This window comes from Hyperoodon ampullatus (genome assembly GCF_949752795.1).
Source record: "Hyperoodon ampullatus genome assembly, chromosome: 6".
NCBI lineage: Eukaryota > Metazoa > Chordata > Mammalia > Artiodactyla > Ziphiidae > Hyperoodon > Hyperoodon ampullatus.
In genome coordinates, this window is record NC_136919.1 from 109685645 (window position 1) to 109829823 (window position 144179).

At 41.6% G+C, this 144179-nt stretch overlaps 1 protein-coding gene across 1 annotated transcript; it reads right to left on the bottom strand.

Annotated features, from left to right (window-relative positions):
* Positions 1-50341: 50341 nt before the first annotated feature.
* On the bottom strand, positions 50342-88467 carry SPIN1 (spindlin 1). The gene is made up of 5 exons (XM_079706579.1): positions 88374-88467; positions 72734-72782; positions 59461-59714; positions 54518-54751; positions 50342-50564 (listed from the first exon to the last, which is right to left on the bottom strand). The coding sequence occupies exons 1-5, from the start codon at positions 88423-88425 to the stop codon at positions 50365-50367; spliced, it is 789 nt and encodes a 262-aa protein (XP_079562705.1). The 5' UTR covers positions 88426-88467; the 3' UTR covers positions 50342-50364.
* Positions 88468-144179: the final 55712 nt, after the last annotated feature.

Genomic DNA, 144179 nt, shown 5'->3' on the forward strand with positions numbered 1-144179 from the left:
GTTCTTAAAGAATGTTTTATTCCGAGAACCAGAGTATCACTGTGCCCGGCCCTGGGATCCAACAGCGAGCAAAAATAGTTTCAACTCCCTGCCCGGAATGGGTGAGGCACTCGCGCGGGGCGCAGAATTCAAGGGAGTTTGCGCCAAAAAACCCAGTGATCAAGATAAATAGTATTCTGATGCAATATTTTAAGTGTTCAAAATCAATGCAAAAAAAAAAAGTTAGTGGTGAACAATACATCAAATATGTGAGTAAGGACAGGATCCCACCCTGCCCTTGGACGCCGACCGCGCTCCTCTCGCCCTGAGTCCCGGCCCGCGCCCTGCCTCGCGGAGTTTATCTTCCCGTGGGGGCAAGAGAAAAACAAAGGTGAATGAGGAAAACAGAGTGCGTGCGACGGAGAGAGAAGGCAAGGGAAGCGGCGCGAAATGAATGAGCGACGGTGAAGGAGGGGTCGCGGGCAGACGAGACGCGAGCTCCCTCCCAGCCGCTCGCTGTTCCCGGTTCTCTGAGCCACCCGCCCCCAACCCCGCTTCCCAGTGAAATGGGACGAAAATGCGCAGACACTGTTCGCTACTAGCCGGGGTTAAGGGAAATTCTGTCGGAGGACTGATGCTGTTCCATGAAGCGCGCTGCCAAAGCCTTGATTCACTGTCCTCTCGGAAGACTCAGGGGAATTTACAGGCGAATCGGAGGAAAAAAAAAATTTTTTTTTGAGAGGAACTAGGAGAACTATATATCTTGCATATAGAGGTGCCTGACTTTTCTTAAAACTCAGAACTAAGATGAAGGTAGCTAAACTCTAAATATCATGAAAACTATTTTGTGATGTTTGGTGTTTCTTCTTTTATCACCACAGTGAGCAAAGTAGAGAACATTCATTTTAGTAACGGTGCCACCCGCCTACCAAGAAATTCCCAATTATTCGTATAAAATACTGTGTGCCCTCAGAGTGCTGGGGGAGGGGTGGATGTCCCTTTCTGAGAGAACAGCCCACTCAGGTACCATGGTGAAGTGGGGACAGCCCTCCAGGAAAGAGAGATCCTGGGGAGAACAGTGCACCAACACCCCTCCTCACCTAGGGACCCTCCTCCTGTGGCTGTTCTGAGTGTGTGTGTGTGTGTGTGTGTAAGCAGGGGACCCTGCTGTCAAGAGCCTTCCTCATGAGGGACACAGGCACAGCTCAGCTCATCCTCCAGTTCTGCGTCTAATGGGTGTTCTCAACCAGTCTAGGAAGGGACTTCCCAGGACCCTTCCTGAAGCATGATCTTGTGTCATTCGCTACTGACCCCATCCCACTGGCTGGTCCTTAAGGTGGGAGGGGGCTGCAGGTGCCATGAAAGGAAGCCCAGAACCCTCTCCTTGCCTCTTCTGGAACCAAGTCTCCTACACATGTTCCTCCACTGAGCACAGAAACAGCTACAAATGGAGTCCTCGAAACTAGATTAGGTGACTCCTAACCCCAGCTGGGCTGTGCAACATCAGTTCATACCCAACTTCCTTCCAGGGCATCAGAGAGTGCCTGGATTGCTAGCATCTGCTAATCAGCCTTCTGTGTCCTGGATAATCTCCACGGAGCCAGGCAGCATGCTTACTGCTGTTGCTTGAGAGCAGCCCCATGAGGGCTTCCTCACACCTGCCCTCCCTCCCCAGCCCCATCTCCCTGACCCCTGCCACTATAAAAATAGTTGGCTACTTACATACTCTACCCTACCATCCATTTCCCACCTGAATTTAAGGGCAATCTTTTCTGCATTTTCTCCTGTCTGATGGCTTCGGTTCTGTTAAAGACTCTCCTTGACCGAACTTTAGACAGGCTCCTCTGAACCCTCTTCTCTATTAGGCCTCATCCTTCTGATAGGGATAGAGCAGGATAATCAAATAGCTAGTTTAAAAATCCCACTGAGGGGGCTTCCCTGGTGGTGCAGTGGTTGAGAGTCTGCCTGCCGATGCAGGGGACACAGGTTCGTGCCCCGGTCCGGGAAGATCCCACATGCCGCGGAGCGGCTGGGCCCGTGAGCCATGGCTGCTGAGCCTGCGCGTCCGGAGCCTGTGCTCCGCGACGGGAGAGGCCACAACAGTGAGAGGCCTGCGTACAGCAAAAAAAAAAAAAAAAAAAATCCCACTGAGGGATTATAGATAGAGAGGGAAATTTAGGGGGCTTTGGGAGAACATTGTAAGTTAATGATCACTCAAGAAAGCAATCAGGAAAATCGTGAAAAAGGCAGGCTTGCTTAATAATGAAACTAACAACAAAACTATACATCAAGTCAATGACACCTGCATCCTGCTGGTTGAGGTTAGTAAATTAAGACCCCTAGGACATGCTCCTCTGTGTGAACTAAAATGTAGGGGAACGGTGACATACCAAAGTAGAAGACCCTCATTATACTGAAAACTGAGATGATTTACCATATGTTACCACCCATCTGCTGATTCGAATAGCACCGTGACAGTCCTGGTTTGACTATGTAGAGACCAAAAAACTCCCCCGCCCAATGTAGAGGAGGAGCTGATTATGGAAGCTTGAGGTCTACTCAAGAATGAGGAATAACGTGGTCTTCTCCCCCTCCTCACTTTTCCTTTGATTATAAAAATGTAGCCCGCTAAGTTCTCGGGGCAGAGCCCTCTTGCCTGCCCGCTTGTATCCTTCACAAGCGTCCTATACAAATAAATCACTTCTTATCTATCACTTTGCCTCTCACTGAATTCTTTCCATGCTAACACATAAACTGAGCTCCACCAAGCCCTGAGACGTGTTCTGTGTTTTCAGCCGGGGCCCATCCTCAGCCTGCCTCAGCAGTCTTAGCAAAGGATCCTGCTAAGTCACCCCTCACCCATGAACTGACCACTCTAGCCTGCCTTCAGCAAGACTCCTAAGTAGGTTTAGCAAGACTACCTCACCCTTGATGTCTCCTCTCAGTAATTTTCCATTCGAGGATGCCTCAACCCCCCTTTCTTGGCCATAAAGCCCCACTTGTCCTTGCCTTTGGAATTGAGTTTAACTCTTTCCCCTGTTGCAGTAGTGCTGAATAAAATCTTAGCTGCCTTTAACTAGTGTCTGGCTCTATTTCTTTTGGAACAGTTATCAACAGCTGTGACACCTCGGTTTGCTTATAACCATGACATCGACTGAAAGGCAGAACATTTCCAGAGCTAACTACTGACTGGCTGTGTACACGGGGTCTTCAAAGTCTCTCTGGGGAGAAACTCTACAGTAAAATCATGACTCTACATTTCTGTGTTCAGCACGCACGCTCCCCCCACTTCTGAATGAGACTATTTCTCATTACAGAAATTCCTTTTCTAAGCAGGAATATTGGAGAAGTTCCCGTCAGTGCACCTCTGCCCTGTCCTGCCTTTTGTTGACACACTGAATTGCTTCTCCACGCCAAAAGAGGAGCATGTGAAAAACATGGGACCCTAGGCTACTTGACATAAAGTTGACTTTTTCTCTTCACTGCCAAAATGTATAAACAATGATTCATTTCTGTCTACTACCACTTATGAATATATAAATAGAACTATGGAAACATTTTCTGCTCTGATCAGCATAGCAAACAAATTAGACATCTCAGTGTGCAAATATTACATTGTAAATTCCCTGGCTTTAAATATTCATGCTTATGTTATTTATTTTCCTGTATTTAAATATGTGTTATTAGGGATTGGTATCATGAGGTTTTCATGACTCATTTTCAAAAGAGTGGTTGGCCCATTGCAGGGAAGGGACATTGAAGTGACAAACAGAAGCCTGGGTTTGTCAGTGATGAGCCGTGGGGCCATGGGCAAGTCAGCCTCAGTGGGCGCTGGCTTCTCAGAGAGGACTTAACATTTAGCAGTCAAAATAGGCCTAGTGTTGGACTGAGGAAGTGCTCCTTGGTCCCACCAGCTTCTTACCAGTGATGCTTTTAGATAATTCTAGAAGCAGCTGGATCGCTCCACCAGATGGCTTGGAACAGAAAAGTGCAGGTGTGAGAGAAGATGGCAGCATGTCTCACTCAGCTTGGGCTGCCGTAACAAAGAATCACAAGCTGGGTGGCTCAAGCAACAGAAAGTTACTTTCTTACAGTTCTGGAGGCTGGAAGTCCAAGTTCAAGGTTCTGGTGCTAGCTCCCTTCCTGGCTTTTAGACCACCTTTTCACTGTGTCCACACACGGCAGAGAGAGAGAGAGAGAGAGAGAGAGAGAGATCTTCCTTGTCTTATAAGGCCATGGTCCTATTGGCTTAAGGCCCCACCCTTATGACCTTGTGTGATGCTGTGATTTATAATAAAAAATATTTATTTGGTCTTTGTCTCCCATTCCTGGCACAGAGCTCCTAAAACCCTTGGGATTTCCTATGTGATGAGAGCAATAAAGGTATCTTTTTTATGTTAATGAGGTGACTTTTGGAATACACCTAATGGTGGGGGCTGGTTACCAGAGGAACTAACCAGGTGCTTAGAGGGTTAGAACTTTCAATCCCACCCCCTGATCTCCAGGAAAGAGAGAGGGACTGGAAGTTGGATCAATCACCAACCAACTGCCAAAGGTTTAATCATTGTCTCAGCAGGCTGAGAGTGTGACCAACTAGTATAGTATTACTCTGGGTTCCCACTGTTGACGTAGCCAGGCTGAAGAATCACATATTCAATGTTTCTGCTAGTTGAGTTGTCAGGACAGAGTGTCATGTAGTCACTGTTACCAACAGTTGCATTGTCATCATAGACATGGGATGTCAGATCATGGAGTTCTTCAAGTTGTCTAATCCTGACAGATATCATTTGATGTGTGAGTGGCTGCCAAAAGGTATTTAAAACCCTTAAGGGAATACAACACACTAGAGAGGTTAATATGATGCCTATAAGGAGAATGATAACCAAGGATTGAAAAATTCCCCTGAGCAGATATTCCCAGAAGCCAAGATTTAACCAACTGCATAACTTAGATAGGTTATAATCAAATTCAGGTTTTACTTTTCTAAGTCAGTCTACATTATTTTTTTTAGTAATTTACATAGACACAACATGATGTATTAGCAAACACATATCCTCAGGATTACTTAGGACAGGATGAACATGAGGATGTTTTATTTCAGGAGGCAGAGTTAGGTGAGCTTCCATCTAAATTAGGCCTCTGTATGGTGTGGGCAAACAGGTAATTTAATGAGGCATTTCTATGGAAACAAAGGAAAAATAAACGTTAATAGTTCAAGCAGATTATAAATTGTTTCCAATTTTGGAGAGAAGCCCGCTGAGAAATTTTCTAGATTTGAGTCTGAAGCATCTTTAGATGATGGAATGAGGCTGGCAGTTTCAATCTGATGGATGTTCTTGGTTTGCAGTTTGACAGTCTTTGATCATGTCCTCAGCGGTTCTATACAGCAACAGGAATGAATGCTGTCCATATATAATCTGTTGTGGTGAGTTCTCTGAGTTCTATAAGTAGTGATGAAATAAAATTCATATTCTATAGCAAGATGAGAAAAAATTTGAACATAAAATTTTTCTTTGCCCATTTGGGGTCCTCCCTCCCGTTTGTTGTGTACTGTGTGTCTGCATTAACGAGACCTCCTTAGGAAATAATCTTCCTTCTTAATCCTGAAAGGGGCCCTGATGACCCATTACACATAGATCTGGATTGCATAAACTGTCAATAATATGTCATTTAACATACATTCCTCTGTATCAAAAATTAAATAACGGGCTTCCCCGGTGGCGTGGTGGTTGAGAGTCCGCCTGCCGATGCAGGGGACACGGGTTCGTGCCCCGGTCCGGGAAGATCCCGCATGCCGCGGAGCGGCTGGGCCCGTGGGCCATGGCTGCTGAGCCTGCGCGTCCGGAGCCTGTGCTCCGCAACGGGAGAGGCCACAAGAGTGAGAGACCCGCGTACCGCAAAAAACAAACAAACAAACAAACAAACAAAACTTAAATAACTATGCTTTGACCTCTAACAGGTGGAAAGTTCTTGGAGCTTTCTGGGAGGCTGTTCCCAGGTTATAATGCTCAGTTTGGCTCAAATAAAACTTTGTGGTAGGACATGTGGACTGGCGTCTCCTCTCTCCTTTTGACCTTTCCCTTCTTCTGGTTGGTGGTAGCTTGTTAGTTCCGAGTTCCTTACCAGGACCTCCTGTTGGAAGGTAACTCATGTTGGTGGTTACTAGCTTGCCTGGCCAGGGTGGGCTGTTTCAGTCAGTGTTCCCCCTAACAGCACTGGCTTCTCAGTACTCCCCGGGTGTTCTGATGAGTTCTCCTGTTATTGGATCTCATTGTTTGAGTGACGGTCCTGAAAATTTTATTCCAGCTGTTTTACTTAAGACTTGAAGTCATAAGGGGCAGCAGGGCATTTCCTAGGCAGGAACCTAAAGGCATCTGGGCAGGACATCCAGGGAAACATAGATGGCTGGGGTTTTGTTAAATTTGTTTTAAACAAGTTGATATATGGTCTGAATGAAACTTTTGCTAGTTAAATGAGAGACTGAGTTATTCAACTCCAAAGAACAAGGAGACACTACTACAACCATTGTGGGGGGCTGGGGGGAGTGGAAGGAGAGCATGAGGGCTGAGACAGAGGCCGATAGCTTAGTGTTGCAGGAAGGGGTGTTCCAGGGCTCGAGACTGGGCTCTTGTCTGACACTTGGAAATGAATTGTCCAAGGAGACACACGTGCTGACAAAGCAAGAGACTTTATTGGGAAGAGGCACCTGGGTGGAGAGCATAAGCGTAAGGGAACCCAGGAGGACTGCTCTGCCATGTGGCTCACAGTCTCCGGGTTTATGGTAATTGGGTTAGTTTCCGGGTTGTCTCTGGTCAATCATTCTGACTCAGGGTCCTTTCTGGCGGCACGTGCAACCGCTTAGCCAAGGTGGATTCCAGCGAGGAGGATTCTGGGAGGTTGGTAGGACATGTGGACTGGTGTCTCCTCTCTCCTTTCGACCTTTCCCGTATTCTTCCGATTGGTGGTGGCTTGTTAGTTCTGTGTTCCTTACCAGGATCACCTGTCATAAAGTAACTCATGCAAATTGTTACTGTCTTTGCCTGGCCAGGATGGGTGGTTTCAGTCAGTGTTTCCCCTAACATTAGCACTTGGGCAGTTTTAGACTGTGGCAGGGGGAAACCGAGACCTATAAGAGAGTTGACTTGACCCAAGGGTAACTCCTTGGGGAGCTAGACTCAGAAGCAGCACACATTTGATTCACCACACTGTCCTCAGAAAGTTGTTCAGATCATATCTCATATCTGAATTAGCCTGCCAAATTAATAATGGGAAATTTTACCTCAAAGGCCAAACAGCTCCCAGGTAGACAGCCACCTGTGGGAATACCAGCTGGGTTTATGTATGCTTGCAAGTACTTGATTAGGAATTAAAGGAAATCAGGCCCTGAAATGGCTAAAATTGGGTTCTTTTGGCACTCGAAAACATTTTTTGCACAGTTAAACCTGGCAGTCTTCTGGATCTCTGTCTGCAGGGTCTACTGGAAGCAATAGCGGTAAGTTTTTTTCTTTTCTAAAATTAGGTTAGCAGGGGAAAATATTTGTAGAGCTAGTTCCTTGGATCCTTTGGATTGGAAAGTCTTATAAATTGTTAAAATTTTATAGAGATCTTATTTCAAACTATGGTACCTATTTTATTCAACAATTAGTATGCAGAAGCCCCAAAAGTCTTCAAAATCCCAAAATAGTCTCATTGAAAGATTTGTTGTAGAAGGCTAACTAAAGGTTAATGATATAAAAGGTACCTAAAACTTCAACTAATGCTCCCCTTTGCCCTCATTTATTTGAGTACTTATTCTAGTAATCCAGTCTGAATTGCCTTTCCACTCTAAAGACACTATTAAGTGGTTACCTTTAGAAATGGGACCACCTGAGGCAAGCCTCTTCAGCTCAAAGGCCCAACTGAGGGCCATAGTTAAAGAATCTCTTAAACCCAGGAAGGATCCTCAAAAGTGCTTCTGAATGGGTTACCAAGAATCTCTTAAACCCAGGAAGGATCCTCAAAAGTGCTTCTGAATGGGTTACCAAGATGGGAGGAGGCCACCAGTCTGACTAAACTGACCAAAGCTGATATTCAGAGCGTAACAGGAAATTTTTTTCTTTTTTTTGAGGGGGGCGCTGCTCCCCTAAGCTAAATGAAGGAAAGTAAAACATTCCAACATAGGTGAATGGGTGTCCAGTCTTTTGATATCATTGAGATGGCCACCCAATTCTTTGAGGAATTAAAAACAACCATCCTTGTTTTACAATTTAGTTTTTAAAGGACCAGCGATGTGGCTCCAGAAACAATCCGAAGCCCACCAACCCTTTTGCCAATCCCCAAACCTCACCTATTTATCTTAAAAGGCTTGTAAATCTTGAGAAAATTTTTCTGGCCTTAAGGGAACAAATTCCTCCTAGGAGGAACTTGCCTTTCTTCTCCTGTGCCTTTGAGATGCAAATGTTGTACCTGGTCTTCTCCAGGTATTCTTATCTCTAACATCTTTTTATTTTATTTTATTATTTTTTAACATCTTTATTGGAGTATAATTGCTCTACAATGGTGTGTTAGTTTCTGTTTTATAACAAAGTGAATCAGCTATATGTATACATATAACCCCATATCTCCTCCCTCTTGCATCTCCCTCCCACCCTCCCTATCCCACCCCTCTAGGTGGTCGGTCACAAAGCCCCGAGCTGATCTCCCTGTGCTATGCAGCTGCTTCCCACTAGCTATCTATTTTACATTTGTTATTATATATAAGTCCATGCCACTCTCTCACTTCATCCCAGCTTACCCTTCCCCCTCCTTCTACCATCTTTTTAAAAGTGCAATTTCAGGAAGGTAAAACCAAAGTGGGGGGTAGATAATTTAGAACTTGACTTGTCAAGGACAAATAGAAATCTTAAGTGTCTTTATAAATATTAGTAAAAAGGGTGGACTTCCCTGGTGGTGCAGTAGTTAGGAGTCTGCCCACCAATGCAGGGGACACGGGTTCTAGCCTTGGTCCAGGAGGATCCCACATGCTGCGGAGCAACTAAGCCCGTGTGTCACAACTACTGAGCCTGCTCTCTAGAGCCCGCAACCCACAACTACTGAGCCCACGTGCCACAACTACTGAAGCCCACATGCCTAGAGCCAGTGCTCTGCCATGGGAGAGGCCACCAAAATGAGAAGCCCGTGCACCGCAAGGAGGTGTAGCCCCCGCTCGCTGAAACTGGAGGGAGCCCGCATGCAGCAGCGGGGACCCAACGCAGCCAAAAATAAATTAAAAAAAAAAAAAAAGGATTTAGCCACCTAATCAGATAACCTTGATTTGTTCCATTCACCAGAAACACAGTTTGAATCCAACCTCTTTTGTAACTGATGGGTATTATGTTAAAATTATTTTAACTGATTCATAGCTGAAATTTTGGAATGGGAACTATGGGGTCTCTGTGTTTGTGTGTGTGTATGTGTCTATATATGTGTGTTGTAAATGTGTGGTATTGCCAAAATTAATTTGTAAAAGAGCTCTGTTTAATTGGCTTAAGGTGCACTTATGAAACCATGCACCTCAGATTGGGACTTAAACCCACGTGCCAGGACTCGAACCCAGCCAAAACCCAGTCTTCCAACTGAGATCACACACCTGGTCTCAGGACTTAATGAAGCTCAGGTTCTTGATGTCTCATCACAGAAAGAATTCAGTGAGAGACAAAGTGATAGGTAAGAAGTGGATTTATCTAGAGAGAAACACACTCCACAGAGAGTGGGCCGTCTCAGAAGGTGAGAAAGGCACCAGGGTATGGGATTGTCAGTTTTTATACGACTGGGTAACTTCATAGGCTACTGAGTGGCAGGAGTATGCCAGCTACTTTAGGAAGGAGCGGGGATTTCCAGGAATTGGGCCACCACCCACTTTTTGATCCTTATGGTAGGTCTTGGAACTGTCATGGCGCCTGTGGGTGTGTCATTTAGCTTGCTGATGTGAGGGTATACTGAGGCTCAAGGTCTAGTGGAAGTCAACTTGTCTGCCATCTTGGACCCATTTGGTTCTAATCAGTTTATGTCATATCCTCCGGCTATGTCATTCTTTCAAATGTTGTGCCCTGCCTCCTTCCCTCCTGTTTCATTTATATAAATACTCAGAAATATAAAGGAAACTGTCCAAAATGAATTTCAGGTTCATATAATCTGGGAAATATTCAGCATTGAATTAATATCTGGTATTAAAGTTAGCTTAAGCTTGTTGTTTTAATTAATGCAGACATGTCTTTAGAGCCATCTACATTAAGCATAATACTTTTATTATACTTAGGTTTATTAGAAATCAAATAAGATCTTATTATTCCTGTTATAAAGTTTGGCAGCAAGGAAAATAACTTGATATGATGAAACTTTTAAGTAAATAAAATAGAGGTAAATGAGAAGAGCTTTCTGGCAAACTCTTTAGGAATAATTATGTTTGGGGAATGTCCATCTAAAATAGTATCTGCAGATTATGGTAACCTGAAACTTTGGAGTTTTGCTAAATTAAGTTAAGCTTTCTGAGAGGCTGTTCCTGGGTTATAATCCTCAATTTGGCTCAAATAATATTTTCCATTTTTTTCTTTCTTAGATTGACTAATTTTTTCATTGACAGTAGATAACAAAACCTCAAAGACAATTAACTGGACTAGAATAATGGGTACACTATAGTTTTCTACTGAAAAATTTTTATAGGCATCTCATTTTAATCGAAGATAATTACAGTGAAACTAATTTGTAAAATAAATAAGTCTAGTCTTATTAAAGTTGGATTATTAACCTAAATGTAGTAAGAATAGTAATTATAGGCATAGTTTTAAATATGACATTTCGGGGCTACAGCTTTCATAATATCCAAAGGGCTTTATTGGCTCCATCGAGTCAACCTTAAAAAGTTCTTTAAAACTGTCTGGTAATAAGGTGAGAAATCGAATATTTCCTGCCATATCAGTAAACAAAGGATGTCACGGTCATCAACAATTGCAGCCCTCCAACGGGGAGCCCTGAGGAAACTCAGGATATGAAAACACAGGATACTGGCCCCAGATAGCTGAGGTGAATATCAAAGGAATGATTTCAGTGAGCCCAGATTCTTGCATCTTCCCACACATAGAAAAGCGCTAAATTCCTTAACTTGGGATATGTGGTTTTCTTTAATTTACAATAATCTTTTGATGTTCCCCAGGACCTGCCCTTTGTTGCAAAACTTCTAAATAACCTGGCTCCCCCACTTCCTCCTTGGAGCAGTTCTCTCAGGGTTACTTGAGAGGCTGCCCCTCGGGCTTAAGTCCTAAAAATTTCTGCCAAATAAAACATAACTCAACTTTTAGGTTGTGAATAATATTTTGGTTGTGAATAATTTTTTAAGTCCACAAAGCAATCTCATATTAGACCTTTAAAGTCTCTTTAGGCTAAGAAGCTAAGTCAAGGACTTGTCTAATTGTGTCCTATTACAAGGAGAACAGATTTTTATTGTTTATATAAATACTTGTGTTGCCATGAAAAATAAGAATATTTAACAAGAGCTTCTGAATTCTGGAGGTATCAGATAGGGAGAAAGAGATAAATGTTTCAACTTTGTTTACAAAAGTATACTTTATTAAATCGCTGTAAGTTATAGGTAGCTTAAGAGACAGGAGGAGAGGTCCTTTAAATCTGGAAAACAAAACATGAAAGAACTAGCAATGTTTAAATTAAATCATAAAAGTGATAATCATCTTCATCAGTTAATTCAGTCTCCTGTTAATTCTTGTTTTGCTTCATCTTGGGTTAGCAGCTTTATGAATCAACCAGTTTTCATTAGAGTTTTATAAAGTCTTACCCAGTTCAGTGTTATGATCTTAAAGTTATCAGAAACGTATACTTTAGAGTACTTGTTTAGGACTTGGCGCTTTCACTGCCCGGGCCCAGGTTCAATCCCTGGTCGAGGAATTAAGATCCTGAAAGCCACCCAGCATTGCCAAAAACAAGACAGTCCAGTCGTTAGAGTACTTGTCAGGGTCCTTTCCATGAATCTCTTTGAAGATGAAGCATTTTTGCCTGTAGTTGACTGTAAGTACATTCAGAGGAGAATAGAGAATAAAAAATAACTGTCTGTGAGTGACGAAAGACTTAAAAACAGCCATGGTTAAAATTCACCAAAAAATTGATGCAACTGAGAAGCAAATTGTTATTTTTGTGATATATAATACTATAAAATAATAACGGAAATAATAACGGAAATTATGACTGATAACATTACAGCAGGACATATCAGATTTTTAGGAATTTCATATAATTTCTGAATTACTTATATTAATAATATACAACCATGTAAATAAAATCTAAGAAAGTTAAACATTAGTTTTTATTTATGTTTCCCATTTAACTTAACATATCAAATAAGCCTAATAAATTAACATTTCTCTTTTATAAGGAGAGAGAGCAACTCTTTTGAAATCTTCCAGGCACCCTCTGGAAAATCCCAAAGTTAGTTTGAGTCAAAAAGACTTCAGTCAGAATTTGATTTGGGGAAGTGTGTCAAAAATGTCAAAATGGGGCTTCCCTGGTGGCACAGTGGTTAAGAATCCACCTGCCAAGGCAGGGAACACAGGTTTGAGCCCTGGTCTGTGAGGATCCCACATACAGTGGAGCAACTAAGCCTGTGTGCCACAACTACTGAGCCTGCATGCCACAACTACTGAGCCTGCACTCTAGAGCCTGTGAGCCACAACTACTGAAGCCCGAGTGCTTAGAGCCTGTGCTCTGCAACAAGAGAGGCAGCCACAATGAGAAGCCCAAGCACTGCAACGAAGAGCAGCCCCCTCTCGCCACAACTAGAGAAAGCCTGCGCACAGCAACAAAGACCCAATGCAGCCAAAACTAAAAATAAATAAATAAGTAAATAAAATTTTAAAATAAAATAAAATAACTTTAAAAAAAGGTTAAAATGTTTAAGACACTTGATCAAATAGGATCACAGGTCACTGTGAAACAACACTTATTCATTCAACCAAGGTGACAATTAAAAGATTTCAAAGGCAAATACAGAAAGTTATATACAACTGACCCTTGAACAACATAGAAGCACAACCCTACATGCAGTGAAAAATCCACATGTAACTTTACAGTTGGCCCTCCAAATCTGAGGTTCTGTATCCTTGGATGCAACCAACCTGGAATCGTGTAGTACCTATCTATTGAAAAAAATGTGAGTATAAGTGGACCCACGCAGTTCAAATCATGTCATTCAAAGGTCAACTGTAGTTGTAAAAAACCCTAGCTTTTTTAACAGAGAAGACTCAGTTTTCTTAAGTAATCAGACTTGATAAAGACAACATGAAGCACAGGAAATTATTTTCATAAACAACAGAGTCTTTGTTTTCTAAGCAGACTACTTGAAAAGTAGAGAAAAACCTTTCAGAGTCTTACCAAGAGCCAACTAAGAGTCTAATAAAACTTTGTCCTTTTAGCAGATGAAAGAACATTGTTTTAGTTTTACATAAGTACATTATTTATTAAAGGTTATTTTTTAAAAACCTTATAATGTATCTATTCAATTTTAGCCAGATTTGACCTCACACATAAAATTTATTTTCCATAAACCTCTTGAAATTTTCTATATCCATTTAGGTTTTGTCTTATTTTTTTTTCTTTTCTTATTCTGGAACAGTCTTTTTTTTTTTTTTTTTGACAACATTGCTCTCTTTTCCCTTAACAAAAACACATCCTATATTCCTTGCATACTCTTCATATAAAAATATATCCCATTTTCTTCCCATATGTTGTATGCAGAGTTGTTTCCCTTTGCTAAGTTTAACTATTACTATTCTTTACTTCCCAGTGAAAACTAGGAAGCAGGCAGTTGTGAACTGTTTATCACATATTAACATCCTGTAGTAAATTAGCAAATATATAAATACAATCATTTCCCTGTGTCCTGGGGGGGGGGGGATTGTTTCCAGGACCACCGTGGATACCCAAATCAGCAGATGCTCAAGTCCCTTATATAAAATGATGTATATTTGCATGTAACCTACACACATTCTCCTGTATACTTTAAATCATCTCTAGACTACCTATGATACCTAATACAATGTAGATGCCATGTAAATCGTTGCCAACATGTGGCAAAATCAAGTTTTGCTTTTTGGAAATTTCTGGAATTTTTTTCTGAATATTTTCAATCCACAGTTAGTTGAAACCATGGATGCAGAACCCAAGGATACACGGTGCCAACTGTACATAATTATAAAAATTTATACTTTTTAGAAACATGTTTTTCATAGCATACTTTTTTAATGCGGCAAATGACATATTTATTAACAGACCCAGATATCCATTGTCTCTCTATAAAAATTAAAAAGCCAAAAGTAGATAAACTTATCTTTATGTTTAGTGATGAATATCTCAGTATACTATCTTATTTGGATATGACCTAGATATTCAAAGTATATCCATTATTTAGTTAAACTTAGTATAAACTTTTATCTTATTTAAATTTATTTAAATTATTTTTTCTTAACAGTTCTGCTTAGATTAGACATCAAACAGCTAACCACCATCTTAAGTTATTTTTCTGGCTGACAATTTTGTAATATAGGGATAGCATGAGCTAATTTGACTAGTAAACCCAGGTAGAAAAAGTTGTATGTTTGTGCTATACTTAATGCTGACAATTCTGAAAACATGTCTGTTTTATTAAACTAACAAATTTAAACTAGTTTTTATTTATCCAAGATTATCCCAGATCACGTGAACTTAAAAAATATTTGAGTTAGATTCTATATTTCTGTTTTTTACGAATACTTTATACGAGCACTTAGTCTTCTTTTAGCCAATTAAATAGAACGCTTTTAAAATTATCACATATACATAATATAGATACTTACGTAGGTAAACATATTGACAGACACAAACAGAGACCTTATAGCTTTCATTTAAAAATTTTAGGGACTTCCCTCGTTGTCCAGTGGGTAATACTCCCCGCTCCCAATGCAGGGGGCCCAGGTCGATCCCTGGTCAGGGAACTAGATCCCACAAGCATGCCGCAACGAAGATCCTGCGTGCCGCAGCTGAGACCCAGCACAGCCAAAATAAATAAATAAATATTAATAAAAAATAAAAATTTTAGCCATGTCACAGGTACAATAATACAAAACCCAAAAGAATAGCTGGATCCAAATTGTGTTCCTGGCTGCTGGACTAAGCTAAGTTTACCTGCTCAGATGACCAAAGTTTTTTTGCTAAAGATTGTTGTTTGCATGCTGTAAGGATTATTTTAGAAAAGCTAGTTTGGGAATCATTTTGTCTTTTAGAAGCTTCTGCATACCAATCAAAGAATGCATTCTATGGTCTCTGAGAAGTTTGAGATCCTCTTTTCAGGTAGACTTGTCTAAGTTGAAGTTTCCCTAAAGTGGCCATTACAATTCCAAATTATCTAAAAAGTTCACTCATTTTCCAAAAAGGCACACGTTCCTTGTCCATAGTGGGTATACATATAGGAAACAGGTATTTTTGAGGACAGTGGAGCAAGAGTTTTAGACCAGGTAGAACCCATCTTTGCCTTTGGATTCCCTAAAACAAATAATCTACAGGGAGCCTTGTAATCCTACTGCTCCCTAAAACCCAGGGAATCACAGGTTTCTCCCCTTACAGACAAAAGGGTGACTTACCAAGAAGCTTCAAGAAACAAAATACAGGTATGCACAATAAAGTCAGAGAGTTCAAACCACAAACAGCGTGGAGCTGGGATCCAAGAGAAACCCTTACCCTCTGAAACTGTAGTGGAATACTTGCTTGCCTCTTCCTAGCTTTCAGTAGTTTACAGCAATCTTTGGTGTCCCTTGGCTTGTAGACACATCTCTCCAGCCCTCCACCTTCACATGGCTTTTTTGTGACACCTGTCACATTGGATCATGAGCCCATCCTACTGCAGTACGTCTTCATTTAACTTAACTACTCATATCTGCAATGACCCTACTTCCAAACAAGGTCACGTTCTGAGGTTCTGAGAATCAGGACATCAACATATCTTTGTTGGGAGGACATAATTCAGCCCATAATGCAAGTCTAGAGGAAGAACAGTTACTTCAAGGAGGAGGGTTGGAAGACTCTGTAGGAGGATGGGCCCAAGAAAGAGGTGGTAGATGGTGGGCCCTAGCAGGTTGGGGAGAGGGAATAGCAAGCATCTCAATTTGGCTTCAGTGGACATTTGTCAGGAGGGTGGATGGAGAGGATGATGGAAGGTGGATTGTGCCAGCTCACAGGGCACTGGATGCCCGGGATGCTTAATGATGATGGCGTTTTATTCAATGCTGTATGCCAGGCACTGTGTTACCTATTTAATGTTGACAGGCATTACCTATTTTATGTTAACTTATTAAATCCTCCAAAAAGTCCCATAAAGTATTGTAGAAACAAAATAATATATGTAGTTCCTCTCTTTGAAACAAGAAAGTGTGAAATCAGAAATGTGGACTTTTGTTTTATGAAAACGAGAAACAGTGAAGCCCAAAAGGACTTTACTTGTTCAGGCACTGAGGTTTCCCATCGCTAACCCCATTCTCTCTGCTGCCACCCCCCACAGAAGCATGACAACCCGAACGCTTCCTTTCTGAGCCTCCTGCAGGCCTGGTCAGTGGCACTTAAGGCTCTTCCTGGAATCTTACTCTCTGTGATACAAAAGGAATAAGAAGAACCCCCTGTCTGGTGCTTACCTATCTCCAGAAGGCTTGCAGACAGCTTATAAGAAAAATAAACCCCTATCTCAGCAGTTTTCAACGTACGTTCCCCAGAACCCTGTGTGACCCAAGACCCTTTCAGGTGGCTTGCAGGGTGGAAACTGTTTTCACAATAACACTAAAATGGTATTTGCCTTCACTATATTGACATTTGCCCAAATGGTACAAAAGCAACAGTGGGTAAAACCGCTGGTACAACCTAAATCAAGCCAGTGGCACCAAACTGTACTTAGTAGTAACCATATTCCTCACTTACATGCATTCACACAGTTTAAAAAAAAGTGTTTCACTTAAGAATATTCATGATGATGCTGTAAGAGTTATTAATTTATTAAATCTCAAACTCTGAGTACAAGTCTTTTGCATTCTGTACGACAAAATGGGCATAAAGCACTTCTGCTGCATACCAAAATACTATGGTTTTCTTGAGGAAAAACACTGTGCAATTGTTTGGCTAGCAAGCCAAACTAGCCTTTTTTTCATGGAACATCATTTCTTCCAGAAAGAACAATTGGCAGATGAACTGAATATTTAGACTTGGGCATTTGGCAGACATTTTCTCAGAAATGAATAAATGGAGCCTATCGATTCAAGAAAAACAACTGACATTACTTGTTGCCTGTGATAACATTCAATCTTTCAAGCAAAAATTAAAATTTTGAAAAGCTTATACCCAGAGCCATGAGCTCAGCAGGTTTTCAGTCATTAAAACACTTGAGAGCTTGGTGGTGATATCAACAAATGTGATTTGTTTCATGTTGTATAATAACTAGGTCAAAATTTGGAAGTTCTGCTTAACTCAGTGAACCAATATTTTCCAAGTGGTCAATGCATAGTCATATAAATCCATGCACAGATTTTCCATGCACAGATCTGTTCAAAGTACAAGATGCTCTAATTGACTGTAGTGTAACAGAAGATAAAAAGTCCATTGATAAGATTTCAGATTGCACGTTGCAGCTAACCTTTAAGAAGCTACCACTTACCAAGTGTTGGTGTAGTATCAAAGAAGAATATCTGCAACTATCTGAAGGCTCTAAAAATTCTCTTCCCTTTTCAAACTACAGATCTACATGAGGTTGGATTTTCTTCATATACTTCAACCAAAACAACCTATCACAGCAGATTGAATGCCAAAGTAGATATCAGAATCCAGCTATTTTTTTATTAAGCCAGACGTTAAAGAGATTTACAAAAAGACACAGAGTGACGCTCTTCTCCAAACAAAATAATTACTGGTAAAATATCATTTTTGTAAAAATATGTGCATTAACATGTAATGGGTTTATTAGTGTTATTTTAATTGAATTAATACGTAAAAAAATTAAGTTATTATTTTTAATTTCTAATTCAGTAAATAGTAATATTCCAACCCACATGAATGAAAGATCTTTGTCATCCTCAATTGTTTATAAGAGTATAAAGGATCCTAAGAACAGAAGTCTGAGAACACTGTTCTTGTTCAAGGTCACTGCTGGCAGGAGGTATCTGTTATGTGCCACAGAAGCATTCATGTTTGTAAGTGGTGTTGGAAATACCTTCTCTTCTGCTAATCAGAAAAGCTAAAGAATACAGATTTTTGATGATCCAGGGCTAATCATGATGAAGTAAGCAATTCTAATTAAATTGAAGAAATAGAAACAAGACTTAGTTTAACTATACTCTCTTGTTCCAAGGACACATTTTTCTGCTGTGATGACTTTCCCCTTCATCTGTAAAGAGATCCACGTGTTTCTGCTATTTCCACCTATACACAAACCTTTAATGTCTGTGTGGTTGTCTAGGAATTGTGAACTGTATTTCACAGAATTATGTTGTTACAAAATACACCTGGTATAGATGATATTGATTGCTTTAAAACTACTTCTTAATTGCTTCAGATATCATTACACTGAGGCTGGACTTTCTGGGCTCCTGACACGATTTCCCGGGCCCCATGGGCCTGACCTCAGCACCCACCTGCTAGCAGCACCTGTGCCTCCCCTCTGCCCCCAGGCGGGCCTTCATGTCCACTCCAGGCCATGCTGCCCATTGACAGCACTTTCCTCACTTTCAACATGCTCGGTGATTCTTGTTCTGTCTATTTCAAGATAACTGTAATCTAAATAGGATTTGGAGATGGTTCAATGCAGAGAAAAAACAGAAAGAAAAGCTGTGACTCCCCAGGAGCATGGGTGCCTCATGCTCAGTGGCCAAGCAGAACTGAGGGTCCTCACACTGATTCACAGCACAGAGGGGAAGCCTATGAACCAGAAGTCTCCCCACAGCCTCGGGGAACCCCCGACAGTGAGGGCCCCTTCCCCTGGGGACTCAGGCTTGGATAAGCCAATGCACCCAGTTGGGTTTCTCCACTCACATTTTCTCTTTCCGATTTCATGTTATCTTTTTGTAACTTGTCTATTTCTATTAGTTGGTTTAAATCCCTTCTGGAGCGAGGAGGGAGGGAGATGACTGGTCTGTGAGCTTGCTGGTGACTTAATAAAGAGCTGGCAGATACACACTACTGTATATAAAATAGGTAAACAACAAGGACCTACTGTATAGCACAGGGAACTATATTCAATATCTTGTAATAACCTACAAAGGAGAAGAATCTGAAAAAGAATATATATATATATATATATATATATATATAACTGAATCATTTTTGCTGTACACTTGAAACATTGTAAATCAACTATACTCAGTTTGGGCAGGGATGGAGAGATGTATATCCAGCTCTCAGTTTGAGCATTCACTAAGAATCCCCATTTCACCAACCTCTCAGGTCTCTGCTGAGGGCTCTTTCAGACAGACATTGGGAGAGCAGTTGGCCTGACTAGGGTGAGGAAGAACAGGAAGCTTGAACACAACAACTACAATGTTTGTATTCACTCAGTCCTCACATTCACCTGTTGACGAGGCTCTGTGTCCGTCCAAACTCGGAGGCCTCAAAGAGCTAGCATTTGAATGAGAAAACCATAAAACTCTAAGTCCTGCTCATCTTTTTATCAACATCCAACACTAAGCAATCATACCCAGAAGCCAATGACATCCACCATTAAGGAAAATTGTCTTCAAGTCTTAACTAACAAAGTCAAAGACAAAGGCAAATGTTTTTTGTAAAATCTTCTCAGCCCAACCTCTGACATGTAGGGACAACAGCATCTGACAGCTACCGATAGCTTCTGGTATTCTTTCTGGCCCCTCCATGGATTTTTTCTTATCTCATCCACGTGTTTCTTTTTTGTTTGTTTGTTTGTTTGTTTTTGCGGTATGTGGGCCTCTCACTGCTGTGGCCTCTCCCGTTGCGGAGCACAGGCTCCGGACGTGCAGGCTCAGTGGCTATGGCTCACGGGCCCAGCCGCTCCGTGGCATGTGGGATCCTCCCGGACTGGGGCACGAACCCATGTTCCCTGCATCGGCAGGCGGACTTCCAACCACTGCGCCACCAGGGAAGCCCTCATCCACGTGTTTCTTTAAGCTTTTACTGTAAAGAAGAAAAGGGATTTGGAAAACCACACAAGACAAATGTGCAGCTTAAGATAAACACCCCCACAGAGGCCACGACACAGCTTCGTGACAGCCCAGGGATGCCCACCAGGCCTCTCTCCCTTCCCAGGAAGGAGACAGAAGTGTCCTGGTGCCCCGCTGGCTCTGGGACTGCTTGCAAGGGGAGGGGGTGCTCCTCCTATGCCCCCTGGGCCCTCAAGGGGCCCAGTGTGCTTGTCCTTCTTCCCACTGGCCACACCAAGAAGGGAGGATGCCATCCACTGTTAGAACAAACATGATTTGGGGGCTCAGTGCAGCCATGCAGCCAGCGCCATCCTGACACACTTGCAGAGGGTGGATCTCGGGGTCTGGTGAGAAAAAGGAGTCCAATGGCTCTTGGAGGCAGCGGGATGGCCTCAGACCAGCTTTAGAATAATGGATGTTGGTAGGGCAATGGCTACACAACTAAAAATATGAGTTTCCCAACTTGCTGCCTTTAACTTGTGCAGGAATGAGAGTTACTAACCTAGTGCAGTAACCAGACTCTGACAATAGTTGCCTGTAGGCTGTCTCCAGGTCCGACCTGGGTCCCTGCCAGGGCTCCCACCAGCTGGGTCCAGGACCCAAAGTTAGGAGACGCCTCATTTTCTTCATCTTCTAAGCCTCAAGGTAAGTTTTTCTGGAAGACACTTGACCAGCTGTTCTTAATTGATAAGGGGCTTAAGCTGCCCATATGTTGTTGATGTGGGGATACTATCTGACACATTTTTATCCCAAATTACAGCTCTTGTAAACTATGCTACTTTTTTTAAAAAAAAGAGAAATCACATGCATCTGCCTTTCGGTTTGATGGCATGATGAGCCTTGCACTTGCTACAAGTGCTGGCTTAAGACAGTGTCATGGTTAGACAGTGAACGCTGCAAAGGCGGCTGCCCCCTGCTGGGGGCCATGGCCTCTGTGGGGCCATTTCTCCAGCTGAGCCACCTTTACAAACTTGCCTATTTCAAAGTCATATCCAAACACAGTCAACAAGTTTGCCGGAGAGCAGCTCAGAGATGATATCACCCCTAATTAGCAGCTGAGAGAGGAGGGCATGAAAAACAGGACGATGCACGATGCAGGTACAGGGAAAAAAAGATGCTTGAAATAATTTCTATCCTATTAAATTGTTGAGGCTGAAGTCCAATTGGTCTATTTTGTCATTTAGGATCTCTGTTGCCTTATTGATTTTCTGTTTGGAAAATCTGTTCATTGATGTCAGTGGGGTGTTAAAGTCTCCTACTATTATTGTATTCCTGTCAGTTTCTCCCTTTATATCTGTTAGTATTCATTTCATTTATTTAGGTGCTCCAGTATTGGGTGCATATATGTTAATGAGTATAATATCCTCTTCTTATATTGATCCCTTTGTCATTATATAATGTCCTTCTTTGTCTTTATGGACTTTGTTTTAAAGTCTATTTTGTCTGATATGAGTATTGCTACCCCAGCTTTCTTGTCATTTCTATTTGCATGAAATATCTTTTTCCATCTCCTTTCAATCTGTGCATGTCTTTCACCCTGAAGTGAGTCTCTTGTAGGCAACATATTGTAGGTTTTTGTTTTCTTTAATCCAGTCTGCCATTCTGTCTTTTGATCAGGGCATTTAGTCCATTGACATTTAAAGTAATTATTGATTGGTATGTACTTATTGTCGTGGTAAACCTTGTTTTCCAGTTGATTTTGTAGTTCTTCTACAAAACTTATTTTTTGTTTTTCCTTTTGTGGTTTGATATGGTTTTCTTTTTTATTATGCTTGAGTTCCTTTTTGGTTTTTGTGAACCTATTGTATGTTTTTGATTTGTGGTTACCCTGGTTTTCAAGTATGTTGACCCTTAACTATATCTACTTGCTTTAGACTGATAATACAAGTTCAAACACATTCTAAAAGATCTACATTTTTTATTCCCCTCCCTCACATTTTTGTGATTTTGATGCCCTATTTTACATCTTCATGTTCATCCTTTTGCTCTTAATCGTAGTTAGAATTGCTTTTACAAAAAAAAATTTATTGTTTTTGAATCTATTTACTGGCCTATTTAAGTGATCGCCAATCCTTTTATCTATTTGTCTTTCCTATTGTGATTTTCCCTTTCCTATAGATTCTTGCTTCTTTTCTATTTAGAGAAGACATTTCAATATTTCTTTTAGGGTAGGTTTAGTATTGTTGTATTATTTTAGTTTTTGCTTGTCTGAGAAATTCTTTCTCTCTCTTTCTATTCTGAATGATAATCTTCCTGGGTAGAGCATCCTTGGTTGCAGGTTTTTCTCTTTCAGGGCTTTGAATAAATCATGTCACTCACTTCTAGCCTGCAAAATTTCTGCAGAGAATTCAGCTGAGAGCCTTATTGGGGTTCCCTTGTAACTGACTCTTTGTTTTTCTCTTGCTGCCTTTAGAATCCTCTCTTTATTTTTAACTTTTGCCATTTTACTTATAATATTTATGTCTTGGTGTGGGTCTGTTTGGGTTCATCTTGTTTGGGACCCTCTGTGCTTCCTGTACCTGGATATTTGTTTCCTTTTTCAAGTTTGGGAAGTTTTCAGCCATAATTTCTTCAAATACATTTTTGATCCCCTTCTCTCTCTTTTCTCCTTCTGGAACTCCTGTTATGTGTAGGTTTGCATGCTTTACATTATCCCATAGATCTCGCCTGTTGCTTTCATTTGTTTTTCATTTGTCTTTCTGTCTGCTGTTCTGATTAGGTGATTTCCATTATTCTATCTTCCAGATCACTTATTTGTTCATCTGTGTTATTTAGTTTGCTATTCACTGCTTCTAGATCGGCTTTTTTTGTTGTTGTTGTTGTTGTTTTTGCGGTATGCGGGCTTCCCACGGTTGTGGCCTCTCCTGTTGTGGAGCACAGGCTCCGGACGTGCAGGCTCAGCGGCCATGGCTCACGGGCCCAGCCGCTCCGCGGCATGTGGGATCTGCCCCGACCGGGGCACGAACCCGTCTTCCCTGCATCAGCAGGCGGACTCTCAACCACTGCGCCACCAGGGAAGCCCTAGATCGGTTTTTATCTCAGCAATTGAGCTGTATAATTTTGATTGGTTCTGTTTTATAGTTTCTAGTTCCTTGTTACAGTGATCTGCATTTCTATCGATAATCTTTCTTATTTCCTTTAGCATTTGTATTACCTCATTTTTGAACTCAGTGTCTAGTAGACTGGTGAGGTCTGTTTCATTATTTGTTCTTTCATGGGATTTCTCTTGTTCCTTTAATTGGGAGTGGTTCTTCTGCTTTTTCATTTTACTTAACTTTCTCTGCCTCTATGACTTTAGGAGAAACAGTTATCTACTGTGGTCTTGAAGGGGTGTTTTTATGTGGGAGCAGCCCTGTGTAGACTGTGTGAGTCCAATATTTTTGGTACGGATGCCAGCCACATCTTTTCTCAGTGTGTGCTGGCCATTATCCCCTTGATAGTGGGTGTAATTGGTGTTGTGGTGTCCAGAGCCAGCGTTGGATGTTTGGCAGGGCCTCATCTTTGCTCCATGGCTTTCACAGCCCTGTTGGGGGCGGGCTCTGCTTCCCAGTTACTGGAGTAGAAGCCCTGAGGATTGGGTTCAATTCGGCTCCATTGCCCTTGACTGCATGCTTTGTCCCAAAGGAGGTGAGTGCTGAAGCAAATGAGGTCCCCGTAGTCACAGCGAACCTATTCACCACCTGTGCAGAAGTCCATGGTTCTGCCCAGAAGCAGCCAAAGGTCACATCCCTTTCTCCATTGTGTTTATCCTAGACCTAGTGCTAGGCTGGTGCTGGGGTCCAGAGCGCTGTAGCTGCAGGAATTGAGGTGGTTGTGCTGCCACCTGGGACCTGGGCTGCCTCTGTGGCTGCTCTCTCCCAGGACCTGTTCATCCCAGCTCCGGCTCCAAGCCATAGTGTGGGGTGGGCGGGACCGGAGCACTCCTGCCAGGAAAGGAACTGCTGCATATTCCTCCTCAGAGCCTGTCCGCCCAAGACGTGTGTTTCTGTGGTACCACCCTGTGTGCACACCAGCAAACTCTGCCACTGCTGGACCTGTGCCCCACTGTGCACATGCTGGCAATGGGCTCCAGTGGAGGACCACACCCACCATTCGTACACTGGCAATGGGCTCCGAGGTTTGGATCATTACCACACCCCAGGCCCACCAGGCTGTCTCTGCACAGCTAAACCAAGTTTTCTCCCAGGGCCCGTCCACCTGAGATCCAGTGCCTAGCTGCTGCTGGTACTAGCAGTCCTACTAGGCATGCATTTCAGGCTGGGAAGTGCAGCAAGGTGGCGGCCTGTCGCCCTCCACCCTGATTGCTAGCAAGTTGGCACGCATGCACTCTTTGAGAGCAAAGTTCAGACCCCTCCAGCCCCTCTATCTGTCCCATCGGACCTCCCAGCAGGCAAGGCGGGTCCCTAGGGAGAGTGCCTGTCTGTGTGGACTTTCCCTCCTATGTCCTCATCCTTTTACCCAGGGTCCTACTGTCTCTCAGAAAGACTTGAGTTCTTGGGACAGGACCAGGAGTGGACATGATGCCTGGGATTGCAGCACCCATTGTGCTATCAGACTATAGCTAGAGTCAATCATGGAGGAAGGCAGAGGCGGCCCTGGAGTACTACACATCACCACCCTCCCCTTGTAAGAACCTTCAGTTATGGGAGGTAATCCATTCCCGTTTGAGCCAATGTTTTCTATCACTGTTGCAGAAAACAACCTATGTGGTGTTTTGTCTAAAATTTCTATCTTGTATAAGGTATTTTGGCAGATACTTTTCCTACTGTATGTGATGAAATCACAGGGAGAAGAGGCAGTTCAGAATCATGATTCAACAGGTGGTCTAGTCAGACCTGCAGAGCCTTCGCCCCTTCCTGGTTCACTCTGGTGGGGGTCACACCCACTCCATGTGACAGCCCTTTAAAGAGGCCCCTACTGGGGTAATCAGCCCATTTTAAAGGTGGAGATCTGAAGCCTGACTACCACGCCCTGAGCAACAGGGCATGAAGGCAGAGATGAGTCCTCCGTTAGGACATGAAAAGCTGACTGTCCAAACGATTACTTGCTAAGAGATTATTAGTTTCCAATGAGAGATCTAGAGTTCCTCATGTACATTACGGTAACTGCTGGCTCAAGGCACGTGTGTCTGCTCTCTCCACAGACTTCCCAGCTACAGGGTCCTTCAAGCCTCTAAGAGCACGTGGTGAATGGCTGGCAGTCTCTGGTTGTCATTTCCCTGTAACCCCCGCCACTGTTACAGACACACACACACCACACCACACATACACACAGGGCCCCGAGCTACCTTCCCTGCACCCCCACACTGTTCACCACTTGTTTTGCCAGAACAGAACAAATATTCTTATGTGGTCATTTTGCCTACAGAGGGTCCACTAAAACACAGGTCTCGTGCACCGCCCCCGCCTGCCCCCCTGCAGAGATTTGGTACACAGGCAATGGCTCTGTGAGCCGAGCCGGGACCACTGTTTTCAGAAGAAGCCAATGGGCAGCCCCATAGACCTCGTATGTAACTACAAATGGAAATCCTTGTGACACCCTTAAATGAAGTAACAAAATGCATGGAGGGCTCTCTGACAGATCATGAATACGTGGCATGAGGAAGTGGGAAAGTTTTTATCAGGAAGTGCTGACCTCACAAAGAAGTCTGTAAGAGAATTAAAACAGAGAAATACAAAGCGTGTGCGTGTGTATGTTAGAGAGAGGATACAGGACAAAAGCAGGTGTAGCTCTCGCTGGCCCCTCTCTGGCGTGGCCTGAGTACATTGAGAGTGACCATTAATTATACTGCCTGAGATGGTAGTTGAGACCAAACTTCACCCTGCCTGTCTATCCCATCTCGCATTCTTTGCCAGCCTCACTGCCCACCCTACAGTTTCTCTAACATAATAAGCCATGTGCTTTCTCACCCCAGGGCCTTTGCACATGCTGTTTCACTAATCCTCCTTCCCCTTCAGGGCTCTGCTTAAAAGCCCTGTCCCAGCAAGTCCACCTTCAACCCCTGGACCCCGTCAGGCCAGGGTAACTCACGCTGAGCACGTTTCACACTGTGTAACCAATTAGCATAGTTGTATGTGTGGTATGTCTTTTATAGTATATATAACCACACAGTGTGGCAGGACAGTTGTGTTACTAGTAGTTTGAGTCTATCCTCCCCTGTGGGCTGCGCGCTTTGTGAGGAAGGGGCTGTGGCTCTCCTGTTCAGATTTGGGCCCTGGGTAACTGGCATGAACCTTCCATGTAAAAGTAAAAACCCACCCTGCCACTCACTGGGCTGAGAGGGCAGCCCCAGAAGACCAGCTGCAGAATTCATAAGAAAAGCACTTCTCACAGGACAGCTGTGCCCTGTCACGACAACGCCCTCTGTGAAGGACTGCTGCTGTTCCCACTGAGAAGCTTGAGTCTCTAAAATCCTAGTCTGTCAGACACTTGCCATTTGGAATGAAAGCTGTGAGAAAGAAGCAGCCCATGATCCCCAAGGGACTTGGGTCTCTGACTCAGGGATGAAGCCCAGATGAACAGCCCAGGTGCACAGCTTCAGACAAGGGGTCTCTGGACACACGTTCTTGCAGTTCCCAAGGAGGTCTACACAGCTCTGCAGGGCAAGCCTATCAACCCATAGCTTCATTCCAATTTCACCTAAACTCCATCATTTACAAATCCTAAAAACCTCTTTCCCTTTATTGGTAAGATGCCCAAAGACTCCTTTGGTAAGCCATCAGCTCACTGTAACAGGTCAATGAACCAGAGGCCAGGTTGGTCCCCGGAGGTCCCAGGCGAGAAGACACATTGATCTGAAACAGAGCGTGGTGCCTCCCGACAGCCTATGTGTTGTCCACGTCCCCAGCACTTGGGCCAGTAGGCTCCACGTGGCGACCAGGGCTGCAGCCTCTGTCTTCTCCAGGTTCAATCATAGACATTTTAAAAATTGAGATCTATGTCACATACTGTAAATTCACCCTTTAAAAGTGAACTTTTATTTCAGTGGGGTTTTTAAAATATATTTATAAGGTTGTGCAAATCATCATCACAATCTAGTTCCACAACATTTTCGTAGTCCAAAAACAGATTCCCCAAGACCCACTGAAGAGTCACTCCCCATTCCCACGCAGGCCCTGGCAACCTTGGATCTGCTTCCTGTCTCTATAGATTTGCCTATTCTGGACACTTCATAGAAATGAAAACTTACGACGTGGCCTTTGTGTCCGGCTTCTTTCATTCAGCATAACGTTTTCAAGGTTCATCCAAGTTGTAGCACGTACCAGTATTTCATTCCTTTTGTGGCTGAATCATATTCCTCTGTATGGGTAGACTATATTTTGCTTATCTTGTCATCAGTGGATAGACACTTGAGTTTTTTTTTTTTTTTTTTTTTGGCTATTGTGAATAATGCAGCTATGAACATTTGTGTACAAACTATTGTGTGGACACATGTTTTCATTTCTCTTGGGTTTAAACCTAGGAATGGAAATGCTGGTTCATGTGGTAACTCTGTTTACCATTTTGAGGAACTGCCAGACTGTTTCCCAAAGCAGCTGCACCATTTGCATTCCCACCAGCAGTAAAGGATGGTTCCAGTTGTTCCACATCCTCACCAACACTTGTCTTTTGGACTAGAGCCCCCTTAGTGGGTGTGGAATGAGTGTGACTATCTTATTCTTGAGTAAATAGGTTTCCCCTCTTACTCTCACACCAAAATTCAAACGTCCCTTGAAGCACACACAATCCTGACGCATAATCAAAAACAGGTCCAAGTGCCCTTCATGCTGTGGCCTGAGAGCTGTGTACATAGCTGATACGTGAAGCAGATCCAACCGCTTCCTACCTGTATGACCTTGGGCAAGTTATTTATCATCTCTCAGCCTGAGTTTCCACATCTATAAAATGGAGATGGTAGGGCTTCCCTGGTGGCGCAGTGGTTGAGAATCTGCCTACCAATGCAGGGGACACGGGTTCGAGCACTGGTCTAGGAAGATCCCACGTGCCGCGGAGCAACTGGGCCCATGAGCCACAATTACTGAGCCTGCGTGTCTGGAGCCTGTGCTCCGCAACAAGAGAGGCCACAATAGTGAGAGGCCCGCGCACCGCGATGAAGAGTGGCCCCCGCTTGCCACAACTGGAGAAAGCCCTCACACAGCAACGAAGACCCAACGCAACCATAAATAAATTAAAATTGCAACCTCCCTTTAAAAACACAGAGTTATAGGGCTATTACCCTGGGTGTTTTCTAAAAAATAAATGAATAAATAAATAAATAAAATGGAGATGGCAATGTCTATTGGGAGGATTTAATGAGATAATATATGTAAAGTCTCTAGAAAAGTGCCTGGAAAATAAGGAGCTACTGTGTTTCTCATTATCATTTTAATATAAATTGATACTACTGAGCTCCTATTAGCAATAGAGTAACTTAATTTGTTAGAGCAAATGAGAGAGACATAGTGATCCACTTACCATCATTTGATCTAACCAAGTGACCCACAATCCAGAGACAATCTCTAAAGACAGCTGGCCAGGGAGGGGCTGAGGCTCAGGTATCTGTAATCGACCTCCAAGTGTGGTGTTACAGGCTCCAACCAGCTGGGCAAGATGGGGCACTGAGCACTTAGGATGAAGCCCAAAGGATAGAAACTCACACCACTGCATTCCCAGGGGTTTGCCATAGCTCTCGGTAACCTCTTTCCTGGGGCTTCCCTTGGGAACCCCAAGATTGGCCTGGGGGGCTGTCCAGATAACACATTCAGGGCAAACCAGGCTTTCCAAAGCCCTTTCCGTTTTCAGTCTCCGATTCTTCCCTCCTCAAGGCGGACTCATTCCCTCATCTGTGGAGGTTTCTTACCCCCTCCAGGCCTGGTGACCTGTTTCTCCAAAGTTGTAACTGCTCAGACCCTCTTGTGGATGGTAAAGCGCCCATCTTGCTGACTACTGCAGTTTATTCAACCAGCACGAGGGGTGCCACCATGTCACAAGCTCACTAGCCTTTGACTCTAAGAGCGGAGCCGAGGCTCCACACACATTGCCATCCGGTCTCACAAATCACGGGGGGCCTGTATGAGTCTTATTCACCTTGCCTAGGCTACCTCTCCCACGGCCTGGGACCGCTCGGGCAGCCCAGGGTCTCCAGATTTCTCCGTGGAGCCCTGTCCTCTACACCTCAGGCTACTCCGAGGGCAGCAGCTGCCCCTGGAGCCGGTTAGAAATGCAGACTCCCAGGCCTCCCCCCACACCCGCTGCATCAGAATCTGCATTCACACTCCAGGAGAATCGTGCTCTCAACCTAATAGTTTCCAACCAACTGACAAATCTTAGAGCAACGCCCTGGGCAGCTGCTCTGCTTAAACAGAGGCCTTTAGTCAGGAACATTCTGTTTTCTGGGTGCCCAGTCCTCGTCAGCATATCAGCCTGCGGCCGTCACCTCTCCTCACTGGCCTCCACAGCCGGTCTACTCTTCCTCCCATCTGTGTGCTCACCCTCAGTGCCCAGAGACAGGCCTCCACTGCCTGCACGCGTGCACACTCACCCGCACATGCATATGCTAACACTACCCATGTGTTCACGTGCTGCACATGCATACACTTTACACGTGGATGTGTACACACACACATGCACATTTAAACACATGCTCGCGTACCCACCTGAACAGGCAGAGACACACATGCACACTTGTGTGCATACTTACACCCTTGTGAGCACACACAGGACCCTCTTCTCAATCTCTGGGACCAGCTGAGAGAGGGGAAAATAAGATTGATTCCAACATGCATCAAGACTCTCTGTAAAACCTGCGGGTAAAATACACAGTCCTCTCTCCTGAGAAAGATCAGGATTTTTCAGCCTGACTTTTGACAGCCTGTTTTGTAAATCTGTATATATTGAGAAACAGTCAGGGGTCTGAATGAATGAAGATCAGCTGCATGGATGCTGACTGACACGGTCAGGTCATGATCACGCTGGCAGGTGTGAGTTCGTGGAAGGTCAGGAACCACCCCCTCTGCACTGCCCTCCAACAGGCCGGTGTCTACAACTGGAAAGACCCTTGACCTCGAGGTCTGCCTGTCATCCGTAAGATGCGACCACCCACCTATTTCAGTTTCTGCACAGGGTCCCTGCTGGCCCAACGGCGGAAACTGAGGCTCTCACAGCTCACTGGTCGAGGGCCCTTCACTTCTGAACTGAAGCCCCCCCAGAAGTCACACTGAACTTATGGGGAGAAACACAAAGGAGGCAGATGCCCACCTTTTTAAGGCATGGCATTTATTTTATGTACCAATGAACACATAGTACTTACCTGTACAGTTTACAGGACAGCAATGAGATGGACAACCATCCATGTTAGGTTATGCTAGCGCCTCATCTGCACTGTCCACGACAGCAGATACAGGCCACACGCAGCTATCTATATTACAATGAAATAGAATTAAAAATTTAGTTCCTCAGCCCCACGAACCACATTTTGGGTGCTCAGAAGCCATGTGTGGCTACCGCATTGGGCAGCACAGACAGAACATCCCCCAAGGTTCTACTGGACAGCCTTGTCTTGGATGCTCAGTGCAAGCTCAGCTTTCCATAGCACAGGTCTGATTGTTACTACAAGACACTCAAGTGGACCCATCTGTAAAATGGGAGTGATAATAATGCCTAACCGTCAGAAGAAGTTATTGTAAGGATTTTATATCTTATATATGAAACACACACACAGAACAACCGAGTTCCCAGCACGTACACACATGGTGTTCTGTTGCCTGACAAATCTGAGTTACTGCTATGTCTTAGTCCACTCAGGCTGCTGGGTGGCTTACAAACAAGAAATCTGCTCACAGTTCTGGAGGCTTTAAGTCCAAGATCAAGGCACCAGAAGGTGGGTGAGGACCTGCTTCCTGGTGCATAGATGGATGACTTACTGCTGTCCACTATCACATGAAGGAAGGGGCAAGGGAGGTCTCTAGGGTCTCTTTGGTAAGGGCACTAATCCCAAAAGGGGGCTCCACCCTCATGATCTAGTCACCTCCCAAAGGTCCCACTTCCTAATACCATCACACTGGGCCTCAGGATTTAACATAGGGATTTTGCAGAGACACAGCCTGTAGCACTACGGGCTCGAGTTTCTGCCAAGTGCCTTAATGCAGGCACACATGGTTCTCCCTGGAGTCCTTACTTTGTCAGATGTTAATAAGATATCTCTACTCTGTTAAAGGACTGAGGAAATCTAACTCTGAAATGCTTGCAACATTCCTGTCCTGCACAGGATTTCTCTGGCTTGGCTTCTTCAAAGATATTCTCCCGAAATCCAAAGCCAGAGCTGCTTTACCCTGGTAAGGTCTGCGTTGGCTTGTTACTCACTTGGAAAGGGTTTATCACCAACCATTGCGTTGGTAGCCATCAGCAGACGAGGGGGTAAGTGATAACTGAGGGTCCATGACATCTCTCCACCAGAGTCTTCTCCAAGCCACAGGTTGCAAACTTCTCTTTCTAGGTCCCCCATCCACAATCCAAACAACCTTTTATTCTTGAGAGACTTTCATTCAAAGATAAACTGGTAAAACTCATTTCTTAGTAGCAACCACCAAGCAACTGTATTTCTAAAGACTTCTTTAGGATCAACTATCACATGTGAATTTTAAAAGACCATCTCAACTTATCACAAAGTCACTGGGAGCAGGGGATGCACTTCTGGAGGAGGCTTTGCAATCCATCATGGCTGTGGGCCCTAGAGGACAAGAGGGATGGAGGCAGTGATTTATTCATTTAACCATTAATTCATTGCTGTTGTGATCAATTTTTCCAAAATAAAGACATTATTACCTAGGACAGATATTTGGCTTTATTCTTTTGTACATAATTTAGACAAGAATATCGCTGATATTAAGAGAGACCAAGACATCTATACGGATGTGAAATAAATCAAAGCAGTTTTGAAATGGCTACCAACCCAAGGCTTCTGAGACATGGGGCATAAAGAAAAGCACAGGCCAAGGTCAAAGCCACGGCTGCCACAAGCACAGAGGTGGATGTCGCCTAGTTGCCTCAAAATCTTATGTTCTTATGCTGTGCAAAGAAAGTAACCCGTCCTAAGCATGAACATTCATCTTCATTATAGTGCAGGCATTCGTTTTAGGGCTTCAGCTTAACACTATAGATTCTCGAATACATGGCACACACCGGGGGAAACAAAGCTCTCATGGCCAAGTGTAGTCGACATAACCTTGAGTTGCCCTCCCGTGTAAATGTGGCCATGTAAGAACGGAGAGCGAGTCCTCTTGGAGACTGGAAGGTACCTCTCTTCCTTTTGCATCTGGACCCAACTGTCCTTGCCTGGATCTTGAAGGAGCAAGCACATCCAAGCCTGCGAGGAGATGGGGTACTGGTAGTCACTGCCCTCAGGGTCAAGGCTGGGGCTGGCACTGGCTGACCACTAACTTGTGAGTACAACATCCAGGCCAAGGAAACACCAGGAGAGCCGGGGCAGCTTGCAAAGGACATGCAAAATGCCCAAGGGGAACAGCGAGGTGTTCCCAGTTACGACTGCAAGTGGGAATCCCCTTGCAATGACAGCAACTGGAATTGGAATCTGACGTGGAGAAACTCATAACGTAGCACATGCGGAAGTGGTTAGGCAACAAAAATGCAAAAAAAGCAAAGCAATCTCTCTAGCAAAGAACTCAGATAGGAGAGACTTGTGAAATCCTCACAGATTCTTATCCCAAATAGCTTCCAGCAGGAACTCCCAGCTTGATACTCTGTTTCTTGAATAATCTCCCCCCTCTGAAGTGTTTTATTTGTTCTTCCTCAAAGTCCAGGTACCTTAGGCAGGAAAGGGTTAGACATCCTGTTTGCTCCCTTCTCTCGTCAGTGTGTCCACCCGTGCAAGGGTAGGAGGCAGCAATGAAGAAACGCACTGAGCCACACACATGTTCTGGCGGGGGAAGACATGCCGCCTACCCACCAGCCTCCTGCCGGACTTTGATGAAACATTTTCCCACATGAATGTGCCCTGGTGTTGGGCTGACTTGTAGGATTGCCTCCATAGCTAATTTTTCCTCAAAAACTGCTTTCAGAGCTTCCCAGGTGGTGCAGTGGTTGAGAATCCACCTGCCAATGCAGGGGACACGGGTTCGAGCCCTGGTCCGGGAAGATCCCACATGCCACGGAGCAACTAAGCCCCTGCGCCACAACTACTGAGCCTGTGCTCTAGAGCCCACGAGCCACAACTACTGGAGCCCACGTGCCACAAGTCCTGAAGCCCGCGTGCCTAGAGCCCGTGCTCCGCAACAAGAGAAGCCACCGCAATGAGAAGCCCGCGGACCGCAATGAAGAGTAGCCCCCGCTTGCTGCATGTAGCAACGAAGACCCAACACAGCCAAAAATAAAAATAAAAAAATAAAAAATAAAAAACTACTTTCACAAAACCCCCTAGGACCACAAATGTACATGAGACTAACATTCTCTTGTCCCTCGCACTACCACCTGTGTGCTCTCACACCTGCTCCAGCCAACAAATGCAGCATCCCAAAGCACATGCACACAGGCGTGCACAAACACAAGTCTGCATTCCACCCCAAGGTAGACTCTGGAAGGTTCCTCACTGCAGCGGGCTGAGCTCTGATGGAGGGATGTAGTGGCGAGACTCGAAGGGTGACAAGGCGTTCTCGACCCAGCCTGAGTGACCTGGGTCCACCTCTCCACTTGCCTTCACTTTCTGAGGGCAGGCTCAGCCCCACAGCACGTAAGATGTATTTAATTCCCAAACTAGCCTAAAGCAGAATATTTCCAGTAACGAGTCACTGGGAGTGAAAATAAAGTGTATAAGTCTCATTCTCAGCTGCTTTTGCTTTTGGTATTCTTATCTTTTTGGTTTTGGTTTCTGGCTTTTCACACTCCCTTCTGGCCGCCTCTTCTGGTTCTGCCTCTCTCATGGGTCTGCTCCCTCTTCCAGATTGAACCTGCTCTCGGTCTCCAGAAGAATCACAGACTGTCAGCATCAGAAGGGGCCCCCTGGCGTCAAGGTGCTTCCTGTAGCTTTTGGTCAACCTGCAGGCCTCGCAGCACCGACTCACCACCAACCACTGCTGCCCTGTGGTGCCCACGGGCCACATGACAGCATTCGCCCAAAGGGCATCTCAGCCTGGGCCATGAGCTGCCCAGCTCCACAAGTATTAATACTTGTAGTTTTTCTCTAATTTTCTTGCCCTCCTCTCAGCCTTTTAGCAAGAGGATCCACTTGTGATGATGATGTTATGGTTCCCACCAGTTATTTTCCTAAATAGAGAAAACTTTAGTTCTTCATGACTTCATCCCTGATGCTGTTTCCCAGCACTTGACCCAGAGGACAAAGGCGCACGACACTCACGGAGCTCACAACCCCCAACCCCCTCGGCAATCTACCTCGTCCAAATGCAAGTCACAAACTAGAACACCACGCGTTTGGTCTAGCCCTGTGTCCTCAGACTGGATACCAAAGCATCGCCCATGAGGTCGTCAGAGAAACAAATTCCCAGGCAGGCAAACTCAGCCCAAACTCAGAATCACAAACTGTCCCTCCCACCTTTCCTTCTTTTTAGAATTCAGATATCATCCCAGGAGTCTTCTGAAAGCTTTATTTGAGATATAATTCACATATGTATCATAAAATCAACTATTTTAAGTGAATAATTTTTTAGTAAATTTAGTAAATGGTTATACAATCATCAGTAACAGTTCCCTCAACGCAAAACGACTCCTAGTATCCACTGGCAGGTGGTCTCCATTCCCAACCCCAGCCTCCAGCAAACAACCAATCATCTACTTTCTGTAGTTTTTACTCTTTAGGAAATTTCACATAAATGGAATCAGAGAATATGTGGTATTTTCCATCTGTCTTCCTCCATTTTATGTTTCTGATATTGTAGCTTGTACCAGCTCATTCCTTTTCCTATCTTAGTGTTCCATTGTATTGATCTACCAGTGTGTTTACCCACTCACTGGTTGATGATAATTTGGTGTATTTCCATTTGGGGGCTATTATGAACAATGTTTCTATAAACATTAGTTTACAAGTTTTCTGTAGACATATTTTCTCGATTTTCATGTGTATTTTCCTAGGTACCTAGGGTCTTATGGTAAATTTGTATTTAACTTTTTAAGAAACTGCTAAACTGTTATCCAAAGGGGTTGCACCGATTTCTCCACATCTTTACCAACATTTGTCATTGCCTATTCTTTGGGTTACAGCTATTTTGGTATTGTTATTTGGTACAGTTATTCTGCATGGGAAGTGGCATCTCAGTTTTAATTTGCACTTCCCTAATGACTAAGGATGTTGAACATCTTTTTGTATTTATTGGCCACTTGTGGATCTTCCTTGGAGAGATGTCTATTCAAATCCTGTGCACTATTACTTGGATTGTCTTTTTGTTAAGGATTGTCTTTTTGTTTAGATCTTCTTGTGTACAATCTTACTTTTATTAAATTTACTCCTAAGTATTTTCACCTTTTTGATGGAATTAATTTCAAGTTGATGTAGTTGTATGTAGAATGGCAATTGATTTTTGTATATGTCTTCTATCTTACAACCTTGCTGAATTCCTTCGCTTTAATGTTTTATGTGTGTATCACTTAAGATTTTCAACATAGAATCATCTCATCTGCAAATAAAGGTATTCCTTTCCCACCGGATGCTTTTTATTTTTTTCTTGCTTGACTGCAGGGCTAGATCTACAGTATAAAGTTGAATAGAAGAAATGAAAGGGGACAACTTTGACATTCCTGACTTTAGGGGAGAAAGTTATTCTTTCACCATGAAGTATGATGTTAGCTGTTGTTTTTTTATAGATATCCTTTGTCCGGTTGAGAATATTCCCTTCTAGTCCATATTTTTGAGAGTTTTTATCATGAATGGTGTCACACTTTGTCCAATGCTTTCCCTCTGCCTTTTGAAATGACTCGTGTCTTTTGTCCTTCCATCTATTAATATGGTGGAATACATTCATTGGCTTTCTGGTATTAAATCTCACCTGGCCATGAATCTAAGCCTTTCTAAATGTCATTGGATTTGTTGAAGATTTTTGTATCTATATTCATAAGGGATACTGGTCTGTAGTAGTATTGTGATGCTTTTGTCTGGCTTTTGTATCAGGATAATAGGGGGCTCATAACATAGAACAAGTAAGTATTCCCTCCTATTTTCTGAGTCTCTGAAAGATTGGCATTATTTCTTCTTTATATGTTTGACTGCATTCACCAGTGAAGCTATCTGGCCCTGGGGTTTATTTCATGAGAGAAGTCTAGTTTCCAGCCTAATCTCTCCACTTGTTATAGATCTAATGAAATTTTCTATTTCTTCTTGACAAAGTGTTGGTGATTTGTGTCTTAAGATTTGTCTATTTCACTTGAGTTGTCCATGTGTTGACATAAAGTTGTTCACAGTATTTCCTTACCATTCTTTTAATTTCTATAAAATTGGTAGTTATGTGACCTCTTTGATTCTTGATGTTGGTAATTTGTGTCTTCTCTTTCTTCCTTGGTCAGTGTAGCTAAAGGTATGCCAAACTTGATCTCTTCAAAGACCCAAGAATTGCTTTCATTGATTTTTCTCTACTATTTTTGTTTTCTATTTCACTGATTTCCATACTAATCTTTACTATTTCTTTCCTTCTGTTTGCTTTGGATTTATTCTTGCTCTTCTTTTTCTAGTTTTTTTAAGGTGGAAGCTTAGATTTTGATTTGAGATCTTTTTAATATAAGTATTCACAGCTATAAATTTCCCTCTGAGCACTGTTTAGCTGCATCCCATATATTATGATATTATGTTGTGATTAACACTTATTAGGAAGTGATATCCAATTTTTTTTTTACAAACACCTCTTTAATCATCCACTTACTATTTTTGCAAAAGTCCAACTTCCAGGAAAATAACAACAAATTTAATATAACAGGTTGTTAGTTAACCAATTCAAGCTCTGTACTTCAGATTCTAAGAAGTAACACTGAGCATATTAAGATCTATCTATGCACATAGTCCAGTAATCAGGCCAACGTGAGCTATCTGGAAAATAAACATGGATGCATTTGGTATTAAGCCACTGCATACACACACCCATGTCATCATTCAGACGGTTTGAAGACTGAGTTCCATCCTCTTAAAGACAAATAAGAATTCTGGGAAACACACAGCTAAGTGGTTATTTAGAGAAATTCCAAGGGTACATGGCAAATGAATTGTGATAAAATACTATTCTTTTGTTCCTATAATAGTTTCTTTTAATTAATAAGCATCTTTCAAAGTTATAAAATGACATCAATTCATTTTCCAAAGTTAAATCAATGTGTGAGAGCATGAGACAGCATCCTGCAGGTGAAAATCATTTTGGCACAAGGTACTTCCGTGTCCTGCAAGTTTTCTGTTTTGTTTTAAAACTATTACTGAGTATCCTTTCAGGAATAGAACAGAAGTAGTCTAAAATGACTTGAGTTTTGTTTCTGATGAAGCTCTCAACATCATTTGAATACTGAAGCCTGAAGGTTGTTTTCCATCAGAAAGTCATACCTAAATGGGCAACAGCAGACAAGGGTCACCTGGCTGAGGTCCGAGGTAGAACTAACACAGCCTGGCTCATGAATGGGCAAAATACAGGAATGCCATGTGCTGATATCTGAGCAATCTCATAAGCACATTCACAGAACTCCAAACACAACAACTTTAATCATTTCCCCAGTTCCAAAGTCTTTTAAGATTTGTATATTGACATAAAAGTTAATCTGAAGGTTTAAAACAGGAAGATTTAAGTCAAAATCATTAGAAACATAAAAGCATTTTCTCACCATCCCCGAATACAGCCTTGGAAATATTAAAATAACAAAAACTCCATGATTTTTAAATACTCCCTAAGATCCAAGATGGTAGGTCTCAAACTTGAGTACACACAAAATTATTTAGGGGTAGGGAAGTTCTTCTAAGATCGCAGTTTCCTGAGCGTCAACTTTAGTTTGTGTGAAGCCTAGGAATCTGTATTTTTTTTTTTTTTTTTTTTTTTGCGGTACGCGGGCCTCTCCCTGCTGTGGCCTCTCCCGTTGCGGAGCACAGGCTCCGGACACGCAGGCTCAGCGGCCATGGCTCACGGGCCTAGCCACTCCGCGGCATGCGGGATCCTCCCAGACCGGGGCACGAACCCGTGTCCCCTGCACTGGCAGGCGGACTCCCAACTACTGCGCCACCAGGGATGCCCAGGAATCTGTATTTTTAATAACCCTCACACAGATGATCATGTAGCTGACTCTCACGCTGAACTCAAAGACACTAGCCTAAGATGGGTTAGCCGAAACAATTTCTCAGTCTTACTGACCACCCATTTCTGATGATTAACAAAATTAACATGTAATCAATTCCTATTTCTTAGCTCTTTAACCCCTTTCTACTCCAGAATAACTTAATGGTGAGTTACAAGCACAATGTCAGTGAGGAAAAAAGCTACAAAACCTCACCTTTTAAATATATAATCTTAATATAAGTAAATGAATCTTCTATAAAGGCTTATTTAGGCTCATGACAGACCATTAAAAGTGTGTTAACTGTTGATATGGCAAGGAAAATAAAAGCACGAAAGGACTGGGGACTAATGTGTAAGAGAAAATGGTCACGTCAGCCAACATTTCATTACAGTACATGGTGCCTGCTTAGCCACCAGCTCCAACAGGCAACCTGGAGCTGGGCAGCTGCCCTTTTCTCTGCAATCCTGTTCACCAATGTGTGGTGCTAAAGTGAAAGGGAGAAATTAGACCCTCAGTGGCCTTCCCAGGAACCACTCAGAGAAAGAATTCCCATGTTGAAAAATGAAAAGTGCTCCTAGCTGCCACAGCAAACCCCACCATCAAACACACTCTTCATTGACAGTCACGTAAGACCAACTCCCGAGGCTGTAAATCCAGCATGGTCACTTGGGATATAGATTTGACACTTCTGTCTGTGAACATTTTCCTGGGGCCTCCTGACCATCCACAATAGGAGTGTAACAGACAGTAGTTACACAACAGATCTTTGTGCAAAGAGACCAGTTCTCTCACTGGTCCTCCTTCCAGGAAGCAGCCAGGGGGTAGGGGTTGGGGGATAGGGGTTGGGCAGCAGGGTCCTTGGGGGCAGGTGGACATCCTGACCTCTGAGGTTTGAGTGTCACCTCAGTGTTCAGCAGACAGGATACAATCACTTTACCAGGGACTACACTCGCCACTGGCCCTCAGGCCCAAGCTGCTCCCTGGACTTTACGGATGCCATGAGGGGTGACGGGTGACAACCCCAAAACTCAACTGGCCTGTGACACCAATCACGATGTTATGAACATGCTGTGCAGCAGGCAGTCAAAGAGGCCCTGGTGGAGGCCAGAAGAGTGCAGATGCCTCCTGACTCTAGGGTGGGCCTCCGCCCAAGCACTCAGCTTCACAGGCGTTCTGCAGGCACCCAGGAGCTGGCAGACAGCCTGAATGGAGAGCCATTGAAAGACAGACTCTCAGGTCAACCTGAGATGAATCTGCTCAGTGTCTCTTCTAATGCTTAAAGGTATCCCAGGCACTGTATGAATTAGCTTACTCCTTTTTTCAATAATGTACTTTCATATACTTCCCTTTTGGGGGGATTTTCTGCTCAAAGTCACTCAAACCAGAACTTTTTCAAAAGGATACTCTGGACAGTACCCAGGGAACTAGGTATGACTTTACCATCTGAAAAAATTCATAAGATTCTTAAAATCTTGTCTTTAAAGATCATAAAAAGTAAATAAATCAACACAAAATTATATTAACATGATCCTGAAATAAGATGCTTAATAAAGGTATGACAATTAAGTACAAAGGAATTTTGGTAATATGGTTAGCTATAAAAGGAACTTAATTTTCCTGGAAAAATTAACAATCAGCCTTAGAGCAACGGCCTCAAATAAATTTTGAAAAACTTCTAATTTACCTTCAGTTCAGTGCTGAATGAGCATATAAACTATTAAGTTAAACCTAGGATGCTCAGTACAAGCAAAACATTAAAATACCTTGGTATTCGAAAGTCCCATCTTAATAGTGTCTTTCCTCAAAATACTTAAAATGTCTTGAAATCCAGTAAATCCTACAATATCACATCAGAAAAGTGAAGCTGGTAAAGTTGGTCTTTTCTCCAAAGAAGGTAAAGAATACAGAGTAACCGTTAAGATGGGTGTCTAGCCAAAAATCATGCCTTCACCCCTGTTTCAGCTTGAAATTGTAAGTAGAACTGTTTTTTTTCTTTTGCGGTACGCGGGCCTCTCACTGTTGTGGCCTCCCCGGTTGCAGAGCACAGGCTCCCGATGCGCAGGCCCAGGGGCCATGGCTCACGGGCCCAGCCACTCCGTGGCATGTGGGATCCTCCCGGACCGGGGCACGAACCCGCGTCCCCTGCATCGGCAGGCGGACTCGCAACCACTGCGCCACCAGGGAAGCCCAGTAGAACTGTTTTTAAACAGGAAACAAATCACAAACAATTTTAGAATATTTTAAATTATGAAGACACAGAAACTGGGGAAAAGGTTTTGGATTTTTCTGATATTAATGGTACACAATTTGAAACTTAACCTTGCACTTCATGATAAAACTGTAAGATAAGGTGTGTGTAAAACCTGAGAAGCAGCAGGTATGACAACCCAACCAGGCAAGTCCTGACCACAGTCAAATGGATCCTGCTGGAACGTGGAACGCACGTCTGTCCTGCTGTCTCACAGAAAGCCCCTCACTGGAGGAGGCTGGGCAGAAACAGCCCTGCCTGGTGGATTCCAGTGTATTAACAGTCTGTTGGCCAATGGTCGGCTGGGAGGATTTTGACTGTAAACTGAGAATATGCTGCAATTTACATTTTACTTTGTTTTCTCTTCCTAAAAGCTACATGACACCACTCTTTGGTGTCACAGACAACTAAAATGCTTAAATGGCAGTTGTAAGCTCCTCCATGGAGCACAGTGTAGCAGGGAGAACACCGGTTAGGAATAAACACCTTCATCAGCTTCAGGTTCATCAGCCAAAGTAATTGTTGATATAAGGCACCTCACTGAACCAGGTGAGCAGTGGGAAGACTTCGATGCAGTAACACGTAGAACAGACACGAGCTTATTGCTATCTGAATTACCTTGTTAGTTTAAATGCAGTATAGATTGTCACTTATTCTGAGGCAGTTTTCCAAAAACAAGTTACTCTTTCCTAAGTGCTTTTAAAAAACAGGAAATCATAATATTACTCTGGATAAACAAGTTAGAAGTTCAGAGATGTTAAAAAAAAAATAATCATGCAAAGAAAGAAACTGAGCACAGAGATGTTTTAAAATAGAGAACAGAGACCAGACTCCAAATACCTGCCCAGGGCTAATTCTACCAGGCCTTGTGAATTTATCCTGCAAAGTCCAGCTGCTGCACCGCACAGTACCCCCCAAAATCCCAAGTTGTAACCACCATATAACTCACATACTGGTGAAATTTAACCACACAACAGTGACCACAAGTTTTCAGAGCCGTTTCAGTGAGGTGCCTCTCTGAGGTGGCAGTATACCGTATCGATTTACATTATCTGGAAAGAAAGAGCAATCTTCCACAGGACTCTTAAAACTTCACTATTAAAGGATGGAGAATTTTCAAGGGCAAAATAACTATGTATACCTATTTTGTTCCATAAAAGATTTTAGGCAGCTTATGAAATTATTTGTATATTATCCACATTTACAAAATATCCTAGAGGCAAATGTACATTTTTGCTACTACCTGAAGAGTATTAAAGCTGAATTAGGTTAGAATTGACTTGTTTACAGGTTATAATAAAGACTTGCAACATAGCAACATTTGAAATTCCACTCTTAGGCAGTTTAATGAAACCCTCACCTCCTTTAGAGGAAGGCAGCCTGCTATCTTCACTTTCTCAGCAGGACAAAATCCTGCTCTTGGTGTCCACACCCTCGACACTTTCCCAGGCACCCCACTGAAGAACACAGGCCATGGCACCGTTTCGCACCAGCTGCCAGCTACCATTTCTCGGACAGTTTGATGGTTATTTCTTCTGAGCACACATGAAAATAAAATGAAATTCTGTTGCAGTTTAAATAAAGCAGCTGGCTTTACCTGAGTGTGGGACCAATGTTAAACAGCCATACCAGAAATTAATTAAAAGATGGGACATCAAATACTAAGGTGAAATTAATACCTGCAAACCCCGTCCCCGCCAAACCTTAATCAACTTTTAAAACTTCTCCAAAGAGGGACTGATTTCAGATTATATTAGAGAAAAAGCAACATCGGTGATTAAAGACAGAGTGCATCAAGGCCTCACTTGGGGTGGGAGTGAGGACAGTGGTCATTACTCTCCTATTACACACAATGGCTACGTTTCATTGGGCGTAACTGTCCTGTTTTAAAGATACGACTTTCCTCTTAGGCAGCAAAACATTCTGAAAGTGGACTATTTAAATTACTCCAAATCGGGCCACTGGCTGACACTGCCAACTCTAGCACCACATTTCACGAAAGCACTAAGGAGGCAGTTCAGTGTTCATGACCCCTACGACAATGTGAGAACATTAGCAAAACACAGATGCAGACCTTTATTCATGAAGGTTATCTTTATAGTCGACTTCTTAGTCACAATAAAATGGAAAATGTGGAACATCCCACTGACCTTTCAACGGTGCTTTTTACAACAATTTTTACATATGCTGGGAGACGCTACTGTTCCGAAAAAATATAAAAATGGAAATCTTCCTGATTGACATTATATAAGTGAAACTATATGAAACTAAAAGATCTCAAAGATCATAAAATCAAAGCAAAACATGGCAAGGCCTGAAATGACAGAGCTGCTGTCTAAGGCCCTGACACCCAATGAAATCCCAGCACAAAGGTGACTCGCCGCCCTCTGCATCAGGCTCAGGTTTGCATCACGCGCACATCCAGCATCACTGGATCCACTCATCTTTTGAGTGAGCAGGGCAGGATTCTCCCCAATTACAGATGAGGAAAAGAAGTTAGAAAGGCTGAACAATTTGCCTGAGATCATACTGATAGGAAGTGGGCAACCAGAACTCAGAGATTTGGCTCTTCTTTCAATGCTCTTTTTAGTACCCTAAAGTTATCCATCCCTTTTAAATAAAAAGAGAAAATTAGTATTGTCTTTAAAATAATTAGTCTGTCAAAAATAATGCTCTGCCAATGAGATTTCTTTTCCATCGTAAGCTTAACAGTAAGGAAGCCCAACTAAATTTTAACACGGTGCTGTGGATTAAATTGCATTACCCCCAAATTCACCTGTTGGTATCCTAACCCCTGGCAACTCAGAATGTGACTGTATTTGGAGATATGGCCTTTAACGAAGCGGCTAAGGTTACATGAGGTGGTTACAGCGGGCCCTAATCCAACGTAACTGATGTTCTTACAGAAGAGATCACGACAGACACACACAGAGGGAACACCACGTGAAGCTGGAGGGAGGACAGCTGTCTGCAAGCCAAGGAGAAAGGCCTCCGGAGAAACCATCCTGCTGACACCTTAACCATGGAGTTTCACCTTCTAGACCTGAGCAAGAATAAATGTCTATTGTTTAAGCCCCCCAGACTGTGGTGTTTGTTACGGCAGCCTGAGCTGACGGATACATAGCATATGCAGAGCAGTATCAGAAACAATCCTTCAGTGGTCTACCACACCTAATTTCATCAGAGCATGACCCTTTTTAAAAAATATAATTACCAAATTTTAAAAAAGGACCAGTGACAACGGCTGAGACATTTCTGTTTTCGTTTACTTGTTTGTTTGTCTTACAAATGCATGTGAATTAAGGAGACGGCTGGTAACAGGTGTTAGTTTCCTGTGCTCTGTGTGATCTCTCCCCCACAAATTGCTCAGAGGCAGTAATTCTAGTTGTAGGACAACGCAGACCGTGGACTCCATCCCTTCAGACGTGTTTTTCAGTCCTTAACATACTGCTCTCTTCTGCTGGCTGGACTGCTCTGAAAATGACCACAATCTTGTCCTTATTCTGTGACAAATCAGATTTGGGACAAATTAAGACAAATGCAGTGGTTAAAACTACTTGGTCACGGTATTACAGGGCAACTCGAAGCAACACTCTGCTCAGATCAGGCCCCCCGTAAATAACAGACATGCACACACACACACACAGAGTAAACACAGTCCACAACAAAGTACAACTCTTGGGAAAAAAGCCACAGTCACCAGGGACCACTCTCCTCTCGTTTTTCTAGTGGGAATGCACAGTGCACAAGTAGTCGTGTTCAGATTTCTTACAAATCCTTTAGGAGACAAATCTAAGGCAAAAGCTTTAAAGCAACTTTCACAATCTAGATCAGAAGACAATTCAGAATGCTGAATTTCAATCTCCAGTTGTTAACTGTTCACATTAATGTCAAGGTTTTTCAAAGGTCTTCCTTCTGTCTCTTTCACATCATAATCTGCTTTGGTTCCAACATGAAGACACAGAATTTAAAGTTACGTGTAATATGCCAATCCTATAAAAAGGATTTTTAGGTAGTTCACATGGTACTTCAAGCTCTAATGTTCCCCCAGAGCATGAAGTTTCAAAGCATAAGTTGAAAGTAATGAAAGAGGATGGAGATAAAGCGGAAGCAGGAACACGCCCACAGTACACATGGCAGCCTACTCACCTACTGTTAATAGCCAACGTAAAAAAGAAATGTATGGAAAGGGCCCACGCTTCTGTGTCACCATTGAGAGAGCTGACAGGGGTCAGTGCGCTACCTGGTCCAGTGCCCTCACATAAAAATTAAGCAGAAAGAATGCAATGTCAATTTTAGGCAAAATGATGTGCCAAGGCAGTACCCGAAGACCATCTGCCACTGAGTTACCAAAACCTAAGAGTTTTAGGGCCCAAACAGGGGCAGAGACTATCCTAGAATGTCTGGAGAAACAGTTTACAGACTCACCTAATTTTCTGAAATTCAGCAGCCTAAAAACTTAAACACACACATATGTATATTAATGACACAGGACAATTACTGTGAAAACTAGGAAGGAGCATAAGAAGTCTAGGTTTTATAAGAATATTAACTTAATGACATGTTTAAAGTGTCTGAAATATAAAATAGTATCTACATTCTTGTGATGGAAATTATTTAAATATTTCCAGTATAATTTCTCTCCAAATAAAAGATATTTTTATACCTTTTATTTATCAGCTATATTTATTATAATTTTGGGTTACAATTCTCACTATAAAGAGACAGATTTCTACATTCTAGTGACTTAATATAAAACCTTTTATTATGCAACTTGGAAATAAAGTACTTTTTGCTAGCAATGTATGAAATAAGGTTACAAAAAATTATCCATAGAAATTACTGGACCATAGACTATTCAAATCTAATCACCCCACTGAAGTAATTTAATTCTGAGGCGTGAACACAGCAGCTTGGAGCCTGGGCACAGCATTGAGGGTCTGAGTCCTGATGGCCTCTGTAATTCTGGACAAGGTACTCAACCCTCACTTCTTTTACAACAGCACAACATGGAAAAACGTCATGCCTTCCTCACAGTATTAAGAATTAAATGAAGGGACTTCCCTGGCAGTTCAGTAGTTAAGACTCTGCGCTTCCACTGCAGGGGGCATGGGTTCCATCCCTGGTTGGGGAACTAAGATCCCACATGCCACATGGCATGGTCAAAAAACAAAAACAAAAACCAGAAAGTGTTTGGCAAGGTACTTATTAAGCACTTTTGCTAGTGCTTTATTAATGTCAAATGCTTTATTACCACAGAGCTGGGACGGTACCAAGTGAAGAAACAATGGAAAGCAAGCCCATCCCTGCAATTCTCCAATAGTGGCGACTGCTCTACACCTAGTTCTTCAGTTTACAAACAGCAGTCAGCCACCGCCAACCTTTAGACTAAGCTTGCCTTGTTATTCTGGGGGAAAATAGTTCCTGAGCTGTACCTTCGATACTGCAATGAGTGATTTACCTTCAGGAAGAAGACTGTAAGATCTCGCCCAGGGTGAACATGTGTGCTTCCAGGTTCATCTCCTCCCTACACCTGTCTGCGACTCCTCCCACCAGAGTCTGAGAGGTGGTCCTGCAGCCCCTTGGCCAGGGCCTCAGCAGTGGTCATTGCAGCTGTCATGCCAAGCCTCCCCAGCCACTCTGGCAACAAGAAAAGTGACCTGTCCCGTCCTAGCTTTAACCACGGATCCTTGGGCCAAACAGGGAAACATAAAAAATGAATCTAATTAACGGCAGGCATACCATAAACTCTACTTTTCCCCCCTCACTGATAAAATTATCCAGGAAGATAAAATATAGAGTACATATAGTTCCAGTATTACCTACATGTCTTTGTCCTTACTATTGAAAAAAAAAAATGGAGATTTTTCACTGCAGAATTTCACTAGTTGTTATTTAAGTATTAATAAAAGCAATATATAATTATAGCAAGAAAAGATATGAAAGTATAAAACACACATTATTTAATTCTATTTAAAACAATTCTTTTAAGTTTAAAATTTTATGATAAATTGAAATTTCTCATTAACTGCTAAGCACAAACTTTCATATTTTGGACTATATAATATATTGGGGCTATTGATTATTGCTCCCTTTCTTTACAGGTACTATTAATTATCATTCAAATACAAAGTCTATTTCTTTCTGTTCCTATATATATCTGACATTTACATTTGGTGAAAAGAGGGAAAAAAGGTCTCTTAAAATCTTCAAGTAAAACTTCAAAAACTTTTTCAGAAGCACGTTTAACACGTCACAGTTTGCTCATAAGCACAAAATTTACAGTCAAAAGTTGCACATAAAGGGTTTATTTTAAATGTTTTAAGGATAGGATAGAGTTACATCATAATTATAAAAATTACTTACAGAATGAACAGATTTATATTGTTTATACTTCTAAATGCAGAGAACAGGGAACTGTCTACACACTGTATAAAATAAAATTAAAATTAAAAATGAATTCAAGCTTGAAAGATGAGGTCATTTACCTAATATTAAAATGCGAACACGAAGACCTCTGAACTATACACATTCGTTCGAACTGCACTAATGGTGGAAAATACAAAGAGCGCAGCATTTCCAAGGAACCACAGACATTTTGACCATAATTATTTTCTGTTACAATAATTCCTGTTTTGTCTTTGGAGAACTGTCTTTTTTTTGTTTTTGTTTTTAAGACAATCAGCTTCAAGAATGTCTTCAGGCACTACAATTTGTGACAATCAAAACAGTCTTCTAATGGGTCCACAGCGTTCAGAGATTCAAGCCCAATGCACTTCAGGGTTTGGCACGTAAAACAATAATAGAAATGAAATCTGGTTTAGAAGCAACTGTGATTGTTTTAAGAATGCACAGTCCCTTCAAATGCTGCATGACATACACAACTGGAAAATCACCTTCTGTTGGCACTACATTTGCTTCACCAGTGCATCTTTATCCTACAACCACTGAAACAGCACAGTTAAGCAAATATACAGAAACTGAAAACAAATAAAAACAAAGATAGAAAACAAAAAACCTAAATATATTTAACATGCAATTTTAGTTAGTTACATTGAACATTCTACTTAGAATAGAGCATGCAAAAAAGGATGGTCTGCTTTTAAGGTTTTCCTTTGAAGCTTTACATGGCAGCCAGACATCACGCACGCACACACACACGACACAATAATACTATAGCAGGTCAATGAGAAAGACCAATACATTTTATACAGAGATTCATGTCTTGTGTTGTCACAAGTCCCATGATAATTTTGGAAATTAAATGTTGTATTCCTAGAACAAGGAACCAACATTCCGATACCAGGAAAATGCAAGCAATGCATGCAGATCTGAAACATGAGCCTAGACGAAGCCTGAAATACTCGGCTGGGGAGCAGTTAGTCATGGCATCAGGAAGCGTGGTTTAAGCCACCAAAAGAAAAAAGAATGGGGGAAAAAAAAAAAGGAAAAAACAACAACAAAAAGACCCCTTCCCCTTCCTTCAACCCTAAAGGCAATAAATGGAACAATGATTCAAATAATGATGATAATAAATCACGTCACATTCATCTAGAGAGATCATGTGGTATTAAAAGTTGCTAAAGGTACTTGCATAAAAACCACAATGCAAGTCACTAAGTAATGCCAGAAATGTTTCAACTCAACTGACCCAACCCTCAGGGTACCTCCAAAGGACTTTGTTTTTCAGTCTGAAGTCACTGTGTCCTGTTCATGCAGTGCACGCTGGACAACTCACTCTCTGGGCCACACGTGTCCACTTGGGCACAGGGAGCTGGGCTCAACCTTGAGATTCACATGCAGGAACTCTTACAAGAGCCTCCAGGAGAACAGATGGCAGATCTGTAGCATGACACTTGTTTCAAGCACAGGAGGAACATCTAAGACCTGGGTACCCACTGCATGGAGAAGCTCACCCCTGGCTGCCCTCGGTGAGGTACTGGGCACGCTGGAGAGAACTGGGGTGCTGTATTTACCTGGTGCGCAAGGTTACCACCCACCAGTATAACGAGGCACAGCCCTCCTGAAGGCGAAAATGGGCATCACACAAACCACGCAGAGCGCAGCCTTGAAACTACAGAATCTCTTAACATCACGAACAGCCATGACAGACGTCACACAGACCTGGTGTTTGACTGAGATTCATATGCATTTAAGCTTTCTGCCCAAATCAGAGGTAAGATTTTCGATCTCCACAAGACTGGTTTCACAAATCATCTTTCTCCTAGCTTTCAAACTGCCAGGGATCATCCAAAACAAAGTGATAGGCTGATGTTTTGCTGCTAAATGAACCACTTTTGCAGTTCTGTTTTAGTTAAAACAACCTTGCAGGAAAGGATTCAATGGCTAAGGGCTGCTATCAGTCACACCCACAAGCCAGTGCAGGTGACTGACCCTGATGTGGTAGGATCCACCAAATGGAATGAATCCACATCAACAACATACCATGAGTAAGAACATTCAGCACCACAAGAGGTGTCAGGAATTTAAGCTGTTATTTGTTTAGACATTCTTTGAGGGGAAAAGCCGAGGGGGAAAAGCCTTCTGACCATAATCATATATCAGTAATAACAGTAATAAAAATAAAGGTATCCCAGAGAACTTGTTAAAAGGCAACAACGTCATTCTTAAACTTACATTTCTAATACAAAAGCACTATGTTCTTCCAGGAACTTACCAAATACACATAAACCGCTGATATACTGTTGCCTTTTAAATCCGTGTACTAAAATTCCAGATTACTAATTTGTACAAATAATGGACCAAATGTGCCATCCAAAATACACCTGCATTACACTATGTGGACCAAGTACCTGGGCTTTGCTTAAAAAGAAGTATTTATGATAAAAAATGTAAACAAATAATGTACAAAGCTTAGAATTAAAGGCAGCCTTTTACCCAGATTTCTAACTGTTTTGTAAAATTGTAATGTGGGTCATTAAATGTTCACAGGTGATTCATATTTGAATTTACAGTTTAAAGCCTCCAGACTGAAATGGTGCTCTGAACTTGACTTTCAAAACAAGGTGAATGTCCCGATGTGCTTCCTGTGCCCAAATTTAATTTTAAATAAACAGCAGTAATACACTGAATACACTAAATACAAATGGCTTGGGTCAGCACTCCTGTTAAACTGGAGAAAATTATGTAACCCCCACTCCAACCCACAAAGAAAGGACTGCCCACGAAGTGTGTGTGTGTGTGCGTGTGTGTGCGCGCACGCGTGTGCACACAGATCTATGTGTATGTATATATACATTATATATGTATACACACAGATATAGATAGGTAGGTAGATATAGATACATATATATCTCAAAAAAAGGCAATAACAAAAATACCAAACTATGCTTGCATTGTGGCAGCAGAATAACAGTGTTAAGCGTGAAGGGGAAAGTGGATAAGATCTACTACAGTTTTAAATGACTATGATACTAGCTTAACTTTTACCAGACTTGCCTGTAACTCCCTTCCAAACAGACAGACTTCTTTTAAGAGGAAGGAGTTCCTTACACAAAATGCTTTGTGTTCACATAAATCTGTACTATTCAGAACAAAACCAGTTCTGCTGGCAGAGATTGTGGGTTCGCAGGGACATTTAAGCTTTCATTAAACTGGAAAGCAATCAAGTCTTTATGTCTACAAATTATACATTTAAGAGTTCCACAAATTTGGCAAAGTTCGTGATGACATCTAGGATGTTTTCACCAAATCGTAGACATAAATATGGAAATCATCATCAAACTTGATGAAATAGACAGACGGTTTGGCTTCTACTTGATGAATGACCATGCCAGTCCTTTTAGAGCCATCTTCTTTGGCATATTCCACTTGTTTGCCTACCAGGCTGTCCACAACTTCTCCTGGTTCCCTTTCTGCTGGAGGTGAATCATCTGTATTTAAAAGGCAGAAAAAAGAATTTAGAGTCAATTTTTAGATACACACCAACTCACATTATCTATTTTAATAATTAAAAAAAATTTTTTAATATCCTGAATTCATCTTGATTTTCTAGACCAAGAGTCAGCAAACTTTTCCTTCAAAGGCCAGACAATACATGTTAGGCCTGAAGCCATACGGTCTGTGTACCAATTACTCAGCTGTATTGTTGTCACATGAGAGCAGCCACAGATGATATATAAATGAATGGTGTGGTTGTGTGCCAATAAAACTTTATTTACAAAAACAGTGTGCTGACTCCCAAGAGCTAGACATGTAAATGATTTTGAAAATCATAACCAGAAATTCCTTTGGCTTATATTTAGTTATAGCTATAATTACCTAAAGAGGGATGGACTAAAAGAAGGAAAGGGTCAAGAAAAAAACTAAATACAGTTGACCCTTGAACAACAGGGGTTTGAACTGCATGGGTCCACTTATACGGGGATTTTTTCCAACAGTAAATACACGATCTGCAGTTAGTTGAGTCCACAGATGCAGAGGAACCGCAGATGCGAAGGGCTGCCCATAAGTCATATGCAGATTTTCAACTGCGCGGAGGATCAGTCTCCCCATCCCCCAAGCTGTTCAAGAATCAACTGTAATTATACAACTTGTTTCTTTTTAAAAAAAATTTTATTGAAGTATAGTTGATTTACAATGTTGTGTTCTATAGCTTCTTAAAAATAAGGCTGCTTTACTTTGAAGTAATTTCAAAGCAGATAATACCTACTGGGATTACTGAGAATGTGCTACGCACTTAAAATGCCTAAGTATTCCTGTCTTATCCTGTGAATCCTTAAAGCTTTTTTTCCCCTCAACTTCATGTCATCACACATGGTCCTCTTAACCCAGTTTCAAAATAAAAGAGATTTCCTGTGCTATAAAAATAGGTGCTAAGTGAACTCCATCCTCAGACCAATTACAACTGAATCTCAGAGGATGGCTGAGGCACCTGTACTTTTTTAGAAGCCCCCAAGAAAATCTGAGTGTTGGAAAACACTGCCCGCCCTATGACCTAAGCAAGAACTCTGTAAATTCTAGGAATACACATAAAATGAGAACAAACCGTAACTGCCAACAATAAAGAAACAAAGTACAAAAAAGGGGAGCCAGGGGATGGAGCTAGGCAGTTACAATTCTATTTTAAGAAACCCCTAACAGGTCCTGAATAACTCAAGCTCTTATCCATGTAGTAATAGAGAGCCTTCAAGCAGGACAACCAGGTATCCTGGTTTGCCCAAGACAGTCAGTGCTTACGCCAGTAGTCCTGACACAACGGTTAGCAGTGCACCTTTTTATTTTCCCATGTATCCTGGTTTGGATCATATCAAGTATCTGTATTAACAGTAGTTTTGCCTCTTTGATTATAATAAATTCTCTCACTGAACAGCATAATCTGAAACCTGCTATTCTGATCTCACACAACACAAACAAACCACCTGAGCATAGTGTTATCAGTTCTTTAAAAAAAGGAAGTGAAGAGGAAATCTAAGCTGAACTCTTCTTCAACAGTGCTCTTCCGTCAAGCAGCAACATCATACCACACCACACTTTTGCGGCACCTCATGTGTACAAAGAAATTACAAACACATGATCGCCATACGTTTTACAGTAACCATGAGAGAAGAAGCCAGGGACTCAGAGGCCACTGCAGAGCTCTTTGTATCAGAACATCACAACAGCAAGTAACAGCAAATAAACTTCCAGACCACTCGAAAGAAAGGAGCGAGAGGATAAAGACGTGGTCGGTACAGGTAATGATTTCATGTGCAAATGACCTCATACTTTCTATTATCAAGTCAACAGTACTTGCTTTGGACATTTCTCTACAAAAAAGTTTAAAACTTCATAGAGGTCGGAGGAAATGCTTTTATGGTATGCTCTCATATTTAAATTCCCGCCTATATAACACTTTGCATTACACATTTATAACAAATATACACACACTTAAAAAAAAAGAATCTAAGAAGGCAGAAGTCAGGGCCAGATGAGCACATGAGTAGATTCATTGAGTGGCTTGTTCACAGGAAGAACTTTAAAGAAAAAAAAAAAAAAAGGAACAGAAATGGTGTTACATTGCTAATATATCCAGTGTCTGTCAGTCGGCCGTATCTGTCTAGGGCCAAGAATTCATGTGATTGAGGAAAAGCTATTGAGTAGTTTAAAGGAAAAAAAAAAAAAAGGCTTACGCAAAAGTGAAATTAAGAAAATAATTTTATTCACAATAGCATCAAAAAGAATAAAATACTTAGGACTACAAGAAGTGCAAAAACTTATACTCAGAAAACTACAAAACGTTGATAGAAATGGAAAAAACACAATAAATGAAAAAACATCCCATGCGCATGGGTCAATGGCTTAACTTAAGATGGCAATACGCCCCTACCAAACTGATCTAGAGATTCAACACAATACCTAACAGAATCCCAGCTGACTTTTTTGCAGAAATTGACAAGCTGATTCTAAAATTCATACGAAATTGCAAAGAACAGCCAAAACAATTCTGAAAAAGAAGGCGGATTCACGCTTCTTGATTTTAAAATTTATTATGAAGCAGTGTAATCAAGTTTGACACTGGCATAACTATAGACATACAGACAAATGGAATAGAACTCAAAGTCCAGAAATATCTCCATACCTCCATAGTCAAGTAATTTTTACCAAGGGTGCCAAAACCGTTCAGTAGGAAAAAGAACAGTTTTTTCAAAAAGTGGTTTTCAGACAACTGGATTGCCACATGCAAAACAAAGAAGTTGGACATGACACATCATAAACAAATATTAACTCAAAATGTATCAAAGATCCAAGTAAGACCTACATGTAAGAGCTAAAACTGTAAGACTCTTCGAAGAAAACATAGGGGCAAATCTTCATAACCTTTGATTTGGCAAGGGATTATTAGATATGACACCAAAAGCATGAACAATAAAAGGAAAACTAGAAAAATAGGACTTCATCAAAATTAAAAACTTTTGTACTTCAAAGAATACTATCAAGAAACTGAAAAGACAACTCAGAGAATAAGAGAAAGTATCTGCAAGTCACATCTGACAAGAGACTTGTACCTATACTATTGACTGTTACAACTCAATAACAGAATGCAATTGAAAAACAGGCAAAGGATGTGAACAGATATTTCTCCAACGAGACACACAAATGGCCAATAACACACGAAAAGATACTTGACATCTTTAGTCATCACAAAAATGAAAACCAAAACCACAATGAGATATCATTTCACTACCACTAGGATGGCTAGAATCAAAAAGTCAAGTAACAAGTGTTGGTAAGGATGTGGAGAAATCAGAACCCTCACACACTGTTGGTGAGAATGTAAAATGATGCAGCCACTTTGAAAATCAGTCTGACAGTTGCCTAAATGATTCAACCCAGAGTGATCACTATGCCTCATCAATTCCATTCCAAGGCATATACCCAAGAAAACTGAAAACAAATGTCCACTCAGAAGCTTGCACACAATTCTTCATAATAACCAAAAAGAAGCAAAATAATCCAAATATCCATCAATAGATGAATAAACAAAATATAGTATATCCATACAATCGAGTTGTATTTGGTTATTAAAAGAAGTGAAATACACACGCTACAACATGGATGAGCCTTGAAAACATAAGCTGAATGAAAGAAGCTAGTCACAAAGGATCCCACATTATATACACCATTCATATGAAAGTCCAAAGTCCAGAACAGGGAAAGTAAATTATTCTTGGCAAAAGGGTAAAAATTTCACAACCTATGCTTGGTGCATGACTAAAAGAATAATCACTTAACCCTAATAATTAAACCTTTTAAATGTATCTGCATAAGAGTTAATCGAATATCTTACTCTAAAATTCAAATTCCTTTTGAATTATCAAAAATAAAGTTGTCAATCTATACTTACTAGAATCGGGCATAATGCGAAGGTCGCCTTCTTTATAATCATCTAAGAGCTGGTACATGTACAAGACAGGATCTTTTTCATAGGTGATGTAAAACCATGTGTTCATTATAGGGGCGCGTGCTAAGACCATTCCCCTCCACTCGTCTTTAGAGCCATCCTCGGTCTCAAACATGTGCTCCACTGCTTTGCCAATCATTGTGTCAGCTAGGTGTGCATCACTGATTCGAGATGTTGCTGGGGACAAAAAAGCAAACAATGGTTTACGTGAAAGAATCTGTTTTCTTTTTTTTTTCTGAGTTCATCTGTTCTTGGTACTGTACCTAATTAAAACTTTTAGTTGTTTATTCAAGGTATAGTGTTTTTTGTTATTGTTTAATAGATAATTATTTTAAATTATGAGATAAAATTATAGACTTACAGAAGAGTTCCAAAAATATTGTTCCCATATACCCTTTACCCACCTTGCCTTTTAAATATCTTATATAACCATTGACCATTTATGAAAACCAAGGTATTAACCTATTCAAGGCATAGGTTTTTACTCTTGCCCCTACAATCTATTTTTTACAGTAATCAGAGTATTTGTGGCCGTTATACCAGATTGTGTTGGTCATTTGCTTAAAATACTCCAGCACTTTCCTTTCATAATTTGAATAACGAACTGCTTCTCCAGATCCACAGCCCCTTGGCCATCAAACCCTGCCAGCCCTCTGCCCTCCTGCTCGTCACATACTGCTTGACTGCCTTACACCTCAGCAGCATGGGCATCTTTTCTTGTGATACCCTTGGGCTGACTATGGCCCCCACATCCTTGGTGGCTGGCTCTTCCTAAGCAGATGTCCTCCCAGAGGTTTTCCAGGACCACCCGGTGAAAATAGCCCCAACAATCAGTCACCTAACCGAGCTTGATTTCTTAAAGACATTTACCACTCTCTGCAGTTATCTTGTTTTACGTGTTTGTTTACTTGCTTTTAGACTGCACAGTGATGAAAGCAAAGGCCTTTCCCATCTTGTTTCCAATACTGTGGTCACAGGGGTTCAACATTTGTCGTATAAATTAATTATTTCAGAGGAAAGCAGGTTGTTCTAGATGGCCTGTGTGATTAGGAACACAGGCCTCCCTACTGGTGTATCAATAGCCCTCTGCAGCGCTGCTCTACATTCCTTAAAGACACAGGTGAAAAATTACAAGTTTCATCTTTTTTAATATTGGGAAAATTATGGAGGAACCTACTGATTTTAAGGTTTTTCCATTCCTCACATTTTAGACAATTATCTTTAAAAAAATTAGCACTTCTATCTTATTCATGAGTACTTCTATTTTTGTCGAAGTTCAAAGGAACAAAGATTAGAATTTCTTGGTAAAGATACTGCTATCCAATTTTATCAGGACACTGTAAACACATACGGTAGTTTACTTAAGTATGCAATAATTACCAAAAATAACAGAATTCCCCACTGTGCATGACACTAAAGCAAAATCCCACTAGTTTTCTTCATACCAGAAGTTATCAAACTTTCTCATCTTAGGACTCCTTTACATTCTTAAAAGTTTTTGCGCATTTGTTTATATGGACGATAAATATCAGTACCAACTATTTTAGAAATTATAAATGACATATCTAAAAATATTTTAAAATACCTACAGAAACACATTTAATGAAAAATATTTTCTAACAGAAAATTAGTAAGAAATGTCTAGCTTTAAAAATGGAGAGCTAGGGGCTTCCCTGGTGGCACAGTGGTTGAGAGTCCACCTGCTGATGCAGGGGACACGGGTTCGTGCCCCGGTCCGGGAAGATCCCACATGCCGCGGAGCGGCTGGGCCTGTGAGCCATGGCTGCTGGGCCTGCACGTCCGGAGCCTGTGCTCCACAACGGGAGAGGCCACAACAGTGAGAGGCCCGCGTACCGCAAAAGAAAAAAAAGGACAGCTAGAAATCTCATATCTGTTTCAGCATTCAATCTGTTGTACGTACTTTTAGTTGGTGTATAAAATCACAAAGATATGCTGTTGAAAAAATATTTTATTAGTGTTTTTAGATAATTCTAGGTATTCTTCTATGATACCACATCAAAACTCAACAAGTGGTAGCTTTCCTTAAAGGTTAATTGCAATGTAGAATCTGAAATCATTATCAATAAACTTCTGTCACACTATTAAATTAAAATTTATTTGTCTCCAGAATACATAAAGAATGCCTACAACTCTACAACAAACAAAACAAAAAAATCAAGTAACCTGATCAAAAAAGTGGGCAAAGGACTTGAATCTCCTCAGATAATTAAACACAAAATTACCATATGATTCAGAATTCCACTTCTGGTTAAATACCCAAAAGAACTGAAAGAAGGGCTCAAAGAGATATTTGTATACCCATGTTCACAGCAGCAGTATTCACAATAGCCAAAAGGTAGAAGGAACCCAAGTGTGCAATCATGGATGAATGGGGAAAAAATGTGGTATACACATGCAATGGAATATTATTCAGCCTTAGAAAGAAAGGAAATCCTATCACATGCTACAACATGGATGAATCTTGAGGACATTCTGCTAAGGGAAAGAATCTAGTCACAAAAAGACAAATACTACATGATTCTACTTATGATGTATCTAAAGTAATCAAATTCATAGAAACAGGATGGTGGGTGCCAGGGGCCAGTGGGAGGCAGAAAAGAGTAGCTGTTGTTTTAATGGGGAAAGAATTACAGATTTGCAAAATGAAAAAGCTCTGGAAACCTATTCCATAACAATGTGAATATACTTAATGCCTCTGAACTGTACACTTAAAAATAATTATGGTAGTAAATTTAATGTTTTGTGTTTTTACCACAACATAAAAAATCTGTCGGTCTTTGAATGGATCTTTCACCAATATATGATTTGGTAACATCATGCATTGCTCACATAGAAAATATTGTATTCACTGAGTTATGCAGATCTTCCAAATAGTGGGAAACCCCAGTGTATAACTGTGAAAGGATGAGAGTGAAAAAGGCAAATTATATTTTAAGATTTTTATGAAAATTAATTTTGACCTCATAAGCCTCCTGAATGGGCCTCTGGGAATCTCAAGGGTCCTCAGACTACACTTTGGGAACTGGTACTCTGTGACATCACATGCTTTTGGGTTGACTGACTTACTTTTCTCTCCACCTTTAGCTTAAGGAAAACAAAACTGTAACTTTAGTCTAATGTACTGCCTTAAGCAAATTAGGAAAGACCATTTGCTTCCTACATGGAACATAAATGAAGTCCAAATAACTTTTCAGACTAAAGTATCATAGGGAATACCATAGTTAACTCTTAATTAAATTAGGCACGTAACATATTGCTGGTTTGCACACAGGCCTTTGGATTTCCTTTTTTAAATTGCTCTTCTGTTTACAAAAGCAATCCATGTCTACTGTTGGAAACAGAGATGGCCCAGAACTAGAAAGAAAAACATTAAGAAACCCTTAAATCCCATCACCAGAGATACTCATATATCTTCGGATATTTTGGTTTAGTCAAATCACTTTTTTCTCAGGATAAAAGGTTTCTTCTGTCCTATGATGACAACAGAGCTAACACAGGTCATGTGGCAGAATGTAGTAAATTTCAAGTCAGCTAGCAGGCTTGCCCTTGAAGGGGTCAGAAACTAAAATTCTGGGTCAGAGAAAGAATGTATGATAATTACTGAGCACAAATAATTGATATAAAGGTGTGGATCATACTTTTTAAGCCCTGAAGGGAAGATTCTTCAATGTTAACTTCTAATGTGGAAAATGGACTGAGGTCAAGATCAGGAGAAAAGAGGATGTGCCTCACGAGGAAGAATGTGTTCAGCTGAACTCAGACTAAAATGCCAAAGATTTACTATTACATAATTAGTTACCTTTGGCTAAAAATACAGATTTAAAGAAAGATTTCTGTGAAAACTGAACTATATTTATACAGGATGAATAAAGACAGCGTTTGCTATCTAAAGCAAGGATTAAAAAATAACTTGCTGCTCTGGCAAAGTTAACTTGATGAGGAAGCATGTGTTCCAGGAACACAATGGCAAAAACAAAGGGGGAAGGGGACTAGGTAAGCGTCTTCCCTAGACAATTTGATCCCAAATTTCTATCCTCCAAGTGCAGATCTGCTGAGGCTCTACTTGTAAATATATAGGCTTTTAAGGACAATTCCAAAAGCATAAACCAGATTCAAGCAATAGCAGCATCCCTGTAATAATAAGAAAACATTTCAAAGTAAACACTCTGAAGAAAGTAACAATTTGGGTGTATTCTGTTGACCTTAAAAATAAAATCATATTTTATTTTATTCTTAAAAATAAAACCAGTCATTATTATTTAACTGACACCTTATGCCTTAGGGAACCTAAGGTATGCAAGGAAAAACTGATTTGTATGACATTAAAAAAGCCATTCATTTCCCACAAACCTTGTACAAACGAACCCCAAAAATGTTATAACAGAGTTCACATGTTTTGGTTGCTTAAATTTTGGCTGAAGGTACAATTATCACTTATGTAATAATACACAATGATAAAAATTCACTTCACATAAAGATCCTAAAATAAATACATGAAATTTTTCTGAGCTATTATAATCTGATAAAATGAGCACACTGAATATTTGAGCTAATGAGAAATACTCTTACTCACCAGAGTCCAGATAAACTGAGCAAAATGTGGGAAATAATCATATTAGAAATTATTAGACTGTCGACTTCTTGGGGAACAATTTTATACTTCTTTATATCCTTCACAGTTCCTTGAACTTTGGTTTTAGAACATTGGCTGAGCAGTTTTTGTGGTTTTAGGTGACTGATTTAAATGTGTATCAGAAGTACTTGTGCTCCAATAAAAAAATACCAGTTATGCTAATAATCAAAAAGCATCCATTTCAATAATCATTTTTAAAGCATATAATGCACAAACAGTAAAGAGAACTTACCAACTCTATCAGGGAGGACTTCAAGCGCAGAAACTCTTTCATCTTTATTAAGTTCTAGTCCATAAACACAGTCAAATCCATCGTATTTTATAAGATACAAAGAAGGATTTACAGGCACCTGGTCCAGAACGGTTCCTTTCCACTGGGTGATGGGGCCATTCCCCTCTTTCCACCCATGCTGAATCCTGCAGCCTACGATGTTCCGCCGGGGCTGGGAAACGGGTTTGCTCGGCCCCACACTGCTCCGATGTTTTCTGTATTCACACATATACACACGTAAGGTATCATCTCAAAAGTATGCACTCCTACCAACACAACTACTGCTAGCTAGCATGCTCCCATCACAGATGATCCGGGTTCTGTGCTAGCTAATGTTGCCACACTCGGGGTTCAGGTGGCTACAGGCAGCCATCTCCCAGTCCCACAGCCGTGCAGTGGTGGCTCACAGGTGGGGCCCGTCTCTAGCAATAGAAGCTTCTTGTGCACCCTAACTGCGGACACGCAGAAAAACACAACTAGTCAATAGCAACTTAGCCTTAAAATTAAGTATCAGTTTTTCAGCTTTCTGAGTTTCCTTTAATTCAATCAACTCACAATTATCCAAATTAATCAAAGAAACACAAGGGCTGACTACATGAAATAACCGCACATGCATATATGGCTTTATAAAATAGAAATACATTTCTCATTAAAAAGAAATTCAATTTCACCCATTCTAATGCCCACATAATTTTGTCCCCACTGGCTTAAACAATAAGAATAAACTAGACATTTAACTTTTTCTTAAACTGGAGTCCAGGCTGGCTTCTATCTATGCATTTATACTATCATTACTTCTCTAGAAAACATAACCTTCAACACTTAAATTTGTAACAAATACTTAATGTAGTATTAAAAATTATTGAAGCAACACCAAACTACATTCTTTCTCAATTACAAACAATTGAAAAATCTACATACAATGTTTACAAATAATACACCTGGCTCTCAATATCAGGGAAAAAAATCTTCATTTCATGTAGAAATCCAGAGACAAGGGGCAAGACTTGGCTTGAATGCAAGCTGAAGGCCAAAGCCATGCTGGCACATGGATGCTGCTATATGCCAAGAATGAAAAAAATTAGGGAGCAGAAAAGAACGCACTCCCACACTCTTATGGGCATAAAACTCTCATCTGGTAAACCAGAAATAAAAGTGGTGAACAATACACTACCAAACGTAAGGTAGATAGCTAGTGGGAAGCAGCCGCATAGCACAGGGAGATCAGCTCGGTGCTTTGTGACCACCTGGAGGTGTGGGAGGGAGACGCAAAAGGGAGGGGATATGGGAACATATGTATATGTATAACTGATTAAATTTGTTATAAAGCAAAAAATAAAAAATTAAAAAAAAAAAGTGGTGAACAAATGGCATAAATACAAATAAACTTTTAAAAACAAGTAAGTTATTGTAGCCTGTAATATTTAAAACTACAGTTGTATATATTTTAAGTAGACCAGCTTGGTAAACTTAGCGGTTTTGTGAAACAGTGAAAACAGGTTACAACAAGATATTAAAGCTGTCTCAAGGAGGCCTAGAATCAGTTGACACAGTCCTTTACCTAAGCAAGATAGGGAACACCATTTGGGGAACACCTCAGAAGGAAAACTTCTCCAGTTGGACTGTAAAAGGGTTCATAAGGTTATATGCAGGACACGAGACCAGAAAACGCTGTGTCTAACCCAGCCCTTAAGTCTCTGCAAACACCCAGCCAAATGTCCTTCCAGGAAAGGCAGAGCCCTGAACTGAGGACACATACTGAGAATAACATCCTGAGTAGGGTGAGGCCAGCGGGTAAAGGAAAGATGAGGTTCAGATGCTTACAGGGTGGGCCCAAAGGAGGCCGACCTCAACAGGTATCACAGAGGAGACTATACAGAGAAACTTGAGTATGCCATGGGAATACTGAAGAGCTCTGCAGCAAGGATAGCTGTCCTGGAATACTCTCACCCCTTCTCACGTACAAAAGTCTTGGGAGAGGACCGTGGTGGTACCAATGGGCAACGGAGGCAAACCCAAAAATATGCCCACAAGGCAGATGGAAATTATCACCTAACATTATGCACATAGCAGAGGCCATGAAAGAGGAACTTACATCAAAAACATAAGAACCCAGATGAGAGACAGCTACACAAGAGAAGATGTGAGAAAAATCAGACACAGTCAAGAAACAAGCAGCAATTTGAAAACTTTTCAGAAATGAAGGCTAAACTAGAGGAACATGGAAGAAATTGACACCATGGGGCATTTAAGGAAAACAGATAATAAAAAAGAGACAGATGGGAACAGATATGAAATTCCAACTTCCATATAACAGAATCACCCAAAAGCTAAAATCAGAGGAACAGAAAGAATACTAAAATAATTCAAGAAAAATATCTAGAAATAAAAGACTTAAATGTACACACATGCCCCTGGGAAAACTGACCCAGAACTACGGACACTAAGACAGTCTAGTGAAACAAACAAACTTTAAAGGAAATAACATCTCATGGGCATCCAAGCAAAAGAACGACATCATGTGTAAGGAAAAGATAATCACGTGTGTAAGGAAAAGAAAATCACACAGTGACACCGTGTGCCACCAGATAACCGAGTGACAAACTTAAGGCTCTCAGGAAAGAAAATGTGAGGTGAGGGTTTTACAGGCAGCCAAGAATTCTATACTGACCTCCAAATAAAAGTACACAGATAAAACTGTGTGAACACATAAGAACGCAGGGAATACTGTTCTCACAAATGCTTCCTGAAGACGTTAACAGTTGGCCATCTATATCCATGGGTTCCACATCCTCAGATTCAACCAAACGTGGACAGAAAAATCCCAAAATTCCAAAAAGCAAAACTTGAATTTGCCATACGCAGGCAACAATTTACCTGTCATTTACATTGTATTTACAACCATTTACATAGTATTTACATTGTATTACGTATTATGAGTAATCTAGAGATGATCTGAAGTATATGGGAGGACTTATGTGGGTTATGTGCAAATACTATGCCATTTTATATAGGGGACTTGAGCATCCATGGATTTTGGTATGGTGTGAAGGGTTCTGGAACCAATCCCCCTCGGACACCAAGGGTCGACTGTATAGGACAGAGTTTCAGATAATCAGGAACGCCTGGGGGACTTCCCTGGTGGTCCAGTGGCTAAAACTCCGTACTTCCAATGCAGCACGCCAGGGTTCGATCCCTGCTCAGGGCACTAGATCCCACATGCCACACCTAAAGATCCCATGTGCCGTGACTAAGACCTGCTGCAGCCAAATAAATAAATAAATAAATATTAAGAGGGAAAAAAAGAAAGAACACTTAGGAAAGTTTCAGCACAGAGCTGATAGTAAGCAATGAATATCTCTTACTACAGAACAAACACAGGGACAAGAAAAATAGAGTAGTATTTAACTATTACCTGCTCTGAAAATACAGTTAACACCACTCTGAAAAGGGGGAGGAAAGAAGAATACATAAAGTATAAGAAGCTCACTAAACAGAAGAATATTACTTGGAGCAAAGTACCTGATATTAAATGAAGAGAGAAAGGAGAAAAGCAAGAGCTAAATTCAATATTGTTCACAGTAAGAAACCAATCTATATAACCTTAAATGAATTAATAAGATTAATTTTAAAAGACTTCAGTATAAAACTTAGTGGAGAGGAAAAAACCTTAATAACATATTGAGTCTGTAACTTGTAACTACTAACACTCAAACCCGAAAGAAAGTGAACCTCAAGACCTTTTCATAATCCCTGAAAATGTGCCACTACATCCAACTGGCCCTCTGTAGGAATATGGCTGGTGAAGGTGATTACATTCCTCCCTCAGAATACAACAATCTTTGCTGGCATTACGTTTTTCTTCAAATAGACAATTACCTATCTTCTTTTGATCTTTAGGCAAAAGTCCTTGTGATTCATCCTGTGTACAGGATCAGGCTTTCTTCACAGCAAAGGCAGAGGTTGGTTCCCAAAACTCACTGAAGAAAGAATTCAGTCATATGCACCATTTTGTAATTCACACAGACATTCCATTATTACTACCAAAACTATAAGCAAACTCGGCATCTTCACCAGTGTGATGGTTAATTTTAATGTGTCAGGTTGGCTGGGCCACAGTATTCAGGTATCTAAGTCAAGCATTAGATGTTTTCTGTGAAGGTATTTTTCTACATGAAACTAAAATATAAATCAACAGACAGACTGCCTTCCATAACATAGTTGGGCCTCATCCAATCAGTTAAAGGTATTAAGGAAGAGTGTTCGCCCCACACAAAGAGGCAATTCTACCTTCAGACTCAAGCGGCAACATCCGCTCTTCCCTGGATCTCCAGTCTCTCTATGCACGCACCATTGGTGCTGTTTCTCTGGAAAACACTGACTACAAACAGAAAAGATTCCATCCTAGATTCAGAGGCATGACATTTTCTACTACCATGATTCTCAACAAAACCAATATAAACTTAGCCACTGACAGCAGAAAAGGGCAACTGGAAGACTCAGAGCAGTGATTTTCTAGTTCAGTCACTCATCTTTTCTATACTCATTAGTGGCATTCTTCTGGAACCGCAATTGCTTCTGAAGAGGGAGACGCTTGATGCTTTCTAATAACATTTCAGAACAAGCGGTTTTTAACCTGGTCACCTCCAGTGGTAGCACACAAGGCTCTCCTCCATCTTCTGAACAACACAAGGGACTCAAATCTAGCCAGCAAGCATCCCTGTTCAAAGTCGTTCCTATATCCTTTAATTCTGAAGAAACACAATCCCTCCTTTTTGCATGGATTTTATTTCCTCACTTTCTTTAAGGGAACTTCTTTAATCATTAACTTTTAAAAATATTTATGTATGTATGTATTTGTTTATTTGTTTGTTTATGGCTGCGTTGGGTCTTCGTTGCGGTGCGTGGGCTTCTCATTGCGGTGGCTTCTCTTGCTGCGGAGCACGGGCTCTAGGCACACGGGCTGCAGTAGTTGTGGCACGCAGGCTCAGTAGTTGTGGCTCACAGGCCCTAGAGCGCAGGCTCAGTAGTTGTGGTGCACGGGCTTAGTTGCTCTGCGGCATGTGGGATCTTCCCAGACCAGGGCTCGAACCCATGTCCCCTGCATTGGCAGGCGGGTTCTTAACCACTGCGCCACCAGGGAAGCCCTTAATCATTAACTTTTGCTGTGGTAAATAATATGCTTGGTCTATTCTAACATTTTGCTTTGTGTTTCTGTTTGCAGTGCTTTGTCTCATTTCCTCACCCCTTTCTTCCTTTATCTATACAGCTAGGATGAGCAAGGTTTCTTTGCACCAAATAAAGCTTCTAATGGAAGCTGTAGGAATCTATAGATCTTGTTTCTAAACTTACAGCAATTACTTCTAACTTCCTAAATATCCTATTTAAATTCCCTGACAGTCCAGTGGTTAGGATTCCATGCTTTCACTGCCGAGGGCGCGGGTTCGATGCCTGGTTGGGGAGCTTCCCACAAGCCACATGGCTCGGCCAAAAAAATCCTATTTAAACTTAGAATTTTCTATTAAAATCTACAATTAATCAAAACCTATACTTTCCCTTCCCCGGTCCAAGCAAGACTAAAAATAACAAAAAAATTCTTAGTAAAAGAAGGAAAGAATTTTAAAAACAAACATCTTAGCACCTAGTAACCCCTTCCTGGCCACTTTCACCACACTGCTGAAATTTAGTCTTTTGTTCCAAACTGTTATTTATCTTGCTACTATCTTAAAAATAATTTTTAAAAAACATTTCCTTATTTAGAAGTAAACAAGAGGATTTTTGCTGCTTTCTGCAAAATTAATTTTTTTCTCATGTACTGGGTTAGCCAGAGTTCGTTCGGGTTTTCCCGTAAACCTGAACTTTTTGGCCAACCCAATACATTTGGTCTTTCTAGACATGTCCTCTGGTAAGTCAGATAGGGTTAACAAATGCAAACTCCAAATTCTTGCAAGCCTCAAAATATTATTTTGTTCTCATCCTTGACTTGCCTAGGTATACAAGGAAGGCTCAGATTCCCTTTCCCCTCAGTACCTTTATTGCAAAAAGGTACTTTCATTGTCTTCTACCTTCCAGAGTTGAGAGATACCAGATGCCAATCTGATCCTTGCTCCTTTGAGGGTAACGCATCTTCCTCTTCAAGGTGCTTATAGAATTTTGTTACCAGATTCTGACATGTTGTTACCAGGACTTGTGACATATGTTTCTAATTATCCCTCACTAGCACTTGGTCAATCTCTTGAATTAGGTAAAACAGGCTTGAATTTCAGTCTATCTATTGAATGCCTTACATAATATTTTTAATTTCTAGGAACTGATTATTTCTTTATCTTGAATGATTTTTCTTTTTAATGAACACACCTTCTGATATCTGAGGATAATTTTCACTTTTCCCGATTCCTTATGAACTTCTGGGTTTAGCCTTGTCTTTGTTGAGTCTGCTGCTGTCTGAGTGGCAGCTTTCTTAACACTTGCAGATTCCTGGTTAGCTGCCCTGTTCCATGTATGACTTTCTTTGGTGCTATCAGTGTTCCTCAGGTGCCTGATGATTCTTGGTGTTCATATTTCAGATGCAAGGAAAGATTAAGTGGTATCTGTAGCTGAGATATATTTCTTCAGGCCAAGTCAGGGTCCCTGGTGTCTGAGTATTAAGTACAGGTTCTGATAAAGCAGCCAGGACCCAGGGAATTGTGGAGCAGCCCAGACTGAGTAGCAACTTCAAGGCAGGGGAGGTAAGGTGAGCATCTACTGCTTAATGCAGCTGGTTTCTCACCCATAATGATTCAGACGACTACAGCCAGCCTTTGCTCTCCCTGACCTGAACAGGTTCTAGGGGTCTAGTTTGAACATTTAACTTTTTCAACTTTTTGGAGGTCTTCCTTTGCAGCTGAAAGTGGTTGGGAGCTCCTTGGCTTAGCTTAGTTTTTATATAAATCTATTCCCATCTGCTGTATATCTTGCAGAGATTTCTCAGTGTTCTGGTCTGCTGGTAGGATGATCTTTCTACACCAATAACAAAAACTGCAAATTTAATGCAAATTATGATGAAGTACTATTTTCTAACTGCTTCCAGAATAAATACAACCCTCCTAGTGAACAATCTGGCAATCCACTGTCCCAGTAATTCCATGTCTAGGAATTTATCAAAAGAAAAGAGTGGACAAGCACAAAGCTACAGCTACAGTGATGTTCTGAGCAGTGTTCATACCAGGGAAAACGGGAAATAAAAAATGTTCAATAGGTCTCACTGATTCAGTAAGTAATAGTGTATCTATATGATGAAATAACTACATAGCTATTAAAATCACAGAAAAAACATGACATTTTATTCCTTGGCTTGTAGACACATCACTCCAATCTCTGTCTTCACATAGCCTTTTCCCCTGTAAGTCTGTGTCCAGATTTTCTTCTTATAAAGACACCAGTCATTGAATTGGGGGACCTCCGTAATCCAGTATGACCTCATCCTAACTGGATCACATCTGCAAAGACCCAATATCCAAATAAGATTACAGTCAGTTTCCAGGTGGACATGAATTTTGGAGGACATTATTCAACTCGGTACATACATCCCTCAGAGTCGTTGCAAGGAATAAATGAAATAAATGAAATAAGTAAGTTTCCAAAGCACTTAGTACTGTGCATGGCAGGGCACACAGTAGGACACACAATTATCCATACAGATATGCAGAAAAAAAACTTTTAAAACATACATTAACTTATTAACAGGTGTAATCTCTGGATGATGGCATTAAAAATAATTAAGTTGTCTTCCTCTGAATTTAACCTGTGTTTTCAAATTTTTCTATGACTTAAGTATTTTACTTTCATAGGCAGATAAAACACAATTTTTAATTACTCTTAATGCAATGGATGTCCTAATTCTGCAATAAACTATATATAAAAACAGATTTATACATATTAGTGTTATCAATTCCAAATTTTATTTCTGTTGCCTTTTTTTACATCATTTCACTAGTTCTAAGAGAAGAATTCAAGGAGATCTAATATAGATACCATTTCTGCCCAATTTATTTAATAAACAACTTAATTTTATCAAAAGGAGGAGGTAAAAAAGAATGAATGGATGGGACTTCCCTGGTGGTCCAGTGGTTGGGACTCTGTGCTTCCACTGCAGGGGGAATGGGTTTGATCGCTGGTGGGGGAACTAGGATCTCACATGCCGCGTGGCGCGGCCAAAACAAAAAAAAAAGAATGGATGCCTCAATGAATACTAAAGACAAAAACAGTAATTAGAATAATATACTACTTTTTAAAATCATCAGTCAAGCTTTCCAATTACTGCACCTTGAATGCCTAAACTGCTCAAATACCCTTGCAGCCGAAGTTTACAAAGAAGAATGTTTAAAAATATTTTTAAACATATGTTAAAATATTAAATATTATTTAATATTAAGAGTGTAGAAATATATGTTTTTGATAAACTGATTTAAGCTCTTCCAACTATAGCATCTACTAGAAGACAAGGTTTAGAACTCCCCTAAATAACAAGAAATATACTAAGAGTATCTAATATTGGGCAAAATGTTGCTAATTGCTGAAGCTGGATGATTGGAATTTGGGATTTATTACATACTACTTTATTTTTGTGTGTATTTGAAATTTTCCATACTAGGAAAGTTAAAAATTATATATTAAACAAACTCTAACATTTTAATTTCTAATTGCTAATTCAGATTCAAAAATCAGTAAGAAAAACTTTAAGGGGGGACTTCCCTGGTGACGCAGTGGTTAAGAATCCGCCTGCCAACGCAGGTGACATGGGTTCGAGCCCTCGTCCGCAAAGATCCCACATGCCACGGAGCAACTAAGCCTGTGCACCACATCTACTGAGCCTGTGCTCTAGAGCCCGCGAGCCACAACTACTGAAGCCCGTACACCCAGAGCCCATGCTCTGCAACAAGAAAAGCCACCGCGATGAGAAGCCCGCACACCACAACAAAGAGTAGTCCCCGCTCGCCGCAACTTAGAGAAAGCCCACGCGCAGCAACGAAGACCCAACGCAGCCAAAAACAAATAAATAATTATATATATATTAAAAAAACTTTAATAAAAATTAAAGCTTACTTACATGAGTTGAAATAGTATACATAAAAGCAAACAATAAGAATATGTCGGATTACTGGAAGAAGATATAAAAAGAACACAAACACACTTGTGTCATCTCTAGACAGTTCAATCTAAGAACAGTACAGGGAATTCCCTGGTGGTCCAGTGGTTAGGACTCCTCGCTTCTACTGCTGAGGGCCCGGGTTCAATCCCTGGTTGGAGAATTAAGGTCCCGCAAGCCACACAGCATGGACAACAACAAAAACCTTTTTTTAATAAATAAATAAATAAGAGCAGTACAAATAAGGATGTGAGATTAATGATTTAAAGCAACGAACTTTTAAAATTTAAAATAACAGTTCCTTGAATATGGTGATGCTGTTTTATGTTCTCCCTGGATACATTGTTTTTAACAGCCTTAGCCTCTGGTATTTTCTTTGGAAAAAAAGCCTAAAATGTTCTTAACTATCATTTACTAGGTAGTCAATAAATAAACAGCAATACTGTAAACAAATACCAAGACACTTCATTCAACTGAGGACATATGGAATTACATAGCCAAGGGCAAATAGAAAGCTGCATCGCGTCAAGATCCAAACAATTCAAGGATAAAAGCAGAGAAACAAGAATTAAACATCTATAATCACTTTCCTTGTTTCTTATGTCCAGAAGCTATAAATGGCTTTTCTTGTAGTTTCAATGGGAGAAAATGGTGACCCAGTACACAGCATCCAATCATCCTTCATTGCTGTAATTTTGTGTACTCATTTCCAAACAACTTGACTTAGTTATCTAATGTGCTTTAAGATATCAGCTCTGATAATGGTCTAGGCCAGTGCTTCTCAAACTTTGGCATGCATCGAATCACCTAGAGAGCTTTTGAAAAGAGATACCCAAGCCCTGCCCCAGAGACTCTGGGCTCCATTCCGCAGGTCTGGAGAGGGACCAAAGACTTTCTAACAAGCTTCCAAGTGCCTACTGCTGCTGGCACCATACCTTTGGTAGTAGAGCTGATCCAGAACAAACACTAATTTCTATCCATCCATGTGCCCAAAAAAGATAAACTGAGAGTGCAGAAAATATTTCTGTACTTTGCTCAATACTTTAAATAAGTTCTCAAAGTACCATTCCAAATATTTGGTCATCAAGAAAATAATTCCTAGGGTTTCCCTGGTGGCGCAGTGGTTGAGAGTCCACCTGCCGATGCAGGGGACACGGGTTCGTGCCCCGGTCTGGGAGGATCCCACAGGCCGCGGAGCGGCTGGGCCCGTGAGCCATGGCCGCTGAGAGTCTACACACTGTACACCCTGAGGATATCAGAGATGTCCATGGCAAACATCCAAATGCCTCAAGGGTTTTCCAAAGCACTAGTCACTTTCACTGGTGTTAATAACAGTTACTGGCAAATTGATTAAAAAGTATTACATATTTGACCAATTTAAGATTGTCAATACTATGGATCATTTAGATGCTTGCTCCAACTGTTATCTAGTCTGTGTGTTTAGGACAGAAATAATGTTTTTCAGATATGAGACAACAAAACATACAGTTCAGGAAACAGAATGTGGTAGTTAATATGGGCTTTAGAATCAGACTGTCCTATTTCTGAATCCTAGCTCAGTAACTTCTTATATGTATGACCTCAGACAAGTTACTTAATCTCTCTGTGCACGGAAGGATTCATGGTCCCTACCTGACAGGGATGCCATGAACACTAAATGAGACTACACCAGGGAAACGAGGAGGAGGATCACAGTGACAGTTTTGGCTGGTGACTAGTATTGGTATCTTATAAAATGAAAGGAAAACATTCCCTGGAAATCCTCAACTTAGCATGTAACAGCTCCTGATCCATTTTCTAAATGTACATTAGTAGGAAATACACCAAAGCCCAGTCATACCTTCCAACAGTACCCTGAAATGTAAATCTATCCACTATTCCAATTAGGAAGAAAAGAGCCAGATTTACATTTGAAAACTAAAACAAAGAATCACTGTAGCTAAGTTCACCTTACATGTCCCCCAACTACACTTCCCTTCAAGATGTAACTTCAGTGCAGATTTCCCAAACCACCTCCTGGGAAGCCAGGAAAGGCTTGTCCACCAGCTTGTCCCCCAAACACACCAAGGACCCTAGCCCGCAAGAAGTACAAAAGTTTGTTTCTATTTACTTTAAAAAATGAGAGCAAGACTCAGCTACACAACGTTTCTGGGTGCAGAGGCACTGCTCCAAGCACTGCAGACCCGATTACCCAAATCCCCTAGCACCCACGGGGACGGGAGGTGCCGTTCTCGGGACGGTGGCTCTGCCATCATTTGTCTCCTGGGAGTTCCTGTGACTCTCTCTCAAGCAAGCAGAGGCATCTGCACATGGAGTTATTATTGCTCAGTCCCCCTGTATCAACGCGGGAAGCGAGGGGAGGCGTGACCACGGGTCAGTGGCTGCACATGAGGAGTCCCGAGTGCCTTACTTTCTGGAGAGCCACGATGGGGGCAGGCAAGGAGAGTGAGGCTCCAGCTCTGCTTTCCTATATTTGTTTGCTATACACACTTCATCTGTAGAAAGCATTCTATGATAAAAAGCTGAAAACCTCGTTGTTCTAGTCCAGCACCATGACTTTACATGAGTTAAGCAGAGCTCCAGGCCCATGAGGGAACTTGGTAAGGCCCACAGCTGAGCCAGTGGGGCTTCCCACTCCAAGGCCAGCCTCTCCACCAGCCATTGTTCCCAGTCACCCCTCCAAGGACAACTATTAACACCTTTCATTTGTGAAATGTGGAAACTTTTGTTTCAGTTTTTGTCCATCCCACCCATCCTCAAATTTGCCCTGAGATTAGAAAAAATAGGAAAATGACTGATAACTTTTCATTTCAACGTCTCCCTTTTAATATGTTCAAAACATCTACCCTTTAAGTGAGACAAGCACACCTCACATTAAAGCACTAGATCAAGTTCACTGCATTATGCAACATACAGGATGAGAAACCCTTTTAGCTGTACACGTATGAACTTCAAAAACTGAACAGGTAGGTATTCAAGCCTTGTGTTTTAGGGGAAAAAAGAGGAACAGTTCTGGTTTTGCAAAGTTAATGTGTAATTTACTTTCATCTCCCACTGTATTTAAGTTTTTTTCATTACCTTCTATTTGTGCCAAGAGGTGGTGTACCATTTATGGTAATGATATGATAATGAGTGGAGATATATTACATGAATTATCAGATTACTAGATATGGCAGAAGATGTGAAGGTGATGGGCAAATAAATGAAATCTGAGAAACGCTTTATCAAACCTCAGGACTTGCCTTATCTTCATATTTTTACTTTCCAAGTCATTTCTTAAACTGAATATCACAAATATTTACATTATATATACAAGTATTCATTTAAATAGAGCCATGTTTAGTTTAATCACCAACAATTACTGAAAGGCACCTTTATTCATCCGGACCTTCCACAAAAGCCCAGAGGACTCACACTCTTTGACCACTACGGTGCGGTGACCAAGAGGCACAAGCATTTCAATATGAGTAATTTGAGAATAACTGCTATGGGGAGAGTCTTAGGAGGTGCTAGGGTCAAGGAGAGTCTTCCATATTCAACAATCCATGATTAAGACTCATACAATCATAACTGGTTTGTTAGAGAGGGTGCCATGGTGCAGTAGCCGTCACTACTGCACAGTAGTGGATACTGTGGATACTTGTAAAAGCTATTACATAAAATACAGTACCAGTGGATATTGTTACTTAAGATAGTATCTCAATTTTCTTTTTGGACATAACTACATTACACACAAAAGAAGATTTCAGGGAGGAAAAAAGTTGCTTCTACTCTCTAGTACCTATAGAATTTAGGATTTATAACACATTTGTCACTTAAAATTATCTTTCAACATACATATGCTTTCTCTAAATTACAAGCTCCTCATTCATTTGAAAATCTTATAAAGAAGTGAGTGTGCCTGGCAGAGTGCTAGCCAGGCCCTCAATGCACAGGGATTAGATAGCACACCACTACTCAGCATGCAGCAAGGCTATATGTGACGCTGGCTGCTATGAGGCAAGACCTGCTCATACAGGGAGAGGGCCTCACATAGATGACCTCATATCTCATGTAACCAAAGGCCACAATTTGCTATCTAAAAAGGCAAGTTTCAGAATTGCTTACTTGTGGGATGTCCGTTTCTTCATCATGCTTGCAGATACACCAGCATGGCCTAAAAGAGAAGTGAGTATGAGTCAACAAAAACTGAATAAAAAATAGTCCAAACTCAGGAAAAAGTTAACTTATGAAAAACTGCTATATAAAGTATGAAATTAAAATAAACCACAAGGGAATTCCCTGGTGGTCTATGGTTAGGACTCTGCGTTTTCACTGCCGAGGGTCCAGGTTCGATACCTGTTTGGGGAACTAGGATCCCACAAACCACGAGGCGTGGCCAAAAAAACCCACAAACAGCCAACATGTAACAAAACCATTTGTCTACTTATCTTTTAAATAGGAGATATAAGGGATTCTGGGAAGATAAAATAACAGAGACAGCAGTTTATCTCCCTAAATCGGCCATAAAACACAAAACCAAAATCACATGGACAAAAACCACAACAAAAAATGACAATCCTAGTCAAAAGGTACAGAACTTGTCTTCCTGCCACAAACAACTAGAAAATGGGACAAGAGATATGACACATCTGGATCCAAACATCAGGACAACAGGCAGCAGAGGACTATGGAACCGGGGAGCAGAAAACCCATGCAGAGGCCCCCACACCAACCAAGTGCATCCCAACAACGACTTGTGGATGATGGTTCACGAAGGGGAAACCAAGAACACTGTGGTTGTGCTACACTGACAGTCAGATGGGAGCTGCGGAGGGAGGGGTGGCTGGGAGCTGTGGATCTGAGTGCTGGCAAGGAGAGAGATCTCAGAGGGAGCTCCAAACATCTGGAAGGGGAGGGGTAGTCTTATGTCTGGCTAGATATTAACCTGCAAAGGCATGAGAGTTGTTCAAAGTCCATCTAGCCACCTCTTTGAACACACAGGGCAGTCAGTAAAAACCATAAAAAGATAATCCCTTAACCAGAAGGATGAAGTAGCCCTAAGAATAAAAGCTGCTATAGACCCATCCTAGCACCTGCTTGCCAAAACAAACTCCAATATTCATTAAAGGACATCAAGAAAACCCAGTGCTCCACAACACACTTCAAATGTCCAACACCCCAACTAAAATTATTAGACCTGTGGAAAAGCGGCAGACTGTAACCCCATAACCAAGCGGGTTATTACCAAAACGATGTAATTAGCAGGCCAGGATGTTAAAAGAACTATTAACAACTGTGCTCAAATAGCTAAAGGAAGACATAAACACTTAAAATAGAAAAATGGGGGTGGGGTGGGGAGAAGAGAATAAATAAATGAAACTGGTGAAAAATACATGATCCAAAATGAAAGAAAAAAAAATCACTGGATATGATTAACAGCAGATTAGACCCCACAGATAAAAAGACCAGTGAATGTGAGATATTACAGTACAACATATCTAAAATGGAACACAAAGGAAAAAACTGTGGGAAACAAACAGCCTCAGTGACTTGTGGGACAATATCAACTAGCCCAACATAAATGAAATGCACTCCATGAAAGAGAGGATCAAGGGGTGAAGGAAGAAAAAGTCTGACAAAAATAATGGCAGAAAGCTTTCCAGATGTGGTAAGTGCATAACCATGGAGCCAACAAGCTCAATGAAGCCAAAGTAAGATAAAGACAAAGGAAAAAACCACACCAAGGCACATCCTCATCAAGTTTCTGAAAACCAATGACTAATAAAATATTTTAAGCAGACAAAGAATAAAGACACCTTAAATTTAGGGAAACAGAAAATACTGGCTCCAGATTTGTTGTCAGAAACAATGTAAGCCAGAAAACAGTGGAATAAATCTTTAAGGCGCTGCTAAGATAAACAAAATAACCTACCTGTGGATTCAGAATACTATAGATAGCAAAAATCTTTCCAACCCCAACAATATTGATAATTTCATTAAACATAGTCTAAATGAATCAGTTAAGAGACCATATAAAGAAGGAAGAGACGATTATTAACATCAGACAAAGTAACTTCAGGACAAAGTTACCAGGGATCAAAAAGGACATTCCAAAATGATGAAAGGATCAATCAAGAAGCCATACCAGGGAGTTCCCTGGTGGTCCAGTGGTTAGGACTCCAAGATCTCACTGCCGAGGGTCTGGGTTCAATCCCTGGTGGGGAACGAAGACTCCACAAGCTGTGAGGGTGCGGCCAAAAAAACAAAACAAAACAAAACAAAAAAAGGGAAGCCATAACAATCTTAAATGTATATGTACCTAATTATAGAATACTGAAATACATGGACTTCCCTGGTGGTGCAATGGTTAAGAATCCGCCTGCCAATGCAGAGGTCACGGGTTCGATCCCTGGTCCGGGAAGATCCCACATGCCGCAGAGCAACTAAGCTCATGTGCCACAACTACTGAGCCTGTACTCTTGAGCCCATGTGCGGCAACTACTGAAGCCTGTGCACCTAGAGCCCATGCTCCACAAGAGAAGCCACCATGAGAAGCCCGTGTACCACAATGAAGAGTATCCCTCACTCTCTGCAACTAGAGAAAGCCTACGCACAGCAACGAAGATCTAACGCAGCCAAAAATAAATAAATAAAATAAGGAAGAACACTGAAATATATAAAGCAAAAACTGACAGAATTCACAAGGAAAAGTGACATACTCATAATTATATTTAAAAATATGAACGCTTCTCAGTAATTGATATAACAAGCGGCTAGGAGTATCAGAAAGGATATAAAAAACCTGAACATCACAAACAGCCAACTAGGCTTAGCTGACATTTACAGAACGCCAATCCAATACTGCCAAAATAAAGATCTTTTCCAAGTTCACATGGGACATTAACCCAGATACACCATATGCTACTCAGAATACAAACCCTCAAAACACTTAAAATAACGTGAAATCATACAAAGTATGTCCTCTAACTATATCAGAATCAAGTCAGAAATAAATAGCAAGGTATCTGGAAACACCCCAGTATTTGCAAATTAAACAACAATCTTCTAAAACTTCATGGTTCAAACACAAAATCACAATAAAAATTCAAATATTTTGAATAAAAATATGAAAATGAAAACAATCTATCAATATCTGTGGAATGATGCAAAAGCATGTTTACTATATTGATCAAAATTCACACTAAGTAACAAGATCCACCTGGGTGGAGGAAGAAGGCTTCTGGGTTTTCTGCAAAGTTCTCTCTCCTTGGCCTTACATTAAGACATGCAATTTTTAGACATAAATTTCTGTACTTACATAACATTTACAATTCTAAGAAGTTAGATGAAAAAGGAGATATATGGTCAATTGGTCTGTGTAAGACTGTCCATTCTACTTCACAGATAAAAACAGCGAGACATTACCCCGATTGCTTAAGAGAGCCATTCTCCCCCACTTTCACCTAGCATGCTTATATATATACACTGTACGAAGTGGGCAGCTCATATATGAAGATAAGATACAGACTGAACAGAGAGCAAATCTATCCAGAGCATCCCTGGAACAACCCTAGGCTTGCAGTAGATGCGTATCACGATATAAAAAGTGCAAAAGTAGACGTGAAAATACAGGATTCGATCAAGATCTACTGGAATTGTACCTGGTGTCAGGATCCTCTCCTTCCCTTCCACACTAACTATACAAGGAAAAGGCAGCTGACGTTAGCATTTGGTACACCCCCGGCCTAACACCCACACGGCTCCCTGCATCCTAGACACTTAACAGGCCCCAGACATCGCCACGCTCCCCACAAAGCTGAATTTCCCATTTAGATGAGTACCGTGACAAAAATAATCTTCTGATCACTCAAGAAAAGGTAAGCCATTCGTAATTAATCCTTAATTCTTAAGTGTGAATGGACAATGATCAATAGTCAAACAACACAAAAAAAAACAAACAAAAAACCCAGTGGTATGAGAAAGATAAAAATAAGCATCACTGTTTGTAGTCCCAAGACCTACGAAGATTAAATAAAAGAACTGGTATCCTCAGGAAAACTGAAGATACTATAGTCATAAAATGGGAACAAGTGGCTATAAAAAGGGACAACAAGAGCTCTTGAAAATTAAAATAAATGAAGAGAGAGCACTTTCCATTTCCAGTCCGGCACGTTAGGAGCTTGGAAGTTACCACTCTGTCCTAACAAGGGCTGAACAAGCTGAAAAATCAACAACTCTTCTTAGATTGGTGAGAGAAGTGAGGTTACAAGGAATCACTGTCCCCAAAATTGGAGACACAGACAAGCAGATACAGAGAATCACAATTCATGGTAGCAGAATCCTCTGCAGGAACCAGTACCTGGCTAGGAAAACCTGAAAGGCAATTGAGTAACTGCTAGAGGCTTGGTGTGGACAAGCCTGAAAAATAAAAACTCCAGGGGACCTAGTCATGGGAAGGAGGGGGCTCCGCATTTTTTTACGTTTTACCTCCAGAAGCACCATCAGGTTCTCACAGTGAAGAGCAGAGAAAAACCCCCTTTTGCTTTCAGCAGAGGGAAGGGAGAAGTAGCCTTTCTGAAATACACCAAAGTATTCTGTTCTTACCAAGACCTGCCCTTGAGAGAAACTATTTTATTGGAGCCTTACTGTATCAGGGCCTAAGTGACCAGAGGGAAGGGAAATAGCCAACTCCAACTCTCTAGCTGTCCCCTGGTGTGACAGGAATTTCAAGGCTCAGCCCCCTAGCCCCCCAGTAGGACACAAGAGGGGGAGGAAACTGAGAAGCACAAGTGACGGTCACAGCCCGGTGAGGCAGACTCACTGAAGACTAAAACCTCATCACAGAACTACACAGTGTATCTCTCCCTCCCACACCGCACCACCATATCACTTAAGGCTCATTTACCAGAGCTCCTTTTACCCGGAATATCATGTCTGGCTTTCATCAAAAACTGTGAGGCACAGTTTGAAGAGACAGAGCAAATACCAGAATCAGACTCAGATATGGCAGCGATGCTGGAATTGTCCAACTGAGAACTTAAACTAACTATGAATAACATGCCAAGGGCTCTGTGTGGCTGAACCACACTGACTCTTCTTTGTCAGCTCCATCGCAGGCCCTCAGTCCCACCCCCCTCCCCTTTCTGTTATGACTGAGCTTTAGCTTACTCATAAGAAATACACCCAAAGCAGGTAAGTTTCCTATCAACTTTTATCCTCGCCTTCACCTGATACGAAAACTGGGAGAATATCTTTTGCTGATGCAGATGGTTAGTGGACATGAGACCCTTGAGGGGGGGAGGAAAAACCCCAGTCCCCTCTGTGTGGGTGTGCTTCTCCCTTAGTAATCAGATTCCATTTTTAGCTTTGGCTCCTTTAAATCCCCCTATACTCCTTTTGGTGGTATGGGGTGCAGCTGCAAACGCCTATGGATGGTCGTCCAGCTGATCCTGCCTGTGTATAAGTCACCCCACAATAAACTTCGTAATTGCACTTTATGACCGCTTCACTTTTTAGTCTCAAAGACTAAAAAAATTAAAGAACCATATAAATGGACAGATATTCCATGTTCATGGATAGGAAAAACCAACACTGTCAAGATGTCAGCTCTTCCCAACTTGATCTGTAGATTAAACGCAATCCCAACCAAAATCCTAGCAAGTTATTTTGTGGTTATCAACAAATTGACTCTAAAGTTTATATGGAGAGGCAAAAGACACAAATAGCCGACAGGATATTGAAGCAGAAAAACAAAATTGGAGGACTGACATTACCTGACTTCAAGACTTGCTATATAACTACACTAATCATGACAGTGTGGTATTGGTGAAAGAACAAAGAGATCAATGGAACAGAATAAAGAACCCACAAATAGCCACCCATAAATACAGTTAACTGTTCTTTGCCAAATAAGCAAAGGCAATACAATGGAGTAAAGACAGTGTTTTCAACAAATGGTGCTGGAACAACTGGACACCCACATGTAGAAAAATGAGTTTAGACACAGATCTTATATCCACCACAAAAATGAACTCAAAACAGACCATAGGCCTAAATGTAAAACAAAAAACTATCAACTATAAAACTCCTAAAAGGTAACATAGGAGAAAATCTAGATAACCTCGGTTATGTTGAGAACCTTTTAGATACAATGCCAAAGGCACAATCCATGAAAGAAATAATTGATAAGTTGGACTTAATTAAAATTTAAATCTTTTGCTCTGTGAAAGACACTGTCAAGACGATAAGAAAATATTTGGGGAAGACATATCTGATAAAGTACTGTTATCCATAACATAAAGAGAACTTTTAAAATTCAGCAATAAGAAAACAAACTGATTGAACAACTTTTAAAAATTGAGCCAAAAACCTTTACACCTCACCAAAGATACAGAGATGGCAAATAAATGTACGAGAAGATGGTCTATATTATATGTCATCAGGGAAATACAAACTCAAAACAATGAGATACCACTACACACCTATAAGAATGGTGAAAATCCAAAATATGTATTGACAACACCAACTGCTGGAGAGGATGTGGAGCAACTGGAATTCTCATTCACTGTCGGTGGGAATCCAAATTTGGAAGTTTCTCACACAACTCTTACCATATGATCCAGCAATTATCCTCCCTGGCACTTATCCAAAGGAGGCGAAAACTTACATCCACATAAAAGCCTGCACATGGATGTTCATAGGAGCTTTATACATAATTGCCAAAACTTGGAAGCAAGCAACAAGATGTCCTTTAGTAGGTGAACGGATAAATAATTGGTACTATATTCAGACAACAGAATATTATTCAGTACTGAAAAAAAAAGCTATCAAGCCATGAAAAGACATGAAGGAATTTTATGACTCTAACTATATGATATTCTGGGAAAGGCAAAAATATGGAGACAATAAAAGGTCCGTGGTTGCCAAGGGTAAAGGGGGAGGTAGGGATGAATAGTTGGAACACAGGATTTTTAGGGCAGTGAACCCATTCTGTATGATACTATAATGGTGGATTTGTGTCATTATGCATTTGTCAAGACTCACAGAACATACAACACCAAGAGTGAACACTAAGGCAAACTACAGACTTAGAATGATGCTGATGTGTCAATGTAGTACCTTCACTGTTAACACATGTATAATTGAGTGTGGGATGCTGCTACTGGGGAACACTGGGGAGAGATGGGGGGTATATGAGAAATCACTGTGCCCTCTGCTCAATTTTGCTATAACTTAAAACTGCTCTACAAAAGTAGTCTATTTTTTTAATCCTTTAAAAATAAATAAAGAGGTACTAGACTTATTCTTTGACCATCAACACTGGGCTAGACAACAAGAGGTAAGTGATGCCTTCAAAACTGAGGTAAAATTATTGTGAATACAGAACTCGTAACCAGATAAAGTACTAACTGGCATTTACAGTCATGTACGGGCTCAAAATTTAAACCTTAAACAAATCTCTCAAAATTATTGGAGGATACTCCAGAAATTTAGAGAAAAGCACTGTAAACACAGAGGATCTGAGAAACCATGTTAGAAGTTCAGCGCAGCTTCTGAGAAGTAGGCTAGGTAAGACCCATACAGATGGGAGCAAGAGACAAGGGACTCAAGGAAGATTTTCTCCAAGAAGCTGACTCCACACAACAGAGAGTATAAGATAAATTACTCATACCACAGACAGTAGTTAATATCTCTGACATTAAAAGAGCTTCCGAAAGCAGAGAAGAAAAAATGGGTGAGATAAGAACAGAAAAAGGCCAAAGAGGCATTTACAAGTAACACAAGATATGCAGCCTCACGCGTACAACTACAGAGATAATAACTGCAGTGAATAGCCTTGTCCATTTGTCTTGCCAGGGCCATTAGGCCCACCCATCAGATGGACAAAATTCTACATTGCTGACAACATACAACGCTGGTGAGACTCTGTGAGAAACACATATTACTTGCTGGTAGGAATGCAAAATGGTACAGAGTCCATTGAGGGGAATCTGGTGACATCTCACAGAATTCCATACACATTTAAGATCTGATTCAGTTCCACCTCTAGAAATCTATCCTAATGGCACTGGCGAGATAAATGGACAAGGCTATTCATTGCAGTTATTATTTCTAATAGCAGAAGAGAAGAAACAACCTAAATGTCCAGCTAACTGACTACTGAACAAACTAATCTGGTACATCTGCACAACAGAATACTGTTCAATTGTAAAAAGTCATGAGCAATTTCTCTATATACTGCTAAGAAGAGGTCACCTATACATACTGTCAAGTGGAAAAAGCAAATAACGGAAGAGTAAGTAGGTGTGTATATATTCACTGGGCACCAATGTCGGTGAGTTGTCAAGGGTGGGTCATATCACCCATCTGAGGACCACAGATTTTCCAGTGGAAAACAGAACAAGACCCTTTATTAGGTAGCTACACCTATTTGTTGATTGAAATGAGAAAATAAGCCTAATTTACAAAATAAACTGTTCAATGACTCACCAAACCATTACTTAAACTGTACTAAACCACGACAGGCAAGTAAAACTACATACACTCAAACTGTTTTAACAAAGCTCATTCAGACAAATGTTCCAAAATAACCAACTTTTAACTTAACTTTGCATGGACTCAGATGTTCCAAGTATAAAGACCAATGTCTGTTCCAGCAACTCATTTGGATTAAAAATACCAATCCCCCTACACACCACACTCATTTCCTCCAATCCTATTAACTCACTCATTCGCCCCTGTGAGCACCTTTCCCTCTTGTGAAATTTCCCTGGGAGGCTGTCAAGGTGACAGTCTTCCTGTTGATCAGCAATTTTAATTAGCCTGGCTTTACAAGACCAGCAGTGGTCTCTGGGGGTGTCACTTCGACAAATAGAAAAAGAGTATGACTTTATAACTTTAAGGGAGAAATCAGGAAATCTGAGAGGTGTTAAATACTCTCATCTTACAAGCAGGAAATCTGAAAATCCATCTCTAAAGAAAACATTCACAAGAGAAAACATTCACAAATAGAGACGAAAAGCAAAGAGACACTAAGACAATCATAAGAGGTAGAACTAATTCAAGAAAGGCTTTTTAAAAATGCAACTTACAGGGGCTTCCCTGGTGGCACAGTGATTAAGAATCCACCTGCCAATGCAGGGGACACAGGTTCGAGCCCTGGTCCGGGAAGATCCCACATGTGGAGCAACTAAGACCATGTGCCATAACTACTGAGCCTGCGTTCTAGAGCCTGTGATCCACAATTACTGCGCCCACATGCCACAACTAGTGAAGCCCAAGCACCTAGAGCCTGTGCTCCACAACAAGAGAAGCCACCGCAATGACAAGCCTACACACTGCAACGAAGAGTAGGCCCTGCTCGCCGCAACTAGAGAAAGCCCGCACGCAGCAACAAAAACCCAACGCAGCCAAAAATAAATAAATTACAAAAAATTTAAAAAATAAGTTTCTAGAGAAGAGGGAAAAAACCCACTGGTACATACAAAGGTTCAGAAATGAAAATGGCATACAACTTCCCCAAATAGCAACACTGGATCTCAGAGACAATGAATGGAGCAATGCCTGGAAAATTCTGAAAGAAAAAGTTATTTCCAACCTAGAATCTTTTCCCTGCCAAATATAAAGCATGAGAGTAGAATAACAACAATGTTGATATAAGGTCCAAAAAAACTTCCATCTTCTATGTGCATTTTTTAAAATTCTTATTAGAGACAATTTCAGGAAATCTGAGAAGTGGAAAGTAAAGACTATGAATGAATCACTATACATTCCACTTGCAGCTTTAACAATCAGCTCATTCACTGCCTACTCTTGAAACTTTTGAAGACGTACATGCTTTACCCAGGCAAGAGTACACACTAAGAGACAAAATGCATGGGAACCAGGAGGAAAGGAGAATCTAACATACAAAAGAGGAAAAAGAAATTCCAGGGATGACAATGTTGAAGCAGGTCGAGAGAATAATCAACAGATTAGAAAAGGACAGAAGGCGCTAGGAAAAAATCCTCTAAGAAAAACATGGACAGATGGATTATCTATCACATTTGGCATGCAGGAAATTATACTGAGAGGAGTTTTATAAAGCTGTTGGAGGGTTTAAGAGACTTCAACTTGCAAAGAAATTTAAACAAATAGAAAAAAAAAACTAAAGCAATCACTAAACTCCAGGAAAAATGTGCAAAAAAAATAATCATACTGCATTACTTGGCTCAAAAGTTCAGTACTTATGCAGTAATCATGATAGAAACAATAAGTACCATTTTAGCCAAAACTTAGAAGGCTAAAGAAGTAGTAAAACTGTCCCTGTTTCCAGATGACACGATGCTATACATAGAAAGTCCTAAAAGATGCTACCAGGAAACTAGTAGAGCTCATCAATGAATTTGACAGTTGCTGAATACAAAATTAATATACAGAAATCGTTTGCATTTGTATACACTAAAAACAAAATATCAGAAAGAGAAATTAAGGAAACAATCCCATTAACCACTGCATCAAAAAGAATGTATCTAGAAATAAACCTACCTAAGGAGGCAAAAGACCTGTACTCCAAAGACTGTAAGACACCGATGAAAGAAACTGAAGATGAAAGATATATTGTGTTCTTGGAATGGAAGAATCAATATTGTTAAAATGACCATACTACCCAAGGCAATCTACAGATTCAATGCAATGCCTATCAAATTACCAATGGCATTTTTCACATAACTGCAACAAAACATTTTATTTGTATGGAAACACAAAAGACCGCCAATAGCCAAAACAGTCTTGAGAAAGGAGAACAGAGCTGGAGGAATCATGTTCCCTGACTTCAGATTATACTACAAAGCTACAGTAATCAAAACAGTATGGTACTGAGACAAAACTGACATAAGAGATCAATGGAACACGATAAAAAGCCCAGAAATAAACCCACGCACTGATGGTCAATTAATCTACGACAAAGGAGGCAAGAATATACAGTGGAAAAAAGACAGTCTCTTCAATAAGTAGTGCTGAGAAAACTGGACAGCTAAATGTAAAACAATGGAATTAGAACATTCTCTAACACCATAACACCATATACAAAAATAAACTCAACTGGATTAAAGACCTAAATGTAAGACTGGATACTATAAAACTCCTGGAGGAAAACATAGGGAGAACACTCTGACATAAATCACGGCAATATTTTTTTGGATCTGTCTCTTACGGTAATGGAAATAAAAGCAAAAATAAACAAATGGGACCTAATTAAACTTAAAAGCTTTTGCATAGCAAAGGAAACCATAAACAAAATGAAAAAAGACAATCTACGGACTGGGAGAAAATATCTGCAAATGATGCTACTGACAAGGGATTAATTTTCAAAATATACAATATCAATTAATTAATATCAAAAAAACAACCCAATCAAAAAATGGGCAGAAGACCTCAACAGACATTTCTCCAAAGATGACATACAGATGGGCAACAGCACATTAAAAGAGGCTCAACATGCATTAATTAGAGAAATGCAAATCAAAAGTACAATAAGGTATCACCTCACACCAGTCAGAATGGCTATCATCAAAAAGTCTACAAATAATAAATGCTGGAGAGGGTGTGGAGAAAAAGGAACCCTCCCTACACTGTTGGTGGGAATGTAAACTGGTACAGCCACTATGGAGAACAATATAGAGGTCCCTTAAAAAACTAAAAACAGAGCTACCATATGATACTGCAACCCATGCACCCCAATATTTGTAGCAGCACTAATTATAATAGCCAAGACCTGGAAGTAACCTAAATATCCGTCAACAGATGAATGGATAAAGAAGATGTGGTACATATATACAAAGGAATATTACTCAGCCATAAAAAATAAATGAAATAATGCCATCTGCAGCTACATGGATGGACCTAGAGATTATCATACTAAACTGAAGCAAAGAAAAGTATCATATGCTATCACTTATATGTAGAATCTAAAAAAATGACACAAATGAACTTATTTACAAAACAGAAATAGACTCACAGACATAGAAGACAAACTTATGGTTACCAAAGGAGACATAATGGGGGAGGGGGATAAATGAGGAGTTTGGGCTTAACATATACACACTGCTATATATAAAATAGGTAAACAACAAGAACCTATTGTATAGCAGCTGGAACGATACTCAGTATCGTTATTAAAAATATATCTCATTTATTTATCTATCTCTCTGTCTGTCTGTCTGTCTACGCCAGGTCTTAGTTGCGGCAGTCGGGATCTTCGTTGCAGTGTGCGGGATCTTTAGTTGTGTCAGGCAGGATCTTTTAGTTGTGGCATGCAAACTCTTAGTTGCAGCATGGGGGATCTAGTTCCCTGACCACGGATCGAACCCAGGCCTCCTGCCTTGGGTGCATGGAGTCTTAGTCACTGGACCACCAGGGAAGTCCCAATATAATCAATATTTTGTTAATAACCTATAATGGAAAAGAATCTGAAAAATAATACATACATATGTACATGTATACATACACAACTGAATTTCTTTGTTGTATACCTGAAACTAACCCAACATTGTAAATTAACTTTACTTCAATAAAAAAATTAAATATTGACTTCATTATTTAAAAAAAAAAAAAAAGGTTAACGGGAGAAAGAGATGTTATGTGAAAAAGCCATCATCCTCAACAGGTTTCAATACATATCTAAATTTTTCAGATCAAGAGAAATCTGTATACTCATTTACAAATTTTGAAGGTAAACATCAAAATGAATGGAGTGCCTACTTTTTGATATAAGTCTTCAGCACTACTTGACATTTCACCCATGAATTTTTATTGATTTGATAAAAATAAAATCAAGGTTTTAAAAATATTTGAATATAGCAAAAATAGTTGTTAACCTGAGTATTAGGCACATGGATATCTATTACTACCATTCCCTGTACCTATCAGTATAATGTCATAAAAGGAGAAAATTTGCAACCTTTGGTAAACTAGTAAAAATGGAGGCTAACTTTACAGGAAAAAAAAATATGAAAAAAGTTTTACTGTAAAAAAGGACTTGCTGCCCAACGTCATTAGGTACATATAAACTACCACTTTAGTAACCAATTGAATTCCAACATATTTATATAAATAAACCTAAGTTATTTTAAAAATAGAAATCCCTGGAACTTCCCTGGTGGCGCAGTGGTTAAGAATCTGCCTGCCGATGCAGGGGACATGGGTTCGAGCCCTGGTCCAGGAAGATCCCACATGCCGCAGAGCAACTAAGCCCATGTGCCACAACTACTGAGCCTGCGCTCTACAGGAGCCCATGAGCCACAGCTACTGACCCCACGTGCCACAACTACTGAAGCCTGTGCACCTAGAGCCCATGCTCCTCAACAAGAGAAGCCACCACAATGAGAAGCCTGCACACCACAACGAAGAGTAGCCCCCACTCGCCGCAACTAGAGAAAGCCCGTGCGCAGCAACAAAGACCCAACGCAGCTAAAATTAATTAATTAAAAAAAAAAAACAGAAATCCCTAATATGTTGAACTAGGTGCATAAAGAGAATGTAAAAAATTCAATTTTCAAATTTTTATTGATCACTCACACCCTAATGTCAAACACTGTCAGGTATTAGGAGTTGCCCACTGTGGTGGTTTTAAAACATGACCACAATTCTCTGACACTTCTCCCATGGAGCAGAGTACATGCCCACTCCCTTGAACCTGGGTAGACCTCTGAGACTGCTTCAATGAACAAAATGCAACAGAAGTGAACCTGTATGACTTCCACGGCTCCAAGAGAAGAGACTATGCCACTGTGCCTGTTTCTCTTGGGATACTTCCTCTGGGAGCCTTCATGTAGTAAGTCCAGCTACACAATGGCCCACAGAGGAAGAGAAACATCCTAGGAGCCGTATCCACTGAAGGCCCCCACTTTAGCCTTTCAGATGGCAACAGACTAAGGGCACAGCTGAGCCACCATACCAACTCTGGAATGCCTATTTGGGCTTCTTGCTGCATGAGAAAAAGAAACCCCCTTTGTGTGTGAATTTTCTTTATTTGTAAATGGGCACATTTGTTACTGGTACAGGGATTTAAAAGTAACAAAGCCTTTGTCTATGTTAACAGGGAAAATGATTAAGACTAATTTATAAGTAATACTGATCAAGGGATCAGTAATCTCTCTAAAATAGAGTATAATACACAACAGTGAAAAACAATAAATGACCCCAGGGTTTCATATGTTAAAATATTCAACAATAGGCTGATTAGAATTTACAGAGTACCTACTTTGTCTTTAGCACTATGCCATATGCTCTAAAAAATATCAAAGAGTAAGAAAATATAAGATCAAAGTACTGGCTAGGATTAGACAATCTCTCCCTTAACAGTAACATCTCTTGGTTTAGCTCCTTCAATTACTTACACCATACTACACATCACTTTAATCAATTCTCTCTCCTAAGAATATGACTAAATCAGTGAAGAAAACAGGAGTGCTGAATTTAGAATGGTGTGCATAAAAAGAACTTGAGGGTACGAATTACTATTTCAAATGACAGAAACATGGGGCATTCACTGATCAACAAAAACTTGACAGCAATTTTTGCAACTAATGAGATGGAATAAACATTTTGTTATAAACAGTATGATCAACAAAAAAAAATGCTTTTTGCAGAGCAGCTATAATGTGTGAGGCACCTACTAAGCACCTGACAACATAAACGCATTTATTCTTCCTAATAACCCCAATAGATACATACCATAACAGTCCCACTGTTCAGATGAGAAAAACCAAGGCTTAAGAAGATACAAAATGCACCAGTGTTTATACAGCTAATAAAAGAGCAGGACAGAGCTGATGAGCCGAGTTGGAATTTAAATAGTAACCTCTCAGGTGACTTATACTTCAGTCAGTCACCACTACTGCAAGTTAATCTTACTGACAAATATTTAACAGTTAAATCAATATTATCTTTACAAGAGAGGAACTAAAATCAAAGAAAAGAGAAACTTAAAAATCTTAATCCCTGTGGCTCTTCTACAAAGGAATTCCAAACACTACAGTTAATAAATACAATAAATTCTAAATCACACAGCAACCACTTGTAAGATTAATAGTAATTTTCCTAGCAGAATTCTCAGATTCATTTATCAAAGAACCTTAATATGTTATGACAGGTTTTTTCCAATATTCAAATGTATTTCTGGAATGGAGAAAAACATAAATCTTAAAGAAAATACTACTTACCTATTTTATTTTGTAGCCTATAAGATTTTTAACCTTTGTTTTTAGGGTGGACAAAAATCATGCAAAGTCTAAACTTCTAGTATCGGCTGTGTGCCACAAAAATAAGAATTAATTTCTATTAAATATTCATTTCATTTCCATACATTTCATTCCAATAAAGTTCTTTCAAATAAATACGCAAAAAACTGAGCTTACCTTTTTCCCTATAAATATCCTAAATCTCACTAAATCTAATACTCAGTTAGTCATCTCACTTTCACATCTTCTTTCAAAAACAAATGATAAATCCTTTGTTTACTATAATCCTGTAAGTATTTACAATTCACTTGCTGTATTTACTGGACATCTATAACTTACTGCAAGAGACCACAGGAAAAGAAAATTAATATGATCCCTACCTTTCTAAAACCTAAACCTGTTTCTTTCACAGGTGCATGTGTTTAAAATACTGGAAATCACAAAGCTTTAGGAATAGCAAACCACTAGGAATTACATGAGAGCATTTCTCATTTTTACAACTGTTTTAAATTTATTGTACTAAAGTGTAGAACTGCACTGCCTACCTGCATCAGCTCTGGACCGCTGGCCAGGTGTCTTCCCGAATGGGGTCTTCATTCATCTGTATTTAAGTGAGCAGCAGAGCTGCTGGACTAGGGTGAAAATTCAGTATGCTCCAATTTGAAACTTTTCACAGAATTTCAATGTTCTTGTTAATCCATCATCCCAAGCGCCTTTTTAAAATAAGTTCAGCAAAAATACGTGAAATCCTAAGTACTCTGTAAGACAGTGAAATAATAGTTCATTACTAGAGCATCACAAAAGCAAACTACTCCAAGTAAGCCATCAAACATGACAAATTTTAAACGTAACATTAGCTAAAATACACTTTGCCGGGAAGCAATTAACTTTATTTCCTCAGACCTCGGTGCCAAGGACAACACAGAGAAGCAGGAGAAAAGGAGGTACTAGACCCCTCAACAACGAAAAGTGCAGTTCCTCACGGGTCAACGGAACATAATACAGCATCTGGCTTCCGGCTTCCCCCATTGTATCCCAACCCATTTTGCTGGCCGCCAATCCATTTTGCTGGCAGAAGTCAGAAAAGGTTAGACACTGGCATGTCAGAAAAGATTTAGCCTGGCAGGGCCCATATTCTTGATGGGACACAAAAAGACCCAGCAAGGCACTGGGGCGGGCAACAGAGGTGTGGCAGGTGCATGGTGGGAGCAACAGCTGGAGGGTGAGGCAGCACCGGAAGCTACTTCAAGTCTGAGCCACAGCTAGAGGGATGGTCAGTGAACCAGCAGCCTTGGGCAAAAGAAGGGATCACAGCCAGTAAGACATCACAGTTCCCTTTCTGCTCCCAAGCTTCGGGAAACCAGAGCGGAAGATCCAATAACTCTGGAGGAGCCTCAAAGAAATTTCCATACCCATGCAAAAAAGTCAGTTTATCATTTAATTGAAATTTGGGTCCAGTTTACAGTCCATGTTTTATAAAACATATATGGGAACGTATTCTCATAAAACACAAAAATATCCACCACAGGGCTTCCCTGGTGGCGCAGTGGTTGAGAGTCCGCCTGCCAATGCAGGGGACACGGGTTCGTGCCCCGGTCCGGGAAGATCCCACATGCCGCGGAGTGGCTGGGCCTGTGAGCCATGGCCGCTGAGCCTGCACGTCCGGAGCCTGTGCTCCGCAGCGGGAGAGGCCACAGCAGTGAGAGGCCCGCGTACCGCAAAAAAAAAAAAAAAAAAAAAAAATCCACCACAAATTTCACTGAACCACATGACCACGGTCAGCTCTGGTTATTAGTCATCACGTCTACATCGTACAGCCGTGCATTCACAGGTTTAAGAATTGAAGGGAATGCATTTTCTAGAGACTAAAATTCAACAAAATAGTTAAAATAATTAAAAAGCCTAAATAACAAGGGAGAGAGGGATCATTTCAACTGGTAAAAATTCTTAACTACATAAAACTTCAAGGGAAATTTAAAAACAAATGGCTTTTATAATTCATTTAATGAATATTCAGAATGCCTACTGTTTGAAGCTTAGGTAGGAGGGGAGAGACAGTACACAAATAAGTAAGGAAAAGAGACAGTATTTCAAGTGGCAATAAGTTATACAGGCATCCCTTAGAGATACTGAGGGTTCAGTTCCAGACCACCACGATAAAGCAAATATTGCAATAAAGTGAGTCACACTAATTTTTTGGTTTCCAATGCATATAAAAGTTATGTTCATATTATACTGTACTCTATTAAGTTTGCAGTAGCCTTATACCTGAAGAAAACTATGTACATACCTTGATTTAGAAATACTTTGCTAAAGATGCTAACCATCATCTGCCAATGCCAGGTTGCCACAAGCCTTCAAAAAAACAAGGTATGCCTGTACAGAAAAAACATGGAAGCAGCACCTTTTCTGAAGGTGACTTTTCCCATGCAAGGTTCATGTGCTCTTCCTAGGAGCTACAACCAGCCTGCCTCCCCACCCACTGAGCTAAAAGGAAGTCTAGGTTGTCATAACAACAAAGTCTAGGCTGTCATGACAACAAAGACGTACACTGGTCTTTCCCAAGGCCACCCAACAGACATGTAAGCCTCGCATCACTCTACCTCTTTCAGCACCAGAAATCTCAGCTTCCCCATTCAATTCTTCCCACTCTGATGTATCTTTCCCTACTGGAACCCTAGAGCCCTCTTCCCCCATCTGCCCAAACCTCTCTGCTGCCTTCTGAAAGGCAGTCTGTAGCAAAAGTCTATCTAGGGTCCCCTCCATCCAGCAGCTCTCTCCAAAGTGGTTGTTTGTGTTCCCCAAACAACCTTACTTACACAATCTCTCCTACCCCAACACCCCAACGTGGAGGCACGTGCCATAGCACTAATAATAACAGGCCCCCCTTTTCGTTGCAGTCATTACTCAGCTTAGATTCCACAGATGGTCAATCACTATAGAGACTCCCTTGCTTTTCTCTTCCTGTCACTTTCTGGCAAAACCCTAACCCAACTCCTTACTTACTGCACCCACAATTTCAGCCATTAAATGGGGCTGGAAAACTTCAAATTTATAATCTCAGATCGCAAGTGGGCATTGGACAATACCAAGCCCATCCTCAGCAGATAAGGCTCCTTTCTACTAGTTAGACGTAAGCAAACAGAAGAGAACTACTCATCTTCCCACCACCAAATTCACCAGCTGGTTGGTAGCCTCTGCTACTATAATAACAGATAAACTGTGTTTAAATTCAACCCTTTCTTATGTTTTATCAATCCCATCTCTATCTTCTCTATCAATTTCTGTTCTCATCGGTATACAATAAATAATGCAGTATTTTCCAATTTTAAAAACATCCCATGATTCTGCTCCTTTTCTCTGACACTCTTTACAAAGCTGCTTCAAAGACTGAAGAATATTTTAATCTATACAAGTATCAATGTTTCTTAACTTAATAAATCAACTTGGTTCTATAACATGAAAATTTTAGCTTACTGATGGTCTAAAGAGTATGTACACTTCTCACTAGCAGATTTAAGCTTATCTTGGTATGATTTTCTACTGCTTACCACTTCATTAAAATTTCCAGGTTGAACTTGTTATAATACTATTTAAAAAGTATAAGACACAGATTGAAAAAAAGAGTTGCAGAAGGGAAGGATATAGGAGCTTTTTGAATAATATAAGAAAACAAAATTCCAGATAAAAGTCCTTCCCCATTTTTGAGTTGCAATTACTATTCCAACTGCTTGATCTTACCTTAAATCCTGAGACAGCACAATCTCATTTCTAAGATAGCAGGAGTCATAATTTTTTTCAAATATTACACAAAATGTTGTCAAATGGAGCTTAAATTGAAGCCAATAAAAAAGATAGTTCTGTATTCAAGACTAAACCCAACAGATTGCTAACACCATTCGGTGAAAAGCTGTTCACAGCAAAAATCATGTTGCACAGTACCAAAGAATCACCCCAAATTACCTGTTGATTATAAATGCTTCTTGACAATGGAGGGATCAAACAACTCAACACCACTAATTGTGAGCCAACCACACTTAGAGGCTTCCAGATGTGATGTGATGCAAAGTACATCACATCATTATAAAACATTCTTGCCAAAAATGCTTTATCTAAATCTACTTGAGCCCCTAGATAGACCTAATTCTCAGTTTTTAAGAAATACAGGTGATACAAGAGAATGTGAGAAGTTTCTATAAGACAAATGGAATATACTCCTTAAAAGGTCAATGTCATAAGAAAAAAAGGTAGACATACTGCTCTAGATTAAAAGAGACTAAAAGCAGACAGCAAGCAAACCCTGAATGAATGGTTTGGAGGGGGAAAAGCTACAGAAGACATTGAAGTCTGGGGAAATTTAAATAGGGTCTATATAGTAGATGACACATTATGGAATTATCATTAACCTTTAAAAGCACAATAATGACACTGTAGTTATACATGAGAATATATTTATTCTTAGGAAATACATGCTGAAATGTCTACAGGTAGGCTGAATTAATGTCTGCAAGTGAATTTCAAATAGTTCACAGAAAGAAAGTGATACATACACAAACAATAAAGTGAAAATCACAAAATATTAATTTTTGAATCTATACAAAGAAAATACTAATGTTATTCTCTGAACTTTTATTTCAATTTAAAATTTTTCATAAAGAAAGCTGGGGAAAAGAAGATCCTGGATTTATTTCCCTTTGCTATAAGTCCATCTGTATTAAATATAATTAACTATCCAAGCATGCAATTTTGCTAAACAATCTTTAAAACATGTCATGAATTTAGTTTTGAAACTCAAAATATTTCTGTAACCATCTGAAAGGGGATCACAAGATTCTCACAATTTCACAAACAAGTGTCCCCAAGCACATGCTGTGTGTCACACACTGCTATACATGCATCAACTCAGACTCTACACAACCACCATAAGGCACACACTATACCTGTTCCATTTTGAAAATTAAAACCCTACGGCACCAGGACTTCCCTGGTGGCGCAGTGGTTAAGAATCCGCCTGCCAATGAAGGGGACACGGGTTCGAACCCTGGTCCGGGATGATCCCACATGCCGTGGAGCAACAAAGCCCGTGAGCCACAACTAAAGAGCCTGCGCTCTAGAGCCCACGCACCACAACTACTGAGCCCGCGCACCACAACTGCTGAAGCCTGCACACCTACAGCCCGTGCTCCGTAACAAGAGAAGTTACCACAACAAGAAGCCTGCGCACCTCAACGAACTGTAGCCCCGGCTCACCGTAACTAGAGAAAGCCCATGTGCAGCAATGAAGACCCAACACAGCCAAATAAAAATAAATTTATATATAAATAAAAACCCCTACAGCACCTTTGTTATACAGCAGAAACTAACACAACATTGTGGAGCAATTATACTCCAATAAAGATGTTAAAAAAATAAATAATAAAAAATAAAAACCTACGGCACTGAAATTAAAACGCACGTGGGCGTATAGACTACAAGTAGCATAGCTGAGATAAATTTCTTATTTTAAAAATAAACACAGGGGGCTTCCCTGGTGGCGCAGTGGTTGAGAGTCCGCCTGCTGATGCAGGGGACACGGGTTCGTGCCCCGGTCCGGGAAGATCCCATGTGCTGCAGAGTGGCTAGGCCCGTGAGCCATGGCCGCTGAGCCTGCGTGTCCGGAGCCTGTGCTCCGCAACGGGAGAGACCACGATGGTGAGAGGCCTGTGTACCGCAAAAAAAAATTAAAAAATTAAAAAATTAAAAATTTAAAAAAAATAAATAAATAAACACAGGGACTTCCCTGGTGGTCCAGTGGTTAAAACTCTGTGCTTCCACTGCAGGGGGCATAGGTTCGATCCCTGGTAGGGGAACTAAGATCCCACATGCATGCCGCAACTAAGACCTGGAGCAGCCAAAATAAATAAATATTAAAAAAAAAGTTACATATCAAAATATTTGCTACCAGCTGCTATCACGAAACAGTGCTATTTATAAAAAGAAAATAAATTTCTAAAACTGCTTAAGCAAAAGTGCCATGTTCCAAAGAAGTCTCAACACTAGTGGAAAAGTACAAACGGCTAAACACACCAAGTGTTAAGCTGAAGTTTGGGGTGCCAACAAGTGTGTTAAAGTTGTCGTCACAAAGGGTTCAAAGGGTGGGGAGGAATGTATGCTATCACAAATATTTATGTGAAAAATGAATAGGACCTGAATATTAAACAAGAAATAATTTTCTTAATTTCTTAATTATGATATTGTAGTTACAAAGAAAAAATCCTCATTTTTAAGAGTATCATGATGTCTGCAATTTACTGCAACTTTCAAATGGCTTAACAAAAAATGTGAGTAAAACAAAATATCAGCAAATGAATCTCAATGGAAAACATACAGGTATAACTCAGCTATAGGTTTAACTTTTCAGTGTATAGGAAGTTTCATTTAAAAAGTTTGGGGAAAACAACAGCAGAGAGAGAACAGCAAAATTTGGAATTGGTGGCAACAACACAGATTTACTGTGGGTACTCAAAAGTCTGTAGCTTATTTCCTAAGATGTGATTTTTAAAAACAGATTAAGAAAAGGTGGTAGGGCTTCCCTGGTGGCACAATGGTTAAGAATCTGCCTGCCAATGCAGGGGACACGGGTCAAGCCTTCGTCTGGGAAGATCCCACATGCCACGGAGCAACTAAGCCCATGTGCCACAACTACTGAGCCCGTGTGCCACAACTACTGAAGCCTGCACACCTAGACCCTGTGCTCCACAACAAGGGAAGCCAGTGCAACGAGAAGCCCACGTAACACAACCAACAGTAGCCCCCACTCGCCACGACTAGAGAAAGCCCGCACGCAGCAACGAAGACCTAATGCAACCAAAAATAAATAAATAAAGTAAATTTAAAAAAAATTATATAAAAAAAAAAGGTGGCAAAATATTTGCAATTCCTGAATCTGGATGGTGAGTATACAGATGTTCACAATAAAATGTTGAGAGAAAAAGGGTCAATAGTTTTAGATTCTATAAATCTGGAAAGAAAAAACATTGTATTACAACTCAGAACCTTCCTAAGTACCCAAAAGAATTTACCAGAAAGTCCAGTCACAAATGTTTCAATGGATGGCATGTAAAAACAGTGCTCTAGAGGTCTCCAGCATAGGCTGTCCCTTTGGCTTAAAACCTCAAGATTAAAATGAAGGGCTGTTTGAACACAGCATTGTTAATTGCCCAGTGTTTGGCTACAGTACATACCAAGTGTATATCTGAAGGCCTTCAGGGCCCCAAACTCTCATATCAATATAAACAAAATTATTAAACAGCCTAAATCACGAGACATCTAACCACCAAGTTCTAAAATAGGAGCTCTTAAGTATGGACAAAATCACAAGTATCATGAATTTGGATGAGGGAAAAATTCTATCTTCATTTTCCTAACTTTCACCTGAATTATATAGCAAGCACTTCCTTCCATCATGAGCGTATGAAACCACATTATTTTACCAGTATCCCTGACTTTCTCAACAACAGAAATCACAGATCTTTCCACCCCACTGCATTTATTACAGATCTCAAAAGAACTTTTAAGCTCATCAATTACTTCGGGGGGTTTTTTTTTTTTTTTTTTTTGGCTGCACTGGGTCCTTGTGGCTGCGCGCAGGCTTTTCTCTGGTTGCGGCAAGCGGGGGCTACTCTTCCTTGAGGTGTGTGGGCTTCTCATTGCGGTGGCTTCTCTTATCGTGGAGCATGGGCTCTAGGCGCTCGGGCTTCAGTAGTGGTGGCTCGCGGGCTCTAGAGCGCAGGCTCAGTAGTTGCGGCGCACAGGCTTAGTTGCTCCGAGGCATGTGGGATCTTCCCAGACCAGGGATTGAACCCGTGTCCCCTGCATTGGCAGGTGGATTCCTAACCACTGTGCCACCAGGGAAGCCCTCATCAACTACTTCTGAATTAAGTTTTGAGGCCTGCCACAGAACAAGACATGACCGGAGTGGATCAGCCATCAGGGCATTAGTCATCAAACTGTGACAAGAGAATTGGTGACTGTTGTAAAACAAAGAGTTTGGCTGGACCTTGCCCCCTCCCACCCTCGTTCCTGGGAAGTACCTTCTAAATCGTTGGAATGTCTAAATGACAGGAGTGTTTGTGATTTTTGGTGGGTCCCTAGATAGTTTGTGCTAACAAGATGACTCAGGATGGGGCTGGTCACACCAAAAAGACCAACCATGGGATTAGAGGATTGGAGCTTTGAATCCCCTGATAGCAGCCCAACTTTCAGGGAGGGAAGCTAAAGACCGAGCTCAACCTCATGGCCAATGATTCAATCAGCCATGCTCACATAACAAAACCCCAATAAACACTCTGGACATAGAAGCCGGAGAGAGCTTCCCTGGTCAACAATACTCTTAACTCCATGCACCATTACATATCCATGTGCAAGTCAGTGATACTCCTGACTCCACGGAAGAAAACTAGAAGATTCCCATTCAAACCCTTCCAGACCTTGTCCTGTGTGCTTCTTCTTTTGGATGGTCATGGATTTGGATCCTTTTCTGCTATAATGAAACTGTATCATAAGTACAGCATTTTCCTGAGTTCCGTGAGTTGTTCTAGTGAACTATCAAACGTGAGAAGGTCATGAGGACCCCCGAATTCGTAGCCAGGTGGTCAGAAACGTGGGTGGCCTGTGGACCAGCAAGTTTATTGTTGGTGTCTGTAGTGAGGGCAGTTTTATGGAGGACAGTGGTTCGGCCTATAAAGTCTGGCCTCACTCTGGGTAGCTAGTGTGTCAGGATTACACTGCTGTGACACACAGATCTACTATGCTCTCTTGTATTCCCTATCATCAATTATTTGTTGATCAATATGTGAAAGGAGATAAAAGACCACCTCAATTTACTTTCTGATAAACATCAAGAGCTGTCACTTTAGTACCTTAAAATATGAAATTGTTTCTGTATGTCTTATCTGTCACTTAACATATTAACAAAAAAAAGCCAATTACTAAATTAACATTGTTTTCATACTTTAATAACTATTTAAATATAACATTTCTTCTTTGCTCCCTTGTATTTTATTCACTGTATTCAGAAACATTCTGAGAAGGTATCCATAGGTTTCACCAGACTGAGAAAACGTCCGTGGCACAACAACCCCTGCCTAAAACCACTGGCAAAAAGCAACCCTGAATCTTTGATGTGTCTTTAAAGGCCACCTGCAGGAATCAATGTAAAGAATGGACAATCCTGGTAGTGATGGGCTGGTAATTTAGACCACTCTCCTGAAAGCTAGACCATCAAAATAAAATCTACAAGAACACCCTTAACAAAAACTACTGGGGAGCAGGGTTTCTTATAGAAGAGGTTAATTCCAGGTGACGGGGAGGAAATATATGAAGAGCCTGGAACATCTTGCCATACCAGAAGCCAGGAAGCCATCAAGGTCAGGAAGACCACTGGAATGGTGTCACAGAGACAAAGAGGGATCTTTTACACTATTTTCTTGACTATTGTACAGTTCACCCTCCATATCTGTGGGTTCCACGTCAACAGATTCAACCTACTTCAGATCAAAAATAGTCAGGGGAAAAAAAATTCCAGAAAGTTCCTGAAAGCACTGGCAACTATTTACACAGCTTTTACATTGCATTTACAACCATTTATGCAATATTTATGTTGTATTAGATATTATAAATAATTTAGAAATGACAAAGTATACGGGAGGATGTGCATAGGTTATATGCAAAAAACTACGTCGTTTTATGTAAGGGACTTGATTTTGGTATCCATGGATTTTGGTATCCTCTGGGGATACTAGAACCAATCCCCCGTAGATATCGAGGAACAACTGTATATGACTGAAAACTTCCATGACAAAAACTTGAACACACACAGTGACACATACACTAACCATACGCTTGAAGGCATCAAAGAAATTGAAGATTGCAGTGCTTCCAGAGGCAGGACCTAGAGTGGTAGGTAAACCCCACATATGCAACTTTTCTCCCTGAGAGTAACCGCCAAGTGTTAAGGGGCAGCTAAGGTTAACAACTTTGCAAGGTGAGGGGCCAAAGACCAGAACCCAGGGACTACCAAAGGAAGGAGGGGGCTGGTGAAGCCACGTCTCTATGACGTGGAATCCTGAATTGCTCTTGGGAGCTGGGGGAATGGTAGGAAGTCCAGCCGCAACTCCTCTTTACCCTAAAACTTAGCAGAGGTGATCCCAAGCTGCCAGCTCCCTCAGACGTCTGGCAGAGCAAGCATAAATCCTCTCTAGGAATATCATCCTGACCCCAAATTATCTCAAACGATTTAAAAAATGTAATCTACTACACGTGCAACCATGCAAGTTAGCCCAGAAAGAGACAAAATAAAAACTAGCAGAAACGACAGATAAACAACAACAAAAAAGCAGACCCACTGGGCTACTAGGTGTTGCAGTTACAAAATCATATTTTAAAGTAAGCTACAGGAAGGTTACAGGAATAAATAAAATTATTACATGAAAAATAAAATAGCTGGGACTATTATGTTCAGAGACAGAAAAATAAGATATAAAACTCTGGTAGAAAACTATCACAGAACCAGATTTTCCAGAAGTGAAAAAATACAATAAACTCAATGGATAGATTATCAATAGGCTGGTCTCATTAAAAATTTAGTGAACAAAGAGAGGTCAGAAGAAATACCCAGGACGAAGCATGCAAAGGGTAAGAGACTGGGAAGGTCTCACATGCATTTAAATGGAGTAGAGGGTAGGGGGGACAGGGCAGCAGAAATCCTTGCAAAGATAATGCCTGCAAACTTCTCAAGAGAATAAAAAACATTACCACAGATGCAGTAAGACCTATAAACACAAAATATAAATAAAAAGAAATATATACCTAGACACATCATAAAAACTGTTAAAAACCAAAGACCAAAAAAAAAAAAAAAAAAAACCCCAAAAAACCCCATAAAAGCCTGAAGTAAAAAAGAGAGATCCCATCCATGAGAGCAAATATTAAACTGACAGTTTATTTAAGAAAAAAAATTAAAGCTGAAAATCTAATTTAATAACTTCTTTCAACACCTTAGAAGAAAACTGACAAGTTAGAACTCTATACATATCAAAAATATCCCTCAAAAGGGAAAATCAATTTGAGATATTTTTAGACTAACACATACTCAAAGAATTCACTATTAGGGGTCACACAACAGGGGAGAAATAAAGAATGTTCTTCAGGCAGAAGGAAAATGGAACTGGAACTGGATTGGACTGGAATTACAACAAGGAACGAAGAGCAATGAAAAGGGTAAATCTAAATGGCTACTGCTGTACAAATTAATAACGTCCTAAGACAAAATATACACAGAATTAAAATAGCACAAACCGTGCTACGTAAGTGAAACTAAAATAAATGGAGTTTAAGTGTCCAGGAGGAGGGGGAAACAACCAAATATTACATTTTGACAAGTCAAAGATGCATGCTTTAAGTAGCCTCAAGGTTAGCAGAGGGAAAAAAAAGGCATTCAAAGGAAGCCAAGAAAGGAGTAAAAGACACATAAAACAGGTACAATAAACAGAAAGCACTTATTAAGACAACATACTTAAACCCAACTATGTCAACAGTTGGGTTAAATTTAAATATCAATAGACTAAACACTCCAATTATGAGAAATATTGTCAGACTAGATTTTTTAAATCCCAGCTATATACTGCTGACAACAGAAACGTCCAAAACACAGTACAAAGACTGAAAGTACAAGGTTAAAAAAAAAGATATACACTGCACCTACTAATCAGAGAAAAGATAATGCAACTACATTAATATTAAGCTAATCAACCTTTACCTCTAATAACACTTTTGCCTTAAGGAAAGACAATGATTTTAAAAGACTCAACCGGTAAAGAAAATACACAATGCTGAACACTGTATGCACCTAGTAACATAGCCACAAAATAGATAAAGCAAAAATTATCACAAGTAAGGAGAAACAGACAAATGCAAAATATGAGTATTAATACATTTCTCTTGGTAACCAATACCACCAGCAAACGAAAAGGAAAAAAGTAAGGATGTAGAAGAATTTAACACATTTAACCAAGTTAAACTAACAAATATAGAACACTGCATCCAACAAAGACAGAAGCACATTCTTTCCAAGCACACACAGGACATTTACAAAAAGTGATCATATGTTGGACCGTAAAGCAAGCTTCAAAAAATTTCATAAGCTTTTAATTATATAGTATTATGACCACAATGGAATGAAGACAGAAATCAGAAAAAAAAAAATACAGCACAGAAGATTCTTAGAGCAGTGAAACTATTCTGTATGACACTATAATGTCGGATACATATTATAAATGTCAAAACCCACAGAATACAGAACACCAAGAGTGAACCCTATGTGAACTATGGACTTTGGCTGATAATGATTTGTCAAGGTAGGTTCACCCCTTCTAACAAATGTACAATGTGGTGCAGGATGCTGCTAATGGGGGAGGCTGTGCTTGTGTGGGATCGGGGGGTACAGGGGAACTCTGTACTTTCTACTCAGTTTTGCTGTGAACCTAAAGCTGCTCTTAAAAATAAAGTGTATTTAAAACAAACAAACAAAAAGTTTACCTGACAAGATAGGTTATTGAGTATGCTATGGTTACAAACCACCCTAGAAATCTCAGCTGCTTAAGATGAAAAGAATTCCCACTCCCCACCCATTCCCTCCCGCTCTTTTCTCCACCCTTGCCCTCTCCCCCACCCTCTGCTCTCTGTTTGCTCTACACCAGCGGTCCCCAACCTTTTTGGCCCCAGAGACCAGTTTCGTGCAAGACAGTTTTTCCATGGACTGGGGTGGGGGGTGGGGGTGGGGGGGATGGTTCAGGCGGTAATGCAAGTGATGGGGAGCAGCAGATGAAGCTTCGCTCACTCGCCTCCTGTTGTGCAGCCGGGTTCCTAACAGGCCGCAGACGGGTACCTGTCCGCAGCCTGGGGGTTGGGGACCCCTGCTGTAGCTGGAATAGAAACTGATAGGTATATCCACACTGGAAGTTTGGCATTATCTACTAATACCGGACATAGGCATAATATATGACCCAACAATTCTACTCCTAAGTCTACCCAACAAAAAAGCATACAAGAAACATGCACCTGAATGTTCACAGCATGTCTGCTCACATGAGCCCCGTGACAGTCATGGAAATGAGCCTGTTGGATCACCTAACATGGGGAGCTGCTCTGTTCTGAATCCATCATCACCATTCCCCCAGCCCAACACCTCCCACAGGCTGTTCTAGCCAATGACTGGCCATAGGCAGGATGCTAAAGCAGGTCCATTCCTGCAGGACAAGGAACTCCTCTGACCCCAACTTTGGCTGGAGGACATGTCACTGGCCTTGCTTAAACTTCCTTAGAACTGCACTTAGGTCCGAAGACCTATCGTACCAAACGTTCCCTCCAACCTCTTCCTCCTCTACATACATCAGTCCTGCAAGGGGCTGTTGGCTTTCTCACAAGTATTTCTCCCAATACAGCAAAATCTAATCCCAACTTGTTGTCTGCTTGTCCTTGGGGGACCCTCAACAGGCTCAAATTGGGAACAACCCAGTATTTATCAACAGGAGAATGAACTACTACCACGGATAATACATGAATAAATAATTACATGAATAAACAAACTACAACTATACATGACCGAGTGAATAAAATTAATGACAAAATGAGTAGAGTTCCACGGTTGGTATGTCACAAACCATGGATCTGTAACTACTTCTGTACTTTCAGTACATTTCACCAAAAAAAAAAAAAAAGAAAAAAAGAAAAATCAAAAAGGCAAGACTCTGAAAAGTCAACTATCCTTAAACCAAAGGGGAATTTGCTACTTACTATTAACTCAGATTAAGAAGCTACCCATATGCACTAATATGTATAAAGGAGATAACTAATAAGAACCTGCTGTATAAAAAATAAAATTAAAAAAAAAAAAAAAGAAGCTGTATGCAGCCAGACTGTTTACATGGAGCCCTCCTCCCCCTTCCTTCATCATTCTCACATCCCTCAGGGGTAACCACTGTTAAAAGACTGCTGTGAATCTAATGACATATGCAAATTCTTAAAGCATAGTAAGTATAGATATACAAACATCTTAAAACACATACATGCACACACACACTAAGTTCTACAACTTGCTTCTCTTACTAAACATTACATTTTCCATGCAGTATAGGAAACTTTTTCCTCTTATTTTTAATAGTGACAGAACATTCCAGTGTATGGATATAAAGATCACTTACGTTACTGTTAACTTCAATATTAGACAGATGTTTCTAATTTTTCACTACCACAAACACCGCTATAATGAAAAATCTTACACATACAGGTTTGTACATTTGTGCAAATACATCTATATCATAAATTCCTAGCAGTGGAATTGCTAGGCCGAACAGAGTACAGGCATTTTATATTGTTTCAATGACGCCACCTTCCAAAAAGAGTCCACCAAATTATAGCCCCACAAGTCATATAAATTATATATTTAAAGGCTAATGTATTTTAGATGAACCCTACTTTATGGACTAAAACTTGTGGTGAAGAGTAATTATGAACGGAAAGTACATAAAATTGTTTTTATCTTTTACTGAGTCAATTTAAGGAAAAACTTCACAGGGTTACACAAAAATACCAGAGTAACCAAAAAATTACCAGTAGTTCCAACCCAGAGATTGACTCTAAATAAAAAAGACCATTTAATAGACCTGACAACCCAGGATCCAACTGTCACCACAGCATTTACAGATCCCAGTTCAGTGCCAGCAGGTCCCACTGTGATTTCTGATCTACAGAGAAGAGTGACCAGAGTTCTCAAGGATACTGGGGCTTATCGTACCAAACGTTCAGATGTCTTGCAGATGTCTTATGGCTGTGGCATAAGGCCTGAGTTGTGAACCTTCCCAGGAAGGGTAAGTCTTTCATGACAAATCCACTCCAACACTCCAATCTCCCTAAGCCTCTGGATACCTTCCTCTACAGAATACCAAGGTAGTTCTGGCATCTCAACTACACTTAGTACAGGTCACCCTTTGGTTTGTTTCAGGCAATCAACCAAGCAGAGCCCTTTCTAAGCCCTCAAGCTATAACCCTGAATCCAGAATCTCTCCTTACGGATCCACATCAATAAACTTGGCCTACTTTACTTTCCCTTCACCTTCAACTCACACCCTTAACATCCATTCCCATAAATATTCCCCAGGTTCCTACTTCTCTCATGGCAAACTAGACAATCTTTTGGAGGGTAGGCCTACCTCTTCATGGGTCACACTTTGCACCTCACCCTTTGGGGCCTCCTGGGATGATCCTAGGGGAAGCCAAATGCAGGGTTTTCAGGCAAAGGGAGATTAAGTTCAGGCAAGGGATGGAAAGGCTGCTTCTACTGGGAACTGTAGCCCAGCAGAATTTAGGTGTTCAAGGTCTCCAGCTAAATCAGAATCTGACCATATGCCTCTAATCCAATTTTCAGGATCCTATACCTTACCAACCAGTGTTTTCACTTACAAACGGGGAATTCAATTTGCAGTTTTAGGGCAGTTGTAGAAACTTTCAGGTCCCTTACGTGGAACCTGACCTGGTAATTTAAAACCCTGAACTCATCGTTTCGCTTTGCAACGTTTTCACTTGGCTAGGTTGAATCGCACTCCCCAAGATTTCCACTCCCATTTGTTTCTAGATTGGGCGGGCCACAAGAGAGACTACTGTGCAGCACGCGGACGGAGCAGGTGAAGGGGCACGCATCTGGTAGGACATCTGCAGCCTGCACCCACTGAACTCCCCATTTGCTTCAATGATGCGAGGCTGCAACAACTACTCTACCTTCCCCCAGGCTCCCTGAGTCTCTGCCTCCTGGGCCAAGTGTGTGTGGTTACCTCCATGACAAAGGGCCAGCTCTTTCAGGATATCCACACAACCAAGGTCAGAGGCAAAAGAACTGACACAGCTTTCCATCCGTCTTGCTGTGGCTTCCAGTCTGGGTTCTCCCCCACTGTACATACACCTCCCTTTCTCAAATGCCTGTCCTATGGACTGCAAACTCCAGCATCAGGCACACAGACAACAGCCTTATCAACGAGCTGCGTCGTCAGCTCCTACACTGTGTTAGCTGAGATCCCTGACTAAGACTGTCTGACAGACCCCTGTGCAACAGACCACACATTTAACCACACAGCCGCAACCTGCCCTTGGACAATTCTAGCTACTGCCCAGGGAATTTGAGCACTCACAACCCAAGTACTGAACTAAGGACTAGAAAAGTAATTATGGACAAAACAAGAAGAATCTCTGCTTTAATGAAGCTCAGCCTTTTTGAGAAAACAAAAATCCATTAAATCATGTGAACAAATGTAACCCTGTAATTTTGATAAGCACCAGGAAGGACAACAATGTCCCCAATAGAAGAACTTGACTTCAGTAAAGTCAAAAAACTGCTAGTCACTGTAGCAAGTGGTGGATATATCAAAGTTCCCTATTCTACCTTTATTATAAAATGTGCAAACTCGCACAAAACGAATTTCATAAAAAAAGTGATGCCTGAGACAAGCTCTAAATGAAACTAGGAATAACTGAAACCCGGACGGAAAAGCATTCCAGGAAGAGGGAAAGAACAAATGCCGCACTCCCTAGTGGCGGAGATGATGATGGGCACGGGAGATGTGAGAAGGACCTGCATGGCTGGAGCAAGGAAAGCAAAGGGAGATGTGGCACAGGTGAGGTCAAGGCCCCAAAGTTTAAGAAACATGCCCACCCTTAAGGCCACGTTTTGAAGTTCTGTCCTTAAAGCAACGGGAAGCCACTGAGGGTTTTACGTAAAAGGTGACATAATCAGATCTGCCTTTTTAAAAGGTACTTTCTGACACTCACAAATTACAAACATATTTACCTTTTACCCAGTGATCTCACTATCTTGAAACTATACCTGCACGAATACAAAACAATACATTCACAAGGTTATTCATAGCAACGGAATGTAAACAACCCAAGTGTTCATAATCAGGAAATGAACTACAAGCACAAAAGAATGGAAAAGAGTGTATATGAAGGGATCTCTAGAATATATTAAGTAAAAAGTAAGAAACAACAGTGTACACAAACTTCTTTTTAAGAAAGGCAGGTAAAAAAACATACTTGTGCTTAGGTTTGCAAAAATAAAACAGTGGAAAAATAAACCAGAAACTAATAAAAGTGGGGCAGGAGGGGAACAGTGCAGGGATAGGAAGAAAAGGGAGAATGTGAACATACCTTTGTAATGCAGCTTTGATCCTGGAACTATATAAATGTTTTACAAACTGAAAAAATACATTAAAACATTAAAGAAATCCTTAAAAGTTAAAGATTTCATGCAAATAAATCAAACTAATGATCACATTGGTTACAAAATCAGAGGGAAAATGTTTCCAAATGATTTTATAATTCAGAATGTCAACTGTACATCTTTCCATGGATACATTTTTAAAACAAGGAGAATAAAATACAAACCTACAATCACTCTACTGTTATTAATGTTTTCAAACTACTATATTTATACTGTAGGATAAAGGAAAGTAACTACTGTTGCTAAGAATGCAAATTTTTAACATTAGAGAAGAAAGGATAAAGTCAAAGTAAAAACCCTGTAAAGTTAAATGTGAATTGGAAATATCAACACAAAAGCAAAATTTATTATTTCCCAAGCCTATCCAATGAAAGCAAGGGCATCTCAGTAGCAGTAAGGACACACAGCACCAGATTTTGTTATCTAAATTCCACTGCCTGATAAAAAGAGCTAAAACAACTGGCTGATAGATATTGGGCAGGAAAAGCACAAAGTGAGTCTAAGACATCTTGTAACATGAGCAAGAAACAGCTCAAAGATTAATGGGGTCGCATCCAAGGGAAGAGAACTAGTTTGAAAGGACCAAGCCATGCCCAAATTAGAACAAGCTGAGGGAAAAGAATGATGACTACTTGTTTAAAAACACACCAAATACATAAAATTCCTTGGTTCCACAGTGATCCTGAAAGAGAGAAAGCAAAAAGAAACAAGAACAATCCACCCTGTACATAGGAAAAAGAACATTCTTATCCTGTGTCAGGACCTAAAACTCACACTAGGAGTATTAACTTAGATATATGATTAGTTAATATACAGATAGATATACAGGTCATACATACGTGTCTTTAAGTATATAGATCATCTATAGATAAATACGTGGATCATTTTCAGACAGGTCCAAAAATTAAACCTAGGTTATGAGGATATAACTATAAGCAAGCTGAACAACAAATATAAACAAACAAATATAATCTAAGTTTTAAAAGTTGGCATGCTTTATTACTACAATCTAAAAACATCTAAAATGGTATGAAAATGCTTTATTAACCTCTTCATTTACTCTCTCAACATTTGGATAAAACAATATCCATGATGAATAGATCCTTCCTCCCTCTACCACCCACCCCCCACCCCCGAAAAAGTCAACACACTTAACATCCTAGGGACTCCAGACAAATTGCCCCTGCTTCAAATGACTTCATCTGCCTTCTTGAACAGGCTACACTCTTTAAACTAGAGCTCCTACACTGGCATATTCCTCCAATGCATCTTTCATGCGGTTTAATGCCTTTCAATGGCTCCCCTCACCTTTAGGATAAACACCAACCACCTTAATGTGATATGTACAATTATTTAAAATCTGGCCCCAAATTCATCCCTAGACAGACTGGCCATGCCAAATTATAAGTGGTGTCAGCAGTGGTATGATCAATACCCACAGAGAACTTATGATGTCCAGGAACCATAGAAATCTGTCACACAGGAGTAACCGATAATACAGGGCAAACTTTCGGTTGTAATTCAAATCCAGAATGGTCTCAAACACTCTCTTCAGGACTCTGCTCCTGCTGTCCCTCCATCTAGACTTTTTTCCTCTCCTAATCTATACTCTTAACCCTGCTGGAACATCACCTTCTCTTCCCAGATATCAAAAGCATAGAATTTCCTCATCTTATGTATGGGTATCTTCCCTACCAAGCTGTAAGGTCTCTGAGGGCACATCTTTATGTATTATGTCCATACACGACTTATGGCAATTTTAAGGCCATATAATAAGCACCCAGTAGAGATTTAATTTAAAATTTAATTGGGACTTCCCTGGTGGCGCACTGGTTAAGAATCCGCCTGCCAATGCAGGGGACACGGGTTTGAGCCCTGGTCTGGGAAGATCCCACATGCCGCGGAGCAACTACGCCCATGTGCCACATCTACCGAACCTGTGCTCTAGAGCCTGCAAGCCACAACTACTGAGCCCGTGTGCCACAACTACTGAAGCCTGAGCACCTAGAGCCCGTGCTCCTCAACAAGAGAAGCCACTGCAATGAGAAGCCCGTGCATGGCAACAAAGAGTAGCCCCTGCTCGCCGCAACCAGAGGAAGCCCGCGTGCAGCAACGAAGACCCAACGCAGCCAGTAAATAAATAAATGTATAAAAAAATTTAATTGAAGACAAGCACACCTAAGCAACCTGATGTTGAAAAAAACATGCTAATAACTACAGCAAAGTTCAAAAGCAGGATGGAGAAGGAAATCAACAATGACTGGCACCAGCTGCTGCACTTCAGGAACTGTACTGGGAACTCTACAAATCCATTGCATTTAATTCTCATAACAGCTTTATATGATAGGTTTCATCCCAATTTACAGTTAAGGAATAGAAAGCTTAAAAAGGCTATGTGATGAATCATGTATGTGGCTTTGAACCAGTAAGGAGTGTGGCTGGATTTCAACCCAGACTCTTCTGAGCTGAAGGCCATTCGATCTCCATGTCCAACTCCAGAGCTCTTATCCTTTTCACAATTGATTCCCTGCTTCCAATTTCTTTTCATTCAAGGAAAAGAGAAAGAAAACACAAGTAAGCATCTAATAAATATAAGAAAGTATTTACATGATATATGTTAACTGTTCTTTCTCAGCAAATTAGAATCCTGCTAACAGCTAATTCAAAAGAAATACCCAACAGCATTATTTTTAATCTCTAAAATAATCCACAGTAATTCTTCAGGAACAACAATATCCTTTTTATGTGTTTCCAACATACCGGCGGAAAAAATGCTAACAATTAAGGAGTGCAGCCAGTGGAGTTTAACTGTATGCAATCAGGTAAGTCATTGGGAAGTGAGAACACTACATAATTAAATTTCTTCTAGTTAAGACCTCAAATTAATAACTCATAATTATACACTATCAGTGTGATAAGAGCCAAATCTGAGGTACTCTTTCCCATGGGATGCACAGGCACACACAAATCACATCAACCTCCCAGTCCACAATTTACAGGAGTGGTACCATTACCGGTAAGGACACCAATGACCAACGTTTCACCATTACCTGGATTTCAAGAGTGTTACTAGATATTACACGAAAAACAAAACAGGAAGAGATCTGGGGCCAAATACGGAAAACACTGCTGGTACTATTTCTCAGAGCCCTTAACCTGATAATGTGAATTGTGACCCTTGGGGAGAAGGAAAAGGACAAAGCATTGTTTCCCAAACTAAGGTAACCAAGAACCCCTTTGTTTTTCCTGTAGCATTTCTTAGCACTAGTATCACCAAGAATACCACCTTAAACACTGCTTCAGATATACATTCCAAAACTAAGTAAATATTGTTACTATGGTCTGAATTGGTAAATAAAGGTACTGTCAGAAACAGTACTATCAAAATTCTGGGGCCCATAGAAAATCTTTTTAAAAAAAAAGAATGCTAGGGGCTTCCCTGGTGGCGCAGTGATTGAGAGTCCACCTGCCAATGCACGGGACACGGGTTCGTGCCCCGGTCCGGGAGGATCCCACGTGCCGCGGAGCGGCTGGGCCCGTGAGCCATGGCCGCTGAGCCTGCGCGTCCGGAGCCTGTGCTCCACAATGGGAGAGGCCACAGCAATGAGAGGCCCGCGTACCGCAAAAAAAAAAAAAAAAAAAAAAGAATGCTAAGTTAATCACAGAGATGACTGAGGGCCTCTTTTCCGTACCCATTTCACGGCATTTTAAAGTAACCATTTTGTGGGACTTCTGGTGGTCCAGTGGGTAAGACTCCGCGTTCCCAATGCAGGGGGCCCGGGTTCGATCCCTGGATGGGTAACTAAATCCTGCACGCATGCCGCAACTAACAGTTCGCATGCCACAAGATCCTGTGTGTGGCAACTAAGACCCGGCAGAGCCAAAATAAACAAATAAATAAATACTAAAAAAAAAAATAAAGTAACCATTTTGCTACTCAAAAGAGTCAAAATAAAGAAATTCTATTTTATTTCTCACAAGAAACACACATCTACTACCCATAATTTTGACAAACATATTTAGCAACTCTTACCTTTAATTATCAAGTCTGATAATAAAGATTCTGTAAACCAGTAGCTACTACAACTTTTTGGTATTTGCCCACTAACCAAGGTTGGGGGGATGGGGGAGAAGCCTCCTCATTTCACTTGACCCCCATCTGAAATTTCACAGCCTCTGAAAGTTCACAACCTTTAAGAATGTTCACAAACTCAATCTGTCCTGGTATACACCCTCAAGTGTAGGTTTAGTTTTCACTTCCTAGCAAAAGCTGTGTAGAAAGCAATTACTGTACTCTCCATCAATGCTTTCAGACCGCAGAGTTCCTTCCAGAAAATTCCAACAGAAGTTATATAGGAATTCGCATTTTGGTAGGTATGTCGTCTCTGGCACAAGTCACGTTATACAGTGTAATCCGTTAACACTTAAATGTATTCGGTGTTGCTTTTTAACGTACTGCAAAATCCGTATTTGCTACTTCAACATGCATGGAAAACCCTCTCCAAAACCAGGAATCCCAATCCACGAATCATAAATAGCAAATAAACGTAAAGCAAACGCGTAAACAGATTTGGGGTGCCTATTTCGTGGCATTTATTGCTGAGGCCATCACTAAAATCAAATCCGGTAAAGTCGAGGACGCATCCGCAGTTGGTAAGATGAACAGAGCCAAACCGAAGGCACTGCGCAGTTTCCGCGCCGTGCAATTAATCTCAGCAAATGCCTGCGGAATGCGTTCAAGGTCACTCGTGATGAAAAAGAAAAGTGTGTGTGTGAGTGTGCGTGTGCAGAAACCCCGCCGTCCGCCAGTCCCGCGCAGAGCTGACCAGGGCGCGCGGACAGGCAGCCAAGGGGGCGGTGGAAATGAGGCGGGGGGTGTTACGGGGAGCCCCGAAAAACCCCCTTCTCCACGAAGCCTACTGCTGCAGGACCCAGGGCAGCCGCCGGGGAGGCTACGCCGTCGTAGGTACACAGCCGTGGGTGGGAGACCAGCGCCAGGCCTCAGGGGGGTCCCGAACCCGGAGAACACCCTCCCCTTTCTGAGGTCTCGGTCCAGAGCCCCTCTCTCTCTCTCACGCTCCAGGGGGCAGTCCCCATTCCGTCCCCCACCTCCTTCCCACCCTCCACCCCAGCCCCTCCCCACGTCCCGAGGGCCCGTTCCCCTCCCCCCTTTACATCCCCTCCCACCCAACCAGGGATACAGTCCCCACCCCCGCCCCAGGGGACTCGAACCCCTCCCCCTCAAGACCCGAGGGTCCCATTCCTTCCTCCCCGCCCAGCCCGGGTTATGCAACACTCACCCCGCCCCGCCCCCCGCCAGGGCCCGCCGCATTGCCCCCCCCCGCCCCGCGCCCCCCGCCCACAGTGTGCCGAGGCCTCCGGAACAAAGCGCGCGGGGCCGACCGGCCTGGCCGGGGGCGGCGGCCATGTTGGCGGGGGCGGCGAACAAAGGCGCGCGGTCAGAGCCCGAGGCCCCCGCCCGCGGCCCGGCCGGCAGGGGGCGCTGTGCAGGCGCCACCCGCCGCCCGGACAATGCGTCTCGGCCCGCTGCTCCCCGGGCGCCACCGTCCCTCAGCGCGCCCCGCCCGCGACCCCGTTGCAGCGCCCGCTTCCCCACGGCGCACGAACCTCACCTGCCGGCCACCTAGGCCGCCGTCGGCAGCCCGCGGGCCCTGCCGTCCCGCGCCGCGCTCCCGCCCCGGCCCAACCGAGCCAGACGGCGCCGCCCCGCCCCCGCTCCGCGGCCGCCGCCGCCCGCCCCCGGCCGCACGGCGCACGCGCACTGCGCCCGCCGACTGCACCGGCCGAGCCGCCCGGCCCCGGCCCGACGGGCCGTACTACGCAGGCGCTGCAGTCAGTGGGCGGGGCCTAGAGGGCGGAGGGCGGGGCCCGGCGGACTTGGCTTGAGACTGCTCACCTGGTGGTGGGGCGGGACTGAGTGGGGGAGGGCCTGGAGGTGGGGCGGGGCCTGGTGGCAGAGCAGGCCTTGGCCTGGCACCACTCACCTGGCCGCCGAACAGAAAGGAGTAGGGCCTAGCGCCGGGTGGGGCCTGGCAGCGGGGAGGAGCCGGGCGCGGCTCTCACCTGGGGGCGGGGCCTGGCTGCGCCCCAGCTGCGCGCTGGAAGAGGCGGCGTTCAGGGCCCGGAACCCCGGGAGAGGGGCGGCGCGGTCGCAGTGGAAGTCTGGCATCCTTGGAAGTTTCGTTTTCGCGCGGTGGGAGGGCTTTCACCGAAAGACTGTCCCTCCTTGTCCTTGAATTTAAGCAGCAAGTCGACCTGCGTCGCGCACGCCGCCCCTTTGGATAAAGCCAGATACGGTGACAAGGCCTTCCACTGGCTGAGCCATGGCCGCAGAGACAGCGTCCAATGCCGTCCGGCTTCCCGCGCGGACCCCTCCCCGCCGCATTGCGCCACCGCGGCACGGACCCGGGCCTCGCCCACTCAGCTGCCCTACCTGGCGGGGGAGAGTGAGCTCTGCAGCGCTTGACCCTGCATTCCCTTCCCGTGCGCCGCCCCCACCACCAACTGGAGAACTCGCTCGGCTCTCCGTGGAAGTCAGGAGCCACGCATTCCCACGGTTACTCGTGAACTTGTTTGAGTTCTGTTTCAGCCAAGATGCCCTTTGAGTGCCAGGTTAATTGTTTGCAGGAGGACGGGGAGAGGAAGGAAGCGTCCAGAACAGTTTTGACTCCTGCGGAGTGCCGTACCTGGAGGCTGAACCCCGGGTCTGAACCCCTATCCCAGCCTGGAGTTCTGCCCCCCCCAAGCCCTGGCCTGGGACTCTCCTCTCCCCACATCCTCATCTCCCGACTCCCGCCCAGCCCTCTCCCCCCACCAGCCCGGTGTCCTCTAGCGAGTCGCTGGGCGGACGTGGTTCCTCGAGTGCAAAAGCGCAGTCACTTCGTAATAAACCGCCACCCCGAATGTTGTCAGGTCAAATGACAGACGTATTATTGGAAAGCACTGTGTATACTCTAACCTGCAGGACAATTGTCAGTTAGCAATGCTCTTTGGGATTTTACTGGCACCTTTTTCTTCCAAGTAAGACTGATACGTGCCTGTTGGAACAATTAAAGTGCTCATCTCAGATGACACACTTGGCAAGAGCTACAAGTTCACAGGCCAAGTAGAGGGCCAATTTAGTTACAGACACACAAAAGTGTGTCGCCGTAATTACCAGTTAGGAAGTGTTGAGAAGTTGTTACTTTCCTTTGTGTTTAATGTTTATGATGCAGACAGTAGTGGAGCATTTCAGAAACAAGGAGAAATGGAAGGAGGCAGGTGCCAAGGAGTCAGCTAGTTGGAATATTTCAGTGGCATCCCCTGGATTTCTCCACCTCGCTACTGTTAACATTTGGGGTCAGATAACTCTTTTTTAAGGGAGATGTTTGGCAGCATCCCTGGCCTCTACCCTCTAGGTGCCAGTAGCACACTCCCTCCTCCAACATGAAAACCAAAAATGTCTCCAGACAAAGCCAAATATGTTGTCCTACCCCCTCCAACACAGGAGAACCCCTGTTTTAAAGTTGGCCTCTAGTGATGATCACTGGGAGCTATCAAGAATCCACAGGCCAGGGCTTCCGTGGTGGCGCAGTGGTTAAGAATCCGCCCCCCAATGCAGGGGACATGGGTTCGAGCCCTGATCTGGGAAGATCCCACATGCCACGGGGCAACAAAGCCCGTGCGCCACAACTACTGAGCCTGCGCTCTGGAGCCTATGAGCCACAACTACTGAAGCCCACGCACCTAGAGCTGGTGCTCCGCAACAAGAGAAGCCACCGTAATGGGAAGCCCATGCACCGCAACGAAGAGCAGACCCTGCTCACTGCAACTAGAGAAAGCCACGCAGCAACGAAGACCCAATGCAGCCAAAAATTTTTTTTTAATTTTTTAATTAAAAAAAAAGTTATTTTCTTAAAAAAAAGAATGCACAGGCCAGGGAGGTCAGCCAGCCCTATGTCAGAAAGGACCACACTCCAGAGAAGGCAACTACTTGTCTTTCTGCTAAAAATATCTCAACGGCCCTCAGAAGCCTTACTTGCTAGCGTGCTGAATGTCAAAAATGAGGTTTTACGTCACCCATGTATATCTGCCAAAAAGGTTTAAAATGAAGCTAGTCACAGGGGAAGAAATCAGACAAATCCAGTGTGAGAGACATTTTGCAAAACAGCTCCACCAGACTCTTCAAAAAATCAACATCAAGAAAAACACAGAAAAGCTAGGAATAAGTTCAAACATAAGAGACCACAACCAAATCCATTGCATGACCATTGATCCTACACCAAGTTAAAGGAAAGAAGCTATGAAAGAGATTTGGGAGATAATTGGAGAACTTGATGGAAAATATATTAAAGAGACTATTATTTAGTCTGTTAAATGTTTCACTGTGATAATGGCTATGTTTGAGAACGTCCTTGTTCTTCAGAGTTGTGTGATGAATTATTTTAAGAGTTGTGGTGCCTACAATGTTCTTTCAAATAGCTCAGAAACACATGTATTTTATATACAGATAAAGCAAACGTAGCAGAAGGTTAACAATTGGTAAATCTAAGTGATGGGTATACATGTTTTAATTCTGCAATTTTTTCAACTCTTCTGGAAAACTGAAATTTTTCAAAATAACAAGTTAGAAAAGTGGAATACGAAGTATTTTGTGAATTTCTGGAATGCTTAATAAGCCAAATTGCTTCAACTTCCCAGGCAGCCTCTGTTCTCTTCCAACTTGCTAACTAAGCATTTCCAGAAACTTAATTTCTTTACAGTTTTTCAACCACACTGGACTTCTGGAGATTAGGTCAGAAGCGCCTGCATGTATTTTTCATCCTGCAGGAACTATATTGCTGGCAAATATAAACAAATATAAACAGGCGTGTTATAAGTTTCAACTTATACAAGGCCTATGTCTATTTTAATGCTGGGTCCCAGGGATCCTACTTGGGGAGAAGGGAATTTCTGCCCCAGAGATGAACCCACAGTGAACCTTGGTATATTCACCCCACTGACATTGATGGATCATAGGAAACTGATCCTGAGGAGCCTTTTTAAATTAGTTATATTTATTACAGGATTATTCAGTTATTCAACACAGCAAAAAGTATTCAGTATTCAGTATGTACCCCACGCAATAGGGATGATTCTTTGTATTAACTTAACCTCTAAGTGAGTGAGCCTTATAGGCCACCAGTCACCTTGTAAGTTAGGATGCTCTCTCCTCAGTGTTTGCCTGGGTCAACTCCCAATTGGGTGCTATAGCCTGCTGTCCCCGGGCAATGGAGACAAAGGTCATTGAACTGGGAGCACTCAGGGCTTACAAGTCTAACATGATGGCCCTCATTATGATTGTGGCTTATGCTGGTTCTCCTACTCCCACTTGTGGCTATAGGTTATGGCTATGCTGGTTAGGCAGCCCTATGTGAATCCTGAGAAGATGGTGGCCTCACTAGGACAGAAGCCACTCTTCTCCGCTGGCTCTGGGGCCAGATCTCTAACTAGAGCCACATTGATGCACATATTCTACAGGGAGAAGCATGAGGTCTAGGGCTGTCATCCAGGGCAGAGGTGACCAGAACCTACCTGGATGGCCAGCAGTGGGGCCAAAAAAGAGGTAAGGAATGCTCAGGAAAAGGCAGGGTCAGCTCTGCCTGGCTCCTCTCCAGGTATTTACCCCACTCGGGGCTACAGGAGGCTGGAATGAGTGAGGATCGATTCTCCAAGCCTCTTAGCACCCTCTGTCACATCGTGTCTTCTGCACTTCCAGAGGGCACACCTTTGTTTCTATTTTCTGCTGTATCTCTACTGCCTGGACTAGAGCCTGGTGAGAGATGTGGTTCATTAAAGACACTACAGAAGACTAGTTGTGGTTTGTAGCCAGCTTCCCCAAGTTTGTTTCACAGCCTCAACGCAGAAGTTTTTCTTCGAGGGGAAGTAACCAGTTAGGGAAAAAACCCAGGTTTGCCAGAGGTGCTACTGCAGGCTCTGCAGGAGCCACACACAGACCTAGATCCAACACCCTGGCTTCTGACCCCTCCCCCCAACCCGCACCCCCCACCCCGTGCCCTCTCTAGTGTCCTCACCTTGTTGGAGAGGGGGAAATTTCCCCCTTTACTCCTCTTGAGTTCTTGTGGGTGGACTAATAACAAAATTAACACAAGACAGATGAACAGGAGAAAAAAAAACAAATTTTAATTCATGCACACGTAGGCCTCGTAGAAATGGGATCTATGAGGTGACCAAAGCAGGCAGATTTTATACTTTTTAGACAAAGAAAAAATAAATTTGTGAGGAATTGACAATATACACTTAGGTTTTGGGTGCTCAATCAGTGAAAAATCTAAATAGAATTTGGGCTTGGGGTAGTGAATTTAAAAAGTAACAGCGTTTGTTTATACAGGCTTCTCAGCCTGATTTCCTTGTCTCTGGTGATAAGGATCTCGCTTTGCCTCCTGGTGCAAAAAGGGTACCTTTCACATGGGAGATTTATTTCCTGTTTTCAGGGAGCGAGAGGGGGAATGTCAGAGTGTCCCTCTTGCATTGGCCATTTCTTAAGTAACTTTAATTCAGAGTAATCAAATGTGCCATTGTGGCATATTTGGAGGCAGTCCGCCCTGGCTCCAACAACCTCAACCAGGAGGGTATGAGTCCCTTCCTTTCCCATTCTGAATGGAGAGGTCTGGCCACCTTGCTTCCCAGGAAGCCTCAGACCAGGTAGACCCCAGCAGCTTCCTATTAGAGGGGGAAGGAGCCGGATTTTGCAAGCCTCTTTCCTTGGAAGTCTGGCAGCAGTGGGACCAGAAGAACCAAAGAGGAACACTTTCTTCTCAGGAACTCTCTCAGAAAGTACTCTTTCTCCACACTCGTTTTTGGCTTATCTTGGAACCTCAGGAAAATCATAAATTAGAGCGCCATTCCCCTTCCAGTCTTCTCTCAAATAATTGAAACTATCACTGTCACAGCACTGCTGAATGAAAGAGCCAGAAGAGCCTTTCCACTCCCTGGCTCAACAGATATCAAATGACCCTACTGAGCACAAGGTACTGCATTAGCCTCTGGAGGGGACACTATGTCTACGTACACAAGAATGTTTACACTTCATGAAGGAAACATCACATGGTGCTAAGGAAATATTTACTGAATGAATGACTCCAAGAAAGAAACAGCAGGAGCAGAGTTCAGCCATCTGGTCAACTAAGCAGCTTCCTCCCCTGGCTCACTCCCACCTTTCTCCAGGTCATTCTCTACCCAACAGGCAAATATATGCTTTTAAGTGTCACCTCCTCAGAGAAGCCTTTTCTGACCCCCTGCACAAGTAGATTGCCCTCTATTCTCTTTTACTGACATCTTTGTTTATTTTTCTTTGTAGTACTGATTCTCTTTTGTAATTACATACAGCACTGACTTGTTTAGACACCACCCACCCCATTATAAAGTCCAGAGACTAGAGGCAAGATCTGTTTTCCTTATCAGTATACCTCCTAGAAGACAGTAAGGGTTCAACAACTATTTATTATAAATGAATACATGACTTGTCTGAATACTGTATCATGTGCATTTGTTAGAACATAGGGTTTGTGAAGGGCCTCAAGTGCCAGGATATTGGGGAATTTAGATTCTATGCACATGTAAGGGAGTTTCACCATCCAGTGGGAGACAACTGAAGGTGTTCAGTCAGGTTTGTGGGGTGAGTTTTTAAAATCAATCTGTTGCTATCTAGAAGAAAATTTAGAGTGGGAATTATGAAATATAGGCGACCACGTAGAAGGCTACTGAAACAACTTTGGGGGGCTGGATTTGAACTGGATGCAATGCTTATGAAAAGGGTAATATAACAATAACCTTTAAACAGCAAGCAATACATATGGCTGGTTCACTTCTCTGTGTAGCAGGAGCTAGCACAACATTGTAAAGCAACTCTAAATTTAAAAAAAATTTAAAAGCAACCAAATTAAAAAATATATATTAAAAAAATAAAATAGGGCTTCCCTGGTGGTGCAGTGGTTGAGAGTCCGCCTGCCGATGCAGGGGACACGGGTTCATGCCCCGGTCCAGGAGGATCCCACATGCCGCGGAGCGGCTAGGCCCGTGAGTCATGGCCACTGAGCCTGCACGTCCGGAGCCTGTGCTCTGCAATGGGAGAGGCCACAACAGTGAGAGGCCCGCGAACCCAAAAATAATAATAATAAAAAAAACTAAAATAAAATAAAAAAACAGCATGCAAACTACTCGAAGATAAAGGAGAGTTATTATTTTATTGAGGAGGAGGGTGATGGTGGCATTATGGTTAGGTTGAGTTGGAGGAAGTCCTCATGATTTAAAGAAACATCCTGAAAAAAAATTTTTTTAAGTATTTATTTATTTATTTGGCTGTGCCAGGTCTTAGTTGTGGCATGCAGGATCTTTAGCTGTGGCATGTGAAATTTTAGTTGTGGCATGTGGGATCTAGTTCCCTGACCAGGGATCAAACCCAGGCCTCCTGCAGTAGTACCACTGAGTCTTAGCCACTGGACCACCAAGGAAGTCTCCTGAAAATTTTTGATTAAATGATATGATGATACAGTTATGCTGAGTTCTCTCAACAGAGTAGTTTTGTATGGTTATGTAAATGGAATCAAACAGTGACATGCATACATACAACGTAACACTTCAATACTGTTTATGCATCCCTAGGGATACTGTATGTGAACTGCAAGATAGCTGCTCTTGGATATATTCCTAGAAGTGGGATTGCTGAATAAAGAGTATGAATATTAATAGAAATATTAATACATACCACACCCATACAGTGATATGAAAATTTTAGATCTTTGCAAGTTCAGTAGGTGAACAAAACCATATCCCATGATAGTTTTTATTTACATTTGTCTCATTTTATGAGAGGTTGGTCTCTTTTCATATGTTTAAAAGTCATTTGAGCCTCAGATATCCACTAAAAACTATTAGAAGTAATAAACAAGTTCAGCAAGGTTGTAGGATATAAAATCAATATACAAAAATCTATCTTTTCCTATACAGTAGCAATGGGTAAACCAAAAGTGAAATTAAGAAAACAATTCCTTTTATAATAGATTTCAAAAGAATAAAATAGGAATAATTTTAACAAAAGAAATGCAAAAATTATACTCTGAAAATTACCAGTGTTGAAAGAAATTAAAGAACTAGATAAGTTTGAAAGTGTCTCATGTTCACAAACTGGAAGACAATATTTATAGATGGTAATACTCTCCAAATTGATCTACAGATTCAGTACAATCCTTATCAAAATCTCAATGACATTTTTGCAGAATTTGATAAGCTGATTCTAAAATTTGTGTACAAATTTAAGGAATCCAGAATAGCCAAAACAATACTTAAAAAGAAGAATAAAGTTTGAGGAATCACACTTCTCAATTTTAAAACTTACTACAAAGCTACAGTAATTAAGACAATATGGTATTTACATAAGCATAGATATATAGGGAATTCCTTGGTGGTATTTAAATAAGCATAGATATATAGGGAATTCCCTGGTGGTTGAGTGGTTGGGACTCCGAGCTTTCACTGCCAAGGGCCCGGGTTCGATCCCTGGTTGGGGAACTAAGATCCCACAGGCCACTGTGTGGCAAAAAAAAAAAGAAAAAGAAAAGAAAAGAAATATAGATAGATGGAATAGAATTTAGAGTCCAGAAATAAGCCCTCACATTTACAATCAATTGATTTTCAACTGGGTACCAAGACAATTCAAAGGGGTGCCAGGGTTTTCAACAAATGGTGCTCAGACAAATGTATATCCACATTTTAAAAAAAGAAGTTGAACTCCCATCTCACACTACATGTAAATATTAACTCAGAGGTATCAAAGACCTAAATGTAAAAATTATAAAATGCTTAGAAGAAAACATAGGTATAAGTCTTTGTGACATTAAATTAGACAATGGTTTCTAATTCTAACACCAAAAGCACAAGCAACAACAGCAACAAAATAGGTAAACTAGTGATCCCCAAAATTAAATCTTTTGAGCTTCAAAGAACACCATCAAGAAAGTGAAAAGACAACCCACAGATTTGGAGAAAATATCTGTAAATCACATATCTGGAAAGGCACTTGTATAAAAACATACAAAGAACTTAGCAACACAATAATAAAACAACAAACAGCCCAATTAAAAATGGACCAAGGATCTGAATAGTTCTCCCAATAAGATAAGCAAATGGCCAATAAGCATAGGAAAAGTGTTCAATATCATCAACCAATGAAGGACCACATATTGTATGATTCCATATATATGAAATGTCCGAAATAGGCAAATCTGTAGAGACAGAAATTAGATTAGTTGTTGCCTGGGATGAGGGGATAGGAAGACTGAAGAGTGATGACTAATGTGTGCAGAGTTTCTTCTGGGGGTAATGAAAATGTTCTAAAATTGATTATGATGCTGGATCCATAACTACGGGAATGTACTAAACACCATTGAATTTTACACTTGAAAGGGGTGAATTATGTGTAAATGAATTAAATCTCAAAAGAAGCTCTTCAAAAATGAAACAGAAAACAGTCATTCGATATTTATTTCTTGTGAATTGTCTTTGTCCATGGTCAATTCTTCTATTTGGATTTTTGTTTTATTTTTCTCCTTAATTTGTAGGAATTCTTTGCACCTTGAACAATACTAGCCTTCTGTCATATGTGTAGCAAAAAATTTACCCAATTTTTTATTTGGGTTTTTCTTTTGTTTGTAGTATTTTTTTTCCTGCAAAGACAATATGGTATTTACATAAGCATAGGTATATAGGGAATTCCTTGGTGGTATTTACATAAGCATAGATATATAGGGAATTCCCTGGTGGTTAAGTGGTTGGGACTCCGAGCTTTCACTGCCAAGGGCTTGGGTTCAATCCCTGGTTGGACAATAAAACAGCCAGTTATTATACCAGCAAAGCAAGTTTATCTGGGAGCAGAAAACAACTGCAATTCGAGACACGCAACTATAACAAACCACATTTAGGTCCAGCCTAAGGTTCTCATAGCCCATCTGTAGGCACAGTCATAGTAGTAATATCCCCAGAAGCCAGGAAAAATCTCCAATGTGCCTGAATTTAATGAACCAGATAGATCATTGTATCACCAATATCTGCCCTTAGCCCATTTTCAGTAAGATGAATTCTCTTGCTCGTGGGTTCCACGTGGAAAACAGCATGCTCAGAAATGGGGGTCTCCTCAGCGTGCTCTTTTCCCAGGACAGGAACTTGCCAAGGCCCCAACAGTGGATCGTCAAATCTCATCAGTTTCACTTTGGAAAGGTCTTTGATTCCTCGGTCCACTTTCATTAAACGCCAGATTATAGAATCACGATTATCTCCTTGCCTGATTTCAATTTTGGTTAAGAAGTGTCCATTGAATGGCTGAGAATTCACTAGGGAAGCTGATACACCAGGCTCTGTTCTAAAAACATTAAGTGGTTTCCCAGAACAGCAATCTTCCCTGACTTTATCTGCTTCAGAGGCACACTTGACTTCTGTGTGTTCTAGCTCAAGGGAATTTGGTCAGATAGACTCTATTCTCCATGAGCACTGCCTGTTCTTCAAATTCTAATTGCAAATCCAGAACACGAGGTCCCATCTTCTCCAGATTTTCCTTAATCATGGTGACAAATGGCATCACTTTCTTCATGTATTTCTTCAATTCTGGCAAATTGCCTAGTTCATTAGCATGACTTTGTTATCAGGCAATTTTCTACTGTTGGTCTCAAAGTGATTACGTAGAACTGACAGGGTGATGTGTTGCCAAGATGGATAGTTCTTCACCACATAGATGGTGCAATGTGAAGGCTTCTGAGGGGGCTGCTTGTCAGTCTTCTTCCCTTTAGCTGGTATCATATAGTTCTTGAGTCGCAGTCTAAGGTCATGTGCTACTTCCATGAGATACTGTGAGGAACATATCAAGCTTTCATCCACAGGACCTGCCAGAGGCCATGAAGCATTCATAACTGAGTTGGGCTTTCCCAGGAGTGTCCAGATGTGCTCACACAAATGAGGACTGAATGGAGCCAAGAGAAGTGTCTGAACTTCAATAAACCGGAACACAAGGTCTTGGTGCATCCCTTCTATGACCAATTCACGGTACTTATCTTTCGCAGCCGGAAACTCAAAACCCCTGTTTTCAAAGCTTCTTTAAACATCATCTTTTCATAGTTTTGATCTGTTTTTATAATGTCTGCATTCATTTCACTGGCAAAAACTCTATCATTGAAGATGTTGGCAGGACCACTTCTTAGGCTATCCCAGTTGGCAACCATTTATTTCACCCATTCCACCCAGGTGTACAGACGGAAAATACCTGCATCTGCCATGGTTTCCATAAAGTTAGCATCTTCAACAGTGTCACCAGCATCAGCTAGAGCCAAGCATATTCCATCGGCTGAATATTTGTCAAGAGCTTGGGTCAAAGTGAGGAAGTTGCCTGTGGAGTTTTGACATCAAAAGCCAGCAAAGAAGTGCAGCAAAGTAAGGAGAGGAAACTTTTTGTTGAGGAGAAGGGAAAGTTGGGAGGGGCTGTTATAAACAAAAAGTTCACTAGAGCAGGGGTCCCCAACGCCCGGGCCACAGACTGGTACCAGTCCGTGTCCTGTTAGGAACAAGGACTCACAGCAGGAGGTGAGTGGCGGGTGAGTGAGCCATTCATCTGTATTTACAGCCACTCCCCATCACTCACATTACCACCTGAGCTCTGCCTCCTGTCAGATCAGCCTCGGCATTAGATTCTCATAGGAGCATGAACCCTACTGTGATCTGCACATGCGAAGGATCTTACAAGACTCTAATGCCTGATGATCTGAGGTGGAGCTGAGGCGGTGATGCTAGCACTGGGGAGAGGCTGCAAATACAGATTATCATTAGCAGAGAGGTTTGACTGCACAGAGATCATAATAAATCAATTGCTTGCAGACTCATATCAAAACCCTATCAGAGGGGCTTCCCTGGTGGCGCAGTGGTTGAGAGTCCGCCTGCCGATGCAGGGGATACGGGTTCGTGCCCCGGTCTGGGAAGATCCCACATGCCGTGGAGCGGCTAGGCCCGTGAGCCATGGCCGCTGAGCCTGCGCGTCCGGAGCCTGTGCTCCGCAACGGGAGAGGCCACAACAGTGAGAGGCCCGCGTACCGCAAAAAAAAAAAAAAAAAAGAAAAACAAACAAACAAACAAAAAAACCCTATCAGTGAGTGGTAAGTGACAATTAAGCTGCATCTGGTGGCAGGCTTTAAGTCAGAATTTGACACTTATTTTAGTCTGCACGTGGCCCGCCCATTATTTTATTTACCACTTCCGTCCGCACCTCTTTCCCGCACTGTGCACTTGTCTCAGTCACAGTTTTGGTAAGCCCACAAGCTCACCCTAGCCAAAATGAGTAAAAAACAAATGTTGCTGGAGAGCTTCTTTGAAAAGGGGGAAAGACCCAATGATGAGACAGCAGAAGACTCTCAGGCTGCCAACGAAAAGAAAGCTGCATTTAAAAGAAAATACCAAGAGTCTTACTTAAATTGCAGCAGGTGATTCACATTCTCCAAGCCCACTTTGTATAATATGTGGCGACCAGCTATCCAACGAAACCATGAAACCTTCAAAACTGCTCATCTATCTCAGCTTTCACAAGAGTTTGAGCATTACTTCCCAACCACAAAAGATCCGCGTACTGGGAAGGAATGGATCTGCGACCCATTTGTGAATAAGCCAGATGAATTGACTTTGTCTGTGCTAGAAGAGGATCAATTGCTTGAGATTGCAAACGACGGTGGCCTTAAAAGTATGTTTGAGGGGGCTTCCCTGGTGGCGCTAGCGGTTGAGAGTCCACCTGCCGATGCAGGGGACACGGGTTCGTGTCCCGGTCCGGGAAGATCCCACATGCCGCAGAGCGGCTGGGCCCGTGAGCCATGGCCGCTGAGCCTGCGCGTCCGGAGCCTGTGCTCCGCAATGGCAGAGGCCACAGCAGTGAGAGGCCCGTGTACCGCAAAAAAATTTAAAAAAAACGTATGTTTGAGGGCTTCCCTAGTGGCGCAGTGGTTGAGAATCTGCCTGCTAATGCAGGGGACACGGGTTCGAGTCCTGGTCTGGGAGGATCCCATATGCCGCGGAGCAACTAGGCCCGTGAGCCACAACTACTAAGCCTGCGCGTCTGGAGCCTGTGTTCCGCAACAAGAGAGGCCGCGATAGTGAGAGGCCCCCGCACCGCGATGAAGAGTGGCCCCCGCTTGCCACAACTAGAGAAAGCCCTCGCACAGAAACGAAGACCCAACACAGCAAAAATAGATTAATTAATAAAAGAACACCAAAGAAGCTTAAACATAAATGCTCAAAAAAAAAAAAAAAAAGTATGTTTGAGACAACTTCAAATCTCCATACTCCATACATTCTGGATTAAAGTCACGGCGGAATATCCTGAGATTGCCACAAAAGCACTGAAAAGCCTGCTTCCATTTCCAACAACCTATCTTTGTGAAGCAGGGTTTCCTGCAGTGACAGCAACCAAAAAGAGATTACGGAGTAGATTGGGCATAAGCAACACACTTCGGGTGTCCCTGTCTCCCATCACCCCGAAATGGGGACATATAGTTGCAGGAAAACAAGCTCAGGACTCCAGCTGATTCTGCATTATGGTGAGTTGTATAATTACATTATATATTACAATGTAATAATAATAGAAATAAAGTGCACAATAAATGTAACGTGCTTGACTCATCCCGAAACCATCCGCCCCACACCCGGTCCATGGAAAAATTGTCTTCCACGAAACGGGTCCCTGGTGCCAGAAAGGTTGGGGACTGCTGCACTAGAGGAAACTGGGAGTTCAAAGTATAGTGGCTTTTCATTGGTTAGGTTGTGACAGTCTCTCATTGTCTGAGCCATGCCAAGCAAGAAGAAAATCTCTCTTCCTCCTGCTGGTGGTAATAAAGTAGTATCATTCCTGTAGGAGATAGAAGGTACTTCTCTTCCTGTTGGGATTTTAGACTTCCAATGGTACCTGTTTGAGAGAGCTCCCCCTTCTGCCCTCCCAACTCTATTTTAGTGAGGTTTCCCTTCATTAAGAGAATGAAGAATGTCACCCGGCTTATCGGTAAATAAAGGATGTTGGGGCCATCAAGCCATCGGCCACTGCGGATGCCCCAGACTGTGCACAATGAAGAGATTCAGGATGGAGAAAAGCAGGATACCAGTCCTAGATAGTTAAGGTTCATATCAAAGGAATAATTTTGATGAGCCCAGACTCTTGCATCTTCCCATAGATAGAAAAGTGCTAACTTGAGATGTCTGGTTTTCTTTGGTTAGCAGTAACTTTTGATGTTTTGAGTACCTGCTTTTTGTTGCAAAAACTCCTGTATATCCTGGATCCTCCCTTGCCTCTGTGGAGCAGTCCCTCAGAGCTATCAGAGCTATTAAATCTGTGAAGCCACAATGCTTGCAAACAAGGACCCTGGGTGGTGATTATTTTCACAATTGGCCTTCAAGACTGGGTCATCTACCAACTTCAGTCTGGGCCTCACCGCACCTCCTCTGGGTATGAGGATGATTCAGAGGGCTGAGCAAAGCCTGAGGCACATACAGTGAGCACTGGCATTCTAGCAGATAACATACATCCAGGATAACCCACAGAGGTGCAACCTGTGGCCAGGACAAAGCCAAAACCTATGGAGAACGTAGCTAAGATGCTAGCTCCTGGGCATCGGCAACCTAGGGACAGAGAGGCTCCCACCAGGTATGATCTGTCCCAAGCCCTGATCCCAAGGCCTTCTACCTTTCATAGCAATGCCAGCTTCCTGGAAGGAGGAGGGAGTCTTCATTTCAGGAGGGTGGGTTTCATCTATTCTTTCGATATCCCCCAAATCTCTGAGTCTTTAGCAATTTGGCACTTGAGTCTCAAACCCACTTTTCATACTTCTCAAGTTTTTTTTCTCAAACTAATATCTCTGCCTTGAGACCTCAGAAGCCTACTTTGTAAATCAAAAGCCAAGAATTTTGTTATCTTCAGTCTTTTTCTTTTTTTTTTTTCTCTCTTGCGGTAAGCGGGCCTCTCACTGCTGTGGCCTCTCCCGTTGTGGAGCACAGGCTCCGGACGCACAGGCTCAGCGGCCATGGCTCACGGGCCTAGCCGCTCCGCGGCATGTGGGATATTCCCGGACCGGGGCACGAACCCGTGTCCCCTGCAACAGCAGGAGGACTCTCAACCACTGCACCACCGGGGAAGCCCTATCTTCAGTCTTTTTCTGATCACCTCTCCTGTGAGGCAGAATAGTTGGAATGTTCTAAATGGATGAGTTCCAAACATGTTCGATCTCGAAGTTGAAAACCTTTTGAGCAAACACCCCCACGTGTGAATGTGCTTCTAATGTGTGTCCATATATACCACTGCTAATCTATACATAAAAAATTGGCAAAGCATAGCTTTTTCTCTCTGCCTTGGATGTCAATTAAATTCAATATAAGTTCGCCCAGCTAGAGTGCTTGCAGTGACTTTCTGCTAATGATAATGTTGTGCTGGTAGGTGGTGGAGGCTAAGGGGAAGAATTTTTAATTCTAGGAGAGAATTTTTTGGGGGGTTCTCAAGGACAAAAGTCAACTGGCCCTTCGAAGCTCTTCTTGGAGTAGTATCCGGCAAATCATTCCTTAATTACCCTTGTTCACCCCTTATGTTCCAGGCTCCTCAGTGGGCTCCATACCCCTCCTCCATTATTGCAAGTGAAGAGCTAAACTTCTGAGAGTAAAGGAAAAAAAAATGTTGCCTGCTCTTCCAGTTCTACAACCATCAATCCATTAACCACAGCAGTTGCCTGTGCACCTGAGGGGAATTCAGGATGGAGAAAAACAGGAAGCATTCTGGGCTTTGGATACCAGCCCCTAAGCAGTTAAGATGCATATCTAAGGAAAAATTTCAATGACCCCAGATTTTTGCATCTTTCCATATACAGCAAAGCACTAAAATCATTAACTTTATATGTCTGTTTTTTGTGATTAGCAGTAATTTGACGTTCAACAACATGGTTTTTTTGTTTGTTTGTCTTTTTCGTTTTTTCCAGCAAAAATCTCATATATATGCTGGCTTCTCCTTTACTGCTTCGGAACAGTTTCTCAGGGCTGAGAGGTTGTCTCCTGGTCTACAGTCCTCAGCAAGATGCTGAATATACTCAACTCACAGCTCTTACAGTGTGTGTGTGTTTTTTAAGTCAACACGAGTTATCGATCACCCTCGGGAAGAAAAGGAAGATGAAGGATTTTTTTTTCTTGTTAAAACACTTTCTTACTAGAAAACTGATGCGTACTTGCTGTAAAAGATACAAAGAATGACAGAAATGTATAAAATGAGCTCCACCTTCACCTTCATTGCTCAGGGAAGGCTCCTGTTGACCTACAGAGCCCTTCTTTTATTGGAAAAGTTCCTTCTTTTCAAAGCACATTTTGGATATCCTTGAGAGTACCTCTTTGTACACATTTCAACTATTTTGTGGGGCAAACTTTTTTTTTAAATCAATATTTGCTATATCAAAGTTACAAATTTAAAATGAGTGAATTCTAAAATTGTAAAAACCTAGTTCTTCTTTAAGTAAACTTATAATTCATATTATTCTATTTATATATCTATCAAATCTTTAAATAAATTTTAAGGCTTTTATACAACTTAAGTCTCCTTAAACATTTAACAATATATTTGATTTCCATCAACTATACTTAAATAAAAAAATAGCAAAATATGTATATATGTGTGTATATATATGTGTGTGTGTGGATATATATATATACATATATATATATATATGTATATATATATATGATTTCCTTTGTAAGTACTTTGGTTGTTTGATTAGTGAAAAAATTTTTCCCAGTAATCACCAATCTTCATAAATTCATGAATTGTAAGTTCTTTTAAATGGTAATAATGTTTACAAAGAGTAAGATTTTCTTTTAAAATTAAAAAAGTCTGATCAGTTACTTAATTACACATTTTAAGCTGAAATTACAAGGTTTTTGGGCCCCAAATCTCTGAAACTTTAAAAATACTTAAAATGCTAAGTATGCACAAAAATATTAACTCTATATATTTGATTTATGAATTAGGTCTACACATACTTTAGATACATTGACACAATGAAGAAACAAGCATGTGATGCCACCTGAGTGGAGTGAAGTAACCATCCCAAGCAAGGTTATTCTCTCAGCTCCAGAAAACCCAGGTGATCCTTCTCAAAATGAGGGACATATTTCTGTACCAAAGGGAGTCCCAGCCCATGTTTCAATTACTCAAGTTGTACATTATCTAGTTCTCTTATCTGAAGATCAGCAGCCTCCACCTTCAGATCATACCTAACCTCCTTGCATTTGGGATTTTTGTCTTTTTGTGGCTCTTAAGATATTTAAGTGACATTATCTCCCAAGGCTCTGTCTAACTCTGCACCCACAAATTCTAAGGCCTGTATTGGATTCTGTATTTCCCAAGGCTTTAACTCTGCACCAACAAATTCTAAGGTCCTTTGAAGGAATTCAGGAACACGACCCCAAACTATGCCTCTTTGGTATATTGATTATTTTGATCTGAAGGCACTTGAAAAAAGCAAATGCTTATCTGCCTAAAGACAAATCCTCCAAAAAGAACCAGGGACTTCCCTGGTGGTCCAGTGGGTAAGACTCTGTGCCCCCAATGCAGGGGGCCCAGGTTCAGTCCCTGGCTAGGGAATTAGATCCCACATGCATGCTGCAACAAGTCCATATTCTGCAACTAAAAAGTTCCCACATGTCACAACTAAGACCAGGGGCAGCCTAAATATAAATAAATAAATTTTTTTTTTTTAATTAAAGAAAAAAAAAAAGAACTCAATTGTCATCAATTCCCTCCCAGGAGTTCTTCACTCACCAGGGAAGATTGACTCTTATCACAGGAGAAGAGACAGGAAGTCACCACCACTCTCAAATTTTGTCCCAAACTACCACACCTTCCATCTGTTTTTTTGTTGTTGTTGTTGTTTTGTAAATCATTTACTCTCCCCTAAAATGCTCACATCCCTTCTCCCCTTCCCCTATTAAGATAGTATATAAGTTCTCAAATCTCATCACTATTTAGGGTATTCACTTTTTTCCCCTGAGACACCCCCATTCATGTGATGTTCAAAATAAATACATTTGCATACCTTTTGTTCTGTTTACTGTGCCTGTTGTCAGTGTGTTTCATAGACCCAGCCAGGGCAAGTCTTTCCTCCTCTACCCTTTCCAAACACAAACCTCTTCAAAGATAGTCTGGAGAGACAGGTACACAGAGTGAGGGGAGAGGGTGATATCCTCCCTCACCTGCTACATCAGTAAAACAGATCTTGCCAATCAAGAGTAAGCAGTGTCCCCTCCTGTCTCTCACAGGAGCTGGCCTGTGAGCTGGGCCCAGGAGGACAAATGAGGGACATACAAGCATTCAAGCAGAGGGTCCTAGACCCACTGGCCACTCCTCCTCTGCCATCCTTATCTCTCTGTTCTGAATGTGCCCTTTGTTTTCTACATGTTAGGGAGATTTTCCTTTGTCACTCACTTTAAGCAATTTTATTATGATATGCTTTGGAGTAATTTTCTTCATGATCCTTCTGCTTGGGGTTGTGAGTTTTGGTTTTTGTTCTTGTTTGTTTGAGCTGTGGGTTTATAGTTTTCATCAAATCCCCTCCCTCCATACTTCTAGGACTCAAGTTACAAAAATATTAGGCCACTTATATTGTCTCACAGTTCACTGATACTCTGTTTCATTTTGGATGATTTCTATTACTAGATCTTCAAGTTCATTAATCTTTTCTTGTGCATTGTCTAAAATGCTGTTAATTCCATCCAGTGTACTTTTCATCTCAGACGTTATGTTTTTTATTTCTTGATATCCTTTCTATTTTTTTTTCATATGTTCCATAACTCTTTTATACATATGTGTTTCTCTGCCTTCTTGAACATTTGGAAAACATCCATAGTAGCTATTTTAACATGCTTGTCTGCTAATTCTATCATTTCTGGATCTGTCTCTACTGATTGATTTTTCTACTAATCATGAGTTATAGTTTCCTAGATCTTTGCATATTTGGTAATTTTTTTTATTGCATGATAGATATGGTAAATATATTCTTGGGTGTAGGAATTTTTTTTAGTATTCCTTTAAATGTTACTAGCCTTTATCCTGGTACATACTGAAGGTACTTGTAAATAGTTTGATCCTTTCAAGACTTGATTTTTACTCTAGGGCTAATTTGTCCCTACTCTTAAGACAATACATTATTGACTACTTTTCTCAACACCCTGTTTCTTAGGAGTCTTTCCAATCTGGCTAGTGGAACATGAATTATTCCTGGACTGTGTGAACCTGGGGATTGCTCCTCTGATCCTTTCTGGTGATCTTTCTCTGGCCTGTCTCCTCAGGTACTCACACTTTTCAGAACTCATTCACATATCTGCAGACAGATTTCTGGAGTTCTCTGTGGAGATCTCTCCTCTGGGGCACTCTCTCCTGTGAAGCATAGCTGCCTTGGCCACCCCCATCTCTGAGCTGTGTCTCCTTAACCCAGGGATCCTGCCACTGCTGGCTACATCTGGGCACCCTTTATGATGCTCCATGGCCAGCAAACCATCCAAGCAGTAATCCATAGTTGTTTCCTATATTTGATCTGTTTTTCAGTTGGGTAAGGCAAGATACAAATTCTGTCCCCTTTATTCCACTCTTACTGGAAGGAGAATCACTCCCTTTGTGATCTTTGAATGGTCAGTCCTCTAGGACCTTCATGTTTAATGAATGTGAGACTCATGGGCCAGCAGCAGCCCCTGGGAGACCCACCTGCTACTAAGTCACGTTCTTCCTTTTAACCATCTCTCCTGGTTCTTCATACGCAAGTTATGTGCTACCTCAGGAAACAAGCTCAAGAACAATAAAATTCACACTCTAGTTTAAATAAAACACTAAAAACAGTGGAATGCAAGTTAAATAAGAACCCCATCTACACATGGCATGGAAAATGCTGTATTGTTTACCTTGCCTTTGGTCTAGAACGATTGCTGCAAAATTATCATTACCACAGGGATCCTTGATCACATATTCTTTTCATTCAATTTAGCAAAAGATCCCCTCTATTTTGGTCTCATTTTGGTTTTAATATAAAGCTATCCTTACTTGTAAAGCTCTTATAATCCTAGAATGAACCCAACACTGAGCTGGGTCTTTTCATTTCAGCTACAGCAGACAGTGTCTGTAGCCAGAGAGCCTGCTTCACATTCAGGCAAGGAAAACACTTGACAGATGTGTAAGTTACTCATTTGGCACTTTAACTGAACCAAAGAGCAATTCATTTTTGTAGAAAAAAATTTAAATTACCTGGTTTCTCATACCTGGCTGTCAAGCAAACAGAGGCGTAAAGTAGGATAGAAGATTCATTTGGACATATTCCAACAACAGGTGTCTTCTAATGTAGGCAAGTAGCCAAAGCTCTCATCTTTCAAAGCATATTATTAATAAGTTCAAATAATATCAAAACAAATGAGTGCATAAATACTTGGAGGTCACTATGTATCTATTTTAATGATTCATTCATTCATTTCCTAAATGTAGTAATTCTTCTGATAGAATTTAACTCATTCAGAAATGTGACCCCACACTTTAGGTGATCAAATTCTTTAGACAACTTTTACACCATAATGGTGGGATTTTTATGTATTCATTGAGCATCTACACTCTGTTTAATTATGCTTTATTCTGATAAATTTACACCTTGCACACCAGAGGTTCAGAGAGTCAGAGGCATAGAACTAGTGAACAATGACAAAGTAGGTTGGTGTCCATTAACCTAAGAGAGAAAGCTCCTTAAAGCTAGTGAGCTTCCAGGTTTAATAAAACACTAAATAATGTATCACAAGGTTCCACATCATAGTGAGCAACGTTATTTCACAAATTTTGTAATGATAACTGTAAAAGGTTTGCTTTTAAAGCATTTTAAGTACTTTAGAAATGTTATTGGTAAGCCATACTGTGTAATTTATATACCTATGGTCAGTGTATCTGGAGATGGAGAACAAAATTATGCTCAACTGAAGGAAACAGTCATGACAATGGTAATAGGAGTTCTTTAATGGGGCAAACACGATTCTGGCAAATCCCACTCTAAAACCATCACAGCATGTAATAACAGCAAAATACTAACACGATTTAAAAAGAAGTAAAAAAATATATATATCCACCGAAAGTTGACAATAAAATTCCCGGACATGGAGATCCCTACAAGATGCTGCCATTTTTTTGTAGTTGTTTATGTCAAAAGTATAGAAATAACAAGAGTCTGCAATTTATAGTTACAGATGTCAGGCTTCCCTCCCTACCCTCCTGCCCTTATTCAGTTAACAAATATTTATTGGATACCTACTGAGTTTGTAGGCACTGTTAGGTGCAAGGGATATCATGCTTAATAAGATGTGAATAATGCCTGAAAAAAATGAAATGCAATTACAACAACAACAAAGGAAAACCAGTTTCCATAAATGAAGCCTATGCAAAAGTTGTATCCTTAGGTGCCAGAACTTCTGCCCAGTCCTTGAGAGGCATGAGGCCACAGGGGTCAGGCATCTGAGCCTCAGTGGTAGGAAACCACATTATTCCAAATACAACTTCCCAGAAATTGAGAGCATGTGTGGGGTAGAAGAGGCATTCTTCCTGTTTGTCTTTAAAGTATTTGTCTAGGTTTAGATAAACTTAATTTATCTTTCTAAAAAGATTTCATTGTATTTTTCTCTTTTTTTGGCTATGCCACGTGGCTTACAGGATCTTAGTTCCCCCACCAGGGATCGACACCAGGCCTCAGAAGTGAAAGTGCTGAGTCCTAACCACTGGACTGCCAGGGAATTCCTTCACTGTATTTTTTTTTTTTTATTTATTTTTTATTAGTTTCTGCTTTATAACAAAGTGAATCAGTCATACATACCCTTCACTGTATTTTTAAATTAGGAGGTCTGGCCTTTTGAACATGGAATGATACATGAGAAATGTCCTACAGGGCATTTTGGGACATCCTAAGAGACCTTTATAGCATGTATTGAGATATAATTTACATAGCATACAGTTTACCCATTTAAAGTGCATAACCATCACTACAATCAGTTTAAAATATGTTCATAACACCAAAAGACCCATATCCTTAATCAATCACTCTCCATTCCCTCCTGCCTAGGCAACTACTAATTTACTTTCTGTTTCTATGGATTTACCTATTCTGGATGTTTCATATAATTGGAATTATACCATTTGTGATTTTCTGTGACTGGCCTCTTTCACTTAGCATAATGTTTTCAAAGTTTATCTTTTTTCAGTGTAATGTAGAGAATCACATTAATTGATTTTTTTTCTGTTTTTTAATTTTTAAAAAATTTTGGCTGCATTGGGTCTTTGTTGCTACATGTGGGCTTCCTCTAGTTTTGGCAAGCAGGTACTTCTTTTTGTCATTGTGGTGGCTTCTCTTGTGGAGCACGGTCTCTAGGCACATGGACTTCAGTAGTTGTGGCATGCAGGCTCAGTAGTTGTGGCTCACGAGCTCTAGAGCGCAGGGTCAGTAGTTGTGGCACATGGGCTTCGTTGTTCTGTGGCATGTGGGATCTTCCCGGACCAGGGCTGGAACCCGTGTCCCGTGCATTAGCAGGCGGATTCTTAACAACTGCATCACCAGGGAAGCCCACATTAATTGATTTTTGTATGTTAAACCATCCTTATATTTCTAGGATAAGTCCCAGTGGGTCATGATAAGCCTAATTCTTGATATATTACTAAAGTAGATTTGCTAATATTTGTTAAGGATATTTGTATCTGTCTGTAATTTTCTTTACTTGCAGAGTCTTAATCAGGTTTTGGTATCAGGGTCACACAGGCCTCACAAAGCAAGTTGTGAAGTATTTCCTCTTCCTCCATTTTCTGAAAGAGCTTGTATAGTATTGATATTATTTCTATCTTAAATGTTTGATACAATTCACCAGGAAAGACCTCTAGGTCTGGGCCTTTCTGTAGAGGGATGATTTTTTTTTTTTTTTTTTTTTTTTTTGCTGTACGCGGGCCTCTCACTGTTGTGGCCTCTCCCGTTACGGAGCACAGGCTCCGGATGCACAGGCCCAGCGGCCATGGCTCACGGGCCCAGCCGCTCTGCGGCATGTGGGATCTTCCCGGACCGGGACACGAACCTGCGTCCCCTGCATCGGCAGGCAGACTCTCAACCACTGTGCCACCAGGGAAGTCCGGGAGGATTTTTTTTTTATTATGAATTCTTTATAGATTTGGGACTCTTTAGATGTTCTTATGTCATGTTTGCTAATTATATTTTTCAAGGAATTTATCTAAGCTTATTTAACTCTTGAATGTGGGTTATAGATCAAAAGGTGAATGAATATTTCGAGTGTAGAAGATTGCATGGTCAAAGGAGTGGAGTGTGTGCATGTGTGTGGATACAAGCAGTTGTTGCTGGAGCATGAAGTAAAGGCTGAGAAGTGATGGAAACAGAGAGTGAGACCAAACTAGACAGCCTCCTTTTCAACTATGCCTTGTCCTTGAGCCCTGTCCTTGGCCTAACAAGTCAATCTATAGCCAAAATCCTGCTAACTCAGTTTAGAGAGAATCCCCTACCCTTGGTATTGTAGGGGAGGAAAGACTTTCCTTCTACCCTCCTGGATTTGATGGTTGGGTCTATGAAGTACCCTGATAACAGGCAGATTAGCAGAAGAAAATGTATACAAATGTATTAATTTTTTTCTTTTCTTTTTTTTTTTTGGTCACACCGTGTGGCTTACGTGTTCTTAGTTCCCTGACCAGGGATTGAACCTGAGTCCCGGTATTGGAAGTGCGGAATCCTAACCACTGCACTGCCAGGGAATTCCCAATTAATTTTTTTTTTTTTCGGTACACGAGCCTCTCACTGTTGTGGCCTCTCCCGTTGCGGAGCACAGGCTCAGCGGCCATGGCTCACGGGCCGAGCCGCTCTACGGCATGTGGGATCTTCCCAGACCGGGGCACGAACCCGTGTCCCCTGCATTGGCAGGCAGACTCTCAACCACTGTGCCACCAGGGAAGCCCCCCAATTAATTTTTAATGTTACGTGCACAAAGGCATCACAGGAAAAAAAAGTGAGTACCTAAAAAAAAACATGTATAAGTAAGAGCTTATATACCATCTTAATAGGGGAAGGGGATAGGGAATATGGGCCCCTTAGGAGAGAGTAAGTAATTTTCAGGAAAGATATCAGAGCCCTTAGAGGAATAGATGGGAGGTATGATAGACTGGGACAAATTCTGGATGTGATGTCAATTACTAGTCTTCTCTCCTGGTGGATGAAACTCCCGGGGATATGATTTATGACAACTGAATTCCTTTTGGAGGATCTGTATTTAGGTGAATGAGGAGAGTTCAGAGAAAGCCTCTCCCTGATTTTCTGTTTTTAAAGTGCCTTCAGCTCAAAATAATCAATATACCAAAATGGCATATTTTGGGGTAGCATGTTGTCAGGATTCAGGACAAGCCTCCGAAAAATGTGCATGAGGATTAGTTCGAGCTAAAGGCAATTGAGACCCCGCTGGTTTAAGAGAATCTATTGCTTCTCCCTTAAGTACCTAGAAGAATTTAAATTGGAGATTTTTCCCAGAAAAGTTATTACTGGGAGATAAATTTTATCTAAGTGGCCCAATATATACAGCAGGTCAAACATCTAATTACCAAACACCTGCGCTTCTTCTTATTGTCCTGTGAATTACCTTCCTGTCCTTGGAAGCCCCAGGCCCCCATCCCATTCCTTAGCTCAGGATGACATATATACCTCATTTTACCTTTCTGTCTCTGAACTGCTCATGTATGTGGGGTCTCTGACTCTCTCATGTATATGGGATTTCTATACATACAAAATTAAATTTGATTTTTTCCTGTTAATCTGTCTCATATCAATTTAATTCTTAGACCAACCAGAGGAACCTAAGAAGGGTAGGGGAAAGTTTTCTTCTTCCCTGACAGTGCCCTGAATGCCTTCAATATCTGCTCACCCTGGATATCTGATCCAATTCCTCACCCCTGCACCTTTGATATCTGACAACCCCAGCCTGCCTTCAGCAAGAATCCTCTTAAGTTAGTTTAATAAGAATCCTCTACCCTGGATGTATCCTCTTAGTGATTTCCTATCCACTGACCCCTCACTCTGCTATTGACTATAAACCACCAGCCATCTTTGCTGCATTTGGAGTTGGACCTATATCTTGTCCCTACTACAATAGTCTTGACACCTTTCACCATAGTCCTGAAGAGAGTCTTCTTTACTGTTTTAACAAGTGTCATAATGATATTTTCTTTAACAGGGCCGTGGTCTTAGGAAGTTTGGATTGGATTTTCTAAGTTTTGAGAGGTTATAAAAAAATCTGGGGCTTCCCTGGTGGCACAGTGGTTGGGAGTCCGCCTGCCGATGCAGGGGACACGGGTTCGTGCCCCGGTCTGGGAAGATCCCACATGCTGCGGAGTGGCTGGGCCCGTGAGCCATGGTCTCTGAGCCTGCGTGTCCGGAGCCTGTGCTCTGCAATGGGGGAGGCCACAGCAGTGAGAGGCCTGCGTACCACACACACACACACACACACAAATCTGACTCATGGTTAGATTTTTCAGTATAAAGTTGAAAGTAACGATTCCTTCTGATGGGGTTCAGAACATCTTGGCACCTGGGCATATTGAATATTTTAAACTGAAGGCATTTGAGAAATGACAGGTGCTTGGAAGGGTTCTCTGACCTCCCACTTCCCCCAAAGCAGGTCATGAGATCCTCTTATAAGAGGCGCCCTCCTTATACCCAGAGTAAAGGAGCCTCCTTATCTCCAGGTTGGAGGGACACTGAGAAGATTCTGAGCACACAGGCCTTGCTGTTTTCCCCAGTTTACTACACTGACTTCATACCCTGTCCTATCCTGTTCCTTCATGACCGTGCACTCTTCATCAAACTTAGCATAAAAACGCTCAGTTTTAACTATTTCTTTAGGTCTTCATTTTCTTATGAAGGCTCCCATGTCATATAAAACTTATATTAAATAAATGTGTATGCTTTTCTCCTGTTCATTTGTCTTTATCTGTTTAATTTTCAGACCTAGCCAGGAACCCTGAGAGGGTCATCCCTCTTCTTCCGCTACACTTCCTTCCAATAACTGTATGAGGTTTTTTCATTGTGAGCTAACTTAAGTGAAACGAAATGGGTGGCAATCTATTGTTCCCAAAATTGAAGGAAAGGCTAAAGGCCCAGGCTGAGAAAGGACAGGGAGACCGAGAAGCCTGAGAGACCTGGAGCAGGAAGAGATGTGGTGTCTCCTCATGGGGAGCTTGGCCATTTTTGACCCCTCCATAGCTCTGCTTGAGGCTCCAATTCCAGCAAGAGTTTGGTTTTTGTCTCCCAGAGCTGCAAATCTCTCTAGTGCCTGCACACTAGAATCTCCTGGGAAGTTTTAAAAAAACATGCTGATTTCTCAGCTCTACCCCAGAAATTTTGATCAATGATAATTGGCCTGGGCTACAGGGCCTTGGTCTTTTCCAGAGTACCCTGGCGCTTTAGGTGTGGCAGGAAGAAGAGCAATCCTTGGGGAAGGGGGCTGAGTCTGCAACCACCTGGAGGTACCCTGGGCCAGGTGTGCTGGGGCTTGTTTTCGGCCAGTGCGGGGGAAATATAATTGCAAAATCCTTTCGCACCCCTGAATACTGCTCCACACAAGCAGAAGAAAAAGAAAACAACATAATTATCAAATAAAACATTAAACCAGAATTCGATGCACAACACAGGCATTCAGGGTAACTCACTAAAAAGATTGCAAAGATAGAAAGAAATCTCACTCTTTGATACAGCCAAGGGCATACAACCCAACACATTAGGTAGCCTTTGCCATTTGGAATAAGGTGACAAGTCTGGTCCACATCCTCCCAGGGCATCTTAAACTCTGTTATACTATTGGTATATAAATCCTGCATCATCATGGTTGTCCTTAAACATGGGCAGTGCATTTGGCCACCAATCAAGATTTGAGATTATTAAGGGCTATAGGGGATCAGAACAGACCACCCTAAAACATGCCACATGGGCGTAAAGATTATTTTGAGCTGAAGACAACTGAGAAACAGCAGATGCCAAACAAAGCTCTCCACCCTCCCCATCTGCCTAAAAGCACGATATAAATCCCCATTTGTAAAAGTTTCTCCCTGTACTGTACCAGGAAGAGGAGGATGGCTCTGAGTCTCTTCTCAGCCCCCAAAGTAGCAGGAAAGGAATCTATGTAACTAGGCTACTAAAACAACTCTTATCTTCCATGAGTCTTCCCCATATATTTACCTTCCCAAGTTTGCTGCCTTTAAATCCTGAACGTCTTTTCCTGAGTCTTGTCACATCTCTAGAGATTTATTGTTTTTTGTTAAGATGCTATATAAGCCCAAGTTCTAACCACCCCTTTGAGTTACTCATCCCTGAGATTTCCCATGTCTATGTGTGTTGCATGCATTAATAAACTCCTAGCTCTTAATCTGTCTCTTATCAGTCTAATTTGCAGGGCCAAAGTTGGAGAACCTAGGAGGGAAGAGGGAGAGTTTGTTCCTCCCCTACAGAGCGAATACGTTTCCTCACAGTGGGGTTGGATACCCTTATAAATGCCTTGGGGATCCAGAATACTGAAGAGCAGCAACAAAGAGAAGGAGGCATTGGCGTGCCAGCCAGAAGCTCATGGTGCCATGTTGGGAAAGGAAAAAATTTCCCTCTACGCTTTCTAGGTTCCTCTAGCTGGTCTAAGAACCACGCCGACATGAGACAGATTAACAAGAGAAAATACAATTTAATTACGTACTACATACCTAGGGGCCCTCCATAAGAATGCGAGTTAGGCAGTTGAGGCCTATACGTCACCTGAGGGAAGGAGAAAGGGTAAGGGTCTGGGACTTCCAAGGGGAGAAAGACAATTCACTTGGAAGTGGAAAAACAAATGTTTGGTGAACAGATGTTTGCTATGCCATGCAGAGACAGTGGGACGCAGAGAGGACTTTGGTCTCCAGGCCCTGCTGAGTGACCCCTGCCACACCCAGCCAGTATTCTTTGTAGATATCTCTGGTGATGAGGCTCTTCCTGGGTCAGGGCCTTTATCTAAATTCTTTAGGCAGTAAGGGGGAGGTAAAAAGAAAGACTTCCTGAGTCTTCTGTTTCTTAAAAATTATCAGCTTGAGATAATCCTCATGCCAAGGAGACATTCTGAGAGGAAAAATGGGGTTTGTTCAGTCAGTCAATTAAACTTCTTTTTTTTTTTTTTCCGGTACGCGGGCCTCTCACTGTTGTGGCCTCTCCCATTGCGGAGCACAGGCTCCGGACGCACAGGATCAGTGGTCATGGCTCACAGGCCCAGCTGCTCTGCAGCATGTGGGATCTTCCCGGACCGGGGCACGAACCCGTGTCTCCTGCATCGGCAGGTGGACTCTCAACCACTGCGTCACCAGGGAAGCCCAGTCAATTAAACTTTTTTTGAGCATCTATGTGCCAGCAGTTAGCTAGACTCTGGAATTACTGGGATTAAATAAAATAGCAAAATGAATTCTATTATCAGGGAGGAGGGAGGCAGGGAGAGGGAGAGAGGGAGGGAAGCTTCTCTGACTCGTCCTCCTCCCCTTTCCTTCTTCCCTCCCTTTGACGCTGCACCCCAGCTGCCTTGGACACCCCCACCCCCCATGCCCGGTGTCCTGAGAGTGTTTGCATCTTCACCTCCCCTCCCAGACTGCAGGCTCCTCAAGAGTGGGGTCAAGATTCTCAGCACCTTCTCAGGGCCCAGCTCAGGTAGGTGTTCAACAAATGTTTGAGGACTAAAGGCAGAGTCCTCACCCTTAGGGCTTCGTATGCAGGCTGTCCAGACATTGTGGGAATGAAGCCAGCCAGGCGGAATCCTGAAGGATGAGTATGACAGTGCTGTGGGCCAGTCCCCTCAGCTCTTGTCTCGTTTCTTTGAAATTTCCCTGGCTGGTTTGTCCCTGAGACAAATAGTTGTTTTTCCCTGGGATTATAGTTGTATTTCAAAAAACAGATGGAGCAAACCTTCACTGATTCAAATCTCTGGATAGAGGCGGGGCACCAATCCCCAAGCAGCTTGGCATGGAATAACTGGGCCTAGGGAAGTGACTTGTCTCATCTAAAAATACACTTGTTTCTGCCTCTCCCATTCCCATAATTAAACACACGTACAAGCACATGCACATAAGCTTGCTGCCCACATTTTTTTTTTCAGTTTTCACATTTTTATTGGGAGATCGAGGGAAGAGGACCCCTCCCTGTCAATGTAGGTGCTCGCAGTTTCTTCAGCCACTCTAAGCTTGGGCCCTGTGGGTCCTGTGGGTGGCTGGACCCATTGGGTATATTCCCATTGTCTAGGAGGAGCACTGTGTGGTTGTAAGGTGAGGCCTGGTTGATCATGATGGCATACTTGGTGTAGGGGCTGATTGTGGGCAGAATTATAATGAGGCCCCTGATGGTGAGGGACTCCACCAACACCAGCTCCTTGGCCCAGGCATTCTTGAGGAAGGAAGGAGTCTTGCAGTTTCCCTGGCTACCCCAATTTAAGTCAGCTGGTTCACAAAGACTCTCTGTTTGACCAAACGTTAGATAGACTCCTCATCCACCGCCTGCTAAAGACAATCTTAGCAAAAAATCCTGCTAAGTCAGTTTAGCCAGATTCACCCACTCTTGATATCTGATATTGGTGTCTCATCCGTGATGCCTTCAGCAAGAATCCAGTTAGACAGGTTTAGCCAGAATCCCCCATCCTGGATGTCTCCTCTTAGTGATTTCCCATCCACCAACCTCACAGTCTGCTCATTGGCTGTAAACCCCTAGCCATCTCTGCTGCATTCAGAGTTGGGCCTGATCTCTTGCCCCTATCGCAATAGTCTTGAAAAAGGTCTTCCTTACCATTTGAACACATATCAGGATAATTTCTTTTAGCTTGTTTGAGAAGGAAAAAGAGAAGTGGTCCAGTTGTTGCTCCTTGGTCTGTTCCTACAGGTGACTGGACTATGGCCAGAGTGAGTTTGGGGAGAGAGCTGTCAGTTTCTGTATTTGGGAAGTGAAGAGTGGACTGCATCCCCACATTTCTGTCCTTCTTTAGAAGGAGACAGAAAAAGAGGTATGGGCAAAGAGATGCTCAGGAGAGGCAAGGCAGTGACCACCAGGGAGTTGGTAGGAAAGTGTTTACTTCTGCATTCTCAGAACTAAGGGAGAAGCGCGGTGCCTGTCCATTAGCCTCTGGTGTTGGAGGGGAGAAGGTGGGAAGACACAAAGCAGGGCTGCAGCCTCAGGGAGATGTCTACATGTGTCCCCATGTCCCTGTAGCTCACAGGTGGACATTGCAAAATCCTTCTATCTATCTACCTCAGCTTATTTTCACATTAAAAAAAATATTTATTTATTTATTTATTTATTTATTTATTTATTTATTTATTTATTTTTGGCTGCTTTGGGTCTTTGTTGCTGCGCATGGGCTTTCTCCCGTTGCAGCGAGCAGGTGCTACTCTTCATTGTGGTGCACAGGCTTCTCATGGTGGTGGCTTCTCTTGTTGTGGAGCATGGGCTCTAGGTGCACCGGCTCAGTAGTTGTGGCATGAAGGCTCAGTAGTTGTGACACACAGGTTTAGTTGCTCCACGGCATGTAAGATCTTCCCGGACCAGGGCTGGCACCTGTGTCCCCTGCATTGACAGGCGGATTCTTAACCACCGCATCACCAGGGAAGTTCCCTATTTTCACATTTAAGGCTTAACATGTGCTGAAGAGTGCTCCATCTGCTCCCCCTTTAATTTCTTTTTAAACAAAGTCTTTTGTAAAGAGAAAGGGAAGGAGGATGTAAGAGCTAGGTTGATTCATGAACAAACATGGATCAGATAGGACTATGTCTTATTACTTGTATAATCCACCATCAGAAATGTTGCATAGTAGTAGAAATAAATCAGTTAAGCAAAACCGGTTATATTAGTGCTGCTGATGTAAATACCGAGACTCTGTTTTCAACTCTGCAAAGTACAGAGACAAAAAGGAGCCATGAAGGAAAATTGACCCACTTCACAAGCACGTGAGAATGTGAAAGACGTGAGGACCTTTCTCCTCTGCAAGGTTTTTAGCCCCTGTGTTTAACGTGTTGAATCACTTCTACCTTCTGAAAGCTGTTTAGTCACCGTTAAAAAATAAAGGTCTTTGATACAGATTGTTGATTCTGTTTCTGCAGGAAAACACAGATTTATGCTTTGAGGGCCTATATGGAGAGAATATGTGGCCTGTATAGCTGAAAACTTTAGAGTTCTAGGGAAAAAAATTTCTAGACATCAAATAAGATGTATAAAAAAAATGAATCTGTGTTAATCTAATCCAACATAGTTTATATTATGGTTTATATAAAACCCAGAATAGATAATGTATGACATTTTAAATTAATATTTTAGATCGTCTTTCTAGAGTGTGATTTCTTCTTGACCTGAAGACTAGAGACAAGGTCCCAACTGCCGAGAAATTAAGCAAAGTAAGGGAGATGGTGATGTATGGGGGAGGGACAGTGGCTTTTAAAACCACAGTCTTCACTAGGGAAACAGAACTATAAATACCAGAGCAGTTAACAACTCAATAGAATAAAATACAGTCAAGCATCTAGATTTTTTTTTTCAAGGTGATTGTGAATGTGTAGGTTTTTTTGGGAAAAATATCAAAACTATCCATTTTTCTTACAGATATTAGAGCTTGCTGAAGAGCAGCAGAATATGCCACCCCAAAATATGCCTCTTTGGCAAAAGGATTATTTTGAGAAACAGCTGAGGCCATAGAAGCTCTGAAAACAGAGTAGAAGTTCCCTTTTTGTAAGGGACATTTATATTTATAAAGCAAATCTCCATTTGTATGGGTATCACCTATTATGTACCAGGAAGAGGATGCTGACTCTAAATTACAAGAGAGTCTAATAAGTGAGGGAGGCACACACTTGAATCTATATAACAACTTTACCGTTTACTTTACTCTCCCTGGAAATAACCCCTGCCATCACCATGGCTGGCCTCCCTTCCCCAACATCTTTCTTTTGTCTTTAGCTGAAGATGGTATTTAAGGTGGTGGCTTGGGTAATCTGGGGATTTACAGCTTCCCTGGGTCTATTCCATGCACCTATGAGGTATACATGTTAATAAACTTCTGTTCTTTTCTCTCTTGTCCATCTGTCTTTTATTACTAGGAGGGTCTCAGCCAAGAACTCAGAGGGTAGAGGGAAAATTATTCTCTTCTCTTACACTTCCAAGCATGAATTTAAGTTCCCAAATTAGTTGCTAAATTTGTGAAAAATATTAGTTTTTCCAGGCCCAAGTTTCTGACCTCCAAAATGAAAGAGGAGGGCTAGCTGTTGGAATATTTGTCCTATGCCTCCATGACCTGTGCGATTTATGGTTTAACGGTCTTTCTAATGAGGATGACTAAGAATTCTTTTATCCCCTGTGTCCATGGAATAAGTGATCCCCTTTGGCTACCAAGAATAAAGGGAAACATTTCTCTTCTAGTCTTCATGACAGGCGCGTCATGGGAACGGATGTTGAGGGGTTAACACGTCTCTCCCCGACAGCTGAGGCATTCTGGCTTTAGCTGTAACAAGCAAGATGTGATTTGTCACCTGCTCCCTGGCACTAATGCCCACAAGTTGATTGGCTTCAGACAGCTGACTTCCCAAGGGGCTGAAACACTTACATTCACCACGGGGGTTTTGTCTTATTACCTCATCTGCTGGGGCATCATCCATACACCGCCTCCACAGAGGAGACCGGTGGGAGGTGCTTTCACGGTGCAGGGTGGTTAGTCCTCACCTCTTCCCTGGGGAAGGCGTCTGTTTTTCTTTGTTAGGTCTTCAGGGTAGTGATGCCTTTGGTGAGGCTGCCTTCCCTCTTATCCCAAGGCAGCTGTAGTAGGTCGGAGGCAGACACATCCCAGGTTGTGTGCTGCTTTCCAGGCGCTTTCCCAGATGTCAAATCGAACAACTCCCATTAACATCTCCTTTGGTACCACAGCTGCAAGGAGAACAATGCCGAGTAACTGGTCCTCTGTCTTATTTTTCATTATATTCTGTTTTTTTAAATTGTACTTTAATAGAGATAACATAATCATAACCACTTTTTGTTTTTAATTTTTATTTATTTATTTATTTTATTTTTGGCTGTGTTGGGTCTTCGTTTCTGTGCGAGGGCTTTCTCTAGTTGTGGCAAGCAGGGGCCACTCTTCATCGCGGTGCGCGGGCCTCTCACTATCGCAGCCTCTCTTGTTGTGGAGCACAGGCTCCAGACGTGCAGGCTCAGTAGTTGTGGCACGTGGGCCTAGTTGCTCCGCGGCATGTGGGATCTTCCCAGACCAGGGCTCAAACCTGTGTCCCCTGCATTGGCAGGCAGATTCTCAACCACTGCACCACCAAGGAAGACCCGTAACCACTTTTAAGTGTGCAGTTCAGCGGCATCAAGTGCATTCCCACTGTTGTGCAACAGTCACCACCCTCCACCTCCAGAACTCTTTTCAACTTCCCAGACTTGAACTCTGTACCCGGTACACAGTAACTCCACATTTATCTGGGTTTTATGTTGGCGAAAATCTTCTTACATTTCTCCAAGTATGTTAGAGACTTTTCATCTTATATGTTGTTCACAAATTATTGTTCCATGCCTGGCCATTTGTTTGTGTAAGTATTTCTCTTGTAAACTATTGGTTCTCTTTTTTCTGCATGGTGATTGGTGGATGTTTGTTACAGGAGAGCTCAGTGGCCAATGGAAATTTATGCTGTTGTTTTGGATGGAAGTCATGTCACCCCAGGGATCTTTCTAGTGAGTTTGATTGGGAACTCAGGGGACCACTCACTGACCAGCAGACTTCACTCAGGGTGTGTCGTCAGGGAGCTTTGGGATGAAGAAGGCACTGCTAGAAGCAGGAGGTCTCAGACAAGTGGAAGGTGGCATGTCTCATTGGTCTGCTGTCCTGAACTGGACTTTCTTATATTCTTTTAAACCACTGCATAGTT

Coding starts and splice junctions, on each gene's coding strand:
- SPIN1 (XM_079706579.1), bottom strand. CDS start 88,425: ATGAAGACCCCATTCGGGAAGACACCTGGCCAGCGGTCCAGAGCTGAT. Junction 59,715..72,733: donor AAGAAACGGACATCCCACAA/GTAAGCAATTCT, acceptor GTGTGAATACAG/AAAACATCGGAGCAGTGTGG. Junction 54,752..59,460: donor AGTCCTCCCTGATAGAGTTG/GTAAGTTCTCTT, acceptor TTTTGTCCCCAG/CAACATCTCGAATCAGTGAT.